The following is a 111,470-nucleotide window of genomic DNA, read 5'->3' on the forward strand; positions in this document are numbered from 1 at the left end:
GAATATTGTTTGCCTTGTTCTTTTCCATATGTATATGTGTGATAGAGGATTATATGTATTGGTTGTTATTGAAAGATGATGGAAATAGGGTTATAGACTATTTTGCATGGTTGGTTGTATTGAATTATGGAAGGTGGATATAGTAATTGGGTTATGGAAGGTGGATATGGTAATTGAGTTATGGAAGGTGGATATGGTGATATACTATTGAATTGGTGATTATTTATGTCTATGGCTCAATTTGGTTTAATGAATTGGTTGGAAGGATAAATGAACCCAAACTTGATATTGGAGGATGTTGTATGAATATGTATGGCATGTGAATGTAATTGGAGTATAAGAAGGTTAAAGTGACACTCTTTATGGTGTAATTAAGGCTTACTACTCAATCACTAGTTTGATGAATTCAAATAATTGAATTATGACGTTTGGTTGCTAATACTAGATTGCTATATATGTTCATTGTAGATAAGTAATCCGAAAAGACAGGAAGTCCATTTGGGATTAGTATTGAAGGTTGACAGTCAGGTATGTAAAGCATACTCTATACCATATCTTTGGCATGAAAGTGAACTATTGTTCTATTAAGAAAGTTTCCAAAGTTATTCAATAACATATGATCCATAATGGTTTTGTATGATGTCCTACGTTACCAATGAACTTGTTTCCACCTTACAAGATGTCAAGACATGCCAATACTTACTTGTTTTCCAAATCTTACATGTTTATTGCACTAATGAATGTCAGAAGGTATCCAGTTACTCAAACAAGATCCATGTGCTATTAATGATTCCAAAATGTTTCATTGATATACCAATAAGTTCCTACTTCATTGTTATGGCATTGATGACTCCAAAACACTTCATTGATGTGCCAATGAGTTCTTACTTCATTGTTATTGCATTGATGGTCTATTTATATGTCTCTTATTGATGTATCATTGTTTCAAAGTATCAAAGATGCGGTGGCGATCGAAATAACAATCTCAAAGATTAATTGAACTAAGTGATAGAAGTTCTCTCTTATCGGGTGATATCCCAGGGGCATAAGCCTATCATGGGTCGATCCCCATTTATGTGTTTATGGGTGGTATCCCAGGGGCATAAGCCTATCATGGGTCGATCCCAGTTGATATGTACTGGAGGCAGCCTAATGGTCACAGTACAGTACAGTAATGATTACAAAGATGATAAGAACGAAGGTAAAGTGATTGAATAAATACAATGTACAGGTTGTCACAAGTTCTAGTACGTGTGGTCCACTCCTATTACGATTTATTCACTTGTTTCTGATTTCTATTGAGCTCTTATATCATATGTGATTATCTACAGCTTTACATACTCAGTACATATTTCGTACTGACGTCCTCCTTGGGGGACCTGCATTTTATGTTGCAGGCACAGGTACCTCAGCTCATACACCGCACAAGTAGGAGCAAGGATATCCAGCTATTTTTGGTGAGCTCCAGTTTGCTTCGGGGTTTTCCGTGTCATATCCAGTTACTTTTGGTATTGTATACAAGTTATTTATATGGCGGGGTGTGTCCCGACCTTAGTTAAACTCTGTGTATTGTCTAGAGGCTTTGTAGACCTAATGTACAGGCAAGGTGGTGTTTTGTTAATAGACGTGATGGCTCCAACGGCCAAATATTGTATATACATATATATGTGTGCTCGAGCTTATACAGGTGATTATTTCCTTGTATATGCGACATGATGCTGTCCGAATTTTGGGTTGTCATAGAGGTATGCATGGGAAGTATAAGGTTATGAGCTGGTTCTCCCGGACCTCCTCGATTACGGGTGCCAGTCCGCCCTAGTAGGATTTGAGGCATGACAAAAGTGGTATAAGAGAAGTTCGTCCTAGTGAGTCTACAAAGCCGTGTCTACGTAGAGTCTTGTTTATCAGTGTGTCGTGCACCGCATCTATAAACAGGAGGCTATGGACATTTAGGAATTGTTTCTTTTCTTTATGTCTTAGATCGTACGATAGAGCCTATATTGTATATGAAGTCATAGTTGACCACTGAATCCGTTTGTTTCTCTTATTATAGTAATGATGCCGGTTACCAGAAGCAAGAATACCGGTAAGCAAGTAGATATGGCTGCCGGAGAGGGGACTAGTAAGTCACCCACTATACCAGCTAATCAAAGTGAGGCTCTAGCTGAGCATGCATCAGAAACTTCTTCCACTCCGGAAGAAATAAGGGGGAGGAGAACTATATCCCCAGAGCCATCTATTAATGTTGTTGATCAAGATCTTAGAAATGCAGTGCAACTTTTGACTCGTATAGTTGCTGGGCAAGCTCAAGGGCAAGTCATTCCTACCGCGGGTCCTAGTGGTACAGATAGGGCGGCTAGCCTTCAAACACAGGATTTTCTTAAGATGGATCCTCCCACTTTTACTGGATCAGATCTTAACGAGGACCCACAGGACTTTATTGATCAAATTCAAAGGGTGTTAGATGTTATGCATGTAACGGGTAGAGAGACAGTGGAGTTAGTGGCGTATAGATTTAAAGGTCAAACTTGGCTAGGGTTTTTTCTTTCTCAATGATTGATGATGAAAATGAGTTTTTGAACTCATATACATGTATATATACACATATTACCGTCCATAATATAATAGAAATGACCAAAATGCCTTTAAAATTTAAATAATGTCAAATCTGTCCTTTGGTGGACTGTTTTGATAAGCTAAAGTAGATCGACCATAACTCTTTTCTCCGATATCGGATTTGGGTGAAATTGGTATCGTTGGAAGGATAATTCAAAGGGCTTTCATTTCATATAAAATAGGCCACCTAGTTCGTCCTGTACAAGGAGTTATGGTCGTTTGAAGTTGACGCTAAAAATCTGTTTTGATAGGCGGAAGTAAAACCAGTATAACTCCTTACTCAGACGTTGGATTTGGATGAAACCAGTTGCATTGGAAAGAAGACTCAAAGATATTTCTTTTCATAGGTCGCATCTCTCCCAGTTCATTATATTAAGGGAGTTATGATCATTCGAAGTTGATCTAAAAATTCGGCTGGCCTCAGTAGTTTGTGTGCAGGAAATTTTCCTGCACATTTACTATTCTCAAATATCCCGGCCACCGTTTTATAGTTTCGACCGTGCTCTATTATATCCTAAACCTATCTATTTTTGGAAATCTTTATATCGTTGGAAAGCTTATTCAATAACCTTCGCATGGAACCATCGACGGGCAAATTCCGGTATAAATAAAATTTAAAAAAATTAATTCCATATAAATAAGACCAACACACGTACTTGAATACGCCAATACACGTACTTGAATACGGGGTGTTACACCAAGGCCGCCCCTTTGCCATGGCTCATTAAGAAAATTTTAGTCATTTTATGTTAAGGTGAAACCTAGGCTATAAATAGAACATGTTAGGTCATTTTGTCATAACTTTGATGATATTTTGAGAGTTCTAGAGAGAGAGTCTTGCAAGGTGGATTCCTTGTAAACAAGTGTGGATATCACTTGTGTTGGTGCTAGTTTTGAAACGATGGTTGCTTGGGAATCCTGTTCCCTTGAGGTCACCGCAGAGCTTGGTGTTACTTGTATGAATTCTTGGATCTTTGTGTTTAATATACACTTAGGTTTATAGTGTTTGTGCATTTGTATGGCAAGTTACCTATCTATCTATTTCATTGTTGTTGTTGTTCATTCTCGGGTTTGGTGTCCTAAAACCCAGACTTTATGTTCTTCTTGTTCTTGTGCTTGTATTATTAATCTAGTTTGTTGGCTCGCTGATTTTAGAGGTGTTGAACACCTTAATATCTTGTTGTTATTGTGTTTTCGTTGTTGTTGTAGTAAATTCGAGAGTGGTCACCAAAGAGATCCTCGGTTCTTCCAACTTGTGGACATTTGTTGTTTGTTTTATGTCTCATTTGTCGATCTTGTATCAGTACTACTATTTTGTTTTTTTTGTGCCTACTTCCTAGTATTATTATTATTATTCTTTTTTTTACTCTTACTATTATTATTATTTTTTCCTATTACTATTAATACTAACACTATTATTATTATTATATTATTATTACTACTACTTTACTATATACCATATATAAGTGAAGATTGTGGTGACTATGAAGGGTATTTCAGTAATTTTAGTCACCTCAACCTTCATTTATATGTAGTAGTAAATAAAATGGTTACACATGCATATGATTTTTCCTTATATTTATTAGTTTTGTCCTTATTTTTATGGTACAATAAATTTGGTTATACATGCATATTGCTTTTTCATTATATTTATTAGTTTTGTCCTCATATATTATTTTAATAACATTTTTATTTAGACTTTTGTAATTGAATTGTACATGGTAGTAATTTTTTATAAATATATTTTTATTCCTTATTAAATGACTACCAAGGGTATTTTGATAATTTTATGGTGCAATAAAATGGTTACACATCATATTGTTTTTTCTTCTATTTATTAGTTTTGTCCTCATATATTATTTGAATAATATTTTTATTTGGACCTTTGTAATTGAATTATACATGATACTATTTTTTATAAATATCTTCTTATTTCTTGTTAAATGACTACAAAGGGTATTTCAATAATTTTATGGTGTAATAAAATGGTTACACATGCATATTATTTTTTTCTTATATTTATTAGTTTTGTCCTCATATATTATTTTAAAAATATTTTTATTTAAACCTTTGTAATTGAATTATACATGGTAGTAATTTTTTATAAATATTTTTTGTTTCCTTATTAAATTACTTATTTTTAATACTCCAGGGGTATTTCGATAATTTTATGGTGCAATAAAATAGTTACACATGCATATTATTTTTTCCTTATATTTTATTAATTTTGTCTTTATTCTTATGGTGCAACAAAATGGTTACACTTGCATATTATTTTTTCTTATATTTATTAGTTTTGTCCTCATCTATTATTTTAATAATATTTTTATTTAAAACATTTCTAATTAAATTATACATGGTAATAATTTTTTATAAATATCTTTTTGTTCCTTATTAAATGAGTACCAAATTTTTTTTTCGGTAATTTTATGATGCAGTAAATATTTCGAAATCGACGTATGTCTCCTCAACTTATATATTTGAAATTTTTAAATGAGACGTGCATTAGGATAGAAGGTTAGTGCATTTGGGAGGGTTGAGGTGGGGGTGCATTTGGTACATTAGTGTAGTGTATTATTGTGTGGGTGTCTTAGTTGTGTTGTGCCATCTTGTTTCATGCTTTTATTATGAATTTGTTTATTATTCTCTGTCTTGAGTCGGGGATCTATCAGAAACAATCTTGCTACTTCTCCGGAAGTAGTGGTATGGACTGCGTACATCTTACCCTCCTCAGACCCCACTGTGTGGGAATACATTGGTTTTGTTGTTGTTGTTATCCAATGAGACGTGCATCATGTACTTTTTCAGAAATATTCAAACGAAAGACATGCCACCAACTGTAGTTGCAACAATCTTAGCTATATTTTTATCCACTTATCTAATCACTTTTGTATTTAGTAGACCAGTCTAGCAATTTTTATTTTGTTCCACATTGAATGTAATATTATGTTAATACTGATTCATTGTACTATATTTTTTTTTTTTTTTTACTCTTATGCTAGACAATTAAAATAAGTAGGAAATCATCTTCTAGTTCTTTGTACGGGCACCGATATCTAGTTCTTTTCGAAATACTAGTTGGTATCTTTATTTATTTGTTCTTTGTTCATTTCTATTGAAAAAAACAAAGATTCAACTTTACCGAAAAGGCTTAATCAAAATCCTTTCTTCTGTGTTCCACTGTCAATTATTTGATGCATGAAGGAAGCGGTAGTGTTAAAACTTTAACAGCTAAATCACATTTTGAATTACAATATTTCGTTTGATTTTTTAATATATATTTTGAGCTTAAATATATAATCAGATTCGTTCTATTAAATTTAAATTAAAATGTCCGCATAGAATTTGAAGCAAAACTAAAATAACACATTTAAATTATAGTACTTCCGTAGTTCCAATAAGTTTTGAGTGTCAGCTTAATTTGAATCTCGCATTTTTATTTGAAATAATGCATTTGACATAATATCTTCCTTCTATTTTTTCTTCTACCGAGCAAATTTCATGATTATCAGAACTTTTAATTCTGAAAGTCATTTTTTTAATCATCTTTACTCGAAAGCATATTTAAGATCTTAAAATCGAACTTCCATATAAATAATTGGCAGTCCTCTGAAATATATCCAACAAGCTTATGGAAAATACCTTGCCATACGGGCCGCTTATAAGTAGAGGCCCATAATCCCCAAACTTAAAAAGGCCCAAAAACATTTTAATACTGGATTGGGTAGGGGCCGCGCGAACGCAGGCCCCCGCTGCCACAAATTATGACGTAGGCTCGACCACTTGGGCCGACCTTAGGCAGGCACCCCTCCAAAGTGCAATGGAGGTCACCAACCTAGGCCATGGGCCTTCATGATCGCCCATTGACCCCGTCCAGGTAAGTATGTCTAAAGTTGGTCCTTCCTTTCATTTTATACAACTTCAGCACTTTGTTCCCCTTTGCCTCAGCCGATGTGGGACAACTTTCACTCACTTATGTTTTCCCATTTCTTTGTTAAGCAGCTATATAAACACATCAAAAACAAACCATGTCATTTGATAGGGTCTTTTTTGTTAATGATTTATGGAAAATGCTGTTCTAATTTGGTTTTAAACAAATTCAAAGTGAAATGAGATTGTGCCATAATAACAAAGAACATCATATTCCAAATCATAATAACAAAGAACATCATATGCTTGGAATGTACCTATCCAATAAGTGAGTCTATCGTAAACAACCTCTCGAGGTACGGATTATGTACACTCTATCCTTTCTAGACCTCACTTGGTGGGAATACACTGGTATGTTATTGTTGTTGTATCTATCCAATAGTCCAACTCCACGAATAAAATTTATACCAGCTAAAGAAAACAACCCCCCTCACCAATCACCATATGAATTCTTTTACGGCAATCTTGAACTTTTTTTTGGGTTTTCCAAGGTTCCCCACAGCCGGCAGCCGTGAGACCAATCCTCCGTTCCTCTGTCAGCACACTAAGCAGTAGGAAACTGGCCACAGAGTTTGCTCTCTGCAGCCAGAGGCGGGGATCGAACCCCCGACCTCTTGCTTAAGGGACATGGCGCTGAACCATCATGCAAACTCTAGTGGTTAATCTTGAACTTTTAACTTCGTATCACTTGTCCAACTAACCTAAACTTTATTATTAATTTTATTACTCAAAAGTTCATCATAATTCATAACACTATCCAATTTGCTAGTAAGGAAACTGATTTCCGTTATACCAATCCCACTTAATTAGGTAAACTTCAAGATTACTATTTAGTGGCAAAACTCCTCAACAGTTGGTCAGTAACAGTTACATGGAGATTATAGTAACCCAGGGCAGAGGGTCAGATACACCTTTTAAATAGATGCCTTAAACGATTAGGCAATAAATAGAGCACCAGTATTTGGTCACTCCCCTTCTCACAAATGGCAACCTCTTCAATGAGAGAATCAAGCAAGGCTGTACGTTTTGATGTAATATGTGGGCATGTGCAATTAGACGGCACAAATGTACAAGATAAAAATCTGAAAATTAAGGAGTACACATCTTCTCTTAGAAACTGTTGTGCTTGAATAAGAAAGCCTTTAAAAACTCAATGCCTAAAGAAAGAATTGATGCCTTTCTTTGGAAGTCAATCACCAATTAACTTGGTAACTCTCCTGAAAAAACAAGTAAATATCCTCCAACAATGTACCAGACCCATTTTATGGAGCCATGATAGGCCATACTCAATTTTGTTTCCATCAATACACCCATTCACAAAGCTCTTTATACAGTCCCTTTTTGTGCAATGTTAGCTCAGCCTGATTCACCTCTAAAACAAATCTCAATGACATCAGGATCAGCAGAGATGAATGGTAACACCACGCCGTTAGCTAATAGACACCAAAAACCGACTGAAGATGGCAAAAGTAAAACACCAAGGCACTCGCGATGGACCAGGCAAGAAACACTTGTTCTCATACAAGGGAAAAAGGTTGCAGAGGAAAGAGCTCATAGGGGACGTAGATCCACTTCTATTTTTGGTTCAGACAAGCCGGAACCAAAATGGGACTCGGTCTCCTCTTACTGCAGGCAACATGGTGCAGACAGAGGACCTGTTCAATGCAGAAAACGCTGGAGCAACATGATCAGTGATTTCAAGAAAATTAAAACATGGGAGTCACAGGCAAATGGAAGCAGCGAATCTTACTGGATTATTAGCAACGATCTCAGGCGAGAGAAAAGGCTACCAGGTTCTTTCGACAGAGAAGTCTACAATGTCTTGGATGGGAAGGACGTGTCAGCGGAAGCATGCCAACTAGCTCTGGTAACCATAACCACAGATGATAAATTTGGCTATGGTATGGAAACAGTCGAAGAAGAGGAAGAGGAAGAGGAAGAGGAAGAGGAAGATAATGACGATGTTTCTCATACAGGGGAATATACCATGGAAGATGATGTTCTGCCTCCAGTCACGGAGGAAGTTGGAAGCAACCCACTAAAGGAAGGCGATGTCAAAGATAAAAAAGCTAAGTCCATTCCCTCTCCAACACCTATATCAGGTAAATTAGAAGTGTCTTTCAAAAACTTGCTTTGCTCTCAACCAGAACTTCAGCACATATGTGCTCTCACAGACTTCTGTATCAACTCTTTTTTCTTCCTTGCTTTGTAACAGCCAAAGTACATGTCGCATTTTCACGAATATCCGGTTAAAATTTAACTGCAGCTCCAGTAAGCTACATCTGATGAGTGGTACAAGTAAAGCATCAGAAACTAAAATAAATGAAATCGACAGACCACTTATCAGATGACTCTAATTTGATACTAGAACATTTCAAAGTGCCACCATTTAAATATGGCTTTAGTTAAATGTTACACCGTAAAGACTGAAACTGTAAAGTATATTCCTTTTGTTTTGTTTCAGGTACAGCTGAAGGAGAACAGCCTGTATCAGATTTCTGGAATAGCCCTATGTCTCAGAAAAGAGTGAAGAGAAGAAGAGAGTCATCAAATGGTTGTACTGACAGTAATCTGGGATATAAACTGCTGAAAATTCTGGAGCGAAACACCTCTATGCTTCATGCACAACTTGATGCTCAAATAAACAATCATCAGCTGGACAGAGAGCAGCGGAAGGAACACACTGATAGCTTAATTGCTGCTCTTAACAAGGTAACTGATGCACTGGCAAGAATTGCTGATAAGATGTAATGGACAAAATGCCGATTTAATAGTAGTTTTTGATTTATTTTTACTTTTGATGAAGTAAGAAGTAGGTTCTGATTAGTTATCGACTATCGTTGTTCTTGACAGTGATTATGAAGTTTAGTTCTTGGTTACTTTGTTTCTGCATCTTCAAATCTTTTTGACAAATATAAGATTTTATTTACATCTGCCTGCGACTATGAATGACGGTTTCTTCTGTGATGAATTTACTAGTACCAGTCTCTCTGGAAAAAGTTTGATGATAATTGGACATAGGAAAACAAAGACTTAGCAAAAGAAACTGAGAGTACTTCTATCCCTTTTCTTCTTTTTTAAGGTTGTACTAGAAATAACTAGATGAAAGATATGTCATAAGAAAGGCTAAGTAGTCCTCAATTAAATCATTAGAAACTCACAGAGGAAATAATATGATCTGGATGTTTCCAATGCACTTGGAATGAAAATAGAAGCATAAGAAAATGAAGGAATTCACAACAATCAAGCATCGTTTGAGGAAAAATGAGTCAGGGCTGCTGGCAGAAAACCATACAAAAGTTCAAGGACGAAAACAAATGAATCAAAGCCACCAAATGATGACTAAATTTACATTTCATGATATATTAATAATATCGACAAAATTTTTCCAAGTCAGAAGCAGAATTTAGATACATTGTGAACTATTATACAAGTTAGAAACTGAGGAGTGAGATAACGCATTCATGATAAACACTCAACGGACTTCCTAATACCTAATCAGCAGCGGAGAGACATGGCCAAACAAATGAGATCTCACTTGCCTTCAATCCTAAGCAGGGACAGCCTCAATAAGCTTAGCAAAATAAAATTGAGTAGCAATCAAGCCTCTCTTCCTTATCTTCCACCCAGCTTTCTGCAGCGCCTTCTCCACATCAGCCTCTGCATGTAGATATGCTCGTGTAGCCTTTGAAGGTCCAGGGAACAACTCTCCGATTCTTTTTAACAAATCATAGTAGAATGTCTTCGGGGCAAAGCTCAGGATCAAACGATTCTCAGCCAATGATGCAAGATGAGCAATCATACCATCAGCCTTACTTTGCGGGTAATGTATCATAACATCTAAGCAGACCACAGTGTCATACTTCCCATCCAAACTCTCCAAGTCCTTCACTTCAAATTTTGGCATTACTGGTGTCGGAGCCAGATCATCCTTAGCCTTCAACAACTCCTCTTGAGCCTTCATTAAGATTAAGAAGTATTGTTCAGTTCTCAACCCCACAAAAGCCATAATCCTAATACCAATTAGGCTTCTAAAACAAGTTTCTTTCTTTAAGACGAATCACAGTCTAGTCTTGAAATCTAAGTACTCCAAAGGATAACACAAAATTGCCGGTGAAAAGAAAAGTTATGAGCTAAGATATTGCATTTCCCACGCTGTAATTTAGTTTGTTCAACCTAAGAGAAGCATAAATAAATATCTTATTCCACCACTACTCAAAAATGTGATGCAACAGCATAGGCAGATCCAACTCTTTGGACTTCCGACTCAAACTATTACCTTTGCCGGCCTGTCCTAATTCATATAGTAACACATTTCCTTTGTTCTAATGTTACCTTTCTATAGTTAGAATCAATTTAACTTTTAACTTTCTGTTTTCACTGGTTTTAGACCAAAAGTTTAAATCTTATTCTTTCCCTCTTAAACTTGATACCCAGTCAAACAATGAGGAGGGAGTATATTATAAATAGATTGAAGTGTAAAAAACACACCTAAAAGTATACCGGTATTTTGAGTTCTATTCCTATTTCAAGAGTTTGCTGAGCTTCTTGTGGATCAATGTCACTACCCTTCTCCGCATCATTTACTAAAACAGTGATCTCATTATTGTCTATTCAAGCAAAACCACCCATCAGAACCATCGTTAAGCATTGGTTATTAAAGTGTATTCTCAAAATCCCTATATCTACAACTGTGGCAAAGGGGCGTGATTTGGTAATATGCCAATTTGACCACTATTACTAGATAACACGATTTCTTCCACTTCTAAATCCCAAACAATTCGATTAGGGGTCAGTACAGGGTCCTTTGGTAGAGTATATTGGAAAGCTAATGCATGCATTAGTATAATGTGTACTACTAGTACCTTGTTTTTACTTTTTCACCCTATGTATAACTAATGTTTGCATGAGTTATACACTATATTGTGTATTGAGGCGTGTATTACCAATACCTCAAAATCCATGAGATTAGCAATGCAATGAACCCAATGCATGCATTAACATGATTAAAGATATTATTATCCCTCAACAAAATTTCCGCATCCTTTCCAATGTATATGGAGGATATTTTTATAATTTTATTTTTTAGAAATTATGTAATTTCATGTTATTTTTAATACATCAAACCAAACACTTACATAAAAAAAAATACAAGCATAACTACTACAAATATAGCTAACACAAGCATTACCAATACACCAGATTTTGTATTATTTTTATGCACTCTACCAAACAACCCATAAGATTTAAGGACATTTCTTCAAATTGCTCTCCATTTCTAAGTTCATAGTCATACCTTAACTATTAGGTGTAAATTTTTTAGCTGAACTGTCACCAACTATTCATCAAAACACAACCCGGGCGTCACTAGTTCAGCAAGTAAACTCGTACACCAGATAGTAACTATGAAACTCAAAAAAATGAGATATTTCAGGTGTGTTTTTTACCATTATCTCGAATGTGCAACAACTATCGAACAAATAAGCGTTTAAAAAAATAATTGAACAAAGATCACCTGTTTTTGTGCTTCAGCAACCATGGAAGCTGAAATATCACTAGCAGATACAATAGCACCTTCTTTAGCTAACGGAATGGACAAACAACCCGTCCCACAACCAGCGTCACACACAGTAACTCCCTTTAAAGATCCTTCTTCAGTCAACATTTTCATAACATTCTCAACAGTTTTCGAATGTCCCAATCTAATATCCAACTGCACTTTATTCACATCATCCGTATCACCATATATCTTCTTCCACCTATCAAATCCATTATTATTAAAATACTCTCTCACTACCTCCTTATCACCGCCGCCTACTTCCTCCGCCTGAAGCTGCCGCCGCCTCTCGGGGTCGGTGAGCGAGAGAATAGCTGCAAGTGCTGCTACCGAACTGCCGCCGAGTACGGCGAGAGTCGTGCCGTCTAATGGAGAAGTGATGGCGGTGGAGAGCGGTGGAATGGCGGAGATGGTGAAGTTACGGCGGTAGTTTGGCTTTGTGTGTTTGGGAACAACGGCGAAGTTAACCGGAGAAAATAACGGCGAACAGAAAGCCATAGCTAAATTTTGTCGGAAGGGGGAGTGGAAGTAGTAAGGTAGTTGATGATAGTGTGTAATCCTCGGGATAAGGATATGATTCGTTGCCATTCGTTATCCCTGGGTCCCGCCATCAGCAATTCAGCATGCACTTTTTAAACAAACTAGTATACCTAATGCACGAATAATATTAAAATATTAATTTTAATAATTTCATATTGAAATGTCTAGTGTTCAATCATGTTAATTATTATATTATTTTTTAATCAAATCTATATAAAAAAATAATTATATAATTATAAAAAAGTTATGTTTTATAATTTTCTTTACTATACTATTCACAATTTAAAAATATTAAGTAAATTGTTAATATCTCCCTTCCACCCCCACTCCCACCCTCACCCAGTTTCCCCACCTTTAATCAAATCTATATGAAATTATTATTATATAATTGTAAAAAATATTTTATGTTTCATAGTTTTCTTTACTATATCATTCACAATTTGAATTTATTAAATAGATTGTTAATATATCCCTTCCTACTCACCCCACCCACCGCAATTCCCCCACCTCTAAAAATAATTATATAATTGTAAAGAAATATTTTATGTTTCATAGCTTTCTTTGTTATACTATTCACAATTTAAAAATATTGAGTAGACTGTTAATATCTTTCTTCCTCCCTCCCCCCATTCACCCCAATTTTTTCACCTCTAATCAAATCTATATGAAAAATTATTATATAATTGTAAAAAATATTTTATGTTTTATAGTTTTCTTTACTATACTATTCACAATTTAAAGATATTAAGTAGATTGTTAATATCTCTCTTCCTTTCCCTCCCCGCCTCCACACACACACATCTTTAACCAAATCTATATCTGTAAAAACAATCACATAAATTTTTTTTTTTACATTTCATGTCTTCTTTATTATATTATTTAATGCTACAATTAATAGATTTCAGATTGTCAAAAATAATTTAAATTGCTATGATATTGTCTTCCCATCTTTTTCGTTGAAAATTTATAAATATTATCTTATTACGTTCACTATATATTCTCAAGTTTAGTTAAAATTACCCCCCTCCTTCCCTAAGCCCAGCCTTATCCCCCACCTACACCCAACCTCAATTTTTTTTTAAAAAATTATCTACCCCCCCCCCCCCCCCCCAAATCCGTTGGTGTCTAATCAAATTTATTTAAAAAACAATCATGTAATTTTAAAAGAATCTTTTGTTTTTCATATTTTTCTTTATTATATTATTCACAATTTAAAGAAATTAAGTAGATTGTTAGAAATGGTTATAATTTAAAATTTAAGTTAGACATTTTCACCCTTTTGAAATATAATTTTATCTCATACTATATGATTTACCTTTGTGTATGATTGTAAGAAAGTATTTTTTAAAATCTTTTTTATTATATTATTCACAATTTAAAGATATTAAGTAGGTTGTTAAAAATGATTATGGTTTAAAATTCAAGTTAGACACTTTCATACAATTGAAATATAATTTCATCTCATATTCTATGATTTACCTTTGTGCTCTTTGTTTTCTTCTTTATATGATGAAATTAAATGAAGCCCAAAATTACTTTCTAAAAAGTTTATACATAAATGTAAACTTGCAAGTAAAATTAAAAGAGGATTAATAAATTAAGATATCTAAATATCGTTTATAAATCTCTTTTATAATCCTCCTAACAAAAGTAAATATATGAATGTGATAGAAGATATAGAAATCAAACAATTATGAATTGCATACAAATGAATTAAATATAGAAAAATTCTGAAATTAAAAAAAATATTAAAATGGAGAACGATAATATCAAATACATATTTTTAAAAACTTAAACTTGTCAACTACATCAATAAAATTCATATTTCGATTGTCGTTATCTACTATTCTTTTTTTATCTCTTATGCAAGTCAATAATAACAACAAAATTATCACTAAAAAATAAAAACTAACTCTCAAGAACATTTCTTCGTAAATTAAACAACAGAAACATTATTAATTTGAAATTAACTTACCAATAATCTTTTATTTATCGAAGTCATCGTTTCAATTATTATTGATTTCTTTTTCTCTTTTTCTTCTTGGGGGCTGTTACTATTTGTAGTGAATGCGAAGAGCCGCGAGAATAGATAGTGATAACATCCAGGGGTGGCTCAACCTCGTGAAAAAATAGGCGGATGCCTTAGGCCCCAAATTTGAGAAGCCTCATTTTTTACTGATAATATATTATAGATTTTTTTTTAGAAAAAATAAATATTTTTTATGTTGGGGGTCTATCGGAAACAATCTCCTACTTCTTCGAAGGTATCGGTATGAACTGCATACATTTTACCCTCCTCAGACATCACTTTATAGGAATACACTGGGTTTGTTGTTGTTGTTGTATAGGAAAAAAAAAATTCATATAACAGGAAAGAATTGTTACAAGAATTTTATATATATAGAATACTATATCTTGAGAAAGATTTAATAAATTGATTATATTATTACTTAAAAAAAATTAATTAGAAAAAATCGATTATATAATTTTGAAAATAGAGTTCATTAAAAAAGGATTATTTTTTCTTAAAAATTTAAGGTCTTTGTTTGATCTTCGCCTTAGGCCACAAATATAGTTGAGCCGCCCCTGATAACATAAATGGTTGTGAACTTATTTTTCTTCGTTTACGTTAGCAAAGGACGATGAAGATGAAAAAATAATATCATTCCTGCATATAAAAAAAGAAAAAATATTAAATCAAAAATATTTTTTTTATAAAATGAAGAATGCAAAAAAAGTAGTAAACAAATTCAACAATAAAATCAATGATATAGGAGTATATATAAGAGACACTAAGAAGCTAGAGCTCATCTCAATTCTAATTTTATTTAAATTCAAATTTCAAATATCTTATTAATTTATTAAAAGAAGACTAATTTGTTATTCAAATTCAAAGAAATCAATAGGGGAAAGAATCTACGATATATACGGTATACAATTCAAAAAGAGTTCCAATTGAAAGTCTTTTTCGCCAGAAAAGAGACTTGGTGGCATTAGAGATCTTTAATGTGATAGTTACTATTTTTAATATGTAGTTTTTTTTTTTTTTATTTAAAATGTTTATTACAATATTATAAATACTTCATCAGAGGTAGAGGTATGGACTGCGCACATCTTACCCCCCCCAGACCCCACTAGGTGGGAATACACTGGGTTTGTTGTTGTTGTTGTTGTTGTATTACAATATTATAAATCTTGTCCTAAGAATTGTCACGTGGCTTAATGATATTTTACAACTTGACTAATTGTTGTGCTTCGTCATCTGCTTTATATATATATATATATATTATGTAATTTAATTTATAATATTTTTCTTATTTGCTAATATTTACGTAACTTTCCAAAAATGGGATTTCTTCACAATAACAATTGTATATATGATATATATAAACAATGCATCCATGCTATTATACAAAAAATCAGAAGACGTGCCAATTAAATTCAAATGATTGAAACGAAATGCTTTCTTATATACTTTTCCATAACACTTCAGATAATAGTGCCATTTATATTCAGATGCACGTAGCAATATTCTTAAAATTATATTCTATTTGGTTCTGTTGTTATAATTATTGTTCTTCAAATGTTTTCTAAACGTGAATTTTCCTATAATTGCAGAGTTAAAAAATGTAAATATCAATAAATTTTCATCATTATATGTTTTTTCATTTGGTTTACAACATTCTCATTATCCTTTTCCTTAACTAATTATCAAAGAATAGCCTATAAAAAGTGAAAACACACCACACATTGAGTAGATTAATTTCTTGCAAAAATAGAAATATTAAGACATGTGCAAAACTCCTCTTCTCTCATCTCGTATTCATCCTTTTACAACTTTTTTTCTTTGAATTCAACCTTAAAACAAGGGAAAAATAAACGTAAAATTATATATCAATATAGCAATATATATAAGAGAGGTTAAGAAGATAGAACTTTATTTCGATTTCATTATTTCTAAAACAAAAATTCAACATCAAAATAAATATTTACTTACTTGAATTCAGAGATGGATATAGTAAAAAAAAAATAGCCTGCAATACGGTTATCACTAATCTATATATAATAAATAAAAATGTTTAAACAAAAAAAAAATATAAACAGTGAAAAATGTGAAAAGTGAAAAACGTGAAAGTGCAGGAAGCTAATTCAAAAGAAAAAACATATTCACACGCATGAAAGCTAATTCAAACGATTTGCAGTAGCCTAGAGCAGTAGCCATTAACTGAGAAAACTTGAGCAGTAGCCATTAACTGAGAAAACTTGATAAGGTGGTTATCAAAATAAACAAAAAAAATTAACAACATCAATTGAAAAAAAAAAAGAGTTCAATCAATAAATCAAAAGAAAAGTTCATCTGAAACCCTAGATCATCATCAATTGTAAAACATATAAAACTTTCCTGTGTATTGGAAACTGTGTATCGGTGTATTTATAGTGGTGAAATAATTTTTGAATTGCCGTTGAGATAAAGATAAAGAGTTGGAATAACTTAATTTTAAATTCAAATTCAAATTAGATTAGGATAAATACCAAGAGATGAGATAACATTCCATTTCAACTTTCATTCAAATTCAAATAATATTTCAATTTGTTGAAAGAAATAAGTTCTTCATTATTTTTAATTTTTTAAATATATTGCATATTTATCTTCTACTATTATATTTAAATTAAAAAATTATTTGAAATCAAATCATATTATTTACCATTTACGTATGTACTACTATTGTTATTTTTGTTTTATTATTATTATTATTATGATTATTATTATGATGATGATGATTATTATTATTATTATTATTATTATTATTATTATTATGTACGTACTGTTTCTACAATTGCCAACACTACTACAACTAAGTATTATTATACATATAGATTTCCTAATACAACTAAAAATAATTCTTTAATTTTTTAAATACAATGCATATTTATATTCTAATATTATATTAGAATTAAAAGAATTATTTGAAATCATTTAAGAAGTAGAATTTCATTCCATTTCAACTTTCATTCAAATTCAAATAATATTTCAATTTGTTGAAAGAAGACAACTTTTTCATTATCTTTAATTTTTTTTAAATATAATGCATTTTTATCTTCTAATATTATATTTAAATTAAAAAATTATTTGGAATCAAATCATATTATTTACCATTTACGTATGTACTACTATTGCCATTTTTTATTATTATTATTATTATTATAATAATTAATATTATTATTATTATACATACTATGTACGTACTATTACTACAATTGTCAACACTACTACAACTAATTATTATTATAGCTATAGATTCCCTAATATGTAAATAAATTATATTTAAATATATTTAATAATATTTAAATTTTATAAGAGATAAGTTTGAAATAGTATATATCTATTAGAGCTCTTTAATTATTAGTTTCTATTTTTAAGATAATGAAAATCTTTTTTCAAATTCAAATACTTAATTTTTCAATTCAATTTTTTTATTACGGTATTTTTAACTTTGTCTGAAAATGTTTTTTAATATTGTATTAAAAATTGCCACATGGTTATTTTAATAGCTTGACACGTGACATCTTGTCTTGCTTATATTTTGCTTTTATATATATACTAGTATACGTACCCGTATGATGCACGGATAATATTAAAATAATATTTTTAATTCCAACACATTAAATCATATTACCTTAAAAAGATTTAAGTATCATATTATTTTCAGTTTAAGTATATATAACATCTAATATTTTTAATTCCAATTTTTTTTAATTAAAACCCGCATATACCCGCACCGCACTACACCATTTAAAAAAATTGACTTTAACCCACCCAGCGTAGATTAAAACCCGCCCCGCATAGCTTAAAACTTACACCGCCCCATTGCCATCCCTACACGTGTGTAATATTATTATTACTTCTACTTAATTGATGTATATATTATTTATTATTATGATTATGATATAGTTAGAGTTTATTTATGACTCTTTAATTATGAATTCTTAGTTTCATTGAGATAAATTTAAAATAACAAATTTTCTATTTTTAAGATAATAAAAAACTTTTTGTTAAAACTTGATAAGAGTTCAATAAGAACTATCTAATGTGATAACTAACTATTTCTAGTATGTAATTTAATTTTATAAATTTTTAAATTTAAAATTAATAATTTATTAATCTTAATTATCTTTTGATATTATTATTATTAATAATAATAATAATAATAATATTTTAATAAAATTTCATCTTTCATTAATATGTAAATAAATTATATTTAAATATATTTTATAGCATTTAAATTTTAAAGAGATAAGTTTGAGATAACAAATATCTATTAGAATTCTTCAATTCTGGGTTCCTATTTTTAAGATAATGATTTTTTTATTAAAAGGATAATGCATTTCAAATTCAATACTTAATCTTTCAATTCAAAACTTTTTAAAAGTTCAATTAGAACTCTCTTATGTAATAACTAACTATTTCTAGCATGTAATTTAATTTTGTGATTTTTTAAATTTAAAATCAATAATTTATTAGTCTCAATTATCTTTTGATATTATTATTATTAATAATAACAATAATAATAATAATATTTTAATAAAATTTTCATCTTTCATTAATATGTAAATAAATTATATTTAAATATATTTTATAACATTTAAATTTTAAAGAGATAAGTTTGAAATAGCAAATACCTATTAGAACTCTTCAATTATGAGTTTCTATTTTTAAGATAATAATTTTTTTTATTAAAAGAATAATGTATTTCAAATTCAAATACATAATCTTTCAATTCAAAACTTGACAAGAGTCTAATTAAAACTCTCTAATGTGATAACTAACTATTCCTGACATGTAATTTTATTTAATATATTTTTTAATTTGAATTTAATAATCTATTAGTCTTAATTATCTTTTGATAGTCTTCCTTTTTCCCTACCTTTTACTACTATTGCTTGTATCACTATACTACTACAACTACATTTTACTACTATTGCTTCTATTACTATACTACTATAACTACTATTAGTTATTATTATTATGATGATGATTTTTCTTCTTCTTCTTCTTCTTCTTCTTCTTCTCCTCTTTCTTTTTCTCCTTCTTCTGCTCCTCCTCCTCCTCCCCCTCCTTCTCCTTCTTCTTCTTCTCCTTCTTTTCCTCCTTCTTCTTCTTCTCCTTCTTTTCCTTCTTCTTCGTCTTCTCCTTCTTCTTCTTCTTCTTCTTCTTCTTCTTCTTCTCCTTCTCCTTCTTCTTCTCCTCCTCCTCCTCTCCCTCCTTCACCTCCTCCTCCTCCCCCCCCTCTCCTCCTCCTCCCTCTCCTTCTCCTTCTCCTTCTCCTCCTCCCCCTCCTCCCCCTCCCTCTCCTCCTCCTCCTTCTCCTTCTCCTTCTCCTTCTCCTCCTTCTTCTTCTTCTTCTTCTTCTTTGAAATTTACTTCTAAAGTAGTAAATCTAAAATTTATTCTTGAAATAATAAATCTGAGATTTACTAAAGAAAAAGGTACATGCCATGGTAAACTTGGAGTTTGCTAGAATAAAAGTTCATAAATTGACATGAACGATTCCGACATCTCAAAGATGTGTATACTGACTATTGAACATATATTGAAGAATTCAAAAATTCTTCATGAACTTTAATGTTTCTTATTCTCATGAGAAGTTGATTGGACCAACAATTTTTGGGATTGGATCCCTTAAAATCTGAAAATTATAAAAGGTGAAAAAGGGCCCGTTCACCTATCATGTGATATGTTGAAAAGATGCATCAATAAGATAATCACATGTACATTCATTGTCAACCTGCAGTTTGACATTCATAAAGTTGCTTGCTCAATAAAATTGAGTTAAGAACATAATTTTCAAATTGTGCAATCAAGAAAGTTATCTTGATGATGATGGTTTGGCATTGAATGCATTCGATAAATAGCTAAACCATCGCTAATGAGAACAAAACTTCATGGTTGGTCTAAAATATGATATGTTGCATACAATAAAACTTGTATGCATTAGACCAATAAATTATGATTATTTCTTCCCTCTCAATTGGTTTAAGGTCGGGAACCAATTATTTCATCTAATAATTTTGATGTGTGGTATACGATTAATGAATATACCATAATGCACAAAGATGAATTCCTCAGAGAAGTAGAGGATGTATGTTAGTTTTTCTAACATAAGGGAGAAATTATAAGCGCTATGAAATATGTTAGTAATTATCACCAGATCCTCATCCAAAAGATAATTCAAGTTAAATGCCGAAAGCATCTCATATTAAGCGCAAGTGCTCTTATTTTGTGTTCCTAAAGGATAGAGTCTATGCATGCGTGGAGCGTGGTAGACTAATTGGTTCCAAATGAAATAGTCCTTGAAAAATAAGGAGCAAATAATCATAATAAGAAGGTAATATGTGCTTGAAGAGCCTATGACATAACACTTCATGAAACCTTATGAGAGGTTTATGTACCTGAAAATAATGAAGTGATGAGATCTCAAAATGCTATGTCACATTGTGAACCGATACAAAATGATATATCATCAATATCTTTGACACAATATTGGCGTAATATTGTGAAAGATTACGAGGATCTGAATTCTACGTTTATTTAAGCATGCTAACATAGAAACATTTATCAAGTGATATAAAAGGGTGCATCTTGGTAAGTGAAAATTATTTGATTTGCAGTACAGACACTTGAAGATGTCACACATAAAATGTTGAATATTGTGACTTGACAAAATTTGTATGAAAACTTCTTTAAGGATTCAAAATATAAAAGTTTCTAGGAAACTTATTGATAATCCTTATATTGTATAAGCTTATAGCTTGAAAATTATTGAAACTCTTGGAGAGTTTTCAAAAGCAATAAGATTATTTGCTAAAATGAGAAATATACTAATTTGGATTGGTTATGAAGAGTCATATCTTAGTACAATTGGTTCACTCATATATCTTGTAAAAAACTACAAGACCCAATATAACCTTTCGCTCAATTTGTTAGCGAGGTATATTTTTACTCCTACTAGGAGACATCGAAATGGGATAAGATACATGAGTTTATTTTATTCTAAAGATTCCAGTCCCGATCTTACTGGTCATGCCGATGTTGGGTACTCATCTAACCCGCATAAATCTCGGTCTCAAACATACAATGTGTTCACATATGGGGATACTGTCATAGCTTGGAGATATACAAAGCAGTCTATCGTAGCCACTTCATCGAATCATACTGAGATAATAGCTATTCATGAAGCAAGCCGAGAATATGAATGGTTGAGGTCCATGATACATCTCATTCGAGAAAAATGTAGTGTGAAATATGACAATTTACCCACAATTTTATATAGAGATAATTCAGCATACAAAGCACATCTTAAGGAAGGATTCATAAATGGAGATAGGACGAAGCACATTTTGCCAAAGCTTTTCTACATACATGAGCTACAAAAGAATGATGATATTAACGTGCAACAGATTCGTTCAACTGACAATGTGACTGATTTATTCACCAAGTCTTCTCCAATTACAACTTTTAAGAAGATGGTACACAAGATCGGGATGCAAAAGTTCTAGGATGTCCTCATTAGGGGGAGAAAATATGCGTTGTACTCTTTTTTCATTTCAAGGTTTTGTCCCACCGGGTTTTCCTTGTAAGGTTTTTAATGAGGCAGCCTATATGCGTATTGTTAGAGATATGTACTCTTTTTTCTTCACTAGATTTTTTTTCCACTAGATTTTTTCTAGTAAGATTTTAACGAGGCACATTATCTACCAATTAGACATTCAAGGGGGAGTGTTATAAATGTATTTACATTATAGTGAATGTCTATCAAGATCTACTTTGATATCTATTAGGATTTGAAGCATCCGTCTTTTACTCAGACTAGGAGTAAATTTTTCCTATAAATAGAGGGGTTTTGTTCATTGTATTGACAATCTTATGATCTCTCATCCCTCAAGAGAAGAAATAAGAATTACTCTCTCTATTCTCTCTACTCTTCTTCTTTGTTTTTTATTATTTTATAACAAAAAGGGTTATCTTTCTGCTCACATACTTTTCCTGACATAATTTTAAAAGAAAATGCTTAGTTCAAAATCTAATACTTTTATTTTTCAAACATCTAATCTCTTTCTGTATAAAGCAAATAAATAAATTAATAATTAAAAAATAAGCATAATACTTTTTACATTCCCAAATTCAATTAAGAAGTACTCCTTTCATCTCAAATTATTTGACATGTTTGCTAAAACATTTGTCTTTGGCATGTTTGTGATTTTTTTTTAACTATAACCATATTAATTGAAGAAGATTCATCGAATCAAAGATTAAATAAGGACATATTAGTCAATTTACACTCCTTATTAATTTCTCCTTAGGATTTGTACGAAAAATAAAAATATCAAGTAATTTTACACCAAAGGAATATCACTATTATTCATGGTGTGAGCGCTATCATTGAGAAATTTCTGAAACTTAAATTTATGAGTAAAATAAAAAAAATTCTTAAGAAAAAATAAGTAGCAAAAACAAATACACCATATTAAAGTCATGAGAACTAAAACACCAAAATAATAAAAAAATTAGTGAAAAAATGATGAGGATAATTAATACTAACTTATTTCTTTGTATTTGTTTTTAGCAAAAAATCAAATGAACGAAATCATAATAGAAATATTACTTACTTGAATTCAAGCTAGAAAAATAGATTGACGTGTAATACCATCATAATTCATCTACATATAAAAAGTGAGAATGTTAAAATTAAAAAATCTAAAAAGTAAAGAATACGAAAAATGCAGAGGACAAATTTATGAATAAAGCTAATGACTATTAATAATTAATATATATTGTAACGCCCCGTGTTTCGGGCTAGAATGAAAACCGTCATTTCTATGCGTAGATGATCCAAAAGCCATAAATCCTATGCAAATTTTCCATGTTAATCAAGTATGTAGTATGGTAACCTATTTGAGCATTTTTAGTGTCAGCATTTCTGATTGACTGGTCACCGCATCGCGATGAGCCTTAAATTGACAATTGTCAATTCCAGTAGCTCACCGCGATTTCCAGCGCATTGCGGTGAAGCTTTTTATGGTGTTCCATTCCCGAATTTTAAATTTCAAGGTCAAACTAGACATTTCTCATGGCCTCAAATCCAACCAAACACAGGATTTAATCCCAAATATACCTAAATACATACACTTTCACCAAAATTCATCAAGAACGCTCTCAAGATTCAACCGTGAGTTTTCAAAAACGATTGAAGATTTGGAATACCCAATCCACAAGCTTTGAGAATTACCTATTATCTTTCGAGGTTAAGGTACGCAGGGTTTTCCTAAAATCTCATGAGCATAGAAATCATGTTTTTAAGAAAAGATTTTCGGATTTGTGAATAAATTCATGTTTTAGAAGTTTTGATGGTATTGTTTTAGTCTTTAGGCCTTTACCAAATTTATTTGAATTGATATATGTATATGTTTAATGTTGATGATTGAATTGAGAGCATGATTCATGTGAAAATCCCTCTCTTATTATGATTTTTCCTTACTTATCATATGACATAGATTGTTTTGAAATGTATCTTGAAAAGCATGTTACGAAGTGTCTTAATTTATGAATGACTTGATTATGAATCTTGAATTCCAAAGAGAGGGTTGTTTGTATTGACAAAATGCTGAAAATACATATAATGAAAGAGTGCATGGATTTTGCCAAAAGCATATGACCACCTTATGTTTGAAGAGTTCTTGCATAGCTTTGACTTATGCTTTCAGAGCATGAAATCTCTTATACTTCTTGCATGTTTGGATGGTCTGAACTATGTTTTAAATGAAAGATCATGCTTAATGCATATGGCTTAGAAATAGAACTTGCAAGTCTTGGTGTGACGACACCAGTTCAGATTATGCCATGATAATTTCAGAACAGAATAGAATGCATGTTTGAAACTAGAAAATGCATAATTCAGAACAAGATAAAAATGGGCATAGAGAGAGCTTAGGTGGTTCTCCAAAGTAGGCATGAGTTCAGACAACTCATTACCCAAAACTGTGATTTGCCGATCCGGGTATATTATATTACGATGGCCTAGTTCTATGTGGCGTATCAGAATCAGAATCTCTAACCCTTGCAGCACACTCTGGTTGGGGGCTTCCCCGCCGAGTCAATGGCGGATTCCATACCGCCCGTGGAATATCAGAATTGTAGGGGAGTGCCACCTAACTCAGAATTTTATACAAAGATCAGACATTGCACTGACAAGAATGATTTTTGATTTTCAGAAAGTGCCCATGTGTTTTAGAACTATTTCATGAATGGTATTTGACAAATTGCTCTCCAAATGTTTTATTTATATAAAAGCTTTATTTTGGAATACTTTGCGTACCAGTACATCTGTATTGACCCCCCTCCTTCCTCCAGGTTCTGAGGCTCAGTCTAGGGGTCCAAAGAAGCAATAGTATTTATCAGATAGAGTTGCAGTGTCCAGTTGGTAAGCCTTCTCTATTTCAGAAGGCCTGTCTTTTCAGATTAAGTCATTTATTTCTATTTTGGTCTACTGGGGGCCTAGTCCCAGGTTCAGACAGTTGTCAGATTTTCTTTTAGTAGAGATTTCGCAGACTGAGTCAGATGTTATTAGATGTAGTTGATTTTTAATTTTCATACTTATGCTAAATTCAGAATTGACCATGATTCCATAGCAGATTATGTTTCTGCATCTTTTTTATTTATATAAATGTGTGCATGCTTACCAGATAGACAGGGACGTTTCAGGCCCTCATGGTTCGGGATGTCCGTCACAGCCAGACCCTAGTTTGAGTCATGACAAATTTGGTATCAAAGCACGGTTCATGGTCTTAGGGTGTCTGCAAAATCGCATTGGGTAAAGTCTTATTTATGGGTGTGAAGCGCGTCACACTTATAAGCAGGAGGCTACTAGGTGTTTAGGAATATATTCCTTTCTTCATGTTCTAGTTCATGCTATTGAGCCAGAATGTTCCTCTTCCATACTTTAATTCGTGCTATGGTGTCGCTCATACGAAAGTAAAGTTATCCCAATTCTTTCCTTACTTTGATGTGCCCAGATATGTCTTATTATTGGGGTGATTCAAGTATAGAAGTTTACAGTCTAAATGGCATGGTCCTTTCTGGTTGAGCCACATAAGAGTTTAAAATTTGTGCAAGGAATTGAGAAGAGTCTGTTAGTGCCTCAGAGTGTATTGATTTTAGTGTGAACTTTGATTCTGATGAAATCATACTTTTCGTCCTATGGTATTAAGAGTATTCCATTTTTTTTTCCAGAATTTATATTGCAAATGTTATGCTTAAAAGAGAACGATGTGTAGTAGAATGTTGGAACTATATTTCCACCCGAGTAGTAGTATAAGTTAAGTGTCGGTGTCATGACCTATTGGTAGTGATATTAGACCAAGAAGTTGGTGATATGAAGTCACAAGGTTAGAAATCAGAGTGAGGATGATTTTTGTGTAGATAAATATTTTAGTTGAATAACCGATGCTTGAGGATGATTTACCCCTTTTATAGTGATAGACTAATGTGGTAGCTAGTAGCATGTGTGGATTATATGGTAATCTGTGAGAGAAGTGTTGGACTCAAATTTTTATTTATATAGATAAGATGTGTATTCTTAGATCATTGAATATTGTGTGTCAATTTTCTATCTCTTGTAATATGTAATCTTGTTATCATGGTGTTTTTGAAAAATCAAAGTCTAGTGAAGCCGTGTGGGGCTCTTTCGATTCACTTGCATAGTTTCTTTGTGATTCATTTCATTTTCTTGTTCAAAATACAAAAATCAAAGTCTAATAAAGCCGTGAGAGGCCTATTTCGATTCACTAGTAACTTGTTGTTCATCTTGTTATTCTTGTATTGGTTGGAACTAGGGATTTAGGGGCGAAATGGCAAGAAAGATGGTAAGGGCAGTTTATTGAATATATGTATAGCCGAATCTTTTTGCATGAGATTGAGTTGGTAATGAAGTGATACGTCCTTGTGTGTTAGTTTAGTAGAAGGTAAAGAAGGAGTTATTAGTCAAGGTGGATTATTGTTTGCTTGAAGTATGAAAATGGCTAGATTAGCAAGTAAGTTAGGATTATAGACTCATGGCTATTTGTGGAATTTGAAAGTAGTCTAAATGTACGCTTGGGTAAGTAGGTGTGATGTGAGAAAACCGTATAAGTAGATAAGATTGTATGGGGTTATGATATAAGATTAAGGTTGACCATGTCTATTATGTGACTTTACCCCCCTTGACCTCTTTTTCGTTGGTAGTTGTAAACTAGTACTACTTGTGAGAAATTATGTAGTAGATTTTTTTTAAGGTATTTGGGTAGAATGTCCCAATTTGATGAACTAGTATAATATGTTGCCTTCTTCATTGATGGTAGATGATTGATGCTAGACTATTGGCTTGAATTTAATGTAGGATGTGGATGTGAGAATAGTGGATTAAGATTAAGGATGAATGTTTTGTGAGAATTATGTGTAAGGTTGGGTTGTAAATTATATTTAGCACTAGACATTATGTTTAAACAATTGATGGCCATGAAGGTGGATGTGATGATTTCTTAGTTAATGATACTAGTTTTATGGAAGTGATCAAATAGGCTTGAACAGTGTATGCTAGAGCCTAAGTTTGTTTGATTCGTAATGAAGTATGATGTTGTATGTATGATGTAGAGGTATGCCCAAGGTGATATGAGGTTGCGGTAATTTTTCTAAGGCTATTACATGTTGTGTGTGGCTAGTAGTACCATTGAGTTGCTAGATGGTATATGGTGTTCTAAATAGCTAAGTTAAGGAGTTCTGATTGATAGTGTTGAGCCTTTTGATATGATTTTGAATTTTCATGGTAGAGAGATATAAGTTGGCGTCGCGATATTGATATGCTATGATGAAAGTAGTATGGTTCATCAAAGGCTTGGTGATATCCATGTTAAGTGTTATAGTCTAAGTTGATTTTTTGAAGGTTGAACTGAAAGAAATAAGAGTTGAAGCGCTATAGGGTGTGCATTCCAACTATGGGAATACTCATGAAGATTCGAAGTTAGTAAGTGTTCAAGTATTATATGATGACTATTGGGTCTATAGAATGATAGAGTGTGTCTCAGAAGGTGGTATTAGCAGTGGGTTTTCCACTTCCAGGTGTAGTTATTCGGGTTAAGTTCTATTAATTACGTGTATCGTCATATTCCAGAACCCAAAGTGTAGTGAGTGTAGTTTAGTTTAGAGTCTAGTAAGGGGTATCTCGAACTTAAGATGATGGCTTAAAGCTAAGGGGAAGATGATAGAACAAGTGACCAAGACAGGCTCTCAGATTCTAGTAGTGATGTCAGTATGATATAGAACATCAGGAAGTGAGAGTGAGGCTCAACCTATTCTTATCTCAGTATTTTTTAGTTATCCCAATACTTACTCATGCTTTACGTTTCCAGTTCATTCGGTAGTCGGAATCACATTCCATATGTTATGAACTTCAAATTGAGGTCATGCAGCTTATGACTCATGTACTCACTCTTTATAGTGTGCTTAGTTCCCATAATTCATGTATACTCTTTATGATTGACGATATTCAGCTTATAGTCATATATACCCCAATTCAGATCACTTTGATGAATCCCTGATGTTGATTTTCTATTCCTTCGGCCTCAGTTAAGTGTCAAGTCTTGTATAATATCCTCTCATATTTTAAGGTCTTATGTTCTAAGCTATTAGTGACTCTTCCATATGTGAAGATGATGGTGATGAGTAAATGTTTCTTGTCAATGAAAGATCATAGTATGCTTATTTTGGATAAGGCCATAAGTGTGAAGTAAGATCTGGGGCCAAGTTTTTGATAGATATGATGGTTAGTGGAAATTTGTGTGTGTATGTTCTTGGGGTAGCGCGTAGGAGTTATGTTGATAGTGGATTAGAGAATATGTGAAGTATGTCCTTATGGGTGTTTGCCTTGGAGTTTATATATGGTTATAAAGATAGACTGGAATGATGTGTTGAGATTTAAGTGGAGGAACGCAATATGCGCTAGTGAATTCATAGTAAGAGATCAGAGTTAGTCATTGAAGTAGTAAGGAACGTTATGTTCAGGGTGTGATCTCTAAAAAGGGTATAGAAGATTGAATCATATGGTTTGGACCATTATCGTGGTGTGGCATGTTGTATTTTGTGATTTGAAGTTAGGCTTGATCATGGTGAGAGGACTTACGTTACTTTAGGCATTAGTAGAAAAATTTATCAATGTCCATTTGAGGATTACAATTTGAATCAACGAGTATGGTATTTAAAGGAAATAATATAGTTAAGGGAGTATTCGAGAAGTGCGCTCAGCTTGAAAGTAAGAAGTGCATTGCCTAAGGCCTGGTAGTTTTATCCTAGTTTATAAGTTATATATCTATATTCCATGCTATAGAGTAGTGTCATTATTATGATTCCTTAGTAGGATGTCTTGTGTAACTAGTGCCCAAGATTCTTTGCTCCCTAACGCTGCTATGACTTCTTTAGAAAGAGTATTGAATGAGATACTCCAGTTAAGTATGAGGATCCAGCATAATTCAGTCTGTATGGCCAGTAATTCATTTGAACAGTCGGATAGACAAGTTACTGTGGGTTTCCACCTTTTCACCCAGTCCTACTATCCGAAGTCTCAAGTGTATGACCATCCCAAGAGATAATCTATTTTATCTATGTAAGTTGCGAATTCATTTCAGTCAAAGCATCATGTTTCAGATTCAGCTACTTAGTCATGACTCGGTTCATAAGAATGCAGAGCATAATTTCAAATGTTTCCAAGTATTTTAGCTCAGGCAGTACAGTAAACTGGTGCGATCTTAGATATGTTGACTCATGATTTATACTTGCATAAGTTATCAATTCTCAATCAATGTTTATGATTTGATTATGAACACTTCAAGGGAATCTTAAACTCTCAGCATGAATCAGCCCCTTGAAGTAAGTGAAGTCAAGTCAGCTCAGAATTTAGTTTCATGATAGAAGTTTAAATGTTTCAAATTAGTTATATCCTTTCTTAGAAGACACATCAGGTCTACGTTATTCCATACCTTTAAGCTTCAACATTCCTACCCATCATTCGGGGATGAATGATCCCAAGGGGGAGATACTGTAACGCCCCGTGTTTCGAGCTAGAATGAAAACCATCATTTCTATGCGTAGATGATCCAAAAGCCATAAATCCTATGCAAATTTTCCATGTTAATCAAGTATGTAGTGTGGTAACCTATTTGAGCATGAATTGAGATCATAAAGGTCCCCTAACTCAGGGTCAAGTTGAAAGCTTTCCTATCGTTCGAGTTTTAGTGAGCGTCGAAACTTGAGTCAACTTCAATCGACCATAGCTCCTTGTATATAATGAACTAGGTGGCCTACTATATATCAAATGAAAGATCTTCGAATTAGCTTTCCATCTATACCAAATTCGCCTAAAACAGACACTCGGTGAAGAAGTTTGAGCATTTTTAGTGTCAGTATTTCTGATTGACTGACCACCGCGTCGCGATGAGCCTTAAATTGACAATTGTCAATTCCAGTAGCTCACCACGATTTCCAGCGCATCACGGTGAAGCTTTTTATGACATTTCAGTCCCGTATTTTAAATTTTAAGGTCAAACTAGACATTTTCCATGGCCCCAAACCCATCCAAACACAGAATTTAATCCCAAATACACCTAAATACATACACTTTCACCAAAATTCACCAAGAATGCTTTCTAGGGTTTCAAACAAGAATTCCAAATAACTCAAGATTCAACCGTGAGTTTTCAAAAGCGATTGAAGATTTGGAATCCCCAATTCGAGAATTACCTATTATTTTTCAAGATTAAGGTACGCGAGGTTTTCCTAAAATCTCATGGGCATAGAAATCATGTTTTTAAGAAAAGAGTTTTGAATTTGTGAATAAATTCATGTTTTAGAAGTTTTGATGGTATTGTTTTGGTCTTTAGGCCTTTCCCAAATTTATTTGAATTGAGATATGTATATATGTACATGTTTAATGTTGATGATTGAATTGAGAGCATGATTCATGTGAAAATCCCTCTCTTGTTATGATTTTTCCTTACTTATCATATGACATAGATGGTTTTGAAATGTATCTTGAAAAGCATGTTACGAAGTGTCTTAATTTATGAATGATTTGATTATGAATCTTGAATTCCAAAGAGAGGATTGCTTGTATTGAAAAAATGTTGAAAATACATATAATGAAAGAGTGCATAGATTTTTGCCAAAAGCATATGACCACCTTATGTTTGAAGAGTTCTTGCATAGCTTTGACTTATGCTTTCGGAGCATGAAATCTCTTATACTGCTTGCATGTTTGGGTGGTCTGAACTATGTTTTAAATGAAAGATCATGCTTAATGCATATGGCTCAGAAATAGGACTTGCGAGTCTTGGTGTGACGACACCAATTCAGATTATGCCATGATAATTTCAGAACAGAAAAAAATGCATGTTTGAAATCAGACTTTTCAGATGTTGAAACTAGAAAATGCATGATTCAGAACAGGATAAAAATAGGCATAAAGAGAGCTTAGATGGTTCCCCAAAGAAGACATGAGTTCAGACAACTCATTGCCCAAAACTGTGATTTGTCAATCCGGGTATATTATATTATGCTGGCCTAGTGCCGCATGGCGTATCAGAATCAGAAACTCCAACCCTTGCGGCACACTCGGGTTGGAGGCTTCCCCGCCGAGTCAATGGCAGATTCCATACCGCTCGTGGAATATCAGAATTGTAGGAGAGTGTCACCTAACTCAGAATTTATACAAAGATCAGACATTACATTGACAAGAATGATTTGTGATTTTCAGAAAATGCCTATGTGTTTTAGAACTATTTCATGAATAGTATTTGACAAATTTCTCTCCAACTATTTTATTTATAGAAAAGCTTTATGTTGGAATACTTTGCGTATCAGTACATCTGTATTGACCCCCCCTCCTCCCTCCAGGTTCTGAGGCTCAGTCTAGGGGTCCAGAGAAGCAGTAGTATTTATCAGACAGAGTTGCAATGTCTAGTTGGTGAGCCTTCTCTATTCAGAAGGCCTGTCTTTTCAGATTATTTTTCAGATTATGTCATTTATTTCTGTTTTGGTCTACTGGGGGCCTTGTCCCAATGTCATTTATTTCTGTTTTGGTCTACTGGGGGCCTTGTCCCAGTTTCAGACAGTTGTCAAATTTTCTTATAGTTGAGATTTCACAGACTGAGTCAGATGTTATTAGATGTAGTTGATTTTCAATTTTCATACTTATGCTGAATTCAGAATTGACCATCTTTCCGTAGCAGATTATGTTTCCACATCTTCTTTATTTATATGAATGTTTGCATGCTTACCAGATAGAGAGGGACGTTCCGGCCCCTCATGGTTCGGGATGTCCGTCACGACCAGGCTCTAGTTCGGATCGTGACATATATTTAATTAAAAAAAAAAAAAAAAAGTTTAGCATTATACTATATCACTGTAGAAGTATATATAGGAGAAGCTAAGAAGTAGAATTTCATTCCAACTCAAATTTCATTTAGATTCAAATTCAAAAAACTAACTAATTAGGGTATTGATTTGGATAAATATAAATTTTTTAAAATAAAGTAAAAATAAAGGAACAAAAATTTATAATGGCTAACTAAAAAAGAACCTAAAGAAAGTTACAATTCTTCTGCCATAAATAAATGTTATAAAAAAATATTCACAGCGAAACTAATTTTCAGTTTAAATTTAACAATAATCTTTTATCAGGAGATAATTAGGGATATTTTCAATTTATGTTTGATTCAAACACCACTACTTAGATCTACTACTATACGTATGTAATACTTATTATTATTATTATTATTATTATTATTATTATTATTATTATTATTATTGTTATTGTTATTGTTATTATTATTATTATTATTACTACTACTACACACTACTACTACTACTAATTTTACTGTTATTATTTATTATTAATATTATTATTATATTTTTATCTTTTATTTAATATTTACATAAATTTTATTAGATAGTTTTATTACATTTATTTAAATATTTAAAGAGATAAACATGAAAGAGTAAAAGTTCATTCAAAACTCTTTAATCATGAGTTTCTACTTTTAAGCTAATGAAATCTTTTTTCAAATAAAGAATAATATATTTTCAGATTTAAATATTTTAAATTTTTTAATACATTATTATTACAACATTATTTTGTTATGTCCTAAGAATTGTCACGTGGCTTTTTAACATCTTGTCATGTGGCATCTTGTCTTGCTTTTAGTTTTGCTTTTATATATATATATATATATATATATATATTATTTACAACTTATTCAATTTATTTCTAAATTTCAGGTTCATTTAAATAACATTTGACGAAAATATAAGAAAAACTCCATATAATAGATCATTGTGATTCGATCCTTCTTGATTACCCATAGCCAGCGGGGAGCTGCCCTTTTTATATTCAATCAGATATTATATAAATTGAGTAAAGAAATTGAGATGAAATGGATATTAGACTTCAGATTTGCACACTATCATGTAAACCAAGAAAAACCGTATATAGCTTCTTCTTTTTTCAAAATTATAATATGAACTTTATACTACTAAAAAATAAAATAGGTTACCCCCTGTATTATGTAAACTCTGTAAGTTTATAATCTTATAAACAAAAATAACTTATCTGATATGTAATACTCCTAAGTAGAGACAAAAAAATTATACTCTCAATGAACTATCCTTTTTAGTCCGTTTAAAAAAGAATGACTCATTTCCCTTTTTAGCAACTTTTTAATTCTAACTTTTCACATGACATGTTTAAGACCACAAGATTGAAGGGCGTTTTGATACATTTGACATATCTTTAATTTAATACCACAAGATTCAAAAGTTTCTTTATTTTCTTAAACTTAGTGTCAAGTCAAATTAGGTCATTCTTTTTAAACAGCGGGAGTAGAAGATTATAAACGAAAATAAAATATAAGAAATGTAATACTCCCGTGTAGAAGCAAAGAATAGTAGAAGTATGACCCCTTTGGGGAAGCAAAGAATAGTAGAAGTATGACCCCTTTAGGGGTGGTCTTTCAACATTTCGAGATTTGATGGCATATTTTATGGACAGAATTTCAAGGTCAAAACTCAAAAGTGTTGCTCGTGGGACAAGCTAGAGCTGATGTGACCGTGTAAGCAAGTACTTTGTATAGGTTTAAACTGTACACAATTTAATGGTGTGATCAGATAAGTTGAAGATTCGATATGTTGAGGTAAATATTACAGAGCTAAGGAGTTATTTGGTTCACATACTAGTTATGTGGGAATTATTATATAGAAGGTAGCAATTAATAACGAAAGAGTCATGCAGTGATTTAAAATGGAGTAGTTGTTTTACGATGATTATTAACTTTGGACAAGCTATCTCCCCAAGTGTGATAAAACATAAGTAATCAAACAACATATAATGTAATCTTTAACAGCGTTCAATTGCCTTGTATCGTAGAAATTTTGGATTATTTTCTCTCTTTTGATGTACACAACTTACAAGTAGTTGCAAGCGGACAGACATTGCTTTGGTGACTTAATATCTTTAGATTCAGCTGCATCTGACCACATCAACTGCAAGGACGTGTTTCTTTTTAACTATGCTGGCTTACTTTTATGATGGAGTATTATAGCAAGTTGAAGTTGTGACAAATGATCAAGGCCATAACTATAGGCTTTACTATTCTCCAAAATTGATTAGCAGCTCGATTTATCGACTCGAAAGGAGCACATTTTGGTGATAATTCCACATGTGCCATACCAGTCCTTCCAGGTTCAGAGGTTGAAGCATTGCACTACGCTGCACCGTTAACATTCTCGATATCTTCTTTTGTCAAATGCATCTTGCCTTGGTCTCGTTTCGGGTTTCGGCGTGTTTGATCTGGTTGCCCTCGCTGCAAAATAAACAAGATTTTAGCCAAGACCACTATAGTCAATCCCACTATTCATGCAAAGGCACTTATCGTAGGCCATCTGATATGAAGTAACTGATTTTATTTGTTATTATTGTGTTGGACACATATTGGTGCCTAGACATGACAGCATTGGGGGAATTAGAAACCAAAGTACAGGTTCGGTCAACCCCACTAACCTTGGGCCAAACACTATATTTGTCTTAAGAAATAAGCAACCCGATTGTGCCTTACATGTGCTCTACAAGGCGCAGGTAATCTTTCTTCCCAACGGGCCCTAGCCCCGCCTCTGTATGACTAAGCTAAAGGGATAAGGGTTCATTCAACAGGGATTGTTGAACATGCTGTTGTGGATGCTGGTCTAGGGCCTCTAGTTCGTTCATGGATTACTGTATAAGAAACAACAGTAATATTAAACATGAATTAGGTATGTGAGTACCTTTCTAAGAACAAATGTCAAATAAAGGTAGGCAGCGTCCCATTCATCTGGTGATAATGTACCTGTTTTTAGCAACACAACTCAGAACAAAAGCTTGGGGGAACCATATAAAATAAGGCATCAAATATCACAAACATTATTTTCGATGAAACATCAAAGCAGTAACATTCAGCAACTAAAGAACTAAAACTTACTTCGGTCTTGGTTCCCATCACCTAATGCACCGAGCCTCCTCATTAGTTCAACGAATTCTGGTTTCTTCAAGTATTCGTCTACAAACATGTGATTATTCTTCACAAAAACTAGCTCAAAGCCATACTGCATTTAACAAAAGGAAAAAAAAGAACTGTCAGAACAAACCAAAAAGGCAAGAAACAACTGCATGACATGGTAATCCTGAATGCTAACTATGATATGTCTTCCTAGGTGGCAATCCTTTGGATATCAATAACTATTCTCACATAAATTATCTCCGACTTACTAGACGGATTTGTGTGATGTGTGATAGACTCCCTTATTTTGTGACTCGTAACTAGCATTAGAGCACTCTCAATCAAGAAAAACGCACCTCCTCGATATAAAAGAGAACGTACCATGGTCCAATTTAAAGAAAAAGGATATTAGATCCAAAAAGAGGAACTTATAACCCTATGGTTTCCCCTTTTTGTTTGAAGAAAAAGGGATCTATATAAGTCAGAAAGCAAATGACCTGTGGGTTCAGAATATATCCAACAACTATGAACAGGGGGCAAAGATGCTAATACCTCTTCAGCCAATGCCTTGAAGACATGGAAAGGAACAATCCATTCGGGGCAGTCAACAGCATCCTACAATCCGAATCTTAGTTGTTTAGTTGTTAATACGAGAAGTCACATATATTCACACATATACACAATTAAAGGATATTCAATCACGATCCTAACTTAGTTTTGAGAATTTAATAGGCCAAGCATAGTCATGTTAAGACGGGAAAATCCTTTGCCTATTGAGCCTAGAAATAGTGTTTGGCTTCATCCATAATGCAGGCAAATCCATAAAAATAGAATAAGAATACTTGGTTAGTCTTGCTATAACTTGCCAATTGTAGAGTGTTAAATCAAAAGGATAACTAAAAATCCTTCAATGTGCATTATTCTAAACGTGTAAAGCAAAATTGAAAAAAGTGCATGCATAAACTAGCTATAGAATGAGTTGAACAATTAAATTGATTCCAAATGGAAGCTAAACTTTTATGTTTTCAACAAAAATCAACAAGAACACATAAACACAAAAATTTTAACAATAAGCTTAAAGGACGCAGCCAAAGATATATAGGAAGGCACATGTGTACACACCTCCAGATGGAACTTGTATTTGATGCCAAAAGGATTTGAAGATTTAAATTTCTGCAACAATAGAAGATCTTAGTATACAGTACTACAAATATACAGAACAGAGAAAATACATAAATTTCTGTACAAAATTACTAGAAAATGATAACACAATTTACCTTCTCTGAAAATTCTTCATCAAAACGTATCCAGTAGACACTATTACCAAAAGCTAGCCCTTCAGCTGCAATTTCACAGAGGAAGGGGACCATATATCAAAAGACCTTTAAGACTGTACAAAAACGACTACATAACACATTTCAAAAAATTTGCAATGGCATCACTGCTCCACTAGTCTGAGCAATGGATACACTATCATAAAACTTAAAAGCTTGGACAATATTAGAGTAATTAACAAAGTACTTGGAGGAATTTCAGTGTGACTTTTTCAGTAATGTAAAAGGTAGATATACATATATATTAGGTTCTAATAAAGGAAAAAATAACAAAAGATATTCTATGATTCTTTACATAGTTCCTATGTTATGTAAATAACACTAAATGCAGTCTCAATTCATTCTCTAACAAAAAATCATCACAGAGGGTTCCAAACACAAAGTATAAAATGAGAAAGTGTCACCTAGTACGGTTGACATCGATGCTTGTAAGAGTGATATTACTATGGTTGAAGGTGCTAAAACGGGACGATGTAGATCTAAAATCACATGGAGGAAATTTGTCTCAAGAGACCTACAATCTCTCAAAATCGATGCAGACTTACCAAGGACAAGAACAGACAAAAGCACAGGAACTATGAGTACCAAAATATTACAATAAAGGTTTAGTTTAGACCCCCCTCTCCCCACCACCCACCACCCACCCACCCACCCACACAAAATAATAATAATTTGGAATGATTTATTGTTGAATTTCGGCCCCTTGACCTTTTAATTGAAACGCTAGTGATGAGAGTGAATATACGTCACTAAGATATCACAGTTTCACACCTAACAGTTTCAACAGCGACAAGCAGAGCAGAACTGAGCAAAAATAAACCTTCTCTTAGCTTCTTAATGATGACGTTAGCATCTGGCATTGTTCCAATAAATGTTCCTCCAGGTCGAAGTAAAGCTGAGACGTTGGCCAGCGCACGCCGTGCACGGGCTTCAGTAGACCAAGAATAATGCATAGCAAACTGCAAATTTCAAGTTCTCTTTGTTTACACTCAACTAATAAAGATAAGCATAATTGACTGGATAAAGCGCCGTCGCCTCTCCAGCTACTATGCAGAGAAATATAATCAGGAGAACACTATACTTCCCCAAGTTTTTTGAAAAAGTATACTTCCCCAAGTTTTTATCTTTACAAATTTAAGAAAGATGTAGATTGTATTCCTAGGAAAAGCTTCCGAACACTAATTAATTTCTAGTTTCATCGGAAAAATAACAAGTAAAGATGTAGGACAACCACGTTAGCACAACGGAAACATCTAATATAACAAGGAAGCGGCAAATAAAAGCTTAAGAAGAGATATTTACAAATGCAACTATATATCCAAAAGACCTCAAATTTTCTCACACTAAGAGAAATTGTCTTATAAAGCAATTCAACTCGGAGAAGTATGTATCTCTATTGGCTAAGGGATATCAAAAAAGTAGTTCAATTAAGCGAGAAGACAACTAGTTGGTACGGCAGACTCCTTGGGAAAATGACACTTATGGTCACTGAGAATGAAATCTCAAACTATGTTTTTTGCCTAACACCCTGAAGAACAAAGTTTGCAATTATGAAAAATATAAGAGAAAAATATTATTGAATTGTTGTAACTACATTATTACATTGAGGCCCTATTTATAGACAATACATTCCAATCCTTTTCCAAGTAGGATTTTATATGTTATTCCTATTCCTACTCATATTCTAACACCCCCCTCAAGCTGGTGCATAGAAGACATATGTACCTTGCTTGTTATGGATGTATCTAACATGAGAATCGGTGAGGGACTTGGCGAAGATATTTGCAAGAAAACTAATAAGGACTGCTTTGGACATTTGGGAGACCTCAATTGAAACGGAACAAACTGAAAAAATGATCCGAGAAATAGTAAATATTGTCGTAAAGTCGATGTCGCTGGAGAATTGCCGAAAACTGGTATAAAATATACGGGTCATCTCGAAATCAAGAGACGAGTAGATCTTGAACATGATAGTCACCGGAAACTTAGCCGAAACATGCTCACACGCCGGATTATTCGATTTGATGGCTGAAAAGTGACTACAATCTGAGGAAAAAAAAAGTATAAGGGTTGGGTCGGAATGATGACACGACCCTACTGAAAAAGAGAAATATGCGTAGGGTCGGAATGATGACACGACCCTATTGAGAAATAGAAATTATATGAGTAGGGTCGGAATGACGGCACGATCCTACTGGAAAAGAGAAATTATATGAGCAGGGTCGGAATGATGGCACGACCCTACTGATAAAGATTTGAGGAGTCACCGGAAAGACGTACGGAACTATGTAAATTAAATCGGAGTCACCAGAAAGATGCATGGTGCTATGCAACTCAAATATGAGACAGTAGTCCGGAAAGATGCACGGTGCTACGCAAATCAGATATGAGAAAATAGTCACCGAAAAGAAGCACGGTGCTAAGAAAAATAGATATGAAAAAGTAGTCACTGGACAGATGCATGGTGCTACACAAAGATATGAGAAAATAGTCACTAAAAAGATACACAGTGAGTCAGTGACCCAACTTTTGCTAACATAATCATTGGCCAGACGGGCGGCATATATGGATTATAGCCGCCCGCCGGCAGCGGAAACTCTTTGATTCTTTACCAAGATTGTGGAAGCTCTGATACCATGTGAGAAATATAAGAGAAAAATATTATTGAATTGTTGAACTACATTATTACATTGAGGCCGTATTTATAGACAATACATTCCAATCCTTTCCCTAATAGAACACTACATTACAATCTATTTCCAAGTAGGATTTTAGATGCTATTCTTATTCCTACTCATATTCTAACAGCTATATTATATGAAATGCAGGAGACTGGCATACCTGACAGCTACAAACATCAAAAGGTGCATCATCTGCTAAAACCCGATCCAGACGAACCTGAAATTCACCACGCAAAAGATATCAGTAGAGTCATTGCCCACAATTTTTCAACAAAAACACAAAGCAGTTTGGTATATCAGTAGTTTAAAGCAAATGTTGATGAATACATAAGGTCCTAGTATGTCTAGAAAATGATTCATCCAATATTTCTGATGTTTACTTCAGTTCCATCTGCAAGAACAGGAAAACTTGATCATCTAGCTGATTTACCTCATAACAATCTCCACACATAAGTCTGGCAGGAAATGAGAACTTCTTGCGGCGCTGATGGTGATCTGCGTCACCATTGTAGCGGGTTCGGCAGTCTTCTATCTTTACATAATTCAATGATAACAACAGAAGTCAGGCTCTCACTCAAATGCCATAGCAAATAAAAGATAGACAAACAATAATTTAACAAAAAATATATAAAGGAATATAACCTTCTAAAAATGAACTTTTGTTCCTAAAAATAAAGGAAGAAACCTAGCATGTAAATCTACTAAATGGAGGACACATTTAAATCTACTAAACATCCTTGTTAAGTCTCCCGGTCCACGCTCCAGTTGCGCCTGGGCGTGAACAAGAGCGGATCCAGGATTTTCAGTGAGAGGGTTCAGTAGTACATATACGGACTAGTCGAAGGGGGTTCAACCTCTACTATTTATACATAAAAAAAAATTTTACCATATAACAACAACAACAACAAACCCAGTGTATTCCCACATAGTGAGGTCTGGGGAGGGTAAGATGTACGCAGTCCATACCTCTACCTCTAAAGAAGAAGAAAGGTTGTTTCCGATAGACCCCCGGCTCGAGACACGGAATACTACTCAAATACATAGTAACACATGGAACAAGATGGCATAACATAAATACGACACCCACAAGTAATAGAAAACAGAGAAAAGTAAACAGATTCGTAATAAAGCATGAAACAAGGTATCATAACAAGAATAATACCCCCACCAAGTAATTCCCTACACTAGCGACCCAAACTGACCCTAGCCTTCTGCCTTAATTCGCGTCCTCCAGATCTTTCTATCTAGGGTCATGTCCTCAGTGAGCTGTAACTGCTCCATGTCCCGCCTAATCACCTCTCCAGTACTTCTTCGGCCTAACCCTACCCCGCTTAAAACCATCCAAAGCTAGTCTCTCACACCTACGAACCGGGGCATCCATGCCCCTCCTCATCACGTGTCCAAACCATCTCAATCGGACTTCCCGCATCTTATTCTCCACTGGAGTCACACCAATCTTCTCCCTGATAGTCTCATTCCGAACTCTATCCCCCTAGTCAACCCACACATCCAACGCAACATCCGCATTTCCGCCACCTTCATTTTTTGAATGTGGGAGTTCTTAACTGGCTAACACTCCGCTCCATACAACATGACCGGACGAACTGCCCTGTAGAATTTGTCTTTAAGCTTGGGCAGCACCTTCTTATCACACAACACCCCCGAAGCGAGCTTCCACTTCATCCATCCCGCCCCAATACGATGCGAGGCATCCTCATCAATCTCACCGTTACCCTAAATCACGGACCCGATATACTTGAAACTATCCCTCTTACATACCACCTGTGATTCCAACTTTACTACCACCCCATTCTCCAGCCTCACGTCATTAAACTTGCATTCCAAATACTCTGTCTTGCTCCTACTCAACCTGAACCCTTTAGACTCAAGAGTTTGTCTCCACACCTCTAATTTATCATTCACACACCCCCGCGTCTCATCAACCAAAACTACATCATCTGCAAAAAGCATACACCAAGGCACCTCTCTTTGAATATGCCGCATCAACACATCCATCACCAAAGCAAACAAAAAGGGACTAAGAGTAGATCCCTGATGCAATCCTGTCAAGACAGTGAAATGCTCTGAGTCTCTTCCCGCCGTCCTCACCTGAGTTTTAGTTCCATCATACATGTCCTTAATTGATTTGATACATGTCACCGGGACTCCACTCACCTCCAAGCATCTCCAAAGCACCTCCCTGGGGACTTTGACGTATGCCTTCTCCAAGTCGATAAACACCATGTGCAGGTCCTTTTTCCTTTCCCTATACTGTTCCACCAGCCTTTGTACTAGGTGAATTGCCTCCGTCATCGAGCGGCCAGGCATAAATCCAAACTAGTTCTCCGAAATAAACACTATCCGTCTCAGCCTCACCTCGACCACTCTCTCCCAAATCTTTATAGAGTGACTCAATAACTTAATACCCCTATAATTATTGCAACTCTGAATGTCACCCTTGTTCTTATAAAGAGGGATCATAGTACTCCACCTCCAAGCCTCGGGTATTTTCACCGACTTGAAAATTTCGTTAAACAATCCAGTCAACCACCTTAAACCAGCCTCGCCAGAAAACTTCCAAAAATTCACCGGTATCTCATCAGGCCCCGTCACCCTATCCCTTCGCATCCTGCGAACAGCCTTTCTAACCTCCTCTACCTTAAAACGTCTACAATAACTAAAATCCCAACACTCCTCTGAGTGCTCCAGCTCCCCTAACACAACAACTCTATCCCCTTCGTCATTCAAGAGCCTATGAAAATACGACTGCCATCTATTCTTAATGTGGCCGTTCTCCACCAACACTGTACCGTCCTCTTCCTTAATGCACTTCACCTGGTCGGTCACGACCCTTCCTCTCCCTAGCCTTAGCGAGTCTAAACAACTTTTTTTCCCTCCTTTCTCCTGTAACCCCGCATACAAGCTCTCAAAAGCTGTCGTCTTAGCCGCCGTAACTGCTAACTTAGCCTCCTTCCTAGCTAACTTGTACTCTTTCCTGTTTACTCGCTTCTCTTCTTCGTCCTTACTCTCAACCAACTTAGCATACGCCCCTTTCTTGGTCTCCACTTTCTTCTTAACCTCTTCATTCCACCACCAATCCCCCCGATAATGCCCGGCCCGGCCCCTAGAAACACCCAACACCTCACTAGCATTCTGATGCACCTAGCCACCCTATCCCACATACTATCCACGTCCCCCCTACACTCCCACACCCCCATTCCCGCCAACTTCTCCCCTATCTCCCACGCATTCACTGGCGTCAAGCCGCCCCACTTAATTCTAGGTCTACACTCCTCACCCCTTCTCTTCCTATCCTTCTTTATACCCAAATCCATAACCAAGAGCCTATGCTGGGTCGAAAGATTCTCACTCGAGATGACCTTACAGTCCTTACACAACACCCTATCCCCTTTCCTAAGCAACAAAAAGTCAATCTGGGTCTTGGCTATCGCGCTTCGGAAGGTGATCAGGTGACCGTCCTTCTTCGGGAAGCCCGAGTTCACCACCACCAGCCCAAAGGACCTCGCAAAATCCAATAGAGTAGCCCCCTCTTCATTTCTTTCCCCAAAACCAAAACCACCATGCACATCACCAAAGCCTCCCGATAACGCCCCGATGTGCCCATTGAAATCTCCTGCTATAACAATCTTCTCCGAGCTAGGCATGCCTCTCACCACCTCATCCAAAGCCTCTCAAAACAGCATCTTCTCCTCCCCATCCAAGCCCACTTGCGGCGCATAAACACCACACACGTTCAGGGGAAACCCCCCAATGACCAACTTAACAGTCATCAACCTATTGCTGATCCTCTTTACCTCTACTACCTGATCTCTAAGTTCTTCATCTACTAAGATGCCAACTCCATTCCTACGCCTCTCGCTCCCAGAATACCAAAGCTTGTAACCGTCCAAATTTTACCATATAAAAATAGTATAATTTTCCAACGAAGAAGGTTCGGATGAACCCCCTGGACCCTATGTAGATCCATCACTGGGCGTGAAGGTGGTGTTAGAGTCCCACATTGATTGAGGAATGAACTAGTGGTCTACTTATCTGGATTGGGGCAATCCTCCCCTCATGAACTAGCTTTTGGGGTTGAGTTGCCAAATCCATATAGGCAGACTACGATCTATTCCCTAACCCATGTGGGACTCTAACACAGCGACAAGTAAGAAAAAGCAACAAAAATATATTCATCCACGATGAACTTACCGAACCATCGGCAATATCAATGCCAACATAATATCCAACGTTTGCTTTATCCCATTTAATGAGATCACCGCCCTGGTGTAAGCAGAAAGATATTGAAAATTAGATGCACGAGTACTTGTTTCTTACCACCTAGAAATTTTGACTGGTGGTTACTGCCAAATAATTAGAGAATACAATATGCAAGAAGTACCTTCCCACAAGCAAGATCAAGAACTGCATCCCCTCTTTTCGTATAGAGTTGAATCAAGACACTCTTGATCTAACACACCAGAACACCTCATTAGCAATGAACTATGCAGAATAATCATGCCATGGATAAACAAGACATACCCAATTGTTAAGTTTCTTTAAATGGATGATAGGACTTGCTTCACGCTCTTCAAGAGTTTGGTTGGTCCTTGAACTGTAATGATCAGCCACCTTCCTAGCAAAGATTTTTGTGCTTTCATCTTCCAGAAAATGAGTATCGCCTGAAATCAGTTCAAAACTTTAAATAAAACCACAGTACAAAACCAGCTTTTGACTTCTTCTATCCAAAACGTTACAACTTCCTAAACATTTGCATCACATTTTCAATTTTTAGGGCATAAAATACATTGCCCTTAGCAGTTAAACAACTACCCTGCATAGTAAAGAAAATTGTGCCATTGCACCTACAATAAATTATGAGAAAATCACCTTCTAGGTTGTGCTTCTATAAAAGTAAAATTTCTAACTTCTTTTTATATGACGGATTGACGGTGGTGCCCGGTCTAGCTTGCCCACACCTCTAATATTTCATCCCTCCCGCCAGCATAGTAAATAACGCTAAAACAACAGTAAAGTCTCTAACTTTACTGGTGCTAATGCAACATATATATATGTGTGTGTGTGATGTATCCTTATCATACCAAGGATTCATGGTAAACAAAATCAAGTTGGGGGGAGATTGAGCTAAAATAACTTTATTGGTACTAATGCAGCAATGAACAACATGCTGTATCCATATTATACCAAGAAAATACAATAACAAAAAAACAAATTTGGGGTTGTGTTAAAAGACAAAAGAGACGAGCAATTTACCTTCTGGGTTGATCTTAAACAACAATAAAGTAAGTAAATTTTATTGGCTACTAATGAAACAATGACAAATATGGTGTATACAAATTAGGTAGTACTAGTAAGAATCAAGAATTATTTGTGTTAAAAAAGAAAAGGAGAAAATTACCTTGAGGGTTGTGTTTAAATTTGGATAGTGGAGGTCCATGAGAAGTTGAAGATGAAGACTCTGAGTAATCGCGCTTCATGCTTAGAATCAAGATTCAACAACACCTGTCTGGTTTTGTGTATCAATTCGTGCAATCGAAGTGGCGTTAAAAAGACATAAATATAAATTGATGTCAAATTAAAAAATACATTTACGTATTAGGCCTTTAATTTTTGACGATATTCAACAAAGGGTATTAGCTCCTTTAATAATCAAACCAAACGAACCCTGACGGAGAATTATGAAGGAACTTGTACCTTTTAACTCAAATATTAATTTATTGATATCTTTTTTTATAAACTTACGTAATTGGAATTAGAATTAGAAACGGTATAATAGTGTAATAATTTCATGTTATAAATGTATTTATATTACGGTGAATTTTTATTAAGATTTTATCAAGATCTAGTTAATTATCAGTGATTTGAAGTACATGTCTTTTGGTCAAAAACTAGGAGTTGATTATCAGGGATTTGAAGTATATGTCTTTTAGTTATAAACTAAGAGTATTTTTTCCTATAAATATAGAGTTTTATTCATTGTATTATCAATTTTAGGGGTGTCCAAATCGAACCGTTAAGTCAAACCGAACCGATGAAAAAAATCGACTTATGATTTGGTTTGATTGGTTTGGTGTTAAAAAAAAAACGATCATTCTTGGTTTGGTTTGGTATTAGCAAAAATAAAATCAAACCGAACCTAAACCGAACCGACATAATACATATATAATTTTAATTTTTTATACGTAAAAAAATATTACTTATAATCTACTTTCTAATTACTTTTATAACTTTTTTATATTCAGAAAATAAATATATATTCTTGGGCCTTTAGTTATAATATTTAGGAAAAATGACATGAACTGACCATTTAAAAAAAAAAAATGGCCCACACTATGAAAATATGGACAATTGAAGTCAGTCGACCCAATTTTTTTTTTTTTTTTAGCCACTTGACCCAAAACCACTCTCCTTACACAATTAAGGAAATTAAATGTTCTTTATAGTTGTTACTCTTAAATCACTTTTCTTTTCTAAATACACTTTCTCAAATCTTCTTTTTTTCTCCTCTATTATGCATCGATCAATCTACTGTATTTTATGATCAATATCAAAAATTGATTTGTTGTTTCTTGCATTGGAGCATTGAAAACTATGAACATGAAGCAAAAAATAGGAAATAAAGGAAAGTTAAAATTAACGAGTAAAGCGGTCAATTTTGACCTCAAATTTGTTGTTAATGATGATTATTTTACAGAATCATTACATACAGGTTTGTACTTGAAGCAATGTCATAGTTCTTTAAACTTCAAGAAGAAAAAAATAAAATAATGAGGTCTCAAGGTAAGAGAAAAGCCATGTCTTGGTCCATGTTTTTCTCAGAGGCTGATTCAATCACGGTGAGTCGGAGATGTTCTTCTTAGAGGCTGACTCAATCACGGTAGTCGGAGATGTTTTGATGCATGCAAAGATAAAAAAAAAAAAAAAAGAATATGTCAATAGATACTCTTTTATACCAGATTGATACACTTTTTTAAAAGAGAGAAGGGGAACCTTTGCATGCACATACAGTCTCTATACACAATTGATACTCTTTTATACCAGTGTGATACACTTTTATACCACATTGATACACTTTTTTAAAAAAAAAAAAAAGGGGAACCTATGGATGCATATACAGTCTTTATACCCATTTAATACATTTTTATGTCACATTGATACACTTTTATACTACATTAATATACTTTTTTAAAAAAAGGGAGAGGAAATTCTTTGCATGCACATGCAATCCCTATACTCAGTTGATACTCTTTTATACCACATTGATACACTTAAATTCAACATTAGATATCCACCGACTTCCGTATTTTATCATTATTGAAACTAAAACTGAAGTTGAAGCCATTATTTTGTATCAATTTTGAGCAAATTTACAATAGGAAAAAATTATGGGTAGCTAATTGAATGCAGATTTTTGAAGATTTTATACAAAATTTATAGAATAAGAAAGATTAATTGAAGTATCGAAAAAGGTAAAAGAATGGAGGTTTGGGAGTTTGAATGGAAAGAAAATTGTGAATGAAAAGGAAAGAAAGAAAGAGAAAGTCACTTTAATGACATTTTCAATTATGTTTAAGCGTATGACAGTGAAGGTTAGCTAGTGAAATTAGTTTGTGGCTATTTATAGGGTATTTAATTTTGAGCGCTATTTTTATGATATTATTTTAGTTTTAGGTGTTATTGCTGTCCTTTTCTCTAATATTTATCCATTAGTAACAGATTAATACAAAACTCAATATTAATATAAAAACCAATAACTCTTCAATTGCTTCACTTTACATTTTACTTTCCAAGTTTTCAAAGAGTTCTCATTATTTCCTCATCTTACTTTCATCTTACTTTTCTCATTCTCCTCATTCGTCAAGTTTTGATTTAGGTTTGTTTCTCTTCTTTCTTTTTTTTCTCGTGGAATTATATTATAGTTAATTATTTTATGGAGTTAAATTTTTAATAAGTTGTCTCCAATTCTTCATTCTTTTTTATGCTCACATTTTATGTGAAGGAAACTTTCAGACAAGCTATCGTGACTAGTGACTTACAAATTGAACCACTGAGTATCCACGTAATATTACTTTGAGAGATAGTAGTTTAAACGTCTTAGTAATTTGTCAACTTAATTTTAATTGGAACTACTCTATGACCATTTTTTTTTTAATCTTTTTAGTGAAAACATTTAATTTTTTCTTCAATCACATTATAAGTGTAAAAAAACCAGGAAAAAAACCAAAAAATCGAAAAAACCCAAAAAAATCGATTAAAACCAAAATATAAACACCGATTGTATATTGGTTTGATTTGGTTTATAGATTTAGAAAACCGACATTGTTGGTTTGGTTATATTTTAATGAAAAATCGAACCAACCCGACCTATGTACACCTCTAATCAATCTTATAATCTCTCATCCTCAATAAAAAAAGTCTCATCTGTTCTTACTTTATATTTCATAACACGTTATCAGCACGACTAATCAATGAGATTGAACTTAATTTTTTTTTCTTCCCACGTTTTGGTTAATCTCGTTATGAGATATGAGATGAGACCCTCCTCATGTTACGGTTAATCTCGTCATGAAAAAAAAAAGTGTACAAATTAAGATTGCAAAATTGTAAAGTAGCAACAGAGAATCTTTCTTTTGACGTGATAAAACTCAAGGTAAGTTTTATTTTATTCTTTAATATTGTCATTAAGGATGTTTCAAGATTATATTACTTCACTGTTGAATAAAACAAAAGAAATTAAGTGTGAGCCACATAAGAATATATATTTGCTCTCTCTCATTTTTACGTTATAGCTATATAACGTGCCAAGTAAATCTACAGTGTTGAATTTCTTTTACAATTTTAACATTACTTTTTGGTGTTTTGTTCTACTTCTCAAGTTTATATATTGACAATGTTTGTACAAATTATTTTTATCTTTGAGGATTGTCTTTGAGTATATAGGAGGAGGCCGATGAACAAAAGGAAAAGGGTTGGTAGCTGCTAGTCTAAAATAAAGCAGTAAATTTTCTGTAATTGATTTACCGAGAAATTTTTATTATTGGCAATATTTTCTAAGTCTAGTTATTATTAGATCTAATTTGTGTCTGTAATTATTTGATGTGGTTAAGACATTGGGTTAGAGTCCCGATGCATGATAATGATAACATATTGAGTTCAAGTCTCATTAATTTATGCCTAAGACGCTTTTATATGGATAAAACATTGAGTTTGAATCTCAATGCCCATATTGATGATATTATGATAGCTAAGCAAAATAATGGGCATTTGGTGAAACACATCCCATTAAATATTCTTCATTCCTTGAATAGAATGTGGTAGCAATAAATCATATTTATGCCTTAATTTGCTTTTGTAGTAGCTATCATAATTTGATACGCTTAAGGCATGATTATATTTCATTTTTGGGGAATGAGAAGCTTATTAAATCAAACGTGCACTTGATTGTGATGGTATCACAACTCACCTCCGAAATAGGCAGTAAATTTGAAACTTATTCATGTAATAGTAAATCTGAAATTTACTAAAGCAAAAGCACATGTCATGGTAAACTTAAAGTTTGCTAGAATAAAAGTTCATAAATTGACATGAACGATTGCGACATCTCAAAAATGTGCATAGTGAGTATTGAACATATATTGAAGAATTAGAAAATTCTTCATAAACTTTGAATGTACCTTGTTCTCGTGATAAGTTGGTTGGACCAACTAATATTGGGATTGGATTCCTTAAAATCTGAAAAATATAAAAGGTGAATATGGGCTCGTTCATCAGTCATGTGATATTTTGAAAAGATGTATTAATAAGATGATCACATGTATATTAATTGTCAACCTGCAGTTTGACATTCATAAAGTTGCTTACTCAATAAAATTGAGTTAAGAACATAACTTTCAGATTGTGTAATCAAGACAATCTTGATGATGATGGTTTGGCATTGAATGCCTTCGATAAAATCTAAACCATTATTAATGAGAATAAAACTTCATATATTGGTATGAAATATGATATGTTGCATACAATAGCACTTGTATGCATTAGACCAATAAATTGTGATTATTTCTTCCCTCTCAATTGGTTCAAGGTCAAGAATCAACTATTCCATCTAATAATTTTGATGTGCGGTATACAGTTAATGGACATACCATGATGCACAGAGACAGATTTCTTAAATACAATGAAGGATATATGCTAGTTTTCCTAACATAAGGATGGATATTATAAGCAGCTATGAAGTGTGTTATGAATTATCATCAGATCCTCATTCAAAAGATAATTCAAGTCAAATGTCAAATACATATCATATCAAGCTACAGGTGCTCCTATTTTGTGTTATTGGAGGACAAAGTCTCTGAATGCATGAAACATGGTAGACTAATCGATTCCAAATGAAATAAGGAGCAAATAATCATAATAAGAAGACAATGTGCTCTTGAACAGCCTATGACATAACACTCCATGAAATCTTATGATAGGTTCAGGTACCTGAAAATAATGAAGTGATGAGATCTCAAAATGTTATGTCACATTGCGAACCGATACACAATTAGAAACCGTCGACGATATCTTTGATACAATATTGGTGTAACATTATAAAAGATTATGAGGATCTGAATCTACGTTAATTTAAGCATGCCGACGTAGAAATATTTATTTAGTGACATGAAAGGTTGCATCTTGATAAGCGTGAAACTTATTTGATTTGCAGTCCAGACACTTGAAGATATCACACATGAAATGTCGAATATTGTCACTTGACAAAATTTATATGAAAACTTCTTTAAAGATTCAAAATATAAAAGCTTTTGAGAAACTTATTGATAATCCTTGTATTGTATAAGTTATAGCTTGAAAATTATTGAAACTCTTGGAGAGTTTTCAAAAGTAATAGATTATTTGCTGAAATGAGAAATATACCGAATTAAATTGGTTATGAAGTACCATATCTTAGTGCAAGTGGTGCACTCATGCATCTTGCAAATACTATAAAGCCCGATATAGCCTTTTCAGTCAATTTGTTAGTAAGGTATATTTCTGCTCCTACCAGGAGACATCAGAATGGGATAAAACACATGAACTTGTTTTATTCTAAAGATTGCAGTCCCGATCTTATTGGTTATGCTGATGTTGGGTACTTATCTGACCTACATAAATCTCGATCTCAAACGGGCTATGTGTTCATATATAAGGATACTGTCATATATTGGAGATATACAAAGCAGGCTATCTAGCCACTTCATTGAACCATGTTGAGATAATAACTATTTATGAAGCTAGTCGAGAATGTGTATGATTGAGATTCACAATACATCTCATTCGATAAAAATGTTGTTTGAAATGTGACAATATACCCATAATTTTATATGGATATAATGCAATATACATAGCACATCTTAATGGAGGATTCATAAAAGGATATAGAACGAAGCACACTTCATCAAAGCTTTTCTACATACATGAGCTACAAAAGAATTGTGATATTAACGTGTAACAGATTCATTCAAGTGACAATGTGGCTGATTTATTCACCAAGTCTCCTCCAATTTCAACTTTCAAGAAGATAGTGCACAATATCGAATGCAAAGGTTCAAGGATGTTCTCATTAGGGGGAGTTAATATGCGTTGTACTCTTTTCCCCTTACGAGGTTTTGTCCCACTGGATTTTCCTTGTAAGGTTTTAATGAGGCAACCTGTATGAGTATTGTTAGAGATGTGTACTCTTTTTCCTTCACTAAATTTTTTTTTTCCACTAATTTTTTTCTAGTAAAGTTTTAACGAGGCACATTATCTATCTAGACATTCAGAGGAAGTGTTATAAATGTATTTACATTATAGTAAATGTCTATCAAGATCTAGTTGAAATCTATCAGGATTTGAAGTATCTGTCTTTTAGTCAGAAATTAGAAGTATTTTTCCTATAAATAGAAGGATTTTGTTTACTGTATTATCAATCTTATAATCTCTCATCCTCAATTAAAAAGTCTCATCTCTTCTCTATTTATTCTTGTTGTTCTTACTTTATATTTCATAACACATTTTTTTTTATAATTCAATTCTTTTAAGCATAAAGAGCATGTGTATAATATATTTTAAGATTATTTGAAAATTGTATTGAATAAAAAATCAATTGACTACATAAAGAGCTTGTGTATAGTATAGTGTAATTTGATTCTAGTATTATTTGTTGTTATTATCTATAAATTTTTTATACTTTCATTACAGCATTTCTAGTCTGTTTTTATCTTGAGTGATGGGTTTTTCAAAAACAACATATGTACCTCGTTTGGGATAGAGATAAGTTTTGTGTACTTCCTATCCTCCCTTGATCATTGTTTGTGGGACTATACTGGGTAGCGGTGGACGTTCGATATTTAGTTTGGTATTTTTAAAGTTTGGGTTTGGTAATTCGGTAATTGGTATTTGCACAAAAATACCACATACCATACTTATAAACATCGGTTCAGTAGTTCGATAATCGGTAAATTAAACTTCAATTTGGTACGGCATTTGATAATACCATATTAAAGTTGGAGATGTGCAAATGTATGTTTAAACTTCAAAGAGTATATTTAATAGAAACCCTATTTAGTATTCTTTTTGTTGCTTTTTACGAATATATTACCAAGGTCCAATAGATTCTTTGGAATGACTAGTACTATTGTCTATTGGGTTGAGTTAGACATATATATATACATATATATATATATATCGCCTTGCGCGTGTAACTCACTTTAATGAGTTCAAATATTACATTAAATAGAATATTTGTTTAGATAATAAAGATGAATATAATAATTAAATTTAATATCTTTTGAGTATGTAGAGATGGAGAATTTATTTATTAAACCTAATCTTTACCAAAAATATTTTTAAAAGTCGATTGACATTTATTTATCATCTGTAAATTGCAACAGAATAATACAATGATAGAGACATCAAAATAATACAATTAAATCTAATGTTTACACACAAAATTTTTCTCAAAATCGTCCGACACTAATCTACCACCTGTAAACAATCACAAAATAATACTATAATAGAGATATCAAAATATTACAACTAAACTTGACCTTTATATAAGAAAATTTCTCAAAGCCGACCAACATTTATCTATCACCTACAAACTGCAACAAAATAATAAGATAAAAGTGATATCAAAACAATACAATTAAACTTAAATTTTACACACAAAAATTTATCAAAACTGATCGAGATTCATCTACAAACTGTAAACTACCACAACATAACAAACTAATAGAGATATTATGCCAATACAATTAAACCTAACTTTTACCTTAAAAAAATAAATTCAAAGGCGACTCATATTCATCTAGCATTTGTAAATTAAAATAAAATAATAAGATAATAAAATATCAAAATAATATAATTAAACCTAACCTTTACACAAGAAATTCTTCAAAGCCAACCGACATTCATCTACGACCTGTAAACTATAAAAAAAATATAATAGTGATCACAAAGCTTTGATTTTTATCCAACTAATTATTGTCTAGGTGAAAATTTTAACCCTAAAGAATGATTCTGAATGAAAACAAAGAATATATATATATACACATGCACACACATGTTGAATCCTACTATGCTGACAAAAACAGTAAAGAAGTTGAGAGTTAGAAAATCAAGCATCCACCAATCTAGACATGCAATCGAATCAAGTTAGATGAGCATCAATCATATTCTCCCAATAGGCAAATCGGTTTCTTCTTTAGCGTGCATTTGAATATTTATGGAAGTATTTCCTTAATAGAGTCTTATTTTAAGAGTATTTTTTTAATTGAACAGTAGAAAATAAATATTAATTAATTCTCTTACCATATATTTTAGGAGTCCCATAGGAAATTTAGTTAATATAATAAAAAATAATTAAATAATAAATTTAAAAAATAGTGAAAAGACAGTTTTGTCTAAAGAAGAATCTTTTAATGAATGGAGGGTAAAAAGTTTAAATCACTTTTCTAAGGTCTTCACACTTTTAATATATTATAAATTATAGATATAGATATAGATATAAATTATAAATTCTAGATATATATTCTGTAAATACCGAATACCAAACGGTATTAATATCTTGTATCAAATCCAATCTCGAATACCGAAATATTAAAATTTTACTCTCAAATACTATACCAAATATCGAATTACCGAATACCAATTATCAAATTTTTCGATTCGATTCGGTAATTTGATTTTTGATATTCTATGCCCAGCCCTAATACTGAGTATGTTGTTGTCGTATAATATAATGTAAGACAAATGGACTAGTGATCACATGATAAATAGGTAGTTTGAATGGATTGAAGTAGCGCCTTGTTCAACTTCACTACAAACCCCACAGACCTAATCCACCCAATTGCATCAGCCCCTAGTCCCTCAATCTACCACTTGGTAACATGACCCATTTCTATCGGCTCGAGACTAAATCGAGCAGGAATAACTTGATTTGAGACCTACTTCGACCTTAATTTTAAAGTTGATGTTCGATCTGAGACCCTCCCCATTCTGGAACCCAATTCTGAATCATGATCTAACCTTCCACCCTGAATCCACATATGACCAAACGCCAACTTCGAGCCCAAACTCAACCAAGTTACATATAAATGTCGAGTTTGGGAAGGTCAAATTAGGTCTCAGAGTTGATCTCGATCTTGGGGTTCAAGTCTCGGATTTGTATTGGGATCTGAGTCTTAAATATGGATAGTTATTTAAGACCTATCAAATAGAGATTAACCTTAATATACTATATAAAGACCGATACACTCTTCGTTCGATTGCTATAAGTTTGGATTTGAAAACCACTCTTTCTCGCTCCTCTATACAAAATAAATTCATTTTAAATTAATTTTACTCAACTCTCAGCCACTTCCAGCTTTTCAAATGTCCCCTGAATAAAACAATGTTTATTTCCACTAAATAAAATATTTAATTAGCACTAGTAGTACAGTATTGTACAAAATATATAAAAAAAAAGGAATAGTGGTGGACAAGGAAGAACAAGCATGGCGCCCATTTCCGAATATAAACAGAGACAGTTGAACAAAAAGGGGAAATATAGAGAAGGAGTAATATTTTACATTTTAGTGATAGCCATGAATTATCGCAGCGCATGGTCCCTCCCCTCCCCATTAATATTTGTTTCCTCCATTTTCGCTCCTCTCCACCCACTTGCTATTTTCGTCCCTCCTTCCTTCAATATCCACCCTTTTTCCCTTTTCAACATTCATTTTTTTCTTTTTAGAGTTTTTTTTTTCCTTCTTTTATATATTTCTGGGGATTCGAATGTGAGTTAAGATGATGCAAGAAGGGAAGATTTTGTTCGCCAGGATCGACGATTCCCCCATGTTTCGTCAACAGGTAAAATAATTTTCTTATTATGTTGTTCTTTTCTTTATGGATTTTGATGGTCCATTTGGTGATGCATTTGATAGAAATTAGAAAGTTTCCATCCTTGATGGTGTACGCACGGGCGGTTAATGGTAGAGTTTGATGCAGGTGAAGGGTCTATTGTATGCAGCGTTATCGTGCATTTGTGTAAGAGGCTGTTTCCACGTCTAGCTTTAATATTTAGGGGCTTATATTGGTTTATAGGGAAACAACATCTCTACCTCCAAAGCTAGGGGTAAAGTCTGCATATACACCACCCTTTTCAAACCACACTTGAGGATTACACTGGATATGTTGTTTTTGGGGCTTATATATATTTTTGATTGATTACGGTGGTGTCCAGGCTAGCTAGGTTGCATAAGCCTGCTATATGGCACCAACATAGAAATTTACTTTGTCTAAGTTATATTGCTTTTAAAGGTGCAACATAGTAAGTTTAGAACATGCACTTGTTGATTCAGCATTTTGTTGGATGGTTTGTTTGTGGTCTTTGAGGAATCTGGTTTGCCTGGAATAAACCCGAGATTTGAGGATTGGGATAGTTTTCCGAAGTGTATTATAAAGAATTAATGAGAGGCAAGTGATGCAAAGATGACATATGCTTTACCTGAAGTGTTCTTCCTCGAACAAGTGCATAATTATATTTTGTTAGAAGCCAAAGCTAAAATTATGCTTATTTTTGGTATAGCCTATGGTTAGATGATAGGTGTAGTACCAACTCCTTCAATATGAACATATTACTGATCCGTTTGATGATATGCCAACAGTTAACTGGCATATAATCTAGGGCTAGTATCTCTTGTTGTAACTTGATCTTACACGGTTACACCTTCACAAAGCAAGTAGGTATTCTACATGATATATACAAGGGGAATGGCATTCATGCAACAATGGATGTACACATGCTTAGCTTTGTTGATGTTCTTTTACCACGAGTTGGGTCCTTAAATTTTGTTCGTGATTGTTGAACAGATCCAAGCATTGGAGGAAAGTTCCGAGACTTTGAGGGACAAATGTCTGAAGTATTATAAAGGATGTCGAAAGTACACGTAAGTTTATTTATCCTGCTCTATCAGTTTATTATCATATGTAATATTGCACAGGGCAGTCGTGTAGCAAGTATTATGCTGTAAAAATTGGAGGTGGCTTGGTGACCAATGAAGGGAGTGAGAACCATGAGGTCTCATGTTCGAATCCCAGTAGAGACAAAAACACTAGGTGATTTTATTTCCATCTATCCTAGCCTTGGATAGACCTGCTATCTGTTACTGGTAGGAGGTGGCAGATATCCTGGGGAATTAATCGAGGTGTGCCAAGCTAGCCCGGACACCACAATTATCAATCAAAAAAGTTGGAGGTGAGAAGGGTGTACAACTGTCCATAGCAACAACCAATGGTGTTACTTGGACGTAGGAGTTCAGCTCCACCCAAAATGTAGCTGCTTCATACATTAGTTTCAATAAATGAAGAACAAATTCGGGGAAGCTTCCAATTTATTTATTATTGAATCCCTGAAGTTTTAGGATGCCTGTTCAAGACTCATAACATGTAACTAACATTTGCATGATTGACTAGGGAGATAGCTCTCTTCAGTTTTTGGGCTACTAGCTTGTCATTTAATTTAAACCTTCTAAGTAACATATATCACTTGGATAACCTTTAGAAAATGTGATGCTAGAAGAGTTTAATCCTGATGTCCTAAGATGGCCTCGAGAGTATCTTTTCCCATAGGGGAAGTCTTACAAGTGGATGTACATTGTAAATGTCATAGCTCTTCTTTAACAATAGCATACCATCTACCTTAAAATTTGAGGGAACATCCAATGCAGTTGTATTGTCTTTTTTATTGATTTCTGCCTTATTGATTGCCTCATCTTGTAAAATGACGGAAATGCATTATATTTTTTTTAACTCATCTATGTTTTCTAAAACTATAAATGGAAAAGGTTGGCAGAACTTGACAGATGCCCATTTGAATCTCTGTACTTGCAAACTGTAATCTAAGCTCAATTTTTTTTTTTGAGAAAGTAATCTAAGCTCACATGAGACCATTCTCTTGCAATATGATTCCTTTTTAAAACCTTAATTTGTTCCTTTTGCTGATTCTCTATTTTTGGAACCACTAATTCATATTTAAGTCACGGATTCTCTATCTGTGGGCTACATCATCTTTGTATTAGTTGACTAATGAATCATTTGATAGTTGGCATAAATCAGTTTCACAATCATGGCTTTGTCTGTAAAGTTGATTCGCATTCAATTTTTTCTGCAAGGGATATCATAGTCCTATTCCAGTCTCTGTATTTCTTCCTGCTTTCTCTTTCGGCAGTGGTCTGACATGACAGCCTGGGGCATCTGCTTTGCCACTATGGTTCATTAAGTTATAGAATTTCTTGAAGTTCCTTGCCAATCTGTTATTCTTTTTTTCTGACTGTATCTTTCTACACTTGCCTTTAAACCGGTTGTTATAATGTAAAAAATATCTGTATCTTCTACCTATTGACCGTAGAGGTATATTTCACCGTTTATGGGCTGTGCTTATAGGAAGGAATGTTTAGTATACGCACAAGCTTCATTTCAAGGATGTTACTGACAGAAGAAGAAGAAGGCAGTATCTCAATTCTCCAGTAGTTTTGTATAAATTTTATTTTCATGGTAATCCAGATAAGCTCTAACATTTTGCTATGAGCTTATTCGCTCTTGTTTACTAATTTACAGAGAAGGGCTTGGAGAGGCATATGATAGAGACATTGCTTTTGCCAGTTCACTTGAAACCTTTGGTGGAGGGCTTAATGATCCCATTTCTGTTGCATATGGAGGTTTCCTTTTCTCTCTCTACCTTTTCAGATCAGATTGTTTGCTATTTAATGTTCAGCTTTTTCTTCTCTTCTCTACACCATTCTCTAGATGTTAAGACCTCATTTTAGCTTATGATATGATCCATATCTTGATTATCAAATATCTGGTGCAGTTTGACTTCTCTTAAGTACCAAAGAGGCTAGAATACTTAAGAAGTTATGGCATGTGTCTAGGAATTGAGAAATTGTTTGGAATAATTCTATGATATAGTCTTGAGAATATACACATTCCTGTAAATATAACAATTTGGAATATTTTCTGATAACACAATCAAAGCACATAATACACAGATCAGTTTGTGGAGTGGCAATCAGTTTACTCCTCAGATTGGCATATTCAGCTGCACTTATCTAACTCAAGTGCCTTCATTTACAATTCTCCATCTTTTTTATTCATAGGCCCTGATATGGCCAAATTTGCTATTGCTTTGAGAGAAATTGGAACGTACAAGGAAGTTCTTCGATCACAGGTACGAGTTTTCCCTCATGTCTGCACTTCAAATATTATGCTGTTTTTTCCTTATAAAAAAATTATTATGCTGTTTATCAAATTATTTGTAGTGTTAATAGTTGTTATATCTGCATGGATGTAATCCATAACCTAGTAGGCTTGTACTGGTCCACGAATTGTTTGGTAAAATTGTAGAATCATATTGTAGATAAAGTGACCACCACATGTTAAAGTTAAACTATTACAGGGAGGACACTTTTAATTTAGTAATTATTTTTAACACTCTCTCACATGGTGTGAGCCTTAACTGTAACCATGTTGAATTACGTGACTACCACTTAAGCTGTTAAAGAGGAGGTATTTTTATTTATTTAATGGTATCTTGACACATCTAATGTGTTCAAACTTTTTCTTGTCAACTTGATTTGAGAAGTATTATTTCGCTTCTAGACTTACAGTCTAATTTACTTTTTTCTATCCAACATCTAATTTATGTTGTGTGCCTTGAAATATCTTCGCCTTGTTGGTTTCATTTGGCTGGCATCTTTTCTCTGTCTTGCTTAGGTAGAGCGTGTATTAAATGATCGATTCCTGCATTTGACAACCATTGATCTTCCAGATGTAAAGGTACACTACTACTTTCACTTGTAGTCCATTATGTAGAGAAAGGTTGTACAGATCTTGAAAATCTAGTCTTTTGGATATTTCTGATAACTCTTATGAAGCACATTTACTAGGATGTTTTCATTGACCATTGGTGTAAGTACTTACACTTATTTTGTGAGTATATATTTTCATCTTCCTGGATATAGAGGGAAGCAACCAAAAGAACAATAAAGTGATGAACTAAAATTGGTCCGTCAAAATACTTTGTAGATGATCTGACGTGTAGGCTAATCAAACTTGCATAAACTTTACTTCTGAAGTATGGATGTTTGTAAAACCTGTCCTACTGGACTAAAGGGTATGCTTGTGCACATTATTATATGTTCTATGGGAAAAGTCATCGTTTCTACCCTAAACTATACCCGAAAAGTCACTTACACACTTAAACTATTGTCGCGACATAATATACACCCGTACTATGTAAAATTATTTTCACCCCAAAACGTAAAGAACCAGTCACATGATGGAGAGTGATTTACACTCGCGCCATATCATCGCCATGTCATTACCACATCAGATATTATGTCAATTTTTTTTTCTTTTAAAAGTCCATGTCACCCATTGCTTCTTCTTCACCAAAATCACCATTAAAACACCACCATTGACACCATCAACATCAAACTCAAATCTTTACCACAATAATTTTAAGAATCCACCATGGATTTCATTATCGGAATCACAATACAACTATTAGTATCACAAAATCACAAACAACCACCATAAAATTCAACATTCACTACTAAATTGCCATCGGAATCACAATATCACCATTGTTGACATCCAAAGTTATAGAAACCACCACAAATTTGCACTTGCACCACTACTAAATTCTAAAGGCGCCTTACAATTGGCAATGAAACTTCCCCTTTCCCTTTTTGTCTTCCTCTTCCCGCACCTGCCACTTCATCCCCTCTACTAACTTTTCAAGTCCTTTTTAAAACCCTAAAATTCTTCTCATTGAATTCATCTCAATCTTAGAATTCACCGATTTTGCTTTGTATATAGCTAGATTTTTCATTGTATAATAATTATGACAAGTACAAGTTTAGTGTGTGTGTGTGAACGGGAAAAAAATGAGCTGGCGGAGAGTAGGGAAATCTGGTCAGACACTAGCGGTGCGCATCTTGCTTTTGTGTTTCACCACTTTACTTGTTATGAAGCTCGATCATTCCGCCAATTTCTCCTAGTGATCAGTTTTTTTTTTTTTCGGTTGAAGATGGGGTTGAAGGAGAGAGGATCTGCGTGGGGGGCTGGGGGTTTTAAAGAATATTTTTGGTTTTAGACGCGCCTCTTTTTCTTTTTAATTTAATTTTATTTCCACGTCAGATTTAAGGTGGAATTAAATTCACATTTATTAAGAATAAGTGTGTAACGGGTCAACATGTTAGTTTAGGTGTGTAAGTGACTTTTTGGATATAGTTTAGAGTGGAATCGATGACTTTTCCCTATGTTCTATTTATGAGAGACTGAAAAACAATAGAGTAGGATTATCTTCAAATTAAGCTTTGAATATAGGCGTATATGGTGGGTGGGGGGTGGGTGGGTGGGTATTTTGACCTTTGTTGCTGTAACCTTCCAGTGGTTGGTTGGTTAGTTGGGTAACATAATTGGACTCATTATGATAGTCTGAGATTCTAATGAAACGCTGAACACTGGCTAAAGCTCTCACCACGCTTCGTGCTTAAACTAAATGCAAATCAAACCATTGGCAAGCTCTCCCAGCTTGTATTTCTTAGCTGGGTTCAAATCTTCTAGTTAATAGATTTAAGTGCTGGAGTAGCTGGTATTCGAGTTATTAGAGAGAAGGAGGAACCGAGTTAACAGAATAAGTTTAGATGAGCATTCCTCCATTTGGGTAGGATATGTTTCTGCAAAAGCCCGAAGGACTCAATTTGTAGAAGTTGTCGTAGGAAGGAACTCAGTAGGTAACGTCATCTTAACACTGTCTAAAGCTTCTCTCAAGTTTCAAGCCTTCAATTAAATTTGAAAAAGCAAAAGATGTAGCTAAATTCTCTATTAGCTTTTTGGGCACTATTCTTGTACTCTGTCTTGATAGTATGAGCAAGCATGTTAAGAGCAGAAAAGCTTACCTGATCAAAGTTGAAAGCTCTTTTGCTTTCTATTTGACAGCTACTAGAGCTTCATTCTTTTGTAGGTGCAATGAATCAAGTGTGTGTGTGTCTTATTTTAAACAACAAAACTAATTTCTAGTATTTGTAATGTTGTTCCTAAATGTTTAGTGTCTATTCTCAAAAGACTACACTTGGTGCTCATCGGAATTTGTTTCAAGAATTTGTCAAATTGATACCTAGAAAAAGAAAAAATGAAATAATTAAATTGGATCTGATCGAAAAAAATCTAGTTAATGTTCTTAGGAGTTAAGATGATAAGATTAGAAAGAAGTTGTGTCTTCGTTTTCGGTTTATTTTCTAAGGTCAATGCCCGTAATTTTTTCTGGACAACTAGATGGAACTCTGCAATGAAGCATATAGATAGTTTCCGTTCCACTAGAGATATTGCATAACCTTTTTTGGTCAGTGAAGCATCCTGTCTATACAAATAATTATTGAGACAAAAGGGGGAAGGGGAAGAAGATGCTGGCAGTAACTGGTTATCATTTGGGCAGGGCTTGCCTGTGATTTGGGTAGTTTAGTTTTTGACCTGTTCCGTACTTGACCCTTATATGATGTCACAAAACTCAATCCCACCCAATTGTCCAACCAGCCTTACATTCGAGTTATCCAAATATATGTACAGATATCTCTTCTTGCCTGTTTTGTACTTCAACCACTTGTAGTTTATTCTCAAAGATCTAACTCGTGCAGTTTGACCTTATGTGAATTTTCCTTACTTTCAGGAAGCTCGGAAGCGTTTTGACAAAGCTAATGTTGCTTATGATCAGGTGGATACAACGTTTCTCTAATCAAATATTTAATCTGTCGTGTGTTGAGTTGCATATTCTTGGATATACCCATTCAAATGGAAAAATACAAACTTGTAATGGAGTGACTTTGTGTTGACATTGTACCTAATTGTACTTTATCTTTTAAAATGCCAGACTCAACTTAGAACTTATAAATACCATTTCAAAAGGATAGGGGAGGTAGTGATTAATAAAATATCAAGTGAAAAAGCGGGAATTGCTAATTTACTAGTATTAGAAACTTGAAAGAAAGATATTTATATACCTAATATTCATGCTAATAATCAATATCATTTCCTATGTCGGTGGCTGCTTTTTTTCTGTTCTTTGATTTGTTAGTTATTCCTAAATACTGTACTTTTAGTGATAACCTTGATTGTTGAAGTTCAAACAGTATTTGTGCTAGTTAATGTGTCATTTGGAATTAGCTATGGTCTTGCTCTTTGTTGGAAAAGACTTTCCTGATGGCTGTCTTTATTATATATCCTTATCTTTTCAGATTATTTTTAGCTACAGATTTGGTATAATGCGACGTAATCCTTTTAAAATGGTTCAACAATGATAACTCCTAAATCCCAATTTAAGTTGGGATGATTATATGAATCATCAATATACGTTTATTACTTTTGGATCCATCTTGATTGAGGCCAACCGGATACAAGATCTGTGTACCCTTGGTAACAGATCTAACACGTGATGTTGTTCCCACATCTTGCTTCTATGTCCCCTAAACCTTTTGAAACATCTTCACATTTGTTGAATTGTAGCTTTCTGAAAAGAAGTTGAAACAGTTCACACACTGCCATTATGGTACTTGTTTTTTTTCTCTTAATGCCCTTTAAAATGATTGCTTTTATCATCCAGGTTCGGGAGAAGTTTTTGTCATTGAGGAAAAGTACTAGGATGGATATAGCTGCAGCCATTGAGGAGGTAACAAACATCGGTTCTTCTTAAAATCCATAAACACTATCCTTTTATGTTGTTTGTTGATCAGGTAGTTTCTATGGTAACCATTGTCAGGCAACATCTAATTTGGTAATCATTCCAGGAACTTTACAACGCAAGGTTGAGCTTTGAGCAAGCCCGCTTTAATCTGGTGTGCACAATTCTTTGGCAGTTGGTATCAAATAGTGATGCAATAAATAGCAATATAATATAAGGCTGAAATATTTCATAAGTTCAGGTCAGCGCTCTTTCTGCTGTGGAGGCCAAAAAGAAGTATGAATTTTTGGAAGCTGTTGGCAGTATGATGGAAAGTCATCTTCGGTTTTTCAAACAGGTCCTTTTCCTTTTTCTTTTTCAGTGGAAAACAGGTTTTTAAAATGGTGAAATCTTATGCTTGTTGATATTAATGAGTGAATCATGCTGAACTTGAGATATTACGTGATGCACAGGGGTATGAACTTTTGCTTCAAATGGAGCCTTATATCAACCAGGTTAGACTCTAGTTATGAAATGATTTTTTGTGCATATTGCCCTCTTCCCATGATGCCACCTTGATTGAGGGAATGGCTGATAATGCTGTACCTTCATGAAATTAAATTGTTGGGTTCATTTTGTAAAACTAAATCTTTTACTTTCATTTTCAGTTTGAATGACAAATGTCCGTTTTCATTTCTCTATTTTGGCGTCCGTAATCCTTTTTATTACAGTTCTGAATTTTATTCTCTATCATATACACACACACAGAGATAAGCTATTTATTTCAAATTCTAATTGTTAGATATTTCTCGAATCAATTAACTTTCACGTCTTACATTGAAGACTTTATAACTGTTGCCCGATCGCCACAAAGTAACCAAGGCTAGTTAACTTGGACTGTATTCCACCACATGCATATTGAGTTTTGTACGAAGAAATATTTTAATTATATTCTGAGACACATCATTGATAACACAAGGATTGGAATGGACATGTTTAGTTGACCGAAGCCTTATTTGCTGTACCTTTATTTTGTACACCTGTACTTTCACTATGGAATCTCAGTAGGGTTCTGACTTCTGAGAGCCATTTGAAGGTTAAGATAATTCTCTAAAAGATTTAGCCTTGGATATGTGCCATCTTCTCTCAAGGATATTAAAATGATAAGAGAACAATTTATTTGATCTTATTAATGGATAATTTTTTTTTTGGTAACAAACTAATTATATGAATAAGAATATCAAACAGCCTCACAGAGTTGCTAGGACAGGACATTACAAGAAGGAAATTTCCCAATACAAAAAACAAAAAGCACGGATTCCTTCTATACAGAGTACTATTCCTTCAGAGAATCGATGAATTTTATCTTTGACATCCTGTAGGTTGCCCCAGAAATGCCAAAGCCGTAAACATCTTTTGTATGGCATCTACCTTCCCTTCTATACATCTTGCATGCACGCGTAGTTTATTTGATTGGTATTTGACACAATACATTGTAATTGCATCCACAGACCTCACTTGTTGGATTGTACGTAGTTTGTTTTTAGTTCTTCCAGGGAAAAAATGGATTTTAGAACTTTTACCAATTTGTGGCTCCCTAACTGCGTTTTAAAACGTAGGAAAGAGTGGATAAAGTTGTTCCCAGAAGTAATTAGCCCATGCATTCTCTGAATCTCGAACTTCGCAAGTCTACTTCTGATCGATCAGTTTTTGATGCTACGATTTGATTAGCACCGTTGCCCACATGCTAATTGAATGGTTTTGGGCATTGAAGTTTTAAAGGGTCCAAGCCATGAGCTTGTAAATTCGGGAGATAATTGCATGAATACCTAATCCATTCCTGACCATGATTTACCAGATAGGCAGATGAGGCAATTTAGTTTCTCAATCATTAATAGCTAACTTGATTTTAGTTTGTCTTTTTTTCTTTTTTTGGGATGTCTGTATGATAAATATCTTCTGTTATAGTTTAAATTTTCAGCTGCTGGATCCATTTATTCATGCATCTACTATTACACTCAACTTATGTAGCATACGTTAAATCTTACTACAGTGATATACTACTACTTTTCATTGTATGCATATGGCATCTTTTAATGGTTTGTTTATGTTTTGAGAGGTTTTAAGGTATGCGTTTCTATAACAGGTCTTGGCTTATTCACAAAAAGCTCGAGAAAGTTCCATGTATGAGCAGGCAGCTCTCAGTGAGAGGATGCAAGAGTACAAAATGAAAATAGAGCAAGACAGGAGATATTCGTTTAATGGGTCTACAAATGGTGATGTCACACATCCTTTTTCCAGGAGTTCTCACAAACTTATAGAAGCAGTGATGCAATCTGCTGCTGAAGGAAAGGTATGTAGTACAATCCTGCATTTTGCCACAACTATTACAAATAACATTCTCTTTACTGCTTACAATATCCAGTATTCCTTTTTAAGAAGAAAAATACTACCTTTCATTTCTTTACCTAAGATTTCAATAGTTTAGGTACAAACTATAAAACAAGGATACCTGTCAAAGCGTTCTTCTAATATAAGAGGTGACTGGAAGAGAAGATTTTTTGTTCTAGATAGCAGAGGAATGCTGTACTACTATCGAAAACAATTGAGCAGACCGTCGGTAAGTCATCGAATTAAATGTTTGTCACAAGTTCTTTCAGCTATTATGTATGCTTGCTCAAATGTGGAGGATGTAATTTCAGGGTTCTGGCAGCCCACTCCTTTCAAACAGATGTTCTTCCCCAGAACCAGGATCAGGACTGCTGAGTCGTTGGCTTTCTTCTCATTATCATGGAGGTGTACATGAGGAAAAAACTGTGGCACGTCACACAGTGAACCTATTGACATCAACAATAAAAGCAGATGCAGATCAGTCAGACCTGAGATTTTGCTTCAGAATAATTTCACCAACAAAGAATTATACTTTGCAGGTAAAAGGCTGAGGATCATCCTGATAATTCTTTTCGGCTGCAAGGGCTGTAGTGAGAGAACTGGCTTTCAACATAGATGTCTAATTAACAATAGCCTTTTCTTAAGATATGTCTTTTGGCAATTCAGGCAGAGAGTGCAGCAGAGCAAATGGACTGGATAGAAAAAATAACAGGAGTTATTAGTTCACTGCTAAATTCTCTGACACCTGAAAGGGTAAACTAGAAAATAAGTATATAAGCCTTCCTTTCCTTCTTTTTGTTGTTATATCTGATAATATGATTTTTTGTATTCAGCATTTCTCTGGTAGTCCCATTAGCGAAAGTAGTTCTATAGGAAGTCCAATTGATCATGATCAAAGAGAAATGGAATACACATCTGGGAAGGATCTTACTAGTAGATCTTTCATACGTCCATCCAAAAGTTCAGCGCATATCCTCAGCACGAAAAGAGAGAAACCAGTTGAAGGACTAAAAAGGATACTTGGGAATGATAAATGTGCTGATTGTGGTGCTTCTGGACCAGAATGGGCTTCTTTAAATCTTGGAATTCTTATATGCATCGAATGCTCTGGTGTTCACCGGAACTTTGGTGTACATATATCCAAGGCAAGTCAAATTAGTTAGATTTTGCACCTAACTTTCATTCTATATGCATAATCAGAAACTTAAGCTTCTTAAACCTCTCTCATTCCATGTGGGAGTAGAAAGGCATGCCTCCAAGTTAACCATGTGTATCTTGTGTAATTAATTGGAGCTTTTACAAGTCTATCTGTGCTCTTTCTGTGGAAACATTAAAGGAGACCCATTCCAAAAGAAGAAAAGGAACTGGAGCTTTAGCAGATATGAAGGATCAAGAAAAAAAATATACCTCATCTTTAACTGCCCAATCTTTTGATGCCAGATTGGAACTCTTCTTTTGCTGCTGAAAATTTGAAGTACCTAAATACATGAAAAGATAAGTGAAGAGCAAGCTTTTGGTGACAATTAAAATACCAAATGAAGTCTGATCTTATTGCGTTTAAACTTCTGAGAGTTGTACTTGATCATTATCAACCTTGTCGTCATTGTAAAATCGTTTCTTCATTTGTTTGAGTTTTTAAAAATATTGTATTCATTTATTTTCTCCGAAGTTACACTTGTCAAAAGAAGAAAGTTTGGATCTTTTCATCCTCCAGTTTTTTTTCTTAGTTGTATTTAGCGCAAGCCGCAAACCAATTTATGATCCAAATGGCATAACTTGAGTACAAAATATGAATATCAGTAAACCAGCTTAAAGTGAAAGTGAGAAGTAAAGACCTTAACTGCATTTTATGTCAAACTTTCTGCAGCATATCCATAGAAAAAGTCCATAAAATGAGACAAGGGAATCATGTTGCTGAATGACAATGCATTAGTCTGTCCATTTTCCCTTTTCTTGCTTAGATTGAGAATAATTTGTCCTTTGTGAGGCACTTCACTTGCTTAAAAGATAATACTTAATAGAGCTTTGACAGATGATCATGCAAAAGATGAAGTTTCCTTTTCTGATATCATCTTAGAGCTTTCAACTTTGAATGTAGGTAAGATCTTTGAAACTTGATGTTAAAGTTTGGGAGCCTTCAATCATAACGCTCTTCGAGGCACTGGGTAATGTGTTCGTGAATTCTGTTTGGGAGGAGCTGTTGCATGCAAGAAAAACGTTTCAGGCTGATGAAATACCAATGCGGTAAGATTTGAAATTTGAGCATGATTAACTGGTTTTGTCATAGTTCATAGTTGAGAACTCCAATATTTTTGCTGTAGGTTTTTTGAGTCTGAAAAACACAAAGAGTTCTTTGGCAAGCCCAGTTATGCTGATCATATTTCAGTAAAGGAGAAATTCATTCATGCAAAGGTATTTCTTCGAATAAGCTTCTTCCTTTGCCATCTTTTCAATCTCTTGAAGGGGATGCTCATCTTGTAATTTCATTCTCTATTAAAGTTGACATCATCAGCTCATTATTCCTCCAGTTCTTCCAATTGGTTAGCCCCTTAACGTGTCCGGGTTTATGGACTTCACACATAAGGCCTAAGGGTGACCCCATAGTTTATCTAGTTGCCTTTCTCTGGTATTATCTTCCATTTCAAAGCTCATAGAATAGCTCATGAAGGCCTTCTGCTCTATGGAAGCCACACCAGATTGGCGCTCTTGGACATTGCATATGCGGCTATGTATTGTGGATGTCAAACATTTTCTCTCTGATTTGTTCTCCTGATTTCTTATATTTTTTCAAGAACTTTCTGACACTCTTCAATTGGACGCCAAAAATAAACCAGATGTGTATCAACTATTCAATTTGTAATAGTTTTGGTATAATTTTAAAGTACAAAACATAACTACATGATACAGCAAAAGTTACAAAAATTACACCTACAGTTTATGTTAGAATCATACATGATCCTGAAGACTAAAGAAGAAAAAACCCATCCCAGGCCAAAAGAATATAGAACTCTTTTATTCTAGGTTAAATTGAGACTCTTCTTTGTTACGTAATCTTGTCATTTGTCTTCTTTCTTTTTTTTTTTGTTGAGAAAATTGAAGGATCTTAGTTATGCTCACTTTGTGCGAATAAACTGGGTATATTGTTGTTGTTGTTGAAGGATCGTAGTTTTTTTAATAGTTGGTGAATCATGCATGTTATGACTATGAAATTGATGAAGTATGTTATGTACAAGTAATATAATCTTATACTGGTATATAGTAGACCGTGTACAAATAATATATGAAGTTGAAAGATTTTGTTCGAATGAGGTTATATCTCTCTATGTTTCAAAATGTTCATTTTTTCTGTGTGCGTCTCTGTTTTGTACCCGACACTGGCATCCATGTCTGCGTTACACAGACATTATGCATATGTGAGTTATCATGTACAGTTTGGATGTGTTGCCCATCGGAAGCTCTCAGCACAGTCTATATAGGCAGGCCTTTATGGCATTTCTGTGCGAATGAATATATATTACTAATGGTGCTTCCACATGTGCAACTAGTCTGCATGTGGTAACTGAAATCTCTATAGCTTTTCTGGTTTGAAGGCAATTAATGTATGCTTGCAATATCTGATTCTGGTTGCAGTATGCAGAAAAACGTTTCATTCACAAGGTGAAGGACACTATGCACATTCTTTCGGTTGCAGAACAATTGTGGGAAGGTGTCCGTGCAAATGACAAGAAAGCTGTATATCGTCTCATTGTTGTCTACCAAGCAGATGTTAATGCAATCCATGGGGAAGAAGCATCACCTAGTACGTCTCAAAATTTAGAGTCTTGTTCAGATTTGAACAAAACCTGATTATAACATCTTCTTTTTAGGCAGTGATAGTTCAAGCTCGTTTAACCCACAAAGTGAAAATGAAGAGCATTGCATTGATGAATTTCTTGATGGCTGTTCCTTACTTCACCTAGCTTGCCAAACTGCTGATATTGGCATGGTGGAACTGCTTCTGCAGCATGGTGCCAACATAAATGCTTGCGATTCACGGGGTCAGACCCCACTGCATCATAGTGTAATGAGAGGAAGAACTGCAACTGCCAAGCTGTTACTTGCGAGGTAATTCTTTGTTTTTAAGCCCACTGTTTATCCTTTGACGTGAAGATAAAAAGGGTACTTTGTGGTTTAACCATCATTCTGATGCAAGCACACACTTATGCTTTTCTCGCTTTCCAAAGTTCTTCCTCTCACATCCTAGAATTTTATGCTTCTCTATTTCTTCAGTTTAAAAGGTTTGCGAAACAAACTAACGTCTGATAGTCACAAAAGTTTCTAAGGAGGTCGAGGTTAATTGCATATGCCAGAACATTCTATAAATTTTTATTTGTTTTGGTCATGGGAGTTCACTGCTATTGTGCTGACATTCAGAATTCTTATATCTCGCATATGCCAAGGGATTTCTTTATTGGGTAACTCCATCTATCTCATCGGTGGTCGGACTTGTAATCCCAAGTTAAGTTTAGTTCATGAAGCTGCCTTTGTGAGAATTAGTTGCAACTGAGAACCTTAACTTTCATTTGATACATCATGTGAAGTATCTCAATGCAAAATTGTATGCTTTTTTATTGAATTAAATGCGTTGTGTGCTTCTTTTAGCTTTTAGTGGTTTATTATCATTCTGAAATACGGTACTTTGGTAATGACACTAGAATATACTGAACTTTAAAGGCAGAACTTATATGAGGTTGGCTTGACTTATTTGGATCACATACTAAGTAGCAGAATCTTTGTACACTTCCTGAGTTGGGGAAAGATTGACATTTTTGTTCGTCCTCTTTCATACTAAAGACACCTTAGACTTGTGATATATATCTAAGAAGAAAACCACCCAAGCGCATGATCACTTGATGACTGGGTTAGGCACAATTCACGGTTCAAACCCAGCTGCAGACAAATGATTGGTATTGATAAAGAAATGGACCTTGGGCCTAACTCAACCTCAAAAGCTAGCTCATGAAGGGAGGATTGCCCAAGATCATATAAGTAGACCAAGGACCCTTTAACCTATCGATGTGGGACTCCAACAAGTATTTAAGTGGAGAAGGGGAGAAGGAGGGCCCATTATCAACCAAGTTTCCCATGGTCAGAAACTTCTTTTATCTCTCTGTGGAATCCATTTGACTAAAAACTTTGTTCTTCTTGTGGAACCACCTTGGTATTCAGAAACTGCTTAAACACTGGGAATCTGTGAACTGTGCGCTTGTGTGTGTGGTTTGCACTTGCAGTATAGAGAACATAAGGAGATAGAGAAAATCCTACATAGGAAAATTTAAAGATTGAGCTTCCATATCTGACTGCTTTTGATGTTTTGAAATCCTTGTGAAACAAAAGAGGATTAGGAGAAAACCTTCTTGTTTTTACACTGTAATTATGGTTTGACTGCCTTAGAGTTGGGGTAGTGAATATATATATATATGTAACTGCGTTGTTGAACTAAAGCAGTTAGATAAGAAGTTTCCCAGTTGAAAAATTATGGAAGCTGCTGAATCATCAAATCTTTGAAATTTGGAGTTTGAATTCGAAGAGAGTTCTTTAGACATTCACTTGTATAGTAAAACTCTTTCTTTTGAGGAAGCTGGTTCTTCCCATTAAAGTTGCTTCTCTTGAATTTCTCCGTTAGATCCACTTTGGATGTCTATGTGTTGTGGTTGAAAGAATCAGCTTTTTTCCAGTGTTTTGTCTTCAATGACCATTTTTTACTTGAGTATCTAACCTGCGCACCCTGATCTGCCTGCTGCAACAGTTTAAAAGGATTTGTTGTCTCCCTCCGCCCTGCCATGCCATCCCTGCGATTTCAAAATCTCTAACTCAAGATCATCAGACTAATGATCAAGATCATCTTGTCCTGTATCATTTAGTATATTTTAAATCAACCTTGTTTGACCAATAGGATTTCTTTTGATCAGGGGGGCCAACTCACGCATTGCTGATCTTGAAGGAAAAACCCCATCTCACCTTGTCACAGCACTAGCCCTCGATGATGTGGAGATTCTTGCCCTTCTGAAAGGTGCAACTAGATAGCAGCAGCACAAAGGTCACTTGGAGGCAGAGTTTCCACGTCCCACAGAGTGATGTTTTTCTTCAAAGCAAAGAATTTAAGCTCTTCTTGGAAACCAGCTTGCTATAAACTCCAGGTCATCATTCTGCCAGAGAGATTCTTAGTATGTTCAGGGCTCATGGAATGAAAGAGAGAAATCTCTTTGGGGTTGGCAAATTGGAGCCAAGAAATGATATTACAAAGTGCCAAGTTACAAAGGATCTTTAGTTTGCTGCTTCAAGATGCATAATCCACTTGTTCATATAATCCACTTTTCTCTACTTCCATATGCACAGCTTACGGGATTAGGCAGTAGATTAGTTGTACATATGGTAAATTAATTTTGAGATGCTGCAGAAACTGAAGAGGTGCAAAGTGATGAGTCTTTTTTTTCCAACTATACATATAAAGAAAGTCTCAATGATTTAGGCGGCCTTTGTTTATTACTGATGGCACTCGCATGATCAATTATTAATACTTGTTCCTGTTTCTAGTTAGATTTTCCATAGTTGTACTTTTATCTTCATGTTATCGAACTGATCCCTGTATGGAAGGACATGTCAGTGCTCAACATCGCGGTCCTTTCCCCGGGCTACTTCCTTCATATAATCACTTGGTGAAGTGGAGGCAGTAGTGCACCCATACTCGCAGGTTAAAAAAACATCCACGTAACAGATGGTATAAAGTTCTACATGAGTATGTTAAAGCCACCAAGCTGGGTTGCATCCTCCTGTGTCTGGGCACAGAGACCTGATGTACGCTAGAATAGGGATGTGCTATTGAAAATTTTCAATAAGTACAGTTGACTTTGTCTATGAACCGGTAAGTCTCAATGTCACTTATTGTCATGTTGCGCGTGATGTAGAAGTTACATGCAATGTTAGAGAGTACTAGTTGTTCTCTTTTCATTCATTAACTTTATGAAGTTACAAAGTAGTAGAAATATTCTTTCATTTTCTGGTTCATTCTTTCGAAAATATATTCATCGGTTTTTTGAGTTTGATCTTGAATTTAAAGGCTTGAAGATTGATTTTTGATCTTCTCCTTGATCTCTTTGATCCACGAGCTCTCTATAGGTTCTTGTTAGAATTTTAATGCCTTTTTTGAATTGTGAAGACCCCTATTTATAGTTGTAGAATGAAAGAGGTGTGACAAGAACAAATTTCCTTCAACCAGATAGATGTTGACATGACAAATATTTGATTGGTCAGAATATGTCATTTGTACAAGTAACACATTTCCATTGGCTTTTAATTTGATTAGTGTGGGTGACGCACTTTCATTTCCCTTTAATTTGAATAGACACACTATGCCATTCTAATACGTGGTATAATCTTAGTGACTCCTACATTTGACTTGGTGTGCCTTGTTATTGTATGTGACACCAAACAGGGTGACAAGTCTATTTAAGGACTGATTTTACTTTCATACCAAGCTACTCTAGGTTAGTAAAAATGTAAAATAACTATGATGTTGGTTTTCGCAAAGAAGAAAATTAATTTCATTTAATTGGTTCGAGGTTCGTGTTGATTGTGTGTTATATAAAATAATAAAACAGTAAGAAAATTGTGAGAGAAGAGAGAAATCTTTTTAATTACAAAGAAGAAATCTCCATGCATGCATCGAACTAGAGTAAAGAGGCAAGTTCATACTGCCTCCGCAAAACAAACATATGGACATGGCTTCTCTGTCACTACGTGTCAACTAAAATCAGCTAAATTTAGACCTCAAGGAGCTGTGGAAGTAAATGGAAGCATAGTTAGTCCAACTACATGATCAAATAGACTTGTAGACAATTATAAGATAATTTTCAAGATGCTAAATCAAACAACGTTAAGAACAATAGATACTTGCAAGACTGTTAATAAAGAATGGCATTTACGAGTCGAGTTTCATGCTACAACTCTGTGCAAGGAGTCAACATATCTCAGAGTATTTTATCTAGAATCTAGTAAGACAGATTAGGAAATGTAAGCAAACATGGAGCGGAATTTGTATCATGGATGGTATATACAATGGGTGCTTAAGCACCCACTACTTTTTTGATATACATTAAGTATTACTTATGTATAAAATCTAGCAATTCACTACTTTTTTTGATAAACATTATTACTTATGTATAAAATATAGCAATTCACTTAAATATATTGATTGAGCACCTACTCTATGTAGCAATTTTCAAATTAAAAATAGTTGAGCACCCGTGATATAGAATTTCTGAACCCGCCAGTGTGGATGGTTGTTCAGGGAATAGTACTACAACACCGTTCCATATTCCTATTGAGATGAACAAGTAAAGCCTCAACCCAGCTACAACTTTAAGTGCATATTTGGAAAGACAACCTGATAATTCGATTTGGTGTAAGGGTGATTACATTCTCCAATCCTCACGTAGCTGTGAATTGATGGTAATTACAAGTTGATTACTTTTTAATTTCTTTATTTTATTTTTATTTTTGTTTTAATTTATTTGTTATTTCTATTATTTAAATTCTTTTTTAGTTTTACAATTCTAATTTTTTTAAAGATATATATTTTTTATTTTACATTATTTATATTTCATTTCCTTCTCATTTCCAATCTTTATTTCTTGTTCTTACATGCAATTGTTCATATTATTTATGGTTTATTTTGTATTTAGCGTAATTGAGTTAGTGTTTTAATTTTTAAATTAAAATAGAATTCATTGTTGAATAAGGTTATAAACTTACATTTTATTCTTTTGAATTATATTTGTGTACGTTATGTTGAAATTTGACATAAGAGTATTACGTAAACTTTTTTTTTATGGTTGAATTTTGAACTTATGTTATATTTTCTGTTTCAGTTTATTTGTTTTAGTAGTATTGACTTGATATTTCCCATTGTTTTAGTAGTTAGAATTGATAGATTATCCTTTTGTCAAATGGGTTAATAATTTTATGACGTTATGCGTATAATGTAAATCTTTTTTTTCCAAACATGTATTTCATGATGTTCTTTAAAATAATGCACTTTTAGTTTTTATGATTAATTTAATTAAAATATACTAATTTGAAAAATATACATTAATTACTTTTTGATAATGTTAGTTAAGAACATATGTTTGTTAATTAATATATTTTTAAAAGAAAATATATATCTTAATACCTAATTTAATATCCTTTATAGATCCCTTATTTATAAAATATTCATATTTTGAAATTTTTGGTAATTAACTTTTATTTTTAAAATTTAATACAACCATGATTACACTTGTTGCAACCAAACAGTATTTGTAATTACACCGTGGTAAACAAACATATCTGTGCAATTACTAAGCTGTGTAATTACTAGCCTGATAAATATTACCCTAATAATTACACCATAAGATGAAGATTGTGGCCTTCTCAATGCAAGGGTTGTTAATGTTATGTTGTGTTCATGGGTGACTCAAAAGTGAAGCTAGTAAAGAGTCTAGTTTAGGCCCACAAAATATTGAAGCCTTAAAAATTTTTAACTATGAATTTAATGATTTTATTATCACTTAAACAATATTGAAGATTGTCAAAAAAGATCAAATTTGTATAAAAGAAAACTATCTTTTAACAAAATATTTTGTAACTTTCAATTAAATAACTTAAATCACCGTATTAATAAATAAAATTTTTACAATAAAATCCAGGTGCGACATTGCAAACATATCACTAACATCTTAGAATACGTCCTTAGTTTTATTTACTAAGTTTTACTAAAATATTTATGTCATTAAGAACACGATATTAAAAATAACAATTGTGGAAAAATAAAAAAAAAAGATAACTATAGATTATTATTTTTAATGATTTATCTATATATACCTAACATCTTTCATTAAAATTTTACTTTACACCATTAATTTTATTAAGGTGTCCTTAATTGTGTTAGAACGGTGCATCACGATGACATATATTATAAGATTATCATCTCTTTCAACTTTTATCATCACGATGGAAAAAACGTCGGAAATGAAGACAAGGATTTCTAACTCTTTATTTGTCGTTTCCTCCACTAACTGTTCATGTGGTTTGATTTATTTCAAACTAAAAAGATAATGAAGACCTCGGCCTGTGTCACTCAGTCAAATCAACTCTGCAGAGTCTAGTCAAGTTATAGAATCTCATTACCGTTGATAGATTTGCTGGAGGAGGTGGTGGAAGAGTTTCTGTTGAAGTCTTTAGTAGTCATGACCGACTTAGAGTTCTTTGTTCATAGGGAAGAAGTTTTGGTTGTCCCACAAATGCAGGTGGTGCAGAAAAATTCTACGATGCCGTTCCTTGAAGACTTATTGTTAACCATCGCAACTTGTCAACGGATACTGATACACTTCTGTTTGAGTTTCTTAATCACCCTTTGTGGACAAACTTTTATACTGTTACTTTACTTTGAAGTCGTCTACAGGTCTATCATATCTTATGTTCCCATGACAAGTACTTCTAATTATAACATAGTCGGTGTTTGGGATTTGGGGGTTGACTGCCCAGACTATATCTAGCCTTTTTCTTCACTGAAAACTTTCAAGTAACTTGGGCATGTTGTGGCATTTTTTCAGTAGTCAAACCCGACGGAAACAATGTGTGTGTAAAAATTAATTGAATAAAATATTGGCGGTAAATGGAGTTGTTGCAGTCCAACCGGCTATTTTATATGGAGCGGAGTATTGGCCAGTTGAGAACTCGGAGATGAGGATGTTGTGATGGATGTGTGGTCATACCAAGAAAGATAGGGTGGGGAATAATGTTATTCGGGAGAAGAATGCGAGAAGTGAGGTTACATTGGTTCGGGTACGTGATAAGGAGGGGCTCTGATGCTTCAGTGCGGAGGTGTGAGACACTGCTATGGATGATTTTAGGTGGCATAGAGGTAGGCCGAAGAAATATTGGAGGGAGGTGATTAGACATGACATGTAGCAGTTACAGTTTACGGAGGACATTACCCTTGATAGGAAGGTGTGGAGGACATGAATTAGGGTAGAGGATTAGGGGTAGGAGTGCGCCTATAACAGTAGGGGAGCGTTCTTTATTTGTGTCTGAATTTTCTTGTTCGTGATGTTGAGTGATGTCTATGATTTCGAATAGATAGTTTTTAGTATTATCTTGTGGCTCTAGTATTATCTTGTGGCTAGCAGTGTTAGTTTATTTTGCATACTGTACAAGTTTATATGTACTAGTTTAGGTGTACGCTCAATTTATTGAGTTCAAACGCTACACTAAATAGGATGTTTGTTTAAATAATAAAGATGAATACAATAATTAAATTCAACATCCTTTGGAGAATTTATTTAATTAAACCTAACATTTACCAAAAAAATTGTCAAAGCCGATGGACATTCATCTCCCAGTTGTAAATTGCAACAAAACAATACGATGATAGAGACATCAAACCAATATGATTAAATCTAACTTTTACACGAAAATTTTCTCAAAGTCGTCTAACACTCATTTATCATCTATAAACTATAACAAAATAATACGATAATAGAAATATCAAAATAATACAACTAAATTTTACCTTCACACAAATTTTTTTCTCAAAATAGAGATATAAAAATAATATAATTAAACCTAACTTTTACTTAAAAGAATTCTTCATAGCCGACCGACATTCATCTACCACCTGTAAATTCATCCACAACTCCGTTTCGGAATAAATGAATTGTTGGGGTATTTATTGGTGTTTCAAAATAAGTGAATCATTGATTTTTTTTTTTCAAATTTACCCTTATGATTTGATAATCAATTAACTTTTGAAAATGTATTACATGATCAGTTTTTTCTTTTTGGGGGGTAAAAATGAAAAGTTATGTTAAATTTATGTCTTTAATACTTTTTCCTTAATTTGTGTGTTAAAATTTAACAATTCATTTATTATGAAAACGTAGGGAGTATTACTTTGATGATTTGATTTTTGGTCAAAACATCATTTTCTTGGATCTATGTGGTTGTCATATCTAGTATTAACCTTGAAAGATGTGCATATGCTAGACAATCGATCCATGCAAAAATTCAAATTTTAGACGCAAATTTTAGTACTAGCAATTAATAATGTTTCAAAGTTTCTATATATTATACTCCTATATTATTTGTGATTAGCTTATTATTTGATCTACTACTCCTAATCCCTTTGGAAAGGGTTATACGAATTTTCCAATTAGTATTTTTTTATATACTAATTCAGGTGTATGTGTTTTACGCGTGTATTTTATTTTAATGAGTTCAAACATTACACTAAATAGGATATTTGTTTAAATAACAAACATGAATACAATAATTAAATTTAATATCTTTTGAGTATGAAAAGATGGAGAATTTATTTATTAAACCTAATCTTTATCAAAAATATTTTTAAAAGTCAATCGACATTCACCTACTACCCCGTAAACTGCAATAAAATGATATAATGATAGAGACATTAGAATAATACAATTAAATATAATCTTTACGCACAAAAAATTTCTCTAAATACCACATGTAAACTATAACAAAATAATACGATAATAGCGATATCAAAACAATACAACTAAACCTAATCTTTAATAGAGATATTAAGACAATACAATCAAACTTAACCTTTAACGAACAAAAATCCTCAAAGTCGGCCGACATTTATCTACCATCTATAAATTAAAATAAAATAATAAGATAATAAAGATATTAAAACGATACAATTAAACCTAACCTTTACAAAAGAAATTTTTCAAAGCCAACTGACATTCATCTACGACCTGTAAACTAAAACAAAATAATACAATAGTGATCACAAAACTTCGATTTTGATAAAAGAAATTCCCGTTTGAGCGAAAACTTTGACCCTAAAGAGTGACTTGAATGAAAACAAAGAAGATACATATATACACACACGTTGAATTCTATTATGTTGACAAGAACAATGAAGAAGTTGAGGGATAGAAAATCAAGCATCCATCAGTCTAGACCTGCAACCGAATCAAGTTAGATGAATATCAATCATATTCTCCCACTAGGCAAAAAACATTAACCTTAATTAATCAAAGTATAAAAGCAAAGTTAAAAAACCGAGGGAGCATCAAATTGACAAAATACTCTATACAAACATACATAATTCAATGAATATAAATATTAACATGACATACTTACAACAATGTTAAGATGCATATAACAAAGCATCAACTTTAACTTACGTGACCAAGCAAAAACAAAAGAACATATATAAATGTGAAATAGCCCATACAAATATTAAGAATTATATTAATTAACTTGAAAAAAATAATAATAACGATGCAAATTGAACCCAAAACTCAATTGTCCATGGACGAATTGATCTTTATCATATATAAAAAGTCATAAAATAATTCCATATAAGGAAAAAAAGAAAGAAGACTTAATATAGTATCTTATTACGTATATTTAGGAATTCTTAATATAGTATATTCCTTAATTATATATTGAGTTAAGCATAACAAAATATTCAAATACGGAGTATACCCTTGAAATAGTGGTAAGTAAACTCTTTGCATCAACCCGACTCTTACAATTGTTACCTTCTTAAAATTCTATTTTAAAAGTATTTTTCTAGTTGAATAGTAGAAAGAAAAATATTAATTAATTCTTCTTTCATATATTTTAGGAGATTTAGTTAATATAATAAAAAATAATTAAATAATAAATTGAAGAAAATAGTGAAATGATGATTTTGTCTAAAAAAAAGTTTTTAATGAAGAGCAAAAAGTTCAAATCATTTCTCGTCTTCACACTTTTAATATATTATTATTACATTATATATTATATTATAAATTATAGATATAAATATAGATATAGATTATAGATAAACTTCAACAGTGGCTTGCTCACCATTGAGACTACTTGCTTCTCTTGCCATGTCCTCTCGTTAAAATTCTATTGCATGCAATGGCGGCTGCTGCTGCTTCCAATTCTCTACTTCCTTATGAGGTAATTTTCAAGATACTAACTCAAACAACGTTTAGAATATTAGATACTTGTAAGGTCATTAATAAAGGATGATGTAATTTAATTTTCGAATCAAATTTCATGCCACAATTTTATTCAGAGTCTAGTAAGACACAAATTAAGCGATATAAGAAAAGAATTTGTGAAATTTGTATCAATAGATGTCAGGAATGTAAGCATAAAACGAATTATATAAATTTAAATAATCTTATACATAAATAATTCTATCCATAATCTTTGTATTATTCAGGAACATTGAACTTAATGATTTTCACATACACATAATAACAGTAATTCAATAAAGAATTACTTACCTGAATTCTACATGGTTTTAGCAGAAGCAAAAGCGTAATAACAGAAGCACTGAATTGTTTCTCTCTCTTTACCTTACTTTCAGAATAATTGTGATGGAACTTATTCTTCTTTTGGTGAGAGAGGACCCCTTTTATAATGAGAATAGTCAGTTATGTTTTCACGTTCCATCAACGTGATTGGTAGATACAATCATTATCCTACTAGGAGCCAATAATTGTGGATACAATCCTACTAGGAGTCAGTAATTATCTTACTAGGTAACTTTCCATATAGATTAGGGATTTAACTTATTCAATTATTATTAAACCAATAAATAAATTAATTATGTGGGCCATAGAAATTTACATTCTCCCACTTGGCACACACAATGTTAATTTAATGGTTTAATAGGTACTTCAATCATGTGCACTATTAACATTAAATCTAACATCATTTGTCATCGTTAAATAAATCAACTAAAATGAGTCATGGCGGTTGTACGTCCCTTTACTTGACATAGTTCCTTCCATGTACTACAATATTAGTCTATTACCTAACATAACCTTTCAAATACATAATGGGTCCAACGATAATACTTAGAATCCTTTATATAAGTTAGAACCTGTCATCATTATTCACAATATTATGTATATAACAGAAAACAGGTAACATCAGAAACACATATAATTTGAGCTCAAAGCGTCAATTACATAAACATAATAGAGTCTTTATATAAAATCATTCATTGCTATCAATAAGACCCATCCTTTCAACATGTTCAATAAATGTTTTGGGCGGTAATCCTTTCGTCAAAGGATCAACAATCATAAGCTTAGTGCTAGTATGTTCAATTGACACTTTATGTTTCTGGACTTCTTCTTTAACCGAAACGTATTTCAATTCCATATGCTTAGCACCTTTTGAATACTTATCGTTTTTAGAGAAGAAAACTGCGGCGGTATTATCACAATAAATTTTCAGCGGCCTGAGTATATTGTTGACTAGTCCAAGTCCTGAAATAAAATTTCGCAGCCAATTAGCCTGAACTGTGGCTTCAAAGCATGTCACAAACTCGACTTCCATAGTGGATGCAGTTAAAACAGATTGCTTCACACTCTTCCATGATATTGCTCCTCCACCTAATAGAAACAAATATCCAAATGTGGATTTTCTTGTATCCACACAACTAGCATAATCTTAATTTGAATATCCAACCACATCTAGATGATCGGATCTTCTATAAGTGAGCTTATGATCTTTCGTTCCTTGTAAGTATCGTAATACTTTCTTTGCAACCTTCCAGTGGTCCATTCCAGGATTACTTTGATATCGGCCCAACATCCCAACAGCAAAACTGATGTCTGGCCTTGTACATGTTTGGACATACATAAGACTCCCAACTATTGATGCGTAAGGAATATCTTTCATTTGCTTTCGTTCCAAGTCATTCTTTGGACATTGATTGAGACTAAACTTATCTCCTTTCTGAATTGGAACAGGACTTGATGAGCATTTTTCCATTCAAAATCTCTCTAATACTTTATTAATATAGGTTTTCTGAGACAATCTCAACAATCCTTGGGATCTATCTCGAAATATTTCTATTCCAATCACATAGGATGCCTCACCCATATCTTTCATTTCAAAGTTATTAGAGAGATATTTCTTGGTATCATGCAACAAACCAAGATCATTAGTAGCCAGCAAGTTGTCATCAACATACAAGACTAACATAATAAACTTACTCCCACTGACCTTCAAATATATACACTGATCAACAGTGTTTTCTTTAAATCCAAAGGTGACAATTGTTTCATTAAACTTAAGATACCATTGTCGGGAAGCTTGTTTAAGTCTGTATATAGACTTCTTAAGTTTACACACCATGTGTTTCTTTCCTTTAAAAGAAAACCCCCCAGGTTGATTCATATAAACTTCTTCCTTCAAATTTTCATTTAGAAAAGCCGTTTTCACATCCATTTGATGTAGCTCTAAGTCATAATGAGCTACCAAAGCCATTATAATTCTGAGTGAATCTTTTATAGAGACAGGTGAAAATGTCTCTTTATAGTCAATGTCATCTTTTTGAGAAAAACCTTTGGCAACAAGTCTGGCCTTGTGACGTTCGATGTTGTCAGTTGAGTTGCGTTTGGTCTTAAAGACCCATTTACACCCAACTCTTTTGCAACCTTCGGGTAATTCAACAAGGTCCCAAACTTCATTTTGTTCCATAGATTTTAACTCATCTTTCATAGCATTTATCCATTTATCAAAATTATTGCTTTCAGTGGCTTGTGAAAATGAAACTGGATCATCATCAATTCCCAAGTCAGTTTCTGACTCATGTAGATATATCAAATAATCATCAGAAATAACAGATCTCCTTTGTCTTTGAGATCTTCTTGATGCTACTTCTTGTGGTTCATCTACTACAGGTTCATCAATTATGGCTTCATTAGTAGGAATATTAATTTGTTGTTCTTGTTGATTACTTTGTTGTACAACAGCTTCAGGAACAACAAATTTAAAAGAAGTACAGAGTAGAGGAATTTGCACCCTAACTTCTTTAATTTCCACATTACGTGGTTCTTCACTCCCACTAACTTCTCCATTCTCAATGAATCTAGCGTTTCCAGTTTCAACTATTCTTGTACTATGATTAGGACAGTAAAATCTATACCCCCTTGATTTTTCTGGATAACCAATGAAGAAACCACTGATTGTTCTTGAATCCAGTTTCTTTTCTTGTGGATTATAAACTCTAACTTCTGTCGGGCAACCCCAAACATACAGGTGCCTCAAACTAGGTTTCCTACCAGTCCACAGTTCAAAGGGTGTCTTTGGAACTGCTTTACTAGGAACCCTATTTAGCAAGTAAACGGAAGTCCTTAAAGCATACATCCATAATGAAGGAGGTAAAGATAAATTACTTAACATACTCCTAATCATATCCATTAATGTACGATTACGCCTTTCTACCACACCATTTTGTTGTGGTGTGCCAGGCATTATATATTGAGCACATATACCATGTTTTTCGAGGAATTTAGCAAATGGATCTGGGTGTTGTCCACTTTCATCATATCTTTCATAATATTCACCACCTCTACCAGACCTGATTATTTTCACCTTTCTATCTAGTTGTTTTTCAACCTCAGTAATAAATACCTCAAAGGCGCATTAATCGCTTGAGATTTTTCATGCAACAAATAGATATATCCATAACATGAAAAGTCATCAATAAAAGTGATAAAATATTTTTCTTTATTGAAAGATGTGATATCAAAAGGATCACATATATCAGTGTGTATAATTTCAAGAAGTTGTGTGCTTCTTGTGGCTCCTTTCTTTGTGTGTTTTGTTTGTTTTCCTTTAATACAATCTACACAAATATTAAGGTCAGTAAAATCTAAATCTGAAAGAATTTCATTCTTAACTAATCTTTTCAGTCTTTCTTTAGATATGTGACCTAAACGTTTATGCCACAAGTAAGCGGATTGTTCATTTACCAAACTTCGTTTGGTTTCAACATTATGATGCAGAGTTAAGAGTGTTTCGGCAAATAAATTATCAAGATTCAGTTTGTATAAATTATCACAAAGAATACCAGTACCAATGAGATAATTATTCTTAAACAAACTAAAACATCCATTACCAAAATTAAAAGAATATCCAGTCTTATCCAACTTAGACAAAGAAACTAAATTTCTCGAAAGAGAAAGAACATAATAAGTTTCAACTAAATCTAAGTGACGCCCAGTATCGAAAATCAGACAATAAGTCCCGACAGCTTCAACTGGAGCCTTCACTCTATTCCCCATGTAAACAAATCTTTCATTCTTGTTTATGGTTTGGATTGTAAGGAATCCCTGCATAGTATTAGAAACATGAACAGTACAATCAGAGTCAATCCACCAAGTATTATAAGGAACTTCAGTTAAATTTGATTTGAGACATGTAAAAGCACAAGGCTTACCTTTCTTCTCAAACCATGCCTTACGTTTCAGGCAATCTTTCTGAAAATGTCCAGATTTTTCACAGAAATGACACTTTCCATTCTTGTTCCCTTTCTTATGTACTTGAGATGAGGACTGATTAACATTAAGTTGCTTCTGTTGTCCCTTACCATGTTTCTTTCCCTTCTTTCCAGCTCCTTGATGATTTACATAATTAATGGAGTGAGTTCCTTAATTCTTTAGCCTCGTTTCTTCTTGAACCAACATACCATGCAATTCATGCACGTTCTATTTGTCTTTCATGGTGTTGTAGTTCATTTGGAAAGGACCATACTCAGACGATAATGAGTTGATAATGAACTACACAAGGAAATTCTGTTCCACTTTCATTCCCAATGACTTAAGTCTTGCTGCTATATTTGTCATTTCAATGACATGCTTATGCATAGTACGTGAACCATCAAACTTCATGGTGGTCAAAGTACCCATTAGTGTCCCAGCAAGAGACTTATCAGCAGTTTGAGAAGACTCTTCCACAAGTTTCAGAAGTTCTTTCGCACTTTCAGTTTTGGGAAGAGTGGTCTTAATGTTGCCCGTAATATTCATTCGCATGAACATTAGGCCTAATATGTTAGACCGATTCAGTGCTTATAATAGGACTTTTCTTTATCACTACTAGCTTCAGTAATAGCAGTTGACTTTTCAGAGTAAAGTGCAGCATCAAGATCTAAAACTCCAAGATGGAATTTGATCTGTTCGCACCAATCTGAAAAGTTAAGTCCATTAAAAGTCGTAACAGAGGCAGAGTGCGAATGACGGGCAAGTGCTGAAAATAGAATATGCTCCTTTGTTAATGCTTTGAGTTATCAGATTAAACACATTATCAAATTCAGAAATAATTTACTTAAATGTATATTGATGTTCTCCTTTGGGCGAAACATCAAAATACAACTTTAAACATAATGATGCTTAAAATATATTTAACACAAAACGATAATATTTAATGCATCAATCAATAATATTTATCATCTTCGGATAAATAAATAAATAAAACTAACGATACATCAAAATTATCTCTTTAATATTTATTGGTCATACGAACAAACAATCAACCTTTGGGTGATCCACAAATGTCTTATGACCAAAAATTTAATTTACCCATAATTATTAGATCAATTATAAGCATAAAGATTGATGGGTAATTAATTTAAACTTTAACCTTTATTTTGGAATTAATTTCATAAAGATTCGACCACTTTGGTGATTAACGAATCTTACATATATGATTCCAAGTTATATTAAGAAACAATAAATTTTATTATTGCATACTACAACGTTCTAACAATAAAGAGTTGTTTCTTTAATATTTAAAATAACAAGGATTAAACTCATATTATTTTAAATAAAATCAATTATAATAATATCAATATTTCAAATTTCGTTATTCAATAATTGTGAAATTTCTAACAAATATAATTAAAATTCACAAGATATAGAGAAACATTAATTTTAATGGAAAATCACTTGTTCCGAAAACCTGGCTTTGATACAACATGTAAGCATAAAACAGATTATATAAACTTAAACAATTTTATACATAAATAATCCTATCCATAATCCTTTGTATTATTCAGGAACGTTGACCTTAATGATTTTTTCACATATACATAATAATAGTAATTCAATAGGGAATTACTTACCTGAATTCTCCATGGTTTTAGCGAAAGTAAAAGCATACTAGCGGAAGCAGTGAATTGTTTCTCTCTCTTTACCTTACTTTCAAAATAATTGTGATTTGGGAATAGTCAGTTATATTTTCACGTTCCATCAACGTGATTGGTGGATACAATTATTATCCTAGGGTAGGGAATTAATTGGGGGGGGGGGGTGTATTCCTGTTATGATCCCGTATTCAGTGTTCCGTGTTCCGTGTTCCATGTTTATTACGAATCTGTGTGCTTTCCTCTGCTTTATATTCCTGCATTCCTGCTTTACTCTGTTTTATATTCCTTATGGGTGCCGTATCTATGTTATGTCATCTGCTTCTGTGCTTTACTATGTGTTTGTGTGATATCTCGTGACTTGAGCCGGGGGTCTTTCGGAAACGGCCTTTCTACTTCATCAAAGGTAGAGGTATGGATTGCGTACATCTTACCCCCAGACCCCACTAAGTGGGAATACACTGGGTTTGTTGTTGTTGTTGTTGTTATAGGAGTCAGTAATTGTAGAAACAATCCTACTAGAAGTTAGTAATTATCTTATTAAGTAACTTTCTATTAGATTAAGAATTTAATTTATTTAATAATAATTAAATAAATTATGTGAGCCATAAAAATTTAGAAAAGAATAGTAGTACAACCCCGTTCCGTCTTCCTATTGATGATTGAACAAATAAAGGCTCGAGCAACTGTTTGGAAAGACATCCTGCTGATTGAATTTGGTGTAATTGACAGTGGTAATTACACAGCTGTAAATTGTTGATCCGTATGGTATATACACACAGTAAACTAAAGTACTTTCTAAAAGAGTTAATTTGATATCCCATTAGTTTCAATTTTCTTTTTATTCTTATGCTAGAATTTACTTTTCACTTTTTGTTTTAACAAAGTTAATTTGACTAAATTTCAAAGATATTTGAAGTAGATTAATTTAATATTTTAAAATTTAAATTTAGATGTTACAATTTATAATTCTTCTCATACTAATATAATTTTAAAATTATAAAATTTGATTTTCGTAATAATACAACGGAGGGAGTAATATCTTTTCCATGCAAATTTTATTTATTCAACTCTTAGTGTTTGTTATTTTTGCTCCTTTTATCCATCTTTACTTGTACACAATATAAAAAATAGATATTTAGTAATACTTAGTTTAATTTAAAAAATTAATAGATAATTTATTTATTTATATATTTTTTATCTTTGCAATTAAATATTATTAGATATAAAACATTAAATTTATTAGTAAAATTATTTTTATCATTATTATTGAACGGAACGGGAGTATTTATGATTCAGTGATCCAATTTCTTTTCCATTAGTGTCATACTTAACTCAATTCAATGAATTTAACCCAATACTTATCTTTTACTAATTTCCACACTCAATAATCTCTCACTCCATATAACTACAACATACAATTCAACAAATATAACTCCTTCTGTGCCCCCCGAAAATGGCAACCAACAGATCTGAATCCACCGGAGATTCCGATTCCAACGGCGATCGCCGGAAAGTGGCTTTGATCACCGGCATTACCGGCCAAGACGGTTCCTATTTAACCGAATTCCTTCTCAACAAAGGCTACGAAGTGCACGGACTAATCCGTAGATCTTCCAACTTCAACACGCAGCGTGTTAATCACATTTACATAGATCCTCACAACGTGCACAAAGCACGTATGAAATTGCACTATGCCGATCTCACCGACGCCTCTTCTCTCCGCCGTTGGATTGATACAATTCAACCTGATGAGGTGTACAACCTCGCCGCGCAGTCGCATGTTGCTGTTTCGTTTGAGATTCCCGATTATACGGCGGATGTCGTCGCGACTGGTGCGTTGAGGTTGTTGGAGGCGGTTAGATCGCATATTTCGGCGACTGGTAGGTCCCACATTAGGTATTATCAAGCTGGATCGTCAGAGATGTTCGGATCCACTCCGCCCCCGCAGGCGGAGACGACGCCGTTTCATCCGAGATCTCCGTATGCTGTTTCGAAATGTGCTGCTCACTACTACACTGTTAATTACCGTGAAGCGTATGGTATTTTTGCTTGTAATGGGATTTTGTTTAATCATGAATCGCCTAGGAGGGGGGAGAATTTTGTGACTAGGAAGATTACGAGGGCGGTAGGACGGATTAAGATAGGGTTACAGAGTAAGTTGTTTTTGGGGAACTTGCAGGCGTCTAGGGATTGGGGCTTTGCTGGGGATTATGTAGAAGCAATGTGGATGATGCTGCAGCAGGATAAGCCGGATGATTATGTGGTGGCTACCGAGGAGTCACACACGGTGGAGGAGTTTTTGGAGGTGGCATTTGGTTATGTTGGATTGAATTGGTCGGATCATGTGGTGATCGATAAGAGGTATTTTAGGCCTGCTGAAGTGGATAATTTGAAGGGAGATTCGAGCAAGGCGAGGAAGGTATTGGGATGGAAGCCGAAAGTTGGATTCAAAGAACTGGTGAAGATGATGGTGGATGAGGATGTTGAGTTGGCGAAAAGGGAGAAGGTTCTTGTTGATGCTGGCTACATGGATGCGCAACAACAGCCTTGATGAACACATTAATAAGCTTTCAGTAATTTCACTTACATTTGCTGTTTACTTTGCTCTAGTTGGAAACGTAGCGGGATCATGCTATTTTGTGTTGTTTTATTGTTGTTCATTCGAATACAAAATATATATGAGTTGTCTTGTTGGGTCAAAGTCAATTGTTAAGCTTTGAGAAATTATATTTAAATTAATGTCTACTAGTTTTTTAAACTTTTGCTGCTTTAATGTTGGAAATGGAATTATATCTATATAATACCGTGAATTGTGTGGAAATTCAGATGAGACAAACTTAGTTAACACAATAAAACCATACAACGACATATATATAGTACTCCTATTAATATTGGTGCTTCTGTATGTGCAACCAGTACGTGTGAGGTTACTGAAGGACATTTTCTAAATAATTCACATCTTTATATGGTATCTGGTTATGTGTAGTGTAATGATTCTTGTTGCAGTATGCAGAAAAAACGTTTCATTAGTAAGGTGAAGGACACAACACACTTGTGGGAGGTTGTTCATGCGAATGACAAGAAAAAGATGTATATCCTCTCGTGTTGTCTACCAAGCCGATGTTAATGCAGTCAATGGGGAAGCATCTCCTGGTATGTCTCTAAATCAGACTTGTTTAAAGTCTACCAAAACCTGATTATAACTTCTTTTTTAGGCAGTGATTGTTTAAGCCCATTTAATCCACAAACTGCGTAAGAAAGTGGAGCATAGCATTGGTGAATTTCTTGATGGCTGTTGCCTACTTTACCTAGCTTGCCAAACTGCTGATATTGGTATGGTAGAGCAGTGAAGCTGCTTCTGCAGCCATGGTGCCAGCATAAATGATTGTGAATTGTGATTAACGAGGTCAGACCCCGCTGCATCATACTTCTTACACTGCATGAAGTATGACTGTTTCTCTATGAGGTCTGATTAAAAGTTCGCGAACAAAGCAATGTCTGGATATTCACAAAATTTTCTAGGAAGTAGAGGTTAATAGGATGTTGCACATTTATATCTGTTGAAGTCATTTGGAGCCCGCAGCTATTTCGCTGGTATTCGAAACATTCATATCTTGCGTACTTCAGGGGAGTGCTTTAGTGGGTAACTCCGCCTATCTCATGGGTAGTTGGACATCTGATCCCAACTTTAGTTTAGTTTATCAAGCTACCTCTGTGCAAATTAGTTGCACAGACTTGAGAAGAAAAGAAGCTGTGAGGGTAGGGCCCCTTGGAAGAATAGAACCAGGAATCCCATGCAATGTTACAACAACATACCCAACGTATTCTCACACAGTGGAAGTCTTGGGAGGGTAGAGTGTACACAGTCCGTACCACTACCCCAAAGATGAGGTAGAGTGGTTGTTTCCAATAGTCCCTCGGTTCAAGACAAAATACAATCTAGGAAAAAGATTTAAAGGAATACAAATGACAATGAGTAACAAAACAACAGAGTTGCGCTTCCAACTCTTTGGTGAGTGATTCTTGGCTCGAATTTTGAGAGGTTATTTATATGTTTTTTGATCAATAATGAACTTAATTCTGATTACGTTTGAACAATCAGACTAACAATCTAGATCATCTTGTCATGTGTAATCAACTACAGCTGTATCATTTGTATAGTTTAAATCAATCTTGTTTTGACCTATAGGATTTCGTTTGAACCACACAATGATGATCTTAAAGGCAACACCCCTTGTCACAGCTGTATCATTTGTATAGTTTAAATCAATCTTCTTGCCCTTCTAAAGGAGCTAACAGATAACAGCAGTACTAAAGTCGCTCGGAGCTAGAGTTTCCACGCCCCAAAAAAGCAACGAAGGTTTAAGTTACCAGGATAAACAGCTTGCTCAGTCGAGGTTGTTCATTCTAACGAAAGGAGATTTTAGCATGTGCATGCAGCATGGAATGAAAGCTATTGTTTACTAGTTTCTTTGGGTTAGCAAAGTGAAGCCAAGAAATGATGTAAACACAGTTTTAGTGAGTATATTTAGGAGTACCTATTACATAGTACATGTATAGTAAATTAGATTGAGGTGGCAGTCAAATGTTGATCAATTATTAGTATCTGTTCTGGTTTCTAATCTTCCATAGAAAGATATCTTTTTTGCTTTTTTTACGATTCTCAGAGGTATTAAATTTTGGTAGCTTCATGTTATAGGAAAGAATAAAAGAAACTTTATCAGTGACTTGGTACAAGATATACTTCGTATTGTTGATGGAAGTGGTATTTGAATTCATATGCACCTTGGCGTTTTAGCATCCCTAATGCTGCCTTTGTACTGAAAGTGAATGGAGAAATGAAACCATTGTACATCACAATCAGACTTTTAGTTCAAGGACGTGAGTAATGAATGATGCAGGGTGTGGCAAAGGGATATCAGTTTATCTTGGTAAGTAGAGTAGGAATCAGCAGCAATTTGCTTAGACTCAAAAAGGTTCATCAAAATAGCCTATACTTAAAAAGCATTAAAGACTAACAAAACTTATATCTGTTTTCTCAAAACATTCAAACGATCTTGAAAAGGATTATGCGGAATCAAACACAAATAAAGGTAAAAAGAAGAAACAATACAAAAGCAACCCGGAAGCAGAACTAGAATTGTATTGCAACATTATTTGCTTTTTCAATTGAGATGGAACGATGCTTTGAATCAAAGAATAATTGAAAATATTAAGGTACATCGCCTCCTGCTTCAAGAGACGTCCATCCTAGGCTGAACACTGGAAGGTAACTTCAGAAGTGCATCATTGAAAACTACACGAGAACTTTAACACTCCTCGGCATCCTTCTCCAAGAACCTACATAAGACGGAAAGAAATCTGTGAGCAAGCAAGTATTGTTTCTGGTACAAAAGCTTTGTCATTGGTATTCAGTATGCATATTACTTACAGTCACTCCATTGTGCATATCAAGGTTTCCTTGCCTTGCGTACCCTCAACAGTCCGAGGAGAAAACACAGAGAGAGGAAACGACATAAACAGTGACCGTTGAACAGAAGAACAATGTAGCAAGTTCCTTTTCTTTCTTGTAATATAGCAAGTTTCGAGGAAAGAACTTCACTCATCTTCCATGTAAGCTGCAGTACAACAAACATTTGCTCCTTTAAATGGAAACAGCCTATATCAGGACAGCATGAGAATAAATCAGACCAAACAAATGAACGAACCTTCTTGGAGTTCCATGGGTTGCAGACTTTCTTTTCCAATCAGACAAATAAGCTGTGCCTCGCCATTTGCTGGTTCACCTGATTTTAGACACCTCAATAGAAATAATAGTCTCACCACTCTAACCATGCAAGTTTGGTTGCACGGTACGAACAACAATGTGAACCCACCAACTCTGCTAACAAAAAGGTAATGTCAGGAATATAGCCAATAAAACTTCAGAGAGCAATTATTCATCAAGTAGTATCATCCTAAAACATTCCTCAAGGTCTTCAAATATCGATTCTCTCATAATTCGCGCGTTTGGCGAGCACAGTCAGATGAGAAAATGTTGACACATCAAAGGCATGGCGCAAGTGAAAGAAGATGAGCCATCTTTTTTCTTTTTCAATAAGCAAGAATTTTGTTAACATTCAAAGCCGCATTAAAAAATACTGGATTACATACAGATAAAATAACTGTCCTATTATAGTGGTAAACTAGAAAATCCAGCAGTTCGCACTTATCATAAATGATCTAGCACTGCGTGTACCATGCTTGGCTCATCAAAAAGAATCAAGCATGCACTTGAGGGGGCATGTTGATAGTCACACACTTCAGCAAAGGTTTTAAGAAGAAGTATATTGTGAGAGGATGGTTTAATGATAGCAGAGATCCAAATGGGCAGTTGTAAAGTTCTGACAACCTTTTCCAGTTATAGTATAGAAAACAAAGGTTAGTAAAAAATAACATAATACATTCTCATCATTTTACAAGATGAGACAATTAATAATGCAGAAATTAATATATCTAGTATCTAGTAATACAACTGCATGGATGTTCCCTCAAATTTTAAGGTAGATGATTTGATTTTGTTAAAGAAGAGCAATGGAATATACAATGTATTCCATTTGTAAGACTTCCCTCGAGAGAAAAAGATTTGTTTGGGGTCTGTTAGTACATCAAAGTTACATCCTTCTACCATCACGTTTTCTCAAGGTTATCCAAGTGATATATGGTACTTAAAATCTAAAAATTGAACGACAAGTTGGTAGCACAAAAGCTGAAGAAAATTATCCTTGTAGTCAATGATGCAAAGTTTGGTTACATGTACTGAGTCTTATGACCGGACATTCCTAAAAGAGATAATACATCGAAACACCCCTAAACTTGTAGCCAAAACTTACTTTAGATCCTAAACTTGTATGAAAATTATTTACCCCTCTTAACAACTTGAAAGTGAAATTTTTACCACACTAAGAAAATTATACCACTCTCACTACGGAGAGTGAAGTACATATGCCCCACGTCATTACCAACTCAGTGCCATGTCATTGTCACGTAAGAAATTATAATTTTTTAAAAAAAAAGTAATCCAACACACATTATTTTTATATATTTTTTTTAAAAAAGCTAAAAATATATATATATACTATTTTTATATATATATAAAATATATATATATAAATATATATATTATTTATATTTATATATAAATATAAATATATAAATATAAAATATATATATTTATATATAAATATAAATATATATAAACCGACACCTACGGAGTAGGTATGAACCGGGTCGTCCCTTTATATAAAATATATATTTTTTAAAAAATAAATATATAAATTATTTATATATTATTTTATATACATATATATATATATATAAAACCCACCCCACCCCCTTCCTCCTCCTTCTTCTTCTTCAATAGCCCACCCCATCCCACCCCTCCCCTCCCCCGTTGTTCCTCCTTCTCCTTATGCTTCAACAGCCCCCACCCCCTCTTTCCCCCTTCTCCTTATGCTTCAACAGCCCCCGCCACCATTAACACCAATAACTTTCCCTCAATTAATGACTCACCGAAAAACACCCACCTCCGCCATGAACCACCCTACAAATTCCCCCAAATCACCTGAAAACACCACAACCACCACCAAAAAAATCTCAAAATCTCAAGAATCCCACAAAGTCTCCACCGAAAACGATTTCACCATTAAAACCATTAACATCATTATTTCACCATTAACATCATAAACACTAATAACTTGATTTGAATTTAACAAGAAATTGATAAATAACTTGATCCAACAGTGCACCCCAGCCCCCCCTCCCCACGCCGATTCCTTTTCTTCTTCTTTAACAATCAAATCCCCCATTAACATCATTATTTCAACCTTCAATTTTAGCTTCCTCCATGTTTTTAATAGTCAAATCCACCAACTCATTCACCCAATTATTCATCAAATTTGGGAAGTAGATCAATTTAAAGTAATGATAAATTAGAGAAGAAAAAATTTCTAACAAAGCCATTTTCAGTGTGGTTGACCATCTCCGATATGTGCCACCAACTCAGTGAATGATTTTTTTTGCTCTATTCAACAACCCTTTGATTTCTTTTTGCTCTATTCAACAACCCTTTAGCTCAAACATTGAAAGAAATTATATGTGATCTTCCTTTTTCTGTTTGTGCTTCTGTAATGTAGATATTACCAAACAAGAAAGCTATTTTTTTCAAGAGTTCGGAAAATGGATTGTGGTGATGATTTGCTTCAAAAAAAGAAATGGAGATGCTGGGGTGGGAAAGGGGATTGTTATGAAGAAGAAAGTGGAAGTTGACTTCTTCTTTTTTTCTTTAGCTTTATATATATATATATATATAATTTGGGAAATTTAAAAGCTGGGACCCATCTTTTTCATTTTTTTAAAGACATTAACGCGTTGATTTTTAAAAAAATTGCCACCTCAGCAATTAGGGTGGTAAAACATTCACTTTAAAGTTATTAAGGGGGGTAAATAATTACTCGATTAGTTTAGGGTTTAAAGTAAGCTTTGGCTACAAGTTTAGGGGTGTTTCGATGTATTATCTCTTCCTAAAACTTTCATGGATTCAAAATATATAAACTGGATTCTCTGAAGTTGTGCTTCATCTGTCAGAACTAATGCATGAAGCTGCTATGTTTTCAGTGCAGCTGTATTTCGTGCATCTTACAACATGACAGCACTGGTTGTTACTGTGCTTTGTTATTCAGTTCCTTGTTACCATTGTACAGCAGTACACCTTCTCACCTCAAATTCTACATATGATAATAAGTTGATAAAGCAGGATGAAGAAACTTACGTGTACTCTCGACATCCTTTATAAAACTTCAGACATTTGTCCCTCGAGTCTAAGCACTTTCCTCCCATGATTGGATCTGTTCCACCATTAAGAAAAATTTAAGAAACACAACTTATGGTAAAATAACATCAACAAACGATAAGCAAATTTTACTGAGCATATGCACATCTAATGTTGCATGACTACCACTCACATCGTAAATATCACATATAATACCAACTTGACCTAGCTGTGTATGAGCACACATACTTTGAAAAGGTGTAGGATCTAATAAGAGATAGTAGGCCTAGAGTATATGTCAGATAACCGTTGGCATAGCACTATCAAACAGGTCTATAGAATCACTCATATAGGAGGAGTTGGTGCTACATCTAGCATCTAACAGTGGACTATACAACAAATAAGCATAATTTTGGCATTTGACATCTAATAAAACATAAATTAAGCTCGTACAGGGAAGAATATTTCAGCTAAAGCTAAGATCATGATTGCATAACTTGTTTCTCCTTAGTTTCTTTATAATACCCTTGGGTAAACTATCTCAATCCTCACTCTCAGGGTTTATTCTAGGCAAACCAGGTTTCCTCAAAGCCCAAATACAGTCCAAAAAACTGTCCAGTAAATTGCTCGATCAACAAGTACATTACGTTCTCAAGTTAGTATGTTTCACTTTTAAGAACATATGACATAGAAAAAGAAAATTTCATAAAAAAAAAAAGACAAAGGGAAAACAAACAAAGAAATGCTAAGTCTCTGCATTAATATAAGGGCGGAAATAGCATCCACGGTGTGGTCTGACAAGAGAGAGAGCACTAAACTGCATTAGAAAAGAAACAAATCCAATTTCAATTTCATGCATGATTTCTGTGGCACATCCAATTTACAAAATGATGCATTCTCCAGGAAAACAATAAGCATAATTAAACCGAACAGGATCCAGGATATACAGGAACTAAGTTTTCTTTTTTCTTTTTTTCCATCTTTTCCTGAAAGGGGATTCATTTAGTTAATCAAAGTCAGATTACCTCTGCTGTGATAAGGATGCTATCAACTTGATGTGGGTGGTTTTCCATCAAGCATCCATATTCATGTACCGCAGAAAGCGACGGAATAATCCAGCACACAATCTTGTTTAGCTAAGCTTGAAGCAGACAAGCAACTTACAATGCTAATTGCTTTGTAGTGTTGCCAACACTTTCAGTATGTCCATCCATCTGACAATGTGTGATTAAGTCATTTGAAGTCAGGGAATTGGAGATCCAAGAAAACTTTACCATGGTCTCCAGAGCCATAGGTAGTATTTCAGAATATCCTGCTTTATTTAATCCATGGGCTAAAGTACTGCACATAGCAAGACTAGGTACAAAACCTTGCTCTCCTATTTCATTGAGTGACGCCAATAATGCAGAAATTTCTCCCTTCTCACACCAAGACCCCACTAATGTTTCACTTATATGTCCTTTTAAAAGACCTTTATCCAAAAGTTCATTCCAGAGACTGAAAGCTTTATGTAGATTCCCTTCTCTGTAAAGTGCATCAACCATTGAGCTGTAGACTACTTCATCAGGCTGAATCCCCCCTGCCACCATCTCCTCAAATAGTGAAACCACTTTCAACTTTTCTCCAATTCTGTGATAGCCTTGTATGAGTGAAGTGTAAGTCACGATTGTTGGTATCAGTTTCTTCCCTCGCATCTTTTGAAAAAGCTCCTCTGCTTCTTTCATAATTCCGTTCTTGCAACAGTAGTCAATTAAAATGGTGTAAGTTACATTATCAGGTGGGATGTGCATATCAGACATACCCTTCACCAACTCCAGTGCTTCACTCAATCTTCCTAACTTGCAAAACCCATCAATCAATGTGTTGAAAGTAAGGGTAGATGCAATTCCCTTCTCTACCATTTCATGGAATAATGTCAATGCCTTCTCTACCTGTCCTGCCTTGCAGCATCCGTGAAGAAGAGCATTGTATACAAAGGCATCCGGTTGAATGCCCCGTAAAGGCATTTCATCTGTTAGGCGAAATGCCTCTTTTAGATCACCAGCTTTGCAGTAACCATCAATGATTGTGGAATAAGTCACACCATTTGGTGTCAAACCCTTTCCAGAGATACCATCAAACACTTCCCTAGCTCTCGATAGGTCACCTGACTTGCAAAGACCACCTATTAAGCTATTATAAGTGACTATGTTTGGTTTAACACCCTTCTGACTCATTTCATCAAGAAGTAGAAAAGCCTTTTCCAAATTACCCTGCCTGCAGAAACCAGAAATTAATGAGGTGTAAGTGAACACATCAGGAACTAGACCCTTATTATAAAGTTCAGATAAAACATCCATGGCATCTGACAACTTCCCATTCTTCGAAAGGGCATTGATAAGAATACCATAAAGCTGAACATTTGGCAGTCGTCCTATTTGAAGCATGCGATCCAGTACCGAAAACGCTTGTGATATATTCCCATATTTGCAGTGCCCGTCAATGATAGACGTAAAGGTGGCATAATTAGGCGCTACACCACAATCTAGCATCTCCCAGAAATACTGTTCTGCAACTTGCATATTCCCTGCCTCTCTATACCAAGAGATAAAAGGCCCAAAAGTATATGAATTTGGTCTCAGTCTTCTCTTCTCCACTTCAACGAGACACATTTTTGCTTCATCTATCCTTCCCACCTTACAGAGCCCACTAATAATTGAATTATAACAGAAGATATCAGGTAATATACCTTTCTGCCACATATCCAGCACAACATGTTTTGCTTCTTCAAATTTACCATCCTCTACGTAGCCTTTTATGATGGGAGTGTAGATGATAGCATTTGGTCTCACACCACCAGCAATCATCTTCTCCAAAACAAAAGTCGCTTGACAGATATCTCCAGAGTTGCAGAAAGCATTAATCAGCACACCACAAGTATAAGCCGAAGGTACCAAGTTTCTGTCAGTCATCTCAACCAAAAGCTCAGAAGCCTTATTCATGTTATTCTTGCGGCCATAGCCCTCAATTAAATAATTGTATGTTTGCACATCAGGAAATATGCCCATTTCAATCATGTCACCCTTGATAGTTACTGCTTTATCCATCTGGCCGATTTTGCAGAGCCCATTTATGATAGAATTGTAGGTCGTTAGGTTCAAACTCTTTCCACGTTCAACCATTTCATCCTTTATTCTAAATGCCTCGTCCACTTCACCCTCCTTCATAAATCCATCAATTAATGCAGTATATGCAAAATGATCCGGATCCAAACCTACTTCACACATTTCATCCAAAATCCATTTTGCCTCCCTGGACCTCTTTTTCTTACAGAAGCCATCAATGAGTGTGCTATAGGTATAGATATCCGGAACCAATTGCTTTCCTTCCATTGACTTCTTTAGCTCCAATGCTTCATCAACTGCACCTGTGCTGCACAAGCCTCTGATAACCACATTGTACGTAACCAAATTCGGACTACACCCCTTCCCTCGCATATCATGAAGAAGTCTGTTAGCGTCCTTAACATTGCCAACCTTGCAATAAGCATTGATCACATTGGTGTAACCGTAAACATCAAGACTCATCTTACTCTCCAGCATTCCCTCATAAACCTTCCAAAACAGTTCCATTCTATTACCATTTAGTAATTCATTCAACAATGTATTACAACACAGCAAACTCGGGATAAAGCCTTCATTTTTAACGCCCAAGAACATCGAAACAGCCTCATTAAACATACCCTTTTTCCTATAAGCATCAATAGGCAACTCAAACACAACGATCTTCGACCTACACTCATCACACTCCTTACAACACTTAACCAAAGAGCTAAGAATATCCATTACTGAATACCGCCTCTGAAGCATTTCATCAAACACATTCTTGGCATTTCCAAAGTTGTTCGAATTGCACAAAGCAAAAGCAAGAATGGAAAAAGAATCAATTTTTTGAGCCATACCCACATTCTGATTCGACCATTCAAAGAAATCAAGAAGCCGTTTTGGGTTAACCACCAATTTGTTCCGATCAAGAACGGAGTAGACCACATCTGGGTTGATTTTTTGAGGAATTTCCGATGACCCCAAGAGCATTTTCCAGTTCTTGTGTTTAAGAATCGTCGAGATTTCTTCAGCTGTGGATTTATTACTTCCTCCGGGGATACTACAAAACGAGAAATGCTTTGGTTTCTTGATTATATGTTTCCAACAATTGTGGACAATCAACTGTTTCTTTGATAGTACGAGGTTCATGATTTGTTAATTGACTTTGTCGGCGGCGATGTACATAGGCAGCTGAATTGCAACAAGATCTGAATTAGGCGCCGATCAAAGAGGATTTTTGCAGAGGGGTTGTCACCAGTGGAGCTTTTTTTTTTCCTTTTAGGCTGCAGCAATTCTATCTTGGACTGAGCAAAAACTGAAAAGACGAACTTCTAATCCCCTAAGTTTGCAATTCGGACAAATCAATCCAAGAGGATTTTTATTTGTGCTTACAACAGGGAAGCATTCGAGTAATTAATAAAATTGTTATCACGTGATTAAGAGGTGATGAGGGTTAAGCCGTGCATGATAAGAGTATGTACCATAGATCCGCACTCCCTCTGGTCTATTTTATATGTCATGGGGTCTAATTATCCTTTATTAAGAAATGTACTATAGTACCATTTTTAATTAAGTGAAATTAATAAGTGTAAAAATAAAATTGTGTCTTTAAATAGTTACCAAATAAGAAAATATGACATTCTTTTTGGGACGGACAAAAAAAAATGGCGACACAAAGATGGGACAGAAATAGTAGTCTTTTCTTAAATTTTGTTTATAGTAAAAGATTTATTACAGTGAACTATTATTTCTTACGATAAAAGTGTATATTTAGCAATAATGAATTTAACAATAAAGTTTCATCGGTTTGTCATGACTCACCTATCATTATTTTAGATATAATTTTCAATCTAGTAATTTTGATTTCTATACAATATTAGATTCTTGCAAAGGTAGAACTAAAGTTAGTCTACATTTTACTCTTTGAGATCTCACTTGTGATTTGTGAGATTATATTGATTTCTTTTGTTGTTCTTTATACATATAGTATTAACTAATCATGATATAATAATTTCTTAGAATTTTAGGCAAAACCCAAGAGCAATTTATGACTTTTTTTATCTCTCTTGCAATTTATGAAACTTTTAATCACAATATGAAGATGTCCTTTTTAGTGGACCGAGAGTCGTGGGAGCAATTTTAGAGTGCGTATTTAAAATTTTGTAGACATTAGACCGATATTTGATACGGAAAAGAACAGAAACGACACTTCAAATTAAATTATTTTCATGAAAATAGCCATGAATTTAAATTTCACTTTCTAACCATTTCAATTTACCAGCTTATTCTATACCGTTTCTACACACTTTCTATACAATTTCTATACAAATCTTATACATATAAATATTCTAAAAGAAAATTATACAATTTTGATACACAATTTATACAATAACTGTACCTTTTTTTTTTTTTACACATTTTATACACCAATTATATAATTTTCATACACTTTCTATATATTTTTTATACATATACATTTTTCATAGAACTATACAATTTCTATACATATATCTTATATAGATACATATTCTATTTAACAATTATATTATTTTTATATAATTTAATTATTATTTATAAATAATAATAAAAATAGAATATTTGATCAGTTAAAAAATTTATAGCAAAAAAAAAATTAAAATATTTTTAAAAGGGCCGAATTGTCCAAGTTGAATACTGTATCAGTATTGTATATAGATTGAATCAGTATTATACGGACTACATAGGCCAAAATGACCCAAATTAGGAAATGGCTATAAAGCGGAAATAGTATATCCGACTGTCTATTTTTTGAAAAGTTTTCAAACTTAATCTATTTATTTTAAAAAGTGTTATAGAGTGTCATTTTTCCTATTTAATATTTTATCAGTCTCAAGTAATATATTTGCATGACTTTTAAAGAATTAGAACAAAATTTAAATAGTAGCTGCCTTTCCGTAAGAGGCCCATAACTTGAGACACGTTGAGCCTAATGTAACGGGCTTGGACTGATTGAAATTGGGCTTCATACTGGATTTGTAATTGTAAATATGGGCTGTTAAAGAAAGAAGCCCAAACAAAATGGGCCTTTAGAACGTCATTGGCAAAGTCAATGGTAAGGCAGGGCAGCCCAATCATGGTAGATACTATAATTAGGACGGTTAAATGAGCGGAATCGAAATAATAATTTAGTAGGTGAAAGTTACTCACGTTGAGATTTCCAGTTAAATGGATGGATCATAATTCAACTCACTCAACTGTTACCGGGTTTTAATATGTTTGTTTTTTTTTTCTTATAATTTTACCTAACTTAGACGAATCAAGCTAGTCATGTTTTCATGAGATAATAATAGTGGAGGTACATTCTTGAAGTTACATGCTTGTGAATCATGGACCTTTTATTTTGCAAAAATGTGTTAAATGTGAAGGCATCTTATTTCTGAAATTGTTAGGGACCAAACTAAAAGGACTATTTTGTAAGTACATATACTTTAAGAAACAGTGAACAAAAATCATTGTGGGAGGAAAGTTCAATGGATATATATGGTGAATTGTAGTACAAAGCAAACACATGTTATGGTCTTTCATCATTTAATTTCCATCTTCAAACCTCATGAAGAAAAAAATAAAAAAAAAAAAAAACATAATGGTGATGTGATTTATTATAAGAACAAATATAAGAAAAGTACTAGCTCATATTCTAACTTATGTTAGATTGACTAATTTTGTTTGTTGAGAGTCAAAATGCATATATCTAAAGTCCGAATCGTAGTGTCACGAGTTGAATGGAAATATGGCAAGGTGTTCATCAGTGTTATCGTGTTAAATCTCATATTCTAAAGAAGAAGAAAACGATAGAGACGTATGTAACATCTAATCACATGAATCAAACTGAATTCAACATTTTCGACACAAAACATAATTGTCTCTGCATTTTCTCAAGTTCACCCCAATGTTTTTTTACTTTTTGGTTCATAGACAAGCCATGTTGTGATTTCTTAAATTGGGAAAAGCTTTAATGATATGAAGTAAGAGTAAATAATTTCTGGTTGGAACTTGTGAAAGATTCCACAAGTGTTCTTTAGCTCATTTTAGGCCAACCTTGACTACCCATACTCACCATGTAACTAACCCATTCTTATGTGAAAAATAGCTTTTGATAAAATCAAAAATGTTAGGCACATCAAACAATAGTACTCAGGCCCACTCACCATATTATCCCATTACCCAGTTTACTTTATTTAAACAGATGAAAAATAGCATTCACCGATCACTTTTTAATTTTTGCTATAAGAAAATAGTCATTTTTCGTATTTGATTGGCCACAATTGCTTATTTTATTTTTATCAATTAAGTCGCCCAAGTTAGAGTAGTTTATCTACAAAGCAATTAGAGCCAAACAAAAATTTAGAGAAATAATTACGTAAACCTCCTTTAAGTTTGATTTCATTTAACGTATCTCCCTTGTAGTTATGCTTACCTCTCTTATTTTATTTTATTTTATTGGTAATAAATTTACCTAATTATTTTAAATATAAGAAAATATGAGTCCTTTTATGACATATTCTTTTGTTAATTTTACAAATATTTTTTTTAAGAAAAGTTATTTCCATCACCACTATTTAGTTAATTAGTTTTGAATGAACCCCTTTCGCTCACCGAGCTCCGGCCCCTGCTGTCAACAGAGAGGCATGGGATTGTCATTGATGATGTCCTAGGGAAAATGGTGGTCCAATATTTTAATAACCACCTTATTATATATGGAACACGTTTTTCTGCTTATTTTTTTCAATTTTGGAATTTTTTTTCTGTTGGTAGAAAACCATTCTGGCCTTTTACTATTTTGAGTATTTTAGTTTTTGTGGATATATAAAGAAAATTATTGACTTCTATTTTCCTAAATAATCCTAATCTGTTTCTACATATCACCTTTTTGTTTATAAAAATATATATTTCTTGTTGTAAATCTTCAGTTCAGTAATTACAGCAGCCTGCTTTTAGACAATTTTTTAATTTTGATTAGAATCTAAGGCGGTTGATTGTAAATTGTAAAATTGACTAGGATACATCTAATTGATTAGTATTAATTAAAGTGTTCATATATGAAGGACAAAGTTTAGGTTTCTAATTATGACTAATAAAGAGATTAGATGTTGGTGTCCATACCTACTAAAACCTTAATTATGTACAATTAAAAAGGAAGGACGGTGGGTCTAATATTTTTGAATTAAAAGCCTTTATTCAAACAAAAGCTCCCCATGTTTCATCGTTCATAACATGTCTTTTTCAACACAACAATATAGCTAATTGAAGTCATTAATCATTATGCTTTAAGTATAGTACTTATTGTGTTTTTTAACAACGATGATATACACATATCAGGTTGTATGCATCTCGATTGATTTTTCTTGATTACTGCAGCATTATGCTAGCGTAAGTATCAAATCATTTTGTTCATTAAAATCTAGACAAATAAAAGAATGTAATATATTTTGTTACGTACACGATAAAAAAGATATTATGTCTAAAAAAAGAAAACAAATGCATATATATGATTAATTTTAGTGGCCAAATTACCACACCGACCCAAACGGCCCACACTAGGCCGCTCCCTAACCTCCCTGGCATGGCATGTCCTGATTGATTTTCGGCCCAAAGGCTCACGCTAGGCCGCTTCTCAGCCTGCCTAGGGTGGCCCGGTCGATTTTCTGCTCAAACCTAGTGTGGGCCTTTTGGGTGTGGGGAGGTTTGGGTGGTCAAACGGGCGAAACAGTGCGAACAAAAATCGATCAGGGTGTGTCATGGTGGCTGGAGAGCAGCCTAGCATGGGCCGTTTGGGTCGGCGTGTCCATTTGGATGGTCAAACAGGTGGAACGGCGCGAACGGGGACATTTTCGGGCACCCAAACGGCCCCGCCCATCCCAGAGGCTCACACTCCCCTGCTCCCCAGCCTGCCTGGAAACACCCGGTCGATTTTCAGCCCATGATTAAATAATACTAGTAAACTTTGTTTAACCACATAATTAAATAGTAATAGTCGGTGAAACATGAGCATATGAAGAAGTCATGGTTGGCCATAATTAAGAACCGATTAATCACTAAAAAGTCGACACATAAACATGGTCCATCAAATAAAATAATTTCAAATAGTCTATGCTAGTTGAATATTTAAGATTTTATATTAGTATTATTAAAACTTATCTTCCCCAAATGGTGGTGGAGTTTGGCCCATGTTTGCTAAATGGATTGGTGTTATGGTCGTCTTATTAGATTACAATGCCTTAACTAATGCTGACCTATATAATATTAGTGATAATTATTGGTAACGTTCATCAACCACCTCTCCTAAGTCTATTTTATATTCATCACGAGTAAACTAGGGTTACTATGACATGTTATTTGTAAAATATTTTGTAAATCATGTTTGTGTAATATGATTTGTAAATTGCTGTGTTGAAATACGAGTAGTGTATTTGTGGGACAGGCTTTATAACATATGAATCACGCTTATTAAATGCGACATGTAATTACTGTTCTTTGAATTACAAGTTGCAAATAATATTATCAGAATTTATAAATAGAAATTCTAAAATGTGATTTTTGACGTGACTTATAAGTCTATATTATAATGAAATTTTCATATCAACCTTTGCAATTTTGCTTCTTTAATTCGATATTTGTAATACTATTTATTATAAAATATATAAGAGAAATGATATAATATGTATTAGCATAAACATTGAGTGTGTACAAATATATTTTTATGAAGTGGTGGTTTCTTCTTCTTCCATCACGTCCTGACCTTCGTAATGTCAATCTCTCCTAAGAAGATACAATTTTTTTAATTCTCTTTTTAGTTTCTCATTCAGCGTTCGGTATTCGTATTGGTGTCTGACTAATTTAGATTCTTGCCGCGTAGGCACATTCGGGAAAAGCACTTCCTACCAAAGATTTTTTCATATTTAGGACTCAAATCCGAAACTGGTGGTTAAGGGAGGAGCAACCTCATCTGCTACACCACATCCTTTAATGGTGAAGATACAATATTTGCTTAAGAATTATTGAACCTTTCACCAAAATTATTCTCTAAAGTGAAAATAAAAGATATAAAGAACAACTCAACGAGATGTTAGGATTTTTACCCTGATTTTCTTATCAAAATTGAGATGGAAAATAAAAGTATTACCATAATTATTTTTTGTTATTCTTTAAAGAAAAATATAAAACTCTTCCATATTTGGCAAACCTTTTTCTAGGAGAAAAGGTTTTGGACATATATAAATAGAAGATCCCTTCTCATACCAGTCGTTTAAGAGTCTTGTTTAGAGGGATATTTCCTCTTAAATAGTTTTTTTATTTTTTATTTAGTTTTTAATGTGTAGAAAAATTGGCCGAAGCATATCAATAATATTATGTTTTAGTATGCTTTTATTTGTCGGTCTGAATTATCGTCTCTATAATTTGCAAACTTTAAGCTTCCGCATGACGCCTCTCGATTTCAAATCCAACAGGAAATTCAATATATTAATATATACACTTAAAAATTTGACTAATTTATAGTATTAGGTAATTTTTTAACAAAGGTGTATCACAACTCACAATTAAAAATCATGTTAAGAGGTCCGTTGTTCAAAGTGTCTCATTATCATGGTCCAGCTAATTGAAATGAACTAATCTAAGTCATATTGGTGTCTATAAAAGTCATCCACATCAAGACTAATTCATGAAATATCAATTTCATATACGTTTGATTTGAACATCCACTTTCTCATTTTGATTTTGATCTCATCTTAAAATTAAAGTGATAATAGCCAATTCATTTTTCAACTTAGTGCTCTATTTTACTACTTCAATTATGCATAAAGTAAATAATTACATTATAATGAAATTATCTGATAATTAAACCCACAAATATGTGATTTTTTGTCTCTAATCGTATTGTGTAAGTTGGGATTTTTCATTTAAAAAAATCAAAATATATATATATATAAAAAAAAAATAGGTAGACGATAAAATTAAGAGGATTCAATATTCTCTAGCGCACGTAACTTCCAATCAATCCTTAATCTCGAAGATGCGGATTAAAAGAGATAATAAGTTCGATGTATGTAGATTTAAAAGGCAAAAATTCAGGTTTAAGAAAATTGTTACTTATAGACTAATACTAATCATTGTGTTACAAGGAATTCAACTCATTGAAATGTGATTAGTGACCATTTTCTACATGACCATAGAATTTTAAACATATGTATGGTGAAAAATTCAACCAACCATTTATAGACAATAACAAAAGAATTAAGTTATAGGAGAATTAAGAAAAAGTGGAATCTTCAAATTGACTAGTCACATTCACACGTGTTGATACTTAATAATATCTCCTCCAAATTGCAGAATAATTCTTTGATGTCCTCTTTTAAGGATGATGCTTATCTTAAAAGTTAAAACGGATATGTTTCATTTATGAATTTACATAAATTTAATAGTTTAAATTTATATCATATGCAGTTATTAAAAAATTATTAAATATCCGTTAGTAAATTCTATTATTAGTATATATTAACTTGAGTTCATTATAGAAATTCTTAAACTTCAAATCTCAAATTCGAGATCTGTCTCTATGTTTATCTATGCTTTCTTTAGTTAATATTGAATCCATATCTTGTTTTATTGGGTATTTTAGAGATAATATTAAAAATTAAACATGGCTTCTGCTGGTAGACTGTCTTGTCTTAATATAAACAGAAGAAGAGTGCACCAATTATATTATCATATACTAATATATTAGTTGTGAGAGTAGCTTGAAAGGAAACTAAATTTAAAAAAAAAATTAATAAAAGAATATATTGTCACGTATTTGTCGACAACATAGACCAGGAACAACATCTGAACCTGCTGTCAATATTTGTTGTATTAATTAATTAATTAATTAATTGACTAATAAAATGGATTTCCATTTTCTTGGACAAATTTGGTCAATGGAAGAAGGTCAAAGACTATGACTTAATAATTGATACTAGTATGATACAATCAAGAGCCCACATTTAATTAAACTTTTTTAATCTGTGATTGGCTCTTCTTGCATGTGAAAGTTACTCATTTGTAAATGTCACTTCTTGCCTTCATTACTATTTGAAAAATGTGGTATTATAATATATCTTTTTCTTTAATACAATAGAAGGTCAAAGATGTCACAAAATATAACTTGTCGTGTAAGTCTATATGACAGATTTTTACATAAAAATAAAATTTTGTAAGTCTATATGACAGATTTTTACATAAAAATAAAATTTGCAAAATATGCATTAGGAGAATATATATTGATCAATTGCGGTAGAATGATTAGAATTACTTCATTTTTAATTAAAGATATCGTGTTTAAGCTTTGAAAATGGAAATAAAAAAAATGTTAGTAGTCGCGTCCTCAAAAATGGACCCTGCAATGCACGAATTAAAATTTAGTCCAAAAAAAGAAAATACTAACTTGTGAAAAAATAAGAAAAGAACATCAAGATAATAATAATAATCGCAAAAATTTACAAGATGATAATATTTTTAAAATTTGAATCTAATTGATTGTGCAACTTCAATTATATAATCAACATGTTAAGGTTTATAAACTTTTCAAATTATATGAAAAAAAAAAAAAGGTGAATACAACATAAATACTCTCAAACAAATCAATTATATATGCAGCAGCCATATGTTAAATCTAATTTTAAAATTTCACTACTGTTAACATACAAATTGATGCAAAAAGGTATATTCTCTAACACAAATTTAAACCATGGTTATAATCATCATAAAGTATAAACCATGATTATTGGTTAAAATTTCTTGATTATGGAATCTTTAGAAATGATAGGAAAATCTCATAGTATTTGTTTTGTACACATAATACATCATTCTTTGTGTGCCCCAATCCCCATCAAGCCTAATCTCTCTAGGTGCAACCCAAAACCTACTATTAAATTAATTAAGCATGCTTGCTGTTGCACTAATTAATTATATTATTCTGCTATAGCTAGGCGTTATCTCAATTAAAGATTCTTGAGTAACGCCTTAATTAATTAATTTACGAGAAAGCTACGAGTTTTCTTAAGTAAAATAATTTATATCTGACATCACCTATTCAAATACTAATACACTACTGATCATTGATGTTCACACGAATTTCTCATCTTCTTTTGTTTTTATTTAGTTCTCAAAACTTTCCTTCTCAATCTTAATTATAGTTTTTTGTTAATTAACTTGAAATAGAAATAATAATTTGAGGAATATTTCAGAAAATAAAAAGTACTTCTTTTGCAAACGAAATTGTAATGCGCAGAGACTAATAATAACATCAAAACGTGACTTTCTTTTCAACTTCAACCTCAAAACTATATTTTTCTATTTCAGTTTCAACAAAAAAAACACCAAACGCAAAAATGGTTACTTCACTAGAATTTCATAATATAAAATAGGACCATTCTTTTTCGTTATAATTAGAAAAAAGTGTGTCATACAAATAAATCTAGCTCACTTTTAGTCAATTTATAAAAAGAATATTATTTTTAATACGTAATGACTCTTTAATTCTAATACCTCATTCTTTTTTTCTTGAGTAAGTTCAACGCCAGTAATCTAAGATAATTTTTTAAAATATATTTTACAAAAGAAATAGTTAACTGATAGGTGCCCTGCCCGGTCCAAACTAGGACATTATTCATTTCTCCTCATGTAGCTATTGGTAAGGGCAATGGCATGCAATGTTTCTAAAACAACAAAATTTAACGGACATTTCGATTTATTATAAATATTTTTAATTTGATATTATAAAAAAATTTGTTACATTTTTCACTTCCATTTCTAATCAATTCAATATATACATAAAAGAAACGAAGGAAGTACAAATATCAGCTAATACTGCTAGATCATTCGTAATTATGTTTGAAAAGTAACTAAATGATGGTTACAACTTGACAACATTCTCTAAATAAATATGCCGTATCTAAATTTTACTAGATAATTGTTGAGTTAAATTGGTCCCAAGTATACTCTTGTGACCCGTTTGACATTAAATCAAATACAAATTGAAGTTGGTGTTGTGTTTGTAATGAATATAATTTGAAGTTGTTTCTAAAGTTTTTGTAAGAGAAGCAAAAGTGAAAACAAATTTTAGTTGTTTTTCAAGAAATTGGTCTATCGGAAACAGCCTCTCTACTTCTTTGGAGATAGTGGTATGAACTACGTACATTTTACCCTCCCCAGACCAGACCCCACGTTGTAGAAATACACTGAGTTTGTTTGTTTGTTGTTATTGCTGTTTTCAAGAAATTGAATTTCAAAATTTTATCGTCAAACACCTTTTTCATATTCAATTCTGAAAAAAGTAAATACTTTTCAGTATATCAAATGTTCATTGAACACAATGTGATACTGTCCACTTTAAATCAAATTAACACTCTCAATAACCTTGTTCGCATGCGATCAATAACAAGAATCACCACATTAGAAAGCATTTCAGCTTCAACGTGAAACTTCTGAACCTCAATACGCGTATCGAACGAAGAAAAAAGAACAAGAAAAAAACATGCTAGACAATACATGATGTAAGTTACGTTGTAAAAGAAAGGCCCGTTACGATCTTTTTACCAAAGTGGTCACGCAAGCTCTACGACACGACGTAACAAAATTTTATTCCATCATAAACTCACTGGCACCATATGATTCGCACACGTGGCAAATCATGACATCATGACACGTGGACCATTCCTATTGAATCTTATAAAGCAAGGTTCGTTTCTTTATTAGATGTACTATCTTATCGCTACATACATTTCCTTTTCTGTCTTTTTCCTAAATAAATAAAAACATTATAAGCTGTAACATAATCCCGTTTTCAAGTCCGTAACCGTTTGCTCCGTTCGCAAAACGGATTTTAGGGAACGTTGCCGTTACAAACGGCGTTAATATGAGTGCTTTGCCGTGAAGAAAATAAATAATTAAAAAAAGAAAAACCTAAGACAAAATATTTAAGTGTAACGAATTTTATATTTAAGAAAAACCTAAGACAAAACATTTAATGTGACACCTAGCTAAAGTGGATCTAGAATTTTAATTTAATAAATTCAATTTTATATTTTTGCTATCGTATCTATCATATTAAAAATTAGAATTTAAGTTTTGTGCTCTTTCAGTCAGTGTACAAATTATTCTACATTATCGGGTAAATTTGACTTGCTATTGCAGGTTATTTAATTTTTTTTTTTTCATTTTTTATGTAAATAATTAGTAACCTGCAATGGTAGATCAAATTATCTAATATGAGAATATTTTGTGCACTAACGATGCACAAAACATAAACTCTAAAAATTATAGGTTCAGAATATGATGCTTATTAAAATTTTATTATTTTTTTACATATACATTTAAGCCCGTAAACTACATCTATAGCTAAGATGATATTGTTATTTTTATAGATAGTGATTTATACATAGGAAAAGAAAACTATAAGCATTACCATTGAAATATAAATAATTGTGAATTGTGATTATTTGCTTTGTTTAATATGTAAGAAGACCTAATTAACTGATGGTTCAAAATTCATATCTTATCACATGCAAAAGAATTTGAATGACAATTGAAAAAGGATAGAAGACTCATCAAAGATAAATCATGTTGCATGTTAAGATATTAAAAATTGATTACTTCATTGGATTTCTTTTTTCTTAAAGTTAGATCGTAAGGGTCCTTGTTGGATTTTTTCTTTTTTAAACCCTTTGAAATTTACCAGCTAGTAAAATTGTTCTTTGGAAGAAGATACCTCTTATGTAAAACTGTCAATATGAGTCGGCTCAATCCATCTGACTAGCCCATATAGGCTTCAAGTTTGACGGATTAGGCCGGGCTGACCCATTAAAATGGTGGGTCAAAAAACGTCAAGCCCACACCATTACTCTGTAGGTTGTGGGTCACACGGGCCAACCCATTTTTAAAAAAATAATAATTTATAATTTAATTTTAGAATGTTAATAAACATAAATATTATCAAATAATATTACATAGTGTTAATACTTGTTAATCAAATCTCCAACATCCGAAAAAACATTCCTAATAGCAAAATTAAATAATTTTTAACATGATATCCTTCGAACCAAATAAAAATACTAATAAGCAATCTAAATAGTTGCATGTATCTGACTTACGGGGCAGCCCACGGGCTAACCCAATCCACATTGCTCAAGCCCCACGGGCCACGGGCCACGGGCTTATCCGGGTGGAGCTAAAAAACTCTGTTCTTAAATGGACTGCAAAAACTAAAGCCCAACTCTATTAAATTACAGGTCGGGCTGGGTCGAATCGGTCCAACAGGCCTGGCCCATATTGATGGCAATGCTCTTATGCTCGCTTCCAATTTAAGTAAAATAAATAATAGACTTTCTTATAGTAAAAATTTTCTAAATTAATATTCGATACATTAATAAACTCTCTAAGGTAGTATCTTTTTTTTATTTTTGATTTAGGCTAGTGAAATCATCAATTTCAATAAGATAATAAGTCAGTATATTTTCGAAAGACCCCTATATAAATATATGGTCTCATTAATATTATAAATTAAAAAAATTTAAAATATCAAAGAAAATTTAGTGAAATATGGTCTAATGTTTTTGTTTTTGTTAAAATTTAAATCTAGTTGAAACACATTTTTTACTTTTCTTATTGCGTCCAAAAGTTCGAGTATTGTTTTCTGAGTCGCACAAAAAAATTGTGAAGAGTTCTAGATGCATTAAGTGTTTCTTACTATTAACTAATTCGAAGGGTGATGTAACGTCTTCAACTTCATCACCAACTCTGTTATCTCCGATGCTATTCATAATTTATTCTAAATTCGAGACCTCTGAACATGTATCATTTTCACCCATGTAATTCGGCCAGCAAACTGTTGACATTCATTTATTGCGGTAATCAAAATCTTAATCATCATGAAGTCAAATTAATCAATATTTTTTTCACAAGTTCATAAATTAGTAAGATACTCAAAATCACATCTCTATTTCGAATCTTGAAAGCACTTTTTAAATTAATAAATATTAATTTATCAAATTGTAAAATAACAATATTTCATGATTTTAACAAATTTAGAGAGGTATTATTGTACTTGTTCATTATAGGCTTCGTATTTCTATTTAAAATAATATAATAAAATAAAATATATTTTATATATTCTAATATTCATATCAATTACTAGTGTTTCTTATTTTCTTTATTATTTTCTCTTTTTTTTTTATCCGAATTTGCTAAATCTATGTCGAAGGTCTTTCGAAGATAATTTTTCTACCGCTTCGAGGTAATGATAATATTTGTGTATACATTATTCTTCATAAAGTTTAATTGTGAAATTTTAGTAAGTACTTCCTCCGTTTCATTTTAGTTGCTCCTCTTTCTAAAAATATTTGTTTCATTTTAGTTGTCTCTTTCTAAAATCAAGAAGACTTTATAAATCCTTTTCAATATTATCCTTGACATTAAATGATTATATAAAGTGTATTTATTTAAATTCATATTTTTAATGAATAACTAATAGGGTTAGATCCTTCGAGAAAAAGATTCATTCTCTTCATAAAAAATAGGAGCTAGAACCAATAAAGATTTCTTTTTCGATTCATCCCTGGCCTCATTCAAGAATTGTTTTTGATCCAATCCGCAGGAATCAATAGAAAAGGCA

The 111,470-nt window shown here is 33.5% G+C and overlaps 6 protein-coding genes and 1 non-coding gene across 10 annotated transcripts; 3 read left to right on the forward strand and 4 right to left on the reverse strand.

Annotated features, from left to right (window-relative positions):
- Positions 1-6,340: 6,340 nt before the first annotated feature.
- Positions 6,341-6,501, reverse strand: LOC124897399. Its single transcript, XR_007054120.1, has one exon. It is a non-coding gene; the product is annotated as a U1 spliceosomal RNA (small nuclear RNA).
- A 957-nt stretch (positions 6,502-7,458) lies between these two features.
- On the forward strand, positions 7,459-9,475 carry LOC107865866 (trihelix transcription factor ASR3). The gene is made up of 2 exons (XM_016712059.2): positions 7,459-8,648; positions 9,011-9,475. Exons 1-2 carry the CDS (start codon positions 7,895-7,897, stop codon positions 9,295-9,297), a joined length of 1,041 nt encoding a protein of 346 aa, XP_016567545.2. The 5' UTR covers positions 7,459-7,894; the 3' UTR covers positions 9,298-9,475.
- A 389-nt stretch (positions 9,476-9,864) lies between these two features.
- On the reverse strand, positions 9,865-12,755 carry LOC107862118 (magnesium protoporphyrin IX methyltransferase, chloroplastic). Its single transcript, XM_016707572.2, has 2 exons — positions 12,062-12,755; positions 9,865-10,504 (listed from the first exon to the last, which is right to left on the reverse strand). Exons 1-2 carry the CDS (start codon positions 12,689-12,691, stop codon positions 10,097-10,099), a joined length of 1,038 nt encoding a protein of 345 aa, XP_016563058.2. The 5' UTR covers positions 12,692-12,755; the 3' UTR covers positions 9,865-10,096.
- Positions 12,756-34,011: 21,256 nt separating this feature from the next.
- On the reverse strand, positions 34,012-44,954 carry LOC107862120 (mRNA cap guanine-N7 methyltransferase 1). The gene is made up of 13 exons (XM_016707573.2): positions 44,686-44,954; positions 43,809-43,948; positions 43,669-43,737; positions 43,479-43,550; positions 39,697-39,798; positions 39,427-39,483; positions 37,406-37,544; positions 36,529-36,593; positions 36,374-36,424; positions 35,804-35,866; positions 35,234-35,357; positions 35,040-35,101; positions 34,012-34,582 (listed from the first exon to the last, which is right to left on the reverse strand). Exons 1-13 carry the CDS (start codon positions 44,762-44,764, stop codon positions 34,484-34,486), a joined length of 1,122 nt encoding a protein of 373 aa, XP_016563059.2. The 5' UTR covers positions 44,765-44,954; the 3' UTR covers positions 34,012-34,483.
- A 9,178-nt stretch (positions 44,955-54,132) lies between these two features.
- LOC107862121 (ADP-ribosylation factor GTPase-activating protein AGD3) lies at positions 54,133-71,421 on the forward strand. Of its 2 annotated transcripts, none has more exons than XM_016707574.2 (20): positions 54,133-54,656; positions 55,659-55,735; positions 57,405-57,505; positions 57,944-58,014; positions 58,560-58,622; positions 61,519-61,563; positions 62,449-62,514; positions 62,633-62,680; positions 62,768-62,863; positions 62,979-63,020; positions 64,652-64,858; positions 64,994-65,125; positions 65,208-65,435; positions 65,563-65,649; positions 65,730-66,041; positions 66,995-67,140; positions 67,218-67,308; positions 68,527-68,695; positions 68,763-69,000; positions 70,848-71,421. In XM_016707574.2, exons 1-20 carry the CDS (start codon positions 54,594-54,596, stop codon positions 70,960-70,962), a joined length of 2,397 nt encoding a protein of 798 aa, XP_016563060.2. In that variant the 5' UTR covers positions 54,133-54,593; the 3' UTR covers positions 70,963-71,421. The 2 variants fall into 2 exon arrangements, with proteins under 2 accessions (XP_016563060.2, XP_016563061.2); XM_016707575.2 differs by having other exon boundaries at positions 54,603-54,656; positions 57,231-57,505.
- A 14,773-nt stretch (positions 71,422-86,194) lies between these two features.
- On the forward strand, positions 86,195-89,632 carry LOC107862123 (GDP-mannose 4,6 dehydratase 1). 3 transcript variants are annotated; one of them, XR_007053953.1, is made up of 3 exons: positions 86,195-87,468; positions 87,902-88,048; positions 88,111-89,632. XR_007053953.1 is itself a non-coding variant. In XM_016707578.2 (2 exons), the coding sequence occupies exon 1, from the start codon at positions 86,349-86,351 to the stop codon at positions 87,444-87,446; it is 1,098 nt and encodes a 365-aa protein (XP_016563064.1). In that variant the 5' UTR covers positions 86,195-86,348; the 3' UTR covers positions 87,447-87,468; positions 87,902-89,632. The 3 variants fall into 3 exon arrangements, 1 of the variants encoding a protein (XP_016563064.1); XR_007053954.1 differs by having other exon boundaries at positions 89,085-89,632; XM_016707578.2 differs by having other exon boundaries at positions 87,902-89,632.
- A 233-nt stretch (positions 89,633-89,865) lies between these two features.
- LOC107862122 (pentatricopeptide repeat-containing protein At5g61990, mitochondrial) lies at positions 89,866-98,147 on the reverse strand. Its single transcript, XM_016707576.2, has 5 exons — positions 94,730-98,147; positions 93,705-93,780; positions 90,604-90,776; positions 90,327-90,513; positions 89,866-90,235 (listed from the first exon to the last, which is right to left on the reverse strand). Exon 1 carries the CDS (start codon positions 97,934-97,936, stop codon positions 94,865-94,867), a length of 3,072 nt encoding a protein of 1,023 aa, XP_016563062.1. The 5' UTR covers positions 97,937-98,147; the 3' UTR covers positions 89,866-90,235; positions 90,327-90,513; positions 90,604-90,776; positions 93,705-93,780; positions 94,730-94,864.
- Positions 98,148-111,470: the final 13,323 nt, after the last annotated feature.

This window comes from Capsicum annuum, chromosome 3 (genome assembly GCF_002878395.1).
Source record: "Capsicum annuum cultivar UCD-10X-F1 chromosome 3, UCD10Xv1.1, whole genome shotgun sequence".
Lineage (NCBI taxonomy): Eukaryota > Viridiplantae > Streptophyta > Magnoliopsida > Solanales > Solanaceae > Capsicum > Capsicum annuum.

What these genes read in the sequence shown, in the direction of transcription:
- LOC107865866 (XM_016712059.2), top strand. Translation starts at nt 7,895, where the DNA reads ATGTTAGCTCAGCCTGATTCACCTCTAAAACAAATCTCAATGACATCA. An exon ending in CTCTCCAACACCTATATCAG is followed by an intron (nt 8,649 to 9,010) that starts GTAAATTAGAAG and finishes GTTTTGTTTCAG; the next exon opens with GTACAGCTGAAGGAGAACAG.
- LOC107862123 (XM_016707578.2), top strand. Translation starts at nt 86,349, where the DNA reads ATGGCAACCAACAGATCTGAATCCACCGGAGATTCCGATTCCAACGGC.
- LOC107862118 (XM_016707572.2), bottom strand. Translation starts at nt 12,691, where the DNA reads ATGGCAACGAATCATATCCTTATCCCGAGGATTACACACTATCATCAA. An exon ending in TTGCTGAAGCACAAAAACAG is followed by an intron (nt 10,505 to 12,061) that starts GTGATCTTTGTT and finishes ATCTTAATGAAG; the next exon opens with GCTCAAGAGGAGTTGTTGAA.
- LOC107862121 (XM_016707574.2), top strand. Translation starts at nt 54,594, where the DNA reads ATGATGCAAGAAGGGAAGATTTTGTTCGCCAGGATCGACGATTCCCCC. An exon ending in AACAATTGAGCAGACCGTCG is followed by an intron (nt 65,126 to 65,207) that starts GTAAGTCATCGA and finishes ATGTAATTTCAG; the next exon opens with GGTTCTGGCAGCCCACTCCT. An exon ending in GCTGATGAAATACCAATGCG is followed by an intron (nt 67,141 to 67,217) that starts GTAAGATTTGAA and finishes TTTTTGCTGTAG; the next exon opens with GTTTTTTGAGTCTGAAAAAC.
- LOC107862122 (XM_016707576.2), bottom strand. Translation starts at nt 97,936, where the DNA reads ATGAACCTCGTACTATCAAAGAAACAGTTGATTGTCCACAATTGTTGG.
- LOC107862120 (XM_016707573.2), bottom strand. Translation starts at nt 44,764, where the DNA reads ATGAAGCGCGATTACTCAGAGTCTTCATCTTCAACTTCTCATGGACCT. An exon ending in TAAAGAAACTTAACAATTGG is followed by an intron (nt 43,738 to 43,808) that starts GTATGTCTTGTT and finishes CTGGTGTGTTAG; the next exon opens with ATCAAGAGTGTCTTGATTCA. An exon ending in TCAAGGCATTGGCTGAAGAG is followed by an intron (nt 35,358 to 35,803) that starts GTATTAGCATCT and finishes TGTTAAATGCAG; the next exon opens with TATGGCTTTGAGCTAGTTTT.